The sequence below is a fragment of the Bombus bifarius genome, unplaced genomic scaffold (assembly GCF_011952205.1).
Source record: "Bombus bifarius isolate JDL3187 unplaced genomic scaffold, Bbif_JDL3187 scf7180000008240, whole genome shotgun sequence".
Classification (NCBI taxonomy): Eukaryota; Metazoa; Arthropoda; class Insecta; order Hymenoptera; family Apidae; genus Bombus; species Bombus bifarius.
The window spans coordinates 50,200-181,482 of record NW_022884534.1 but is presented as its reverse complement, the minus strand read 5'-3'; the positions used below and the strand labels follow the sequence as shown (position 1 = coordinate 181,482).

At 36.2% G+C, this 131,283-nt stretch overlaps 6 protein-coding genes and 1 long non-coding RNA gene across 21 annotated transcripts; 5 read left to right on the top strand and 2 right to left on the bottom strand.

Annotated features, from left to right (window-relative positions):
- Positions 1–16,287: 16,287 nt before the first annotated feature.
- LOC117211706 lies at positions 16,288–18,612 on the top strand. Its single transcript, XR_004488306.1, has 3 exons — positions 16,288–16,504; positions 18,190–18,449; positions 18,561–18,612. It is a non-coding gene; the product is annotated as an uncharacterized LOC117211706 (long non-coding RNA).
- A 7,225-nt stretch (positions 18,613–25,837) lies between these two features.
- LOC117211614 (paraplegin-like) lies at positions 25,838–29,136 on the top strand. Its single transcript, XM_033455686.1, has 9 exons — positions 25,838–26,207; positions 26,266–26,532; positions 26,600–26,816; positions 26,890–27,195; positions 27,276–27,444; positions 27,524–27,876; positions 27,955–28,451; positions 28,528–28,653; positions 28,839–29,136. Exons 1-9 carry the CDS (start codon positions 26,040–26,042, stop codon positions 28,962–28,964), a joined length of 2,229 nt encoding a protein of 742 aa, XP_033311577.1. The 5' UTR covers positions 25,838–26,039; the 3' UTR covers positions 28,965–29,136.
- Positions 29,137–29,501: 365 nt separating this feature from the next.
- On the bottom strand, positions 29,502–33,792 carry LOC117211613 (exonuclease mut-7 homolog). 6 transcript variants are annotated; one of them, XM_033455684.1, is made up of 14 exons: positions 33,457–33,792; positions 33,242–33,382; positions 32,869–33,053; positions 32,550–32,788; positions 32,306–32,487; positions 32,040–32,234; positions 31,781–31,978; positions 31,551–31,700; positions 31,193–31,471; positions 30,841–30,989; positions 30,359–30,742; positions 30,090–30,280; positions 29,953–30,010; positions 29,502–29,871 (listed from the first exon to the last, which is right to left on the bottom strand). In XM_033455684.1, the coding sequence occupies exons 1-14, from the start codon at positions 33,620–33,622 to the stop codon at positions 29,638–29,640; spliced, it is 2,751 nt and encodes a 916-aa protein (XP_033311575.1). In that variant the 5' UTR covers positions 33,623–33,792; the 3' UTR covers positions 29,502–29,637. The 6 variants fall into 6 exon arrangements, with proteins under 6 accessions (XP_033311575.1, XP_033311574.1, XP_033311571.1 ...); XM_033455683.1 differs by having other exon boundaries at positions 29,502–30,010; positions 30,090–30,271; XM_033455680.1 differs by having other exon boundaries at positions 29,502–30,010; positions 32,043–32,234.
- Positions 33,793–34,050: 258 nt separating this feature from the next.
- LOC117211612 (transcriptional protein SWT1) lies at positions 34,051–39,092 on the top strand. Of its 3 annotated transcripts, none has more exons than XM_033455677.1 (12): positions 34,051–34,322; positions 34,557–35,175; positions 35,311–35,490; positions 35,567–36,000; positions 36,109–36,345; positions 36,419–36,649; positions 36,723–36,977; positions 37,902–38,094; positions 38,173–38,288; positions 38,375–38,532; positions 38,596–38,736; positions 38,811–39,092. In XM_033455677.1, exons 1-12 carry the CDS (start codon positions 34,191–34,193, stop codon positions 39,043–39,045), a joined length of 2,931 nt encoding a protein of 976 aa, XP_033311568.1. In that variant the 5' UTR covers positions 34,051–34,190; the 3' UTR covers positions 39,046–39,092. The 3 variants fall into 3 exon arrangements, with proteins under 3 accessions (XP_033311568.1, XP_033311567.1, XP_033311569.1); XM_033455676.1 differs by having other exon boundaries at positions 35,284–35,490; XM_033455678.1 differs by lacking the exon at positions 34,051–34,322 and adding an exon at positions 34,422–34,438 and having other exon boundaries at positions 35,284–35,490.
- Positions 38,730–46,041, bottom strand: LOC117211615 (phytanoyl-CoA dioxygenase domain-containing protein 1 homolog). Of its 2 annotated transcripts, XR_004488277.1 has the most exons (6): positions 45,852–46,041; positions 40,345–40,488; positions 40,148–40,261; positions 39,906–40,056; positions 39,226–39,812; positions 38,730–39,116 (listed from the first exon to the last, which is right to left on the bottom strand). XR_004488277.1 is itself a non-coding variant. In XM_033455687.1 (5 exons), exons 1-5 carry the CDS (start codon positions 45,870–45,872, stop codon positions 39,394–39,396), a joined length of 849 nt encoding a protein of 282 aa, XP_033311578.1. In that variant the 5' UTR covers positions 45,873–46,041; the 3' UTR covers positions 38,730–39,393. The 2 variants fall into 2 exon arrangements, 1 of the variants encoding a protein (XP_033311578.1); XM_033455687.1 differs by having other exon boundaries at positions 38,730–39,812.
- Positions 46,042–57,817: 11,776 nt separating this feature from the next.
- Positions 57,818–73,552, top strand: LOC117211681. Of its 2 annotated transcripts, XM_033455838.1 has the most exons (5): positions 57,818–58,186; positions 68,049–68,300; positions 68,825–68,965; positions 69,628–69,814; positions 70,148–71,095. In XM_033455838.1, exons 2-5 carry the CDS (start codon positions 68,086–68,088, stop codon positions 71,093–71,095), a joined length of 1,491 nt encoding a protein of 496 aa, XP_033311729.1. In that variant the 5' UTR covers positions 57,818–58,186; positions 68,049–68,085. The 2 variants fall into 2 exon arrangements, with proteins under 2 accessions (XP_033311729.1, XP_033311730.1); XM_033455839.1 differs by lacking the exon at positions 57,818–58,186 and having other exon boundaries at positions 68,086–68,300; positions 70,148–73,552.
- Positions 73,553–78,292: 4,740 nt separating this feature from the next.
- LOC117211630 lies at positions 78,293–125,665 on the top strand. 6 transcript variants are annotated; one of them, XM_033455730.1, is made up of 11 exons: positions 78,293–78,649; positions 78,741–78,850; positions 85,129–85,452; positions 101,838–101,899; positions 116,684–116,886; positions 118,003–118,283; positions 119,074–119,484; positions 120,370–120,570; positions 121,426–121,637; positions 122,401–122,525; positions 123,454–125,665. In XM_033455730.1, the coding sequence occupies exons 3-11, from the start codon at positions 85,363–85,365 to the stop codon at positions 124,497–124,499; spliced, it is 2,631 nt and encodes an 876-aa protein (XP_033311621.1). In that variant the 5' UTR covers positions 78,293–78,649; positions 78,741–78,850; positions 85,129–85,362; the 3' UTR covers positions 124,500–125,665. The 6 variants fall into 6 exon arrangements, with proteins under 6 accessions (XP_033311621.1, XP_033311623.1, XP_033311624.1 ...); XM_033455732.1 differs by having other exon boundaries at positions 78,730–78,850; XM_033455733.1 differs by lacking the exon at positions 78,741–78,850.
- The last annotated feature ends 5,618 nt before the right edge of the window (positions 125,666–131,283 follow it).

Below are 131,283 nucleotides of genomic sequence, written 5' to 3'. Positions count from 1 at the left end.
GTGTAATCCGTGGACGAAGAAACTCTAGAAACCCCCGGGGAAAAGGCTCTCGAGTGGTAGAGTTATATAGATAAGGGAGAGACATCACGTTCTTATAGACGAGGGATTCAATTTGGCGTCTGTTTTTCCAAGGGTTCGACTCCAGTCTTGCGAAAACACTCGAGAGGACACCTCGGCTTCCATCTTAGCGTTTCCACTGGGCTCCTCGTGAATCCCTCCCCCCGAACTTCTATCCAGGTTCTCAAAATATCTTCGATCGTCGCGATGTTCCACTTTTTCGTTTCCAGTTCCGCGAACCGCGTGCCACAAATCACGTGCATCGTCCGCGACAATTCTTCAAACCCATCGATACATCGAATAACAAGCGACGAATCACGCCGGAGTTTTTCACTTTGAAAATAATTTATTTTAAAGAATAATTCTAATTAAAAATAACCGTAGAGATTGTTTAGGGAACGTTTTGCAACCATTTCGAAGATGTCAATCTATCGATCAGAAACGCAGAATTCAAAGTATCTATGGCTATTATCGTCAAAGAAAATGTGATTTTTATTTGATGTTTAAAAAGGTTATTATCTTTGTCTGTTTGAAAAATCTCATTTGAATGAACCTTTTGTTGACAAAATCTCGTTTACTTTTGTTTTCGATAAACGTACTTGCGTGTTAATATTCTTCTGGTTTCATGGAACAAGGTGAAACATTTCGCCATTCAAAGAGATTTTTTATTTTCGCATTTGTTTTCTGTCTGACTACAATTCCATGTTTAATGTGGTTCGAAACGGGCGTTTTAAAATGTTTTTTTCTCTTTCGTTGCAAATCGCGAAAAACAAATGATCTTGAGAACCTTCGGCGCGTCTGCAGACAATTGCAAAGTTTGCAAATTGCGGAAGTCTTGGAGAAAACGAGAAGGAAGGTTATCTTAAGAAAACATTTCATACAATAATTCATCGTACTGCCGATAAAAATTGTTTGACGTCGGTTCCTGTAATTTCGCGGATGACGAACACGAACGTGTGTCGCGATAAGAGACAACAATGTGACTAATTTTAAATACGTTGTCCTTCGCCGAAATGATATTCGAAATTTGCGCGATTCCAACTCCTTAAGAAGAGAAATGCCGATAAACGTTAATTTCTCTGTTCTTCTTCAAATTTGTTAGAGCAGCTCGAATAACGGCTAGGACAACTTTCAATAAGTTCACATGTTCGCACTTATGGTTTCACGTGTTCTGGATTCCGCGGACTCTTTACGACTGACTACGACTAGTTCGAAATACTATAATCGCCTGATTAGATGGCGTTCTTTGACTGACTATCGTCCCTGTCTCGTTGACAAAGTTGAATAATCATCTCTTAGAACGTATTATAATCATTTCTTAGGAACGTATCAGGTATTACACGATCCTATTTTATTTTCTCCCAATTCGTTAAACCTATGGAGAATTTATCTCAAGCTGACTCTATTGTCTTTATCTCTGATCTCTTTCATTTTCCGCGCATATAAGCGTGAGTTCAGTCCGAAATGGGAAAAATCGATGACACAACCTGCGACGTTTAATTTTCATTTAAATGAGACAACGTTCATTGTAGGTGTTTCGATTCGGGTCCCTTTCGACCCCTTCCCTCCTACAGTCCCTAAGGCTACCCACACAGGCAACGCTTTCCAACTTTCGGCCAAAGTTTAATTGTCTTTTGCTCGCGTTCTATCTAAATTCGTCGCTCGCCACAGCTGTAGCTCCTCCAACGGCTAATCCGTTTGATAAGACTGTGCAGTTAGAAAAATGAAGAGACCGAGAGATGCTACGCGTGTTATAGCGTTGTAGGCTGTCACTTTACATTTTAACTCAAATTATTCCCAAACAATTAACTTTTCCAAACACGCATCGTTATAATAAATCCTTTTGAATTTGTGTAGCGTAAGAATAATTGATTGCTATGCGCAAGGGTTACACGTATGAAAATTACACAACAAGCTACGATATAAGTAATAAAAAGGTCGGTATTTCTTGAAGAGAACCATCGAATCTAAACAAGGCGCATAGAAAAAATTGTCAAGTAGACCACGGTGAAGTTTTAATTTCAGTGGATCTGATTCGTATTGTCAAGCGTAATCGGCAAAAAGGCGGCTCGAAGCTGCGATGAACGATAAAAAAGACAATAATTTCCATGCTCCTTTTCGCGTTGACTGGTCGACAAGCACCTCTCGCGAGGTGTTTAAGAAATTTCGAGGTCTTTCCAAATAAACGACCGCCATGACCTATCCCATAAGATCGGCGTGGATATGGCCGGGGCTCTTTTTTGCCCGGCAGAAACAATAAACCGGGAATTTCGTGGCCTCGCCGGCAGCATTGCGTCACGAGCCTCGTCAAGAAAAGTACATTTTCTTTATGACGCATGCTGTTGGCGAATCACAAAAAAAAAAAAGAAGAAAAAAACGTTGTTACGCGGATGTTTCGTGCTCTTTTTTTCGAATGTCCCATGACGTTCCTTAGGCACCGTTTTCAATGCCGGGAATTGAAATCTCCGAGTGCAGGGAATGTTTTACGTTGGGCACGATAAAGGCAGATAGCCTTTAAAAACGACATCGCTTGGAAATAAATTCGTAATTCAGGAGGAAAAATAAACTCGTACGCAAACTCGAAATCTCCGAAATCTCTGGAACAGTGACTGTTTTCCGTTGAACGGAATAAGGTCAGCTAGCCTCGCAAAACGCCATCTCTTGAAGCTAAAATTGTAATCCAAGAGAAAAAACAAACTCGCAACTCGAAATCTCGAAATTCGCACTGATAGATCGTTGGATTGCTTTTTATCATTTTCATTTAATATTTCAGCCTACGCGCCTATTGGATTGTGCAGATTCATATTTTTCATGCGTGCAGCTAAAAATTGGATCCCAAGTGGACGACCGTCCTTTGTGATCCAAGAATGTACACTTCTGTGTAATCCTTTTTTGTTAATAATTACACTATGGAAATTGATACTTTTACGAACACCTATATAATTTAAAAAAATTGTAATTAGGCGGACAATCACGTAGTACGACAGATACGTAGAAGAAAGAATTTTAACTATTCCTGTAGGATTCCAATGTTTGTTCTTTAAAACTCGGGACACTCTTTGTGCGAACAACAGCACTTAGATTAACGATATTTACATTCACGATAACCTTCATTTTCTTACATTCTCGACACTGTGGCGACCTATGGTGTCGTCAAATTCCAAACATGTTCAATTAAATGATGAAACAGCTGAACAGAACTTCGCATTGACTCAGTCAGAACGCGACGATCGTTATCAGATTCGTCTGTTCTCCTTATCGATTTATTCTGGCAAATATTGTGCTCTGATCTGCGGTATCTAATTTTGCTCAGTTTGAAGTTCCTTTCTCTTGCCACTTTGAGACGCTACGTTATCCCATGAAATTGCTAATAAAATGCGGTAGCTAGGTATATCGGGTTGGCAACTAAGTGACTGCGGATTTTGTCATTACCACCTAATGACAAAATCCGCAGTCACTTAGTTGCCAACCCGATATAACGATAAAAATGATACTCTCGCGCGTTAATGTCGATCGTTGCATATTCGTTACTATGCTACGATGTTCACGCAAATTCAAAGAAATAAAGCTTGAACAATACTTTGCATATTTCATATCTTTCATCGTGTGTATTCCGCGCGCTTCTGCAGTTTCCCATAAATTTTCTAGGAATGCGTAAAAATCCGCAGTCTGAGCATTACTAGGCACGAGTGTAGGATAATATAAAACAAGTAATAAGCACAGAATAGTATATCGTTTTGGAATAATATATCGTGTAAATTTGGAAAAGTTATCGAGCGGAGGAAACGGTATAAGGTCAGATGATCACGAGGCATTTACTTAAGAAAGTTACCAACTGATCGATTAGAATTCTCATCGAGTTAATTAACAGACTATTAGACGACTTTTCGTTCCGTCAGTCAAAGTGTCTGTCGAATCGGACGAACGCGTGACGTTCGAGGTCGCCATCGAAGACGACATTCGTTCGAACGATTTTCACTTCGGTTTTTCTTTGAAGTTTTTTGCGCTCGAAGGCTGGCTGTTAGTCCGCGAGTATTGGTTTACACGAGTTCCTGAGTTCGGTGGTCCCGAGAATTAAATTTCATCGTTGTATAAACAACTGGCAGCAGACGAGAGGCATACGGAATACGCGGAGACTTCCTACGAGTTAATCCGATCGGATCATACGCGCCTCGATGTCGACTCGTTCCCTTCACGCGAGCTTTTTCGCGCGATAAAAATAGGTGGGAGTGTTTGAGTTGCTCCTTCGGATTCGATTTCCATTCGTTTTAACATGTTCGTAGCATGCAACGTTTATTAACATACAATTGTGTATTAACAAATAATTTTCATAAAATACCTTTCTCTATATCCTGCCACTTTACGTGTCAGTTTAATATGAATTATTATTTTAATTCATATTAATTATTAATTCATATTATTAATTAATATGAATTATTATTTTCATTCGTATTAATGTAATTGTGGCAAATTGAAGCATGCTACACCGTAACATTCGATTTTTGCAAAATGTTATGTCGTACTCGACGCCTTTTTTGAAAATCTTAAGCATCTAAGCTATTCGCGTTGCTGAGCTTTTGCTAATCCATCAAATCTACTTTGTCTTAATTGTTCTAAAGATTTTAGTGACGTGGCTCACCACTGTGCCAGTTAATACGTTAACCCTCTCGTTACTGAAGGTGGCTTTAGTTAAAATTTTGCACATTTAATCTCAATGATTGATTAAATAATAAAACAGATTCGACGTGGAACCGATTGACAACATATTGAATTTTATAATTGTTCTCCTATAAGAGACAGAAAATGTGTGTTATTACGTTTTGCGCCAGCAATCTTCAACTAACATTGTGAATTATGTACTTCTGCTTTATAATTTAAGCCGCTACGATCAGGTGGCGGTTACATTTTCTCGTAGTATTCCCAAATGACGTAACGAATATTATTATAAATAATTGGAACTCTTGGAAATAAGAAAGGAAATGAATATTATTATAAATTCGTATTTATTCTTATTTCCAAGAATTCCAATTATTTATAACAATATTCATTTTCTTCTGAAGATTAGCTTGCTCAAACAATCGTACCTTACTCTGTACCCATAAAGAAGAGTTGAGAAACCGATCAATGTGAGTTACTGTCCATTAATAAACGAATCGAGCAAATATGCTGCCATTGTCAGAATTATCGGTCGACGGATCGGTTTGGTTGGATTACGTTACAATGTCCATATTCAAACAAACACAAACTATTCCTTGGGACCGAAGATTTTTAACAAAGTACCTCCATGACGCAAGTCGGTTTCAATTAAAAGTAACTTACAGCGACTGGCTGGCGGGGCCTTCGTATAAAGAATCGAACGTAAGATACTCGTAACAATTTCATTGGAATAAATTTCACAGAGTTTCGGCATTCTTGAAAATAATCAAACAGCAACCGGCAGTTTGATCAAAGATCTAGCAGGTAGTAAGTGGATCGAATAGCTGGAACGTTTCTCCACGCCGCAAGAGGAGAAACTTCCAGGTTGCAGGTTCTTGTTCTGCTGCAAGTTGCTCGTGTTTGTCTTTACAGGAACCAACAATTCTGCGTCGTATCTTCGACGAGCTTGTAACTCGTCCAGGGTTTACGCAGCGCCGTTTCCGCGCGTTTTCATGCAAGAGAATATGACGCGCGCGCGCCCGATGCGATCCGCGCATAAAGATAACAAACACGTCGGTGCAGCGTGTCTGCTGTTTCTCAAATCGACTAAGAGAAAAAGCTAATCTGGTTAGCATTACCACTTTCCGGCCCGATACCAGGTCCGATTTTTCGCCGCGGATTTCGCCTCGGGATCTAAATCGTAGGTATCAACAATCGAACAAGTTCGGTTTAAAGAAATAAATTTCCCTCTTTGTTCACCATCACGCGAAGTTTACCATTCGGTATCGATAGTTACGATGTTGCCTCTTTGAGAATCAATTTATTATGGACAGAGGGAGAGTTACATTTTATTTCTTTCGCATTTCTCACGGCAAAACTGGTATTCGGGTTGACTCAACTTTCCGCCAAACAAGTTTACATACTTGGCAATATTTATTTTACTTTGCCGTCGCGAGTGTAGCTAATATTTATCGGTACGAAGGTGGACGCTACAAGAGGCTATGGCAATAGGACGGTCGAGATGATGGTGACAACGAATTCAGGTTCGATAACGAATTCACGGTCCACGGGAGGACTAGTATCAACGTGCTACTCGATTCGGGTAACTCCTCGATAACTCGTCCAACAACTAACTAACAAACTAACTCCTCGTAATCCGAAAGAAACTGCTCTTATATACTGCTGTGCCCACTTCTCGGGTCAATCTTTGTTTTTAAGGAGAGCCATGTAATCATTTCATACCTGCGTCAGGTGCACGTCCCTCCCGTGACCGTGGCTACGTCACAATCCCGCTATCATAAGTCAGATTGGAACATTAAAACTATTTCTTATTTTTATTACTTAAGTGCAGCTATAGTAAAAGTCTGGACTAGGGTATTGCGGTTGTTCCCAACATTTCGGACGGGAAATCTCGATGTTCTTTCATCTCCGACATATTCATTAAAACATCTCTTTATCATCTTCCCCAAATTTATCATAAACTTCTACAGTCGAACTGTTCAACGGTTACGTTAGGGTCCACCGTGTATACTAAAAAGTGTGGAAAAATGATGTTTCTACGCGCACGGTTTTTTAGATCCATCTTAAAGTTTACTGTAAGTTCGTGTCATCTTCGTAGCGTAAATAAACTTATGGGAGTAGGTCACTCGTTTATCGAGGATCGAACGTTAAATCGCGATTAAATGTTCGTAATTTTTCGCGAACAAATCTCCCTGTTTCTAAGTTCTTTTATATTTTTTTCGAATTGGCCAAGATACGGCAAGATGTTTGGCGAAAAAATTAATCAAACGACTCCAAAGTATTCCCTTGTATTCGCCAATTAACAAATATTTTCAAAAACCGGAGAATATAAAGGGCAGATTTTTCACGAAACAGTTTAAAGTCGTTTAAATTAATTTGTTCGATATAACGAATCGACGGTTTTTTCGGTTAAAACGAGGAACCTGGCTCGCGCCGATAGGATTGAATCCGGGCTGGTACGAGGGTGCGAAGTTGAAAAGGGCCCAAGCGGAATTCAGGCGGACAATACGTACCGGGTGGCAATTTCACGCGACACGTCTCACCATCAGCATATCAATAGGCCAGCGGGATTATCTGGATGTGCAGTGATATTCTGCGGTTGGCTCCGGCAGATAGGGTTGCGTAGTTTCGCCTGCACGTATCTACACGTTTTGCCATTGCGTTCTGTGTCTTCTCTATTGCCCGCAGATTTACTCCACTCTACGTTCCACCGTTTGTGCGTAACTAGGAAAAGTCTGCTTCGTTGTTTCCTGATTATCGCACGGATCATAAGCAGGTTCGATTGAAATAACGATGGAAGTCGATGTGTTATGTTACGAAGTTCTACGCCACTATGCTCAGAATTACACAAACTTTATAATTCTTGCAATCAATCAAACCAAACATGCCGCTCAGTCGTTCGTTGAATTAATTAAAAAATGATGCCAGAAACGTAGACAATAAAAGTTTAACCCACCTGTGGTTAAACCAGCCGATGAACCCGACGAGATATAGCCCCTTAAATCCATGTCACTAGCCATTATTATCCGTAACATAACAAGAAAATAATAAACTCAATTTCTACGAGGTTTGTATAAAAAGTCGCGATTTATGATAATAATTCTTGTATAGAAGGGGTTGTTTCTTTTTTGTAAATATCTCGAAGAATACAAGTTCGACTCTTCCCTCAGATCTGTTCCATTCTTATTCTAAATGTTTCTAAATTCATCATTTTCACTTTCGTCACTTCCAATCGCAGTTATCTATCATCTACGATGTAATTAAAAAATGTGATTAGGAAATAACGTTGTATCTAAATGTTTCTATCTTCTTTCGCTTTTCTTTCAATCGTTCACCAAACAGAATCCATAAAATTTTATCCGTTTAAAGTAATTTTATACGTTCTCGATATGTATATCTTCTCACGTTGTCCTCGACGATTTACACTTGCACAAAAAATTCAAGGAATTCTCAGTTCGAAGATTTCTATTGTAACTTAATATCACGGATCAAATTTCATGAGAGAATCGTATACCTAGGTTTTTCTAAAGCAAAGTAGTATCGTTGAGTCGTTCAAGGAAGTCACATCGAATGCGCGTTATTTTGATTAGAGCTTAGTAACATTATAATGCGACCGATTCGCCTGGGACGAAAACAAACGTCTGCAAAGTCCAACTTTGTCCCCTTCTGTACCCTCCGTTCCTGCCACGAGAGACGTTTATTTTTCTTGAAAACGTATCAGCCACATTTCCTTCCTCATTGTCTGTCTTAAGGAAATAAATCTACTGCCAGACTGTCCCGGGCCAGGTCGTTTCCTCTTGCACGCTTGCTTCATCTTCCTTTCTGTTCCAAAATCCAAGCAATCTTCCCTTCGTTCTTTATTAAGAATTAATGCAGTTATTCAAACAGAAAAACAACTGTTATCGCCATAGAAAAATCGAGACGATATGTTTAAGGTAGAAATGTGGTTGGCTATCGGATAAACTTGAAGATTATTCGTTTCTATGAAGTAATATTTTTTCCTTATGGAAAGTCAATTTTGAAATTTAATATATTGTCGACTAGTTCAATATCATGCAATTTTAGTTTCTATTTGATTTGACTTAGGGACACTACTATTTATCTATCCTTGAATTTTTTTTAATATTTCTTGTCACAATGCTAATTATTCTGTCGGTTCCATCTAAAATGTCGTGGATTTACTATCTACTTTTCGTTTTTGTTGTTATTTCTACATTCAGAGATAGGATCACAATAGCTATTATTTTACTCTTTAGATAAATCTAGGGATAGACTAGGGATAAAAACAAAAGAACATCTTAACCTATCGATTAAATCTATCGATTGTATCTAGAAACTATCTTCTAGTTACTATTTATTGTAACTAGCGCAGCTGCATATAGATGGCGAGCACGAACTCACGTTGTCATTTTCAACAGTTTTCCTTTCCAATGAAATCATATTAAAATACTCTGTTTCAGCCACCAACGGATATAAAAATCATCGAGCTTAGACTTATCATGATCCTCTCGTATGGTCTTCAAGTATAATAATCAACGCTCTTATAAATACTTACTGCTGAAGGTTACTATACGCTAGTAAGAAACTATATATATATATACACTCATATTACATATCGTTATATTAATATCAATCTGCAATACACGTGTACTATAAATGTGTACATTACTAATTGAAATAGTCATGTTGAGGATTGAGGGCTGAGTCTGTTAAAAGTCGTTTGTAGATCACAGCGAATTCGAGGCAGACGATCGGTCAGACAGAATCAGAGTGGGCCAGAACGTCGAACGAGCGGAGTCGTCGGCTCGTCACCTCGTCAGGAGCGTTTAGCTTCCGTTTCGTTTGGTCGGAACACAGATCGGCTGTCTAAAAGACACGAAGCAACAGCCAAGACAAACCTTAAATGCTTGCTAACCAAACAGTCGGAATTAGCCGCGTTACCCGCCCACGAGGAAACCGGTGCTTTCGCCGTTTACTTCTCTCTATGGCTATTATCTTCCACGTTACCGCACTATCATTAGGTTGTCCGTGCCCGATCCCACTTTTCTCCTACGTCCACGCATTCAAAGATGCAACCACGAGTTCCTTCAACAACTCCGTACGGAAACGCAGAGTTACAACTACGTCTTCTCTGCTTTTCTTGGATTTTCGAACATCCTGTCTTGTTCTCCTCTTCGTATTCTTCTCTTGGCTTCGATTTTATTCAAAATAGACTCTGGTGAGATCGTTAAGGGAAGAATTTTATCACTAGGAAAACATCAATGGCAAGTACAGAATAATTTTAAGATTCGTAAAGATGATTTGGAATTTGCTAGATCTACATCATAGTGTCTTGTAGATTAAGCTACTTGATTTAACAAACGATACCATAATACGATAGAGACATCAACACGTATCTCTGATTTTTTCCAATTTTTTACAGCCTTAGAATGGTAAAAATATTATATTTGGACACAAAATATCCAGTTTGTCAACAGAGCGTGAAACGGTTGAAAATTTTTTATTTCGTCGTGGACGAAGACATTTTTCATTGCGTTTCCGGAAAGATACGAAGTACCTGAACGTTAAGTAGGCACATAGGTAACAGAACACATATGTAACCGCCTGTACACGAGACAACCGCAACCCTCTGCGATGCACAAAAGATTTAGAGAAGTTGCGGCTGAACAAACACCGCCGGCATAAGCGCACGTTCCTCCCTTCGGCTTTTCCTGGCCGAGGCACCCGTAAATGCCTCAGCCTCTGTATGCGTAGCCATCCTTGATAAGGCTTTCCTTAACATCGCCTGACAAACCCTCCAGCATCGTTTCATTTATCCACCCAGTGATTATTTCTGGAGCAATCGTCGCGGTCGTCGACACAATATTGCGTATTTCTTAACATTTAATCAGCTTGACTGATGAATAGGGAGTTACGTAGTTGGTGAATAGGAGTTGGTTGACGTGGGAGTACTATAGCTATATTATTCGGAGCGATATAGGGAGCGGATGTGCATAATATTATTGTAAACGAGTAGAATGCTTTTTTCCATAAGAAGAGTGAGAATAAGAGTAAGAGTATCTTTTTATGTGGAGGCAATAATTGCCTTCAATGAAGAATGTAGAGTAATCTTTTCTGAAAAATTAATTTTTTTGCCAAATAATTTTTTTCATTAGATAGATGTGGAGGCAATAATTGCCTTCAATGAAGAATGTAGAGTAATCTTTTCTGAAAAATTAATTTTTTTGCCAAATAATTTTTTTCATTAGATAGATGTGGAGGCAATAATTGCCTTCAATGAAGAATGTAGAGTAATCTTTTCTGAAAAATTAATTTTTTTGCCAAATAATTTTTTTCATTAGATAGATGTGGAGGCAATAATTGCCTTCAATGAAGAATGTAGAGTAATCTTTTCTGAAAAATTAATTTTTTTGCTAAATAACTTTTTTCATTAGATAGATGTGGAGGCAATAATTGCCTTCAATGAAGAATGTAGAGTAATCTTTTCTGAAAAATTAATTGTTTTGCTAAATAACTTTTTTGATTAGACAGATATTTAGAAAGATACTTTTTCGTGGAAGGACAAAGTAACATTCATGAAGTAGAAACGTTGATTTTTGATAAGAAGGATAACCGTTTCTTGTGAAAAAATCAGGATAATTTTTTTATAACAAGAAGAATGATTCTCGTGAGAACACAAAGTAACACTTTTAGAATAAAAATTTTAGAAAACGAGCTAACTTTTTTAATAGGAAGAATAACGTTTCTTTAATACGAAAGTAATATTTTTATGAGGACAGCAGAGTATGTATTGATTATTATACATATTACATTTTACACTTTTGGTCCACAGCTTTCATTTTATATTTACTTTCTGACTAAAAATGTTCTCGTTTTTCCGCGAAAGAAAACTACACATTATGGAAAAAGGTAGTGTAAAGTAATAAAAATGCTTAAACGGCAGAATATTCAAGAGATCGTGACATAGAAAAACTCGAGTACCATTTTTACTCTTAGAACCGCAAGACCTTTATTATTAAAAAATTTGCAAGACACGTTTGTCCACGTATCTATACGAATAATTGTCCTGATGTTATTTTACGTACTCGCCAACACTTAAGAAATATGAAACGCCAACTGAAAAAGTTTTCAAGCTCGAAATTAGATCTCAGTGCTTTCCCCTGCGACAAGAATTATAGATTACGATTATAATAACAAAACTTCGTTACAATATAAAATTAAATAAAACCATTTCACATTTCATGTAGCTTCAAAATCCATAAAAATTCCCCCCAAAATAAATTCAGCATATCCAACTCTAATCTCAATTCAAACTCTTCACTTTTGTAGTTAATTTTATACTTTTTCACCAACATCCAGTACAATTACACCATCGAATCCCATAACTAGAATCCACTATACCACATAAATGCGTTATTAACGTTCCATGCGCAACGATGTCGTTTCACAATCGCATCGTTCTAAAATTACAATCTTCCAGCGATCGTCTGGAAGTCGACGATCCTATAAAACGAATTCTATGTCGCGAGTTACGAATAATCGTTCGCACGAGATTCAACCAGCCAGTTTGCCACGGCAGCCGGCAGAGATAATGGCGTCGAGCTGAAAATGCGACGCATGGAAACGATGCCTGTTGTTATTTTATGGGGGTGGAATACTGGCCCGGCGGGGGGACCTCTCGTTAAACCGATTTGCACATCGGATGCACTCACGATTCCTCGAACAGCGGACAATTTCACAGGACTCTATTTACGCTGCTGCTGCCTCCACCAAACTGCGCTCTGGCTACCCCAACTCGTTTACGTATTTTCCTCTTTCCCGTAAATACATTTGCGTTGATCTGCTTTCCGTTCTTTCCGCGTCACTTTTCCATCTTTTATCGTATTTTCGTTTTTTCGTTCTTCTATAAGAAAAGAACCAGACCGATAGCTCATTATTTTATTCTTCGTTTATACATTTTCCTGTTTCCTCTATGTATATTTGATCTGTTTTCCTTACTTTTTCACCGATATTGCGTGACTTTCCGATCTCTTTTCGGTTCTGTTTTTTTCTTGTTCGCCTCTTCTTTTTCTTTGCTGCTTCTGTGAAGAAAGAAAAGGAGTTCGTAAGTGAAAGATCGTGGAATTAAAGTAATGTAGCGGATTTCTTTGAGAGTTGTATAGTGAAACCGAGATATTATTTGACTCGCTTAGATAGACGAACGTTTCTGCACAGTTTCCTTGCTGATATTCATTATAATCATTGGAAACGAAAGACATTTCATTGACGTAATGTCGAGAGATTCATGAGACGCGTGTGCGTTCTATCGAAGAGGAGAGCAGTCGATTCGCTCGTCTAGGCTGAGTGCTCGCCGTGAGACTTCTCTTTCGCACTGACAAGATGCAGCTTCCATTCGGATGTCACGTCACCGTCCGAACGCCAGTCGTCGACCATTAAATCGTTTTCTTCGTCGCATCATCCTCCTGGCCTTACATAGCTGCCGTTCGAGACATCTTTAAAACGTGTCCAACGTATCCATCCAACATGAATTCACTGTACAATTTTTACAAAATTCTATCCTAGACACATACACATACATATTTTCTAAACCATCAGAGAAGAAAAAGATTTCTAAAATCAAACAGCCTTTGTATCGACGATTTATTTAACCAAGTTACCTCTATGATCTTCCACTAATATCCACTTATATCCAAATTTTGCAAGAAATTGTTTGGAAATGTAGATACGCTCGCGTAGTATAGAAACACATTTTTTAAATCATCGAAAGAGAAAAGAGTTGCCAAGATCTAGCAGCCTCTGTATCGATAATTCAAGCAACTTTTCCCTGTAATCTTCCCCACTAAATCCCTCGATTAATCCTCAAATCTTTCCTTGTAATAAAGAAAAAAATACTCTTCTATTTTGACGTAATCGATCAAAACAGTCACGTTAAAGGGATTATGGGGCGCGATGAAGCATGGACGAGGGCTAATCCGTGGTACATTGAACTGGAATCCCTCGGCTGTAAAATATCTCGTCCATTACCGCAATTTCACCGCGGTTCTAACCGCTCATATACATATCGAGTCACGTCAGCCGAAACATACCGAAGTCGTAAAGCTCCCAGCGTTGCACGCGGATGGACGGAAAAGAATCTCGGTGCCTAATTCGAGATGTTTACCCAAGCGGTGTTTCGGGGCTCTCTTAATTCATACCCGACGCTGTTGTTGCAGCTTAGCCAGCGCCAAATTTATTAAAATCGTTACCGACGGCCGTCGTTCACCGCGGCAAGGAGCGCCAGGTTATTATTATTACATCGTCGATACGAACGGAAGCAACCCCTCGCCGGAGTTACTTGTCTTCCTCTTCTGTAAGAAAATTGATGAGACGAAAGATTATTAGGAAATGCAACAGCTTTGCCGCTTCTACGATTTTGTTCTTCTGTGATAATTCCTGGAATTTTTGGTAATACGGGATTTTGCAGGAAAACGTATCCGCTCGTTTATAAGGTACTAAAACATTTCTGTTCCTTGATGATTAGTAAACAATTATTAGTAAATTAGTAGTAGTAGAAGATTGTTAGTATTCTGATCGAAATAAAGTATGAATATCAATTTAACAATGTATGTTACTTGATGATAATCCATAGAGGACGATTGGATATTAATTTAGAATTATACGCGAGCATAGAATTTTAAAGCGATAAGGGTGTGGGAAATATATTTCTGTGAGTCTATGACTCTTGGGACTAATTGAAATGTTTATATATTACTTTTCCATTGATACAAATATTCCTGATCCAATTGGGATGATACTTTTATCTCTAGCGAATAGGAAATTCGTCATGGATTTCTGTTAATAATTTAGGATCGTGTAAAGATATGTAACTCTAAAATACACACGGAATTCAATATTCAATCGTTTCTTCGTTTATGGGATAACAAAAAATGATTGCTGGAAATGTTCCTAACGAAAAAGAATTCCGTTCTAGGGCTATTCTAGATCTCCATAAAATTGTAACAGGTGATCGATGGAAGAAGGTAGGAGGTGGTAGACCACCGTGCTGGAGATTCGATTGAATGAGCAGTATACCTTTAAGAATGTGACAATGCGTAGAAAATGCGTAGAAAATGCTAGACGAATCGGCGAATATCGACCATTTCAATGATCCTGTCGAAAATCTTCACGTGGTCGCGCGATTTTATTCCACTGAAAAGGATCGAAATCCTCGCTAGATCCCATGCTATTATGCTCGAACGTCAGCCTACGATTTCTCGGTCATTTCATCGTTCTTGCGTTCATTGTTCGACGATGGGACTCGTGTCTTTATCTGTTGCATCCAGCATCGAGGCATCTGTAGATATATCAAATTTTCTATTTCAATTCTCAACGTAGAATCTTGTTTGGATATTTAAAGAATTAATACAATTATCAATTTTGGAATATTGGAAAGTTAGAGAAGCGAATTAACATTTTTAACGAATTTCAATGAGTTTTAGAGATTTGAAAATTGCAAAATTTTCAAGTAGTAAAATTTGCAAAAGATAGCGAATGAGAAGAAAGATTTACCTTGGCGAAAATGATTTATTTCTTTAGATCTTAGAATTGAATATAATTGAAACTATATCGGATTCATCGCTATCTATTCAAGGGAAAAGATCCTCCACCAGCATTGACGTAAATCTCACACTTGTCGGTTGTAAACTATACAGGAAAGAAATTCCTCGGTCGGATTTACTCAATTCGACACGGTAAACGTGACACGAATATTCCCTTTGTGATCCGATGCAGCTCAACGGCGTGGTTGTGTAAACAGGTCATTGGGTTTCGATGAACTCGAATCAGTGTGGATAATTCAATAGAATGAGATGGCCACAGACCAAGTTACAACACGTTCATTGTAATTACATTCTACGTCAAACAGATCAAAGGAATCACTGCCAATCTTCAGGATTATTCATAATACCTAAGGAGATTCAAACAATTAACATATCCAACTTCATCGATCAAATCTACTGAAACTACTACAAACTTATTTCGGAAATCAATTTTTCAGATTTGTACAAGGAAAAGCAACAAGCCTCAAATTTCGGATCTTTGCAATTTAAAAATCTGAAATCAATTTTCTGAATTGAAAGTTAACTTAAGATTTGAATTTTTGGAATGTTAAATATTGAAATTTTAATATCTGAGATTCTAAAATTCCAAATATTTCAATTTGAATATTCGAATATCTGAGTTTTCTAAATTTTAAGTATACAAAAATTCGAGTATCTAGATTTGCAAATGTATAATAAATAAATCTAAATTCTGAAATTTAAATTTCCCACTATTTTCTTATTTGGAAACAATTTGGAAAAGAAACTTTTTTACCACTGCAAAGTACAAAACCTTGATTCCAGGCAAGAATATTCATAATTACTTGCCAATATGTACCTACTGCAAAGTGACGGGTGTCGAAAGTTGACGCGTCAAGTTGCAAAGGAACCATCGAAAGTGGTCGATCGTTCGACCCAAAGAATTCTTTTTCTACTCAGACCGACAGGTGCAATCGCTTTCACCCGCGGATATTATTTCTGTCAACGTTGCCCGTGTTTATCCGCATACATATTTGACGAACTCCTCTCGTGCAGGTCCAACGTCTAGGTCGGTAGCGTGTTACCTGAAGAAGCAATCTCTGTCGCATGAAATAACATTTAGGCCGGACTGTCTGGTCCACTGCATCCTATTTTATCTGCAAGTATACCTGTGTTACGCCAGCTTCTGTGCAAGTGTCCTGGAATCAAAATGATTCTCTGTTTCAATGTAATCGGTTAGTATGCTACATGTCTTCTAATTAATATCGTTACGTATGATTAGAATGTTTTTAGTTCCTGTGAACATGAAAAATATTTAATAAGTGTTATTTTTATCCTACATTTTCATTTCTGTGCTATTTTTATTATTATTAACATTGTATTGTATTCGTTTATTGCATTGAGGCTTATGCCTATTAACAATTTTTCTGTATATGTGCACGATTGATATATTTTCTTTCTATCTTAGTTTATTCCTTAAAGTTGTATCTCATTTGATTATTTATCAAAATATGTCTATCTTAATTTACTATATAGATTGCTATACATCTTCTTGGTTTCTCTATTCGTTTATGCAGAAAGCTTCCCAACTTCGTGCTTCCTTTTATGAAGTTTGTAGTTGCCATACTCGTTTTTATTATTATTGCCTACTTTTTCTGTCTTCATTCATTTATTATTGCTGTTACTATTCCTTTTTTATGATTATTATTTTTACTATTTCTGTCCATTCCTTAATTGCCAGTGTGATTTGCCTGATTTTTGTATACATATATTGTGCAGTTGTTTAGTATGTAATTGTTATTATTATTACAAAGTATACAATATTTGTATGCACATACGTTTATCAGTTTAGTTCCAAAAAGTATTGTTAATTAATAAGGAAATGGGTACAATTGAAATTCAATTAATCCGCAAACAACAAGCAGTATGCAAATATAATAAAATAAATGCAACGGCGTGTAAATATTATGTTACGTTCAATGTTGTATTCAACATATTTGGAAACGATGATAAACACAAAATTAGAAGAAAAAAATAACATTAGAAAGTTATTCAAACATGAAAATATGAATAAGAAACTTTCCATTTAACTGGAACGGTACAAAGTCAAAGAAGTGGATGTATTATTTAATGTGAATTAATAATGACTTTCTTGTGCAAGCTTCCAGATTTTCAAGTCATTCTTGTGACACTTTGTGTGTATTTTCGCCACCAGGATTACCTGTCTCTTTGCCTACACTTTGTATAAGTAGTCCTTTCGTAAGGCTAACTTTCACAGGACCACATGGTCACCCATTACTGAACTATTAAGTGCCCATCAATGTAGTCTAGTAAAAGCTTCATCTCATGTGTACAAGCTAGATGGTCTTCAGGTATTTGATTCTGGTAGCGTTTGTGCAGTCGTTGTCCCTATGCAAACCCCGTGACATATTTTTTAGTACTTTTAAACGCTTATTTGTTATGCATAGAGCTTTGTTTTATAGGTCCAATAATTTTTTGTTTACAGAAAAATGCAATACTTACAATGTTGCTTCTCACAATGTTCCTGTTCAAATGCGATATCCAGTTTACTTCATTCGCTAAAATTTTATAAACTTTTCTATCATTCAATAGCACAATACACGCTACTTCCAATTCTATTTCACTGCAATTCCAAAGTTTCGTTTCGAAGTTTTTTATTTCCGTTGAAATGCAACGTTCAGAATTTTGCTAGACAAGATTCAAAGTATCTTGTCACAAGTAAGAAAACGTATAGTGTTTCCAATATTGCTTCCTTCGCAATTACTTGCGTCTTTCCTACAAAAATGTAAATTATTTAATATCTGCTTAAAATAAATCTATCGCTATATCGAATATAATATAATATTTAACGAATACCAGCTTACGCGAGAGCATACAAGGTTTTCTTCTGTTCCTTCAGGGAAGACAGCATCGATGCTTGGCAAAGTGGGGGAGGAGGCAAGGGATACGAGGAGTGTGAAAAATAATTTCCTGCCGTTGATATGTGGCGGATCGGACGAGAAGAAAAGTCCTGGCCGGGGGATATCAAAATATTATTCGAGGGTTACCTAGGGTAGCTCCGCATTCTCGCGCCATATAGGAGCCCTGTTGAAGCTAAAGTGGATGGTTATTGCTCTCAACCTGACCGCACAGGCTGGCACACTCGACTACCTCATGGCCGTACACGAATTTCATATTTACCACTGGTTAATCCATCATGCTTGGTTTATTTCAAATTTGTATCATTTATCTATTAAAACGCGCTACAAATAATTGTATTTCTCTTTTCAGGAGAATGTATCTCGTTGTTTCTCATTTTATTCTGCAAAAATTAAAAGACAGTAAGTACTTTGTAATATACTTTGGTAATAATTTGTTTTATTTTATAGAATTAAGAAAAGATTCGTGATATCTCTTTTTATTTCTCTTACAGGATGATCATCAAATTTATGTGTCAGATGACGAAAAGAAATCTTCTTGAATTCTCCTTAACATATCCATCTGAAAACAAATCGATTTTATCAGCAGATAAGAAAACATACGTGTATTTCATTTGTATTTTTATGAATAACATTTTTTTCAATATTATTCATTCTTCAAGATCTTGAAAAATATACTTCTGTATAAATACGTCGACTTTATACACATTGTATATGTAATTATAGAGGAGCAAAGTTACAATATATAACTATAATGTTTCATCTTTTATCTAATTCCAATGAAAAATTTCTACGTTGCTTTTCAATGTAAAAATACAATTTTAGAGTTCTATTCAGAGTACATATATATAAATTCGAATATTAATGTTTTCTGCATTTTTATATTTCGTTTCTAACCAAGTGAAAAATCACTACATTGTTTTTTAATCTAAGTAGACAAATATTGAAGCTCTACTCAAAATATATGTAAATTGTAATATCAAGATTCTATGTATTCTTCTATTTCATTTCTGTATTTTAATTTTAGGAAACTGTGCGAGTAAAATCGTCCATCGGTTCCGGTATCACCACGAATCCACGATACAGAAGTAGGTGCACACGCGCGCGCGTGTTTGCGCCCAGTTGGGAAGCGTTGCACTCTCACACATGCGCGCACAAGTACAGCAAGTACTTACAATTAGTACGGGGAACGCAGCCCCAAGCTGTGAGAGACGGTCGATATGTGGTCACAATGAAGGGTGTGGCGTTCGAGGACCAAAAGCTCTCTCCTGTCCGCTTTATCCTACCATTGGCTGTTGCCAGGTGTCGAGAATGGCGGACCTTTCTCGCCGTGGCCCTCCGGCTTCTCTTAACAACACTTCAAGTCTTCTCGCGACCGCCACCAAAGATTTTGCTTTAATTGTGACACGTGGAATGGAGGCAGCTTTCTGATTTGCGATTCACACGCGTTAGTGTAATTCTTAGATCCTTAGAATATTGAGTCATTGTACATTCGTAATTAATTTTTAGTATTTAGTTCCTTGTTTCATTGTTGTAGTGTAGTACAGTGTTATAGTAGATTATATTTCTTTCTTTTGTTTAATGTGATGTTGAATGTGCTGATAGAATATTTACTTTAATTTTGCTTGTTTTCAGTTATAGTATACTCAGATAGTAGAATTATAGTACGGTATAGTATATACATAGTATATTTGTATGTGGTATTAAATATTTTTGATTCATTGATATTGACATTATTGATAGAAAAAAAAGAAATCTGCTTGTTTTTGTCAACTGAAAATATCAATTAATTAAAGTAGTGTGTTGTATGATACTTATGAGTTAGATCTTGCAAATAACGTTACTTACTAAGCATAAATACTTATGTTGATAATAAAAATATCTATCGGAAGTAATTGCATAGTAGTTCAGAATTAAGTAACAGAGTTGCTGTATAACAAATTGTATAATTTGCTTGTCTTAATCCGTAAGTGCCTTGAACATCAAAATTTAATTTTCAGTATGAACTTATGCAATTGATACCTATCAAATGGAAATTACAACATAAAATATCTACTACGATTTGGACAACTCTCTTCTATATAAGAGTATAGTAAATGCGTGTAGTATAATATTCTTAAATCGTTCAAGCTCTCTTAATTTCCTACGAATGATCCATTTTCAGTGCCTTCAATTTTTGATGAAGTGTTACGTTTTCCAGGCAGGCTATAAATTCGCTTGAAAAAAGCCAAGTTTCCAACGAACAAACGATTCAACCAGAAAATTACATACTCAAGGTTCTTAGCGGGCGCTACTTTAATGGAGACACGTGTCGCGGGTATTTCAGATCGTCGGTACACCGTGTCGCGATGATGAAGAGAATGACGACGTTCGAGGAAGATTGATGAGGTGTGTTTACCGCTAACTAATTCCCGTCTGCTGCCGGTTCACGTCTAGCCAACTAACTTTTGCCCCCGGCGGAACGAGGATCCCGAAGAGCGTCCCGAATTTGCGCCGACAAATTGTTTGAATTCCACCGACGGATGATTGAGTATGGAATCAAGAATATCGTGAAAAATGCGTCAGTGTGGATCTAAGAAAGGACATTTCATTAAAATGGAAGTATAATGAAAAGATAGAAAGATTAGGTTAGGAATAAATGTAACAGTAAAAGCTTTATTTTAAACTTTTCATTTTGTTACATCTAATAACATAACCTTAAAAGATCCTTATTTCTTCGCAGAAAAACCTGTTTCTTTCTCATCGTCTATAATATCATCGTTTCTATCCCATTCGAAGAACCTTTATAATCCTGAAGTTCCTCGTCGATGACGTTTCATTCCAACTTCCGTTCTCGTTACAGGAGAAAGTGTCAGGTATATATTGATTTGGAGTAATTTCACAAAACGATACGATATCGTCGTGGAAAACATACAAATTGACGAAGAAAAAAATCTTTTGGTAGTCGTTCACCGGAGGTGGTTAACGAAGCATCACCCTGGATTAGGCTTGCGTCAAGCCACAAAACCAGCCTCTTCTCGGGGTTCTGCGTACGATGAAGAAACGGAGGTTATTCTTGGTTGAACAAACACTGGAATGGGTCGCGTGCGCCTCCCACATATTTATAGATTTTATCTCTCTTTGACTTCGCCGAGGCGAGTAGGCGTTCGTGTACTCGCGTGCACCACGAGCGGGAGGAGGAGGACGCGAAAACTGGGAGAAAATCTGTGGAATGCCGGTAGAAAGAAGGAAAACATCAGCCGGAATGACAGAAGAGAAGAAATCGAAAAGGGATTGCTTCTATTTTGGCTTGGCTAGAGAAAAATTTGCTTCCGTTACGTCGACCAGATTTTTCTTCAACCCTTTCACATCTATGAACGAGATATCTGGCGTGTCTTTCCATTAAAATGCAAGATATCTGCAAAAAAATTCGGCAAAAATTAATGCAGGAGATATCTCTTGTGATATTTTTGATGTTTCATTAATGATATTTACTATGTATAGAACATGGACATTCGTTGTTACTTTTACATTTTATATGTATTCAGTATTAATTATATACAATGGTTACAAAAAGTATTAGCATATAGTACCTTTATTTTCCTATGAATCGGATTTTTATTGGATTCTATACGTTTTATTCCCATTGTATATAATCTTTGTAATCACATGAAACTACTACTAAACGCGGTAGGAAATTTAACATACTTAGACTTAATTAATTAGTATCTAAATAATATAATGGATCTGCTGATATTTTCCTTAACCACTGTATACGAATATTAAACACACAAAATATCTCGTTCAAAGCGTCGCAAGAGCGGCCCACTTTCCAGATGCAAAAGGATTAAACAAAGATTAGCGAGATTGCTATAAATATTAAAAAATCGAATTTTCGACAGACTCGCCATGAATCGTCGAAAATGTCGAAACATTCCTTATTCTTTATTCGGCGCTCTTTTCAGCAATTTTCACCGATCCGCGCACAATAAGAAGATAAACAAGCAGCTAGAAGAAGCAGAGGGAGGCGGCGAACAGTTGTCACCAGACATGAATGGGAAGGTTTTTCGCGAGCCACAGAAATGAAACGAACGACTATTGAACCAACCGATTGTTCGATGGTTTCGCAGTGTTATTTTTATAATTCACTATATTCTCGATTCTCCTGCGGTGGCTCTCGTGGCAAAGCGTGGTGTTGTTTTTATTGGCTGCATTTAGGGAATGGAATAGTGGAGGCCGGCGAACAGGAAAGGGATCGAGCGAGAAAAAGGCGGCCACACGCTGAAAGAGGGGAGAATCGGTGGGAACGGGGTGTTGTTCCATCCCTTCTAGCAGCGCCGTCTATTCTATCCGGTAGCACCTACGTTCTAGTGCCTAAACCGAGCTAGAGGTAGGATAGTACGAGTTTTAGGGGTGGCAAGACACGATTCGAGGGGCTGAAGAGAGAGAGGAAGGACGTAGTGTTGTGGAGAAGGGGAGTGAAACGCGAAAGCACGCACGACTACCAGGGTTGACAATACCACAATCATCCAGTGTTATTTCAGTACGAATTCCTTCTGCCCACCCCGTCTTCCTTTCTCTTATTGTGTTCTCTCTCTCTCTCTCGTTTTTCCTCCGTTTCCCCCTTCCATTTTTCTCTTCTCTTTTCCTATCGTTTCTTCCTCTTCCTCTATTCATTCTCCTATTTTCAACATTTCGACAAACTTGTTCGTCTGTCTTTATCCTGGATGCTCCGGGATCTGGCCATTTTGCTAGAAGAAAAACATCTCTCGCCTTTTATCCGCAATTATCACTTTGTCGGGTTCTTTTTCTATTTTATAGGTAAGGCTGTTATTGTTGTCGGTGGTGGCATCTTGCGGTGTGTCGATTGGATTTTGAAATTTGATAGTACTGATGATAACAATAAGGCTAGAGAATAAATTCCTGGTTAATGTACGTTGGTCATTCTTTTTTCTTTTTTCAGAAAACTATGAACTCACGATCCCGAAAATTAGGCGTCACTCTTCCGGATTGGAAGGAGGCTTCTTTTTGTTTGAAATATACCCCGGGATTCTGAACGAGTGGCATCTGTAATAACAACGTCCGTTCTTGCAGCTCTCCCTATACGTAGCGTCGCTACGTGAACGCTACGTGAAATGGATTTCTGGAAGCCCGTTCAGGCTCTGATTAACCACATTTACGCGGGAACACTAATCCCGACGAAAGATCCATTACCGATAATAGTTTCATGGACAAAAAATATTTCCTTGAGAATTATTTTCCTGGAGAACCGGAAATGAAGGAAAAGAAAATGATATCTAAGGAAGAAGCATTTTTACATACGATGTAATGACTCATTACTAGTGAGTATTTGAATCCTTTGATATTTTTGTATACGAAATTTATGAATGAATTGGATACCGCATAGTAAGAGGAACTGAATGAACCAAGTTGTACACTGGCCACAATCCGTGACGTTATTTGGTTATCATAGCAAACCTAACACAACATGGTTTGTTATTTAACAAATCAATTGGTTCCATCCTCCTTTTTCAGCGTAAGTATCATTCCTTCTATGTCTTTCTTCTTTACGTTTATTTCTTCTTAAACAATTTTTTTAGGTTATATCATTCGACTCGGTTTGTCTATTCGTGAAAAAAACATTAATTGTATTATTGGCATAAATTTTATTGTCTTTGATTTTCACAGAGAAAAGATGTTTTGAAGTACTTGTAGATAATTCATAATTGCAAGTAATGTTACGTATAATGATAAGTAAGTATTTAATACAGTTTCTAGAAGTTCACTATGTCTTTTTTTTATTACATATATTGGTATTTGAAGTCTATAGATATACCATATTGCCTTGAGATATAAAATAGGGAGAAAAATTAACACACTAGTAATTTGATATTTGTACGTATGTCAAAGGTAAAATGCAAAGTCGACGATTGACGATGTCTTCGCGTATCTTTCTTGTACTCTTTACTGAAGTATGTCGGAATAGAAAGAGAGGGAGAGAGAAATACTCTGTCGCCACCTTCTTAAAGCCAACGAAAATATTGTTTTACGTAAATATACGTTCGCGATGAACCACTTTTATCCTTTCCTTTTCACGCCTTTTAAGCGATAGAGCTGTAATTGTCAGCACTTTGTCATCAAGAATTTTGCCAGCTCCAATTGCAGGAATATGAACATATCGTAGAAAGCATGCATCGATTTAATTTTAATTAGTCAGCACTTCTATAAGATTTCTTCGGTAATTGTATAGATTTTTGATAATAATATATTGGATTACAAATTTATGAATTTTCGGAACAATCTAATAAATTAAAGTAAACCGTGCATTTTTAAATCTTATAATTAAATAAACGAGAATCGATCAAAATTAATTTTACTTTTTACTTTTTAGGTAAGTTTCTTCCTTCGTTATGTGCAATTCTACAAATAACACAAATCTATACATCTACAAATAATTACGATATAACTAAAATTATCAGTGTTCGTGGTATCATGGGGTCATATACTTCAAAAAGTATGAACGAATAAACGAAGAAGTGATCCATTAGGTAGGAAGCCCCAGCTGACACACCCTGACGCTATCAAAACACGCCTTAAAACTTATATTCCTGCGTAACGGCATGGTAGTGGTGGAAAAACTGCGTACGTGAGATAAAATAACAGAGTGTAGTTAACAGGCTTGGGTAAAAATATTCAGCCAGCTTCCACCATTCTCCCTTTCCTCTCTTCCTCTTTTTCTCTTTCATTCTCCCTCCCCCTCCTATTTTCCTCCTCTCACCTTTGATTCTTTTATACTCTGTGATTACAATGAATCTTTCTAAGGCTTATCTATTTGTTACATAAAATTTTATAAAACACTATTTTTTTGAAGCTTTAACATTGGGCACTTTCAAAAACATCGCAATTTTTAATGCATGCAACATTGAAAACCTGTTGATATACTCCTATCTTTTACATTTAAATTTTGAAATATGTAAAAATAAACTTTAATTAATAACTAAAAGATGATACCCTTTTAATAACTAATTTCCCATATAAGTTTAATAAGTCATTTTTCAATGTACGATTTGATATTACGTACGTTTTTAATAATTGTATAAAAAATAAAACAAAGTACACCACACGGCAAGTGTTAGGTAAATCAGTTTCTAAATTACAGATATTTTATATGAATATTACCTATTATTGATATATTACCGACTCATATCAATTATATGTATGTAAGTTTATCGATAATATAAATTTCTGTCTTCGTCGATAATATGGAATTCGATTTCCGTCGATAATATAGATAGATTATATAGATAATATAGATAATATATTGTCGTTGTCATAGACAGGATAATTTTGATTTTGTTCATTTTAGCAATGTCATTAATCTAATAAATTATTTTTAGTTAATTTTGATTATATATTAATTAATGTATTTGCAAAATTGTTTTTTAATGGTCGTAGCATCTTTTATAATTTATTTATAATAACTTTAACATGTTAATTATTTAGCGATTAGTATATTTTTATATCAGTGAATCATTACATTTAAAGTCAATTAAGTAAAATTTATTAATAAATGTAACAGTAGATAAAAGAATCTACCTAAAATATCCAATTTTCTCATCTGGTTTTTGCAATATTGCAAGATATTACGAAACTTTTAAAGCACATAACAACTCATGTATATATATAACTCTATGAACAAGTTATAAAATGAATACCATCTGTTAATCTAAATATTGGAATTTCGCCAAAATAATTACTATATAATTAACTTGCAATGAATTTACAGTTGTGATTTATATATTAGGTTTACAAATGGGTTAACACATGTGATCTCATATTGCATGATACAAACATGCAGAGTTCGATAATATATTCCGAACGACAGTACGTCGTTTCACGAAAACTTCTTGGATATTTGTTCAAATATAATTTAAAGAAACACAATGTATTTAACATTATCTCCAGAAATATTAGTTTTAATAACCGACGGAATGGGTTATGTTTTCTATTATCACATCAGGTAATTATTTCAATGAATTAATGTTACACTGGTATGATTATTAGAAAATTTGTTTTAGTCGTATAGAACAAAACACACGGGATTGAGTGGGACGAAATTGCTGCTTTCAAAAAATGAGTCGTTTAGAATTTATTTTTCAAAGTTGTGTAACGCAAGAAGTTTCAGCACAAGCTCTAGTAATTATCAACGCAGTTCCAATGAATCTGACAATTCTAATAAAGACTCTAAAAAATCCGAATTAAATATGCTACTACTGAAATTTGCTCTAATGATCTTGACATGTGCCCTCTATTACTTAATTATGTCTGGAATCTTCGACACAATAGTAAGTTCGTGAATGAATAATTAACAGTTCAAAATATTTACTCATAAGACTTATTATTTTATGCCAGGTCATGGGAATGGACTGGGACGATTTTATAAATGAAGTACTTTTAAAAGGACAAGTTCAAGAAATTAGGATTTATCCAGATGATGTACAAGCTACAGTAAGAACAGGTGCTACTTATAAAGGAAGAATCCTGTTTAAAAGGCTTACTTTTTATAATGCTCCTGATGATGTTGAAGCAAAAATTAGGGCAATAGAAAAACGCATTGGCATTAGATCAGGTATAATTATCATACATATTTAATAAATCTATAAACCATTTTTTTATACTGAAATTCATTGAATAATTTTTAGAGGATGGAATTTCAATTAGATATGTTCACATGAATGAAGAAATGGCTATAACAGAGATAATTAAGATATTATTGACAATTGGGTTCTTTTTTATATTCTTCCGTAATCCAATAATAAAAAAGCAATTTACCAGTTTTTCCTTTCTGAAAAGAGCAAAATATACATTAGTGGAACCTTTTTCTGGTAAAGGTGTTCGTTTTAAAGATGTTGCTGGTTTGAAAGAAGCCAAAATAGAAGTTATGGAATTTGTTGATTATCTTAAAAACCCTGAAAGATATACAAAGCTTGGTGCTAAAGTGCCTAAAGGTTTTCTATATTTGTATAACTCTAATATCTATAATTCTTTTGAAATATTTTTTCTTGTAATTCATTGAAATTGATTTTAGGAGCTTTACTCTTAGGACCACCTGGTTGCGGTAAAACACTTTTAGCTAAAGCTGTTGCAACTGAGTCAAATGTTCCATTCTTATCAATGAATGGATCTGAATTCACTGAAGTAATAGGGGGACTAGGTGCTGCGCGTGTAAGGGATTTATTTGCAGAAGCTAAAAGAAGGTTTCACTGATTTTTATTTTGACAAACAAAGCAGTTATTAATATATTTAAACTTATTGTTATGTTATCTGTTTCGGAAGAGCGCCCAGTATCATCTATATAGATGAAATTGATGCAATAGGGAAGAAACGAGAAGATTCGTATAGCGAATCTGCTAACAGTGAATCCGAGAGAACATTAAATCAACTTTTAGTAGAAATGGATGGAATGATAGAGGCAAAGGATATTATTATTTTAGCCTCAACAAATAGAGCAGAAGTTCTAGATAGAGCTTTATTGAGGTGTGGTAGATTTGATAGACATATTTTAATTGATCTTCCGACTTTAGAAGAAAGAAAAGACATTTTTGATTATCATCTTCAGTCGTTATCATTGGAAGGCACTCCAATGAAGTATGCTAAATATTTAGCTCATCTTACTCCCGGTTTTAGTGGTATGTGTGTAATTCTCAATAAATTATTTGAATCTTACTTTTATTTTAATACTCTTGTTTTGAATGGTATTTTTGAAGGAGCTGAGATAGCAAACGTCTGTAACGAGGCTGCATTACACGCAGCAAACGAAAAAAAAGTTAAAATCGATAATAATGATCTCATGTATGCAATTGATAAAGTATTGGGTGGTTCAGTGAAAAAATCTAGTACATTGACACCTCCTGAGAAAGAAGTTATTGTTTATCATGAAGCTGGTCATGCAGTAGCAGCATGGATGTTGGAATATGCAAATCCTTTAATTAAAATAACAGTAGTACCAAGAACAAATAAACAATTGGGTTTTTCTCAGTATTTTGATTCAAATCTAAAACTTCTAAGTTCAAAACACCTTTTTGAACGTATGTGTGTACTATTAGGCGGTAGAGTTGCAGAAAATATAATGTTTAACAAAATTTCAACTGGTGCGCAAAATGATTTACAAAAAGTAACTGATATGGCATATCTCCAAGTTCAACAATTTGGAATGAGTCCTTCTGTGGGTTTGCTTTCTTTTGATAAAGAACTAACGAGTACGGTAAGATATATTTATAATTTACCAAATGGTAGTAGTATACCACTGATTTATATTTCCAATTGAAATTATCAACTAGAAAACTAAAAAACCATATAGCAAGAAGCTAGGAAGTTTAATGGATGCGGAGGTACGAAGAATAATCGTTGAAGCATATAAAACAACTGAGAAGTTATTACAAGATAATAAAGATAAATTGATAACTGTATGTATGATTACTATATATATAATATACCTAAGCAGTTTTCATAATTTTTTAGACACCGTTTCAATAATTACTAAATATTACAGCCTTCTGCTTGATGAGTATTTAGTATTATTCTACTACAGCACATAGAACTATGTTAATCTCCTTAAATATCTAATAAATTTCCTTTCCTGAATTTATAGTTGGCTGAAGAACTTCTAAAGAAAGAAACCTTGACATACAAGGACATAGAAGCATTAATTGGACCTCCACCTTTTGGGAAAAAGAATATTGCAGAATTGGAGGAGTATAATTCAGGTGTGGAATAAATAAATGTTAATAAAATATACGACGTTTTCCAAAATATCTCTACAGTACTAATATGTAACAGAAGAAATGCTATTATTATGTTTTATTATGTTAATTTTTGTAATAACGATTCACTTGTATAACATATGTAATGTTTACTTTTAGAAATAATAAAACAATAACTACAACTTAGTGACAAAACTTTTACAAAATATTTTACGAAATCAACTCAATATATAAAATTATTCCTTTATTATTTAAAATTTTGTGCTGTATATGGGAAAGATAAAGAATAAAAGGGAAAATAAAAAAAGAATATATATATAGATAATTATTTCATTGTTTACTGTACGTTATTTTCCATAACTAATAGAAATAAGTATGAAGTGTTACTTTTACAATACAACGCATATAACATACCATTTTTGATATTTCAACAAAGGCTATATGAAATGTATCAATTTTTCGATATGAAATAAAAATAAACGAACGTAAAAGGTTAAGATAACTTATATATGTATTCAATAATATTAAAATACTTTTTAAAATAGATGAAGTACATTAAACATATCTTTGTTTTTGTGATTCCACATTATAGGTATAATTCTTATTGACTCAAATAAATAAAAACACTTTTGATTTGTGCTTTCAAAGTCTGAACTTCTTTAAACACTATATCACATGTAATAGTAATTAAAACTCAGATGGAACAATGAGATCCTTAATAGCACCATTGAGCGCACGATCTAAATGTGTACCATTCCAATATATCTTTCCACATTGTTCACAAATGTAAAAAACTTCTATATCCTGTAACACCTTCATTGGTACTTTGTCAATTTGTATTCTTGCTTGGTATTTCGTTGAACATGTATCAACATCCATAGAATTCGTACTAAGTATCCATGTACGATCCTCGCGTTCCAATTGGTTGTTCATAAAAGTATCGTATTGTAAATCGTTACTGCTTGAATTCGTTGCTATAGCTGACTGATATGTATTGTTTACATGATCTGATGGATTTGTATCAATTCTATAATTATTTTTACGTGTTATTTTAACATAACTAAAAGAAGATAAAATCCTATTAACATTATTACCAATATTTAATGCATAGTTTTAAGAAGAAAAAATGTGTAATGAACCTTTTTAAAAGTTTATCCATTAATTGCTTTGAAGCTTTCACAAATTCATCACTGTTACAATCTTGGCATCGACTAAATATGTCTCTATGTGTAACTATAATTTTAAAGTACTTTAATACTTCTCTTAGCTGAGCATCAGGATTAGCTGCCATTACAAAATAACAATCCTCAGGTGGTATATACTGTGAAAACTGTATAATGTAATTAAAATAATTAAGAATTAACAATAATGAATTACCAATAATAATGAACCTAATGAATGAACTTACTCTTAAATATTCCTTATTACGCGTCAGAAGCACCCTTTTTTCATAAAGTGCTACTTGAACAGATCGTTCTCCTCTTTGATCAAATGCAAAATGAACGCAATCGCATCCACACATTCGTAATTTACTTGTTAACCCACCTAACATTGAATCACAAACTACACGCCATTGATGCACTGGTATGGATTCACGTTTAATTATTTGTTTGTAATGTTGCCTGTTTAAATTCATGGACCCCATTCTTCGTGGTAATTGTATTGCTTTGTGAAAAGAATGATGATCTTGATTATTTGATTTCCAGAAATTATTCCTCAATCTTCTTTGCGGCGAATCTCTTTGAAAATTTTGTTTATCATAACTGAATTCTTTATTTTGGAAGGAGTGGGACTATAATAAAATGTTTATAAAGTACTATGGAGAATAAACGAATTATTTATTTAACAGAAGTTCTACTTTATTAGAAATACAGTAAATTATGGAACTACCTTTTGTGCAGGTTTCCTCGTATTTTGTTCTGGTGATTGATGTGGTATATGTTGCACTTCCGAACACACATCATAAAACGGTATGTCCAAATGTTCACATTGAATTTCTAATGTTGCATATATTTCTAACAAACAGTATGCATCTAATGCTGTAATATAATAATATATAATTATTATATTTGATTCTTGTATGTAAATATATATTGTATTATAATAAAGAGAATATATTGGATTGACAACTAAGTAATTGCGGATTTTGTCATTAGGTGGTATTGACAAAATCCGCAATCACTTAATTGCCAACCCAATATGTTATATTATAATAAAAACAACAGCAAAAAAAATTACAAACCAGCATATATTATTTGGCTTTCTCTTAGAGGTCTCTGTTCCCAATTAGAAAACTGATCAGATTTATTTAGTTTCTGTCCAAGACAAAGTTCTACAAGTTTACTCAAATTTTTTTTAGTAAATTGTTCATCATTTTCATGTGGAAAAACAAATTTATAATCTTCTACTAATTTTTTCCATAAGTGTACAATATCTAAATAACCTTGTCCACATATTTTTATTTTTGAAAATGCAGGCAAACTATTGCGTATAACTGTTATATCTTGTGCTATTCCAAATCCTATATCATAAATTCATGAAAATATACACGAATAGAAATAATAATTAGAATATACATTTATTAACTAGAAGAAGCTTACCAAGCTTTAAAATGTTTCTGTTTTCAAATAGAGCTTTGGATAATTTAATCCATAACTCTGTTAACTTGTTTCCTATTGTGGTTACATCTAAGATGTATACATTAGCTTTGGTAGCTATTTGTATTAAAGCTAATTCTGTTTGTTTCGTACCTAATAATTACAATAAATTTTGTAATTATTTTTTATTACATTCTACTGAAAGAAATTAAACCATTAACTTCAAATATTACCAAAGCATGGTTTCCATTCTAAATCAATACCAACAATAGAGACATCTCTTAATCCATTATCAAGAAATTCTGCAAAACTACAAAGATCATTTACTACTTTAATAGAATCTCTTGATAATTTCAATTCATGATAATTCATAGGATCATTGTCAATATTCAAATCATTCATCTTGCTAGTTGAAGGTCCTTCATTTATACCTACATAATGAAATCTTATAAATAATTGAAACAACATATAATATTAAAGAAGAGTTATTATTGCTCTCACATTCATTTTGTTCCTCTTCATATATAAGTGCCCATGGCCACTTTTCTCTAGGTACGTTAAATTTTTTAGCCCAATATAAAGCTTCAGCTGCATCTTTGGCATTCATTATCATCTTTATTGTAGCAAGTTGTAATGTATGATCATTTCCTACTGCATCTTCTACCATTTCCCTCCAGCTAGCAGTACCTTGATTTAAAAACAGTTAATCTTTTATTCACACTATTCCGTGATTTATATTATGTAAAAAATTAACATACTTAAACTAGATTCCACGTAACGTTTATACATGAGGAACTGTAAACCACCTTCGCATCTTTTTTTATTTAAATTAGAACAAAGTTCTGGTGGAAGATTATATACTTTGATAAAACGTGCTATTAATTTTGTCATGGGTTTTGTATTTGTTGTTGCCATCTTTACGTCTGGTATATTATGTTTTCTATAATATATTAAAGATATTATGCTTAAAACTTCTTTTATTAGTTCATTATTGAAACTTACATAATTATATCATTTAACATGGCAGTCATGTTATTTTCAGGTCCAATTAAATTATCCAAATACAAGACTAGAACCTTCTGCAAATGAGGATAATTTGCTAAAAAATCTTCTACAACTATTAACTTATTCTGCAGAATAAGTGGTAATAGTAATGTTTCTGGATTGGCAAAATAATCTTGTAATTCCAATACAACTGCATATTGTGCTGCTTCTTTGTATTTCTTTTCCTTAATGACTTCCTACAAGAATATACAATTTTTTAATTAAATAATATGTTATATAATAATTGGAAAGTTAAATATTGTAGTCTAAATAATACCTTTATTATAGGAAGAAATTCCTCCTTGTGTTCTATGAATTCATATGTAACAGCAACCATTTTAATGAATTCCATATTTTTTTGTTTAATAATTAATTGAAATGTTGCTAATTTTATTTCTACATCTAGGAACAGTTTACGTATTGGTTTCTCCAATTTCAACCAGTTAGCAAATTCTTCTATGACTATAACCCATAAAGAGATATTAATTTATCTTTAACATCACAGAATTTTTACAGTAATCTGCACAACAGTATCTATATAACTATGTATAAAAACTGTGTACTCAATTTTAATACTATTTCCCTATATACTTGCACATAATAAATATAACTTAGTAATGTCATTTCATTTATATTATATGTAAATAAACCTGTAAATGCTAATGATGAATTCTTTTTTATATGTTTAAAATCTGAAGTGTTCACTAATAATCGTATTGTGCTTAAATATGGATCAGGTGCGCTGTCAAAATATTCTATTAATGTTTTGCTTATAACATCACCCTTTTTCCCTGTAAAAATATGTAACAAATAAATTAATAATCACTAATAAATTTTATTGTTACAGTATATAATTGTCACTTACATAATTGCCATATAGATTCTAAAGATTTGAGCCATTCTTGTGTAGCTTTGTCCACATTTGAAAAAAATGTTAAATCTTTTTCATTTTTTGCGGACAAAAATTCTATCGCTGATAATAAATCATCATTACTTTTAGATTCTGAAACTGAGCCTGACATTGCTTGCATTGTTATATACTAATAATATATCGAAAAACGTAATAAAACTAAAGTATTTTGTGGTCTGTATTCTTTCAGATTAGCACAAAACTTGGTAAAAAACAATTGTATCGACACGTTATGTCAATGTTTCGCATAGACGTCGACAGGAAAGACACATTTCTCAAGTTTTCGATAGTTAGATTGTTATATACACGAAGTAAAACGATAACATTAAAATTCCCTACACGGCCCAATTTCTGTAATTATTTTATTTACTTTTTTTCATAATTTTTTTTCAAATTTTAAATAGAGTGTATGTATGTATCGAATCATAAATAAAATATGAAAAAGAGAACATTTTGCAAATATTCTCATTATTAAGACAATTATTATAATTCTAAAATTCATAATTTTGGAACACATGATTGACATCATCTGTATTTTGTTTATGATCAGTCACCGCCTATTGGCATATGATATCATTGAAGCTTATAAGTGAGAATGTAATGAAACGTAACAAAAAAATTTGTGCCCTCTAATGACGACTTAATTTTTCTTGAAAGTAGTGTTTACATGGTTTTTGACTATTTCAAACATGATGAAACATAAGTTACCGGAAAATTGGAGTATACGGAATTCAAAGAGATATCCGCATAAAATATATTATTTTAATGAAAAAACAAAGCAATCATCTTGGGATATCCCGACAGAAGATCAGACAGAACAAGTAATTTGATATTTCATTTTCTTTTATTTTTAATTAATACTAATGGTAATAGGAAGTGGATGATATTTTATTAGCCCTTTTAAAATTGTACTGCCTGTTCTAACCTATAGATTATAGTAAGTTATCTTTATTATATATTTTTGCATATTTTTAGCTAGTAATACTTCTCATATATAATTTAATTATAATTCATAATCTCTGTTATAATTATAACGTAAAAAATTATTTGTTTAGGTTGAAAAGAAATTAGGTCGATCTGCTAAGAAACGTAAACAATCACAAAAAATGAACTTACAAAATGATGAAGATAATGAAGCACAGTTTACTGTTTCTGAAAGAAATCCATCTGAAGGGAGTGCATCTGATAAAGAGATCACAAGAAGAAATATACTTACTGCTAAACGTTTCCATAGGCAAACACAAACTAAAGCTAATGAAGGAAAGGAAACACCTCAAATGAAAGAAATTCGTCAGAAAATGTTAAAAAAAAGAGAAAAAATTATTTCTAGAAGTCCTCAGAGTTCCAAATCAACTAAAGATGTTTCAAAATCACCACCTTCAAGGCTTGGCAAAATTAGTCCACTGTCACAAAAAACTGATGTTTATACATACTCAAAAGAATCTTATACGCCACAAATGCAAATACTTTTAGAAAAAAGACAGGGAAGGACATCAAAAAGCAATCCTAAAAAAAAGACAGAGGAAGACAGAAGCAATGTGATATATAAAGGAGAAAATCCAATTAAGACACGGTTAAGAAATCAAAATGTATCTAAGCAAAAAAGTGTTTCAGAGGTTTCATCTCCCTCAGAAAGCAGAAGCCAGAGAGAAGTACAAAAAGGTCCAAAAGTTGGTTAGTATGTGGAAGAAAAAGTTATACTATGTTATTTTCTATAGTTTTTTTATGTACATGGTTAAAGTTAAAGTCAAAAAATACTAATGTAAATCATATATTACATAGCCATAGTAATAGAAAAAATATTGGTAGGCAAAAGAAAAAGCAGCAATTTGGGTGAAGATATTCCAAAAGTGCAAGGTCAAAAGTCTATGAAAACAAATTTAGGAAAAGAACGTATGGAAAGATTGAAAACAAGCCTATCATCACAGCAGTGTGATGATAATCTGAGTCATAATAGTCCTACAAGTTCTACTCCTGCAAAGAAATTTAGTAAGTGTTGTAACAATGTTTTTGATGTCATAAATTAAAGTTTATTCTTAGTATTTAATTTCTTGAACAATTATAGACATGCCATGCATTTTTAAAAATACACAAGTTAGATTGGAACGTTTGGAGGAGACACATGTAAATAATAAGATTGCTAATAATAAAAGTGTATATACTCGTGAGATAAAGGGAGCAGCAAATGCATCTAAAGATCCAATAACAACTGTAGATAATATAATAAAATGGGCCTATGAAGATTCTGTTTGTGAAGAAATGCCCATGCCAAGTGTTTATAAAGACGCGGAAGTTAGATTGGAACGCTTGAGAGAGAGATGTTCGAATGATAAGATTGCCACTAATACAAATTTAAGTCCTCCCAAAGTAAAAGAAACAGCAAATGCATCTAAAAATCTAATAACAACTTCAGATGATTTAGTAAAGTCAGCCTATGAAGATGCTTTTTGTGAGGAAATGGACTGGGAACCATTGGAAGATGAAAAAATTATGTTTGAAGTAATGTCAAGTACTTTTATAAATTTTATTCAGTTGTCATATATAGATTATTATAATGAATAATAGATATACAAATGTTAAAGTATGGCTTATATTTACATTATTTAGGTTCAAGCTGTTAGAACTCAACTTTGTACAGAAAACAATGTAAATACAACTTGCAATATCCCTAGTAATACTTCGAAATATCCCTTATTATCAGAACAACAAGCAAAAAGGCATTTGTATATTGTTGTTGATACAAATGTTTTTCTGTCAAATATTGATGCTGTTGAATTGGCAAGGGAAGCTATTTTTAAAACTTATGATCATTCAATAATTACAATACCATGGACTGTTATACGTGTAAGATTCCATATTTTTTTATTTATTTTGCTATTTCCTAACATTTGTAGCTTTCATAAATAATCTATTACAGGAGCTTGATTATATTAAAGACGATAATGGTAAATCAAGACCAATATCATTATGTTTCAATGCAAGGAAAGCCATCAATTACATTAATAAACTTTTCTCTTCTAAACAATCTTACGTAATTGGTCAAACACCAGAAGATGTTGCAAAAAATAAAGAAAGATTTTCTATCGACTGTCCAGATGATGAAATTCTACAGACTTGTTTACAAATTCGTGATTTAGGGAAATCCGTGGTAAGTTATAATATAACATACTGTTATCAAAATATTTAAATGTGACTTTATATTTTGGTTCTTTATTATTCAGGTACTATTATCTTATGACGTAAATCTTTGTAATAAAGCGATGATTTATGATATTGTGACACTTGGAAGAAATGATCCCCTTGAAAAAGTCGACTATCTTAATGCCACCAATGTAAATAAACCATTGTCTAATTCTAATAATGGAAATCGAGAAAGAATCAGTTTGAATTCCACATCAATTATGTGTGAGGAATTGCAGTTATCTGATGAAATATATGAGGACATAAAAAGTGTTATAAGAGACTTTCTAACAGTGGTAAGCATAAAGATGATATATGTTATAATTAGGTAATATAAGAGAAATATATTATATATGTCAAACCATCGTCGTAATATACGGGTCCGGGTTGATATCGGAGTAAGGATTTGGGGTATGCGATGAACCTTCACTGAAACTATCCATCTTCTTACGCAGTTGAAGTGACGTTTATTAACACAAATAAGGATATTACAGAGTTGACAAGGAATCGCGATGATTAGGCATTAGTGACACTGGTCTAAGACTCGATAACGAACCCGCGGTCAATGGGATAGTTGGTTTAATTTTTCGTCAAAGTCTAAGTTGGAATTTATATCAAACGTGGAGTAATCACAGATAGTAAGGCGTTAGTTAACTCGTCAATGAACTCGTACACTCGTTCATCCCGTGACCGCGGCTACGTTCGGCGACTGATTGTTGCCTCGAGCCCAAGCTCATTATCACAGATCTCAAACAAATACAATTGGATAGAATAACGACAATTGTTTAATTATGGCTATGGTAGACTTTAGATTATAATTTTACGGATTTTCCCGAAGTTCCAAAGGGAAGGCTCCGGTGTCCTTTCATCTCCGACATATATACAGGGTGGTTGGTAACTGGTGGTACAAGCGGAAAGGGGGTGATTCTACGCGAAAAAAGAAGTCGAAAATATAGAATAAAATTAAAAAAAAATTTTTTTTTTAATTTTTTCATGGAGACAACGATCTACAGTGAGATCTGTTACAACGAGACGTGATAAAGTGCTCGCGTACCGAGCGAAAATTCAAAGTCGATTTTTTCGAAAATAAAGCCTCAAACGAAAAATTTTTATTCTATATTTCCGACTTCTTTTTTCGCGTAGAATCACCTCCTTTCCGCTTGTACCACCAGTTACCAACCAGCCTGTATATATATGAATTAATAGTAATTTTTTTACAGATAGTCAGTAAAGAAATGTATGCTTTATATGGATCATCTTGGGAAAAATATGTTATTATAAAACCACCTTGGACAACTGTGACTGTTTTACAGTGTGCTGTAAAACATTGGATAGCTGCTACAAGTGAATCATTTCGAAGAGCAGCAGAATATATTTTGAAAGAATTATTACAGATATTTAAAGATATATCTGGTAATTTTGTTTCTATATTTTGAAAAAGATCATCGTTTCGGAGATTTTTATTAATGTTTAAATATTTTTCTCTTTAAGGCCCAAAGACTTTGAAGGAAAATAGTTATATCTTAGACAAATTTAATGATTTGGCACAAATGGTTAATATAGATAAACATTCAGTTTTAATGTTACGAATATCTAAAAAAATTGATGTAATTATTCTCACAATTTCTTCTATTAATATCATTGTAAAGTATTCTGAAATAATTTGCATTTTCTTAACGGTATCATTTTTTAGGAGTTAAAAGACAAATGTCGTGAATATGAATCTCAAATAAATAATCACAAACTATGTAATGTTATCGGAGTTGAAAATGATGTCGAGGAACAAGAACGAAGAGCACAGAAAGCTTTTCAGTATTTTGAAGCAGCATATGTTTACGCCCGGGATATGACGTAAGTTTTCTAATTATATTTGTTTATGATGTATTATTGATATTTATTCATTTATATGTACAGTGGTATAACAGCCAAAACAATAGGAATGCCTTGCACTTTGCATTACAATGTTCCTAATCCAGTTCCATCTGTAGAATTTATAAAAAAAACAATACCAGAAATTGCAATGAATGTAAATAAATTAGAATGCAATCTAAGCGCGTAAGTTGTTTATTAATAAATTATTTAACCACTCTTTTATATGTATACATAGTAACAACCATATTTTATTGCAGTGTAATAGAACAAGTCAAAAATTCTTGTACGGATTATCGAACACTGATACATTTATATCAGACATTGATAACGTTTCTTCCTGAGAATGCATTAATAGCACTGAAGTTAAACGATGTTAAAATAGAGCCTCTTGATGTATATTGTTGCGTGAAACGAAAGGAGGACGTACTGAATAGAGGTCTACGTCAGCTCCAAGAACTCAATATTCATTTTAGTAGATTAGCAAACTACTGATGTACATAGATGTTATAAACCGACTAAAATTCTTCTGAATTCAGCTACATCCGTTTTACATAATGTATATATACAAGCTTTTGTTCAATTCAGTGGTTTAGATATCACATATGTATAACATAATGTAATATTGTTTGTACGGTGCATGGTGTTTTTTCACGTAAAGTATTAACACCACAAACACTTTTACTAATATTTCTATATTATAATACAAGAAATAACTTTTGTACAAGGTGGAAAATAAAAATGCACAGCCAGAATAGCAATAGATATCAAATAATGTTCCCTGGCAATTTGTAATAAAATAATTTGACAGTGCTCTACCGATCGAGCATTATCTCTGTAAATTTAATTTCTATACAACTTTGGAAATCCTCCTGGAGGTGGTTGCAGCCAGTTTTCTTTCGAATAGGAGGTGTGTTGTGTCTCGATTACGTGAAACGTGTAAGCGTGCCTTGATTTATCGTTTTTGTTTGGATGTGAAAAATGTACTACTTGTCCGTGAATGAGAATGCAGGTTCCTTTGCTAACTGGGACTGGTCGAAAATTACTAAGCTGATAACAAGGTGCGGCTCTGTCGTAGACTAACAGTTCCTTGGATTCTGGATCCTTATTCCTTACATAACGTCGATGAACACCGCTCTTGTGAGAACCTGGTGCAATCCATAGACATCCATTTTCCTGCGTGGCATCTTCCAAAGCGATCCAGAAACCAACAAGCTTCACTGGTTCCGTGTACAAATATGTTGCATCTTGGTGCATTATTACTATTATGAAATTAATTTATATTTAGATGTTGAAAATTAAATTAATTTAACGAATACAAAAAAAAAAAGTAAGAAATATTTGTTTCTCTTTACCTTCTGATCCAATTCCTGGATTTTTGTAAATATACATCGACTGACAAATGGCTGGTTCTTGATAATCCAATTGGAAAGCTGCTTCTTTAACTCTTTCATCAAAAGTATATTTTTTGAATGTAGGGTGAAGCCAGTGAAGGGCGTGACCTACCTGTAATTTTGTCAAAGGAAACATTTGATATTTATATAAGTAATTATTGTAAATGTTTATTATTATTTCAAATTAGTATCTTCTATTTTACCTTATTTAAGGACACTCGAGGATGAACTTTCAATTTTCCATTATCGTCTAAAGCTTCAGTCTCAAAGAACACACTGATTTTGTTACCACTGTCCAGAAAATATTTATCTTTGTTCTGAATAATAGATAAATTCGAAATGTAAGCGTCGTGTCGATGATACTTAAATAAATAAGACATTTCCTTAATTCAACTCGTACCTGTTGCAATTCTATCGTATTGAAAACTTTCCTCTCATTTTCCGGAGGTAAGTTGGTAGTGAATTCTTCTCCGCAAGATTTGAGTTCGTCGATCTCTTCCGGTTGAAAGAAATCTTCCAGGACGACGAAGCCATTTTTCTCAAACTGTGGACATGAAAATGTTTTATCTCGTTATTAATCATGCTAATAGTGACGAGTTCGGATGATTCATTTTCGTCTGTATCTTTCGAAAGAACACGATATGTTTGGCACTAAATACTATTGATATAATTTATACGAGCATAACATTGGACATAAACTGTTTTGTACATAAATCAAGCTTGGCTTGGCTCTAGTTTGTAAACGAGCTCCCGAAGCATTACCAATTCGATTATTCACTTTTGATATTAAATTACATTCATATTATTTATGGTATTTTTCGTTTATGATTTCTTAGTAACAAAATTTGCAGGAAGAATAAGGAAGGCGTGGAAAAACTTTCTATTTTTGTCATTATATTCTCTCCTAAATTATTTATTTATTTCCGAAATATATAAATAACGTGACTTCACATACGAATTCAACTAAACTTAGCATGTATATTTCTTTTCCAAATATTTAATTCGAACGTCAACAACAACAATTATAAGTATAAACATTTCCATTTCCCTGTTTAGTTTTTAATTTACTCCTAATTATTTTTCAAGTTTGACAGGTAATCTATTTGACGACATTTTTCATTCTCCAGCTATTTAAAATTTAATTTCAGGGATAATAAATACAGAATGCGATCGAATAACATATATAATCAGGCACGAGGTGATTCCTTATCACAAAATAAGAACAAAATATGCAATAAAATTGTTTAATTTAAGATATAGTTTACGAGAAGATCGAGTTTGAAAATTTATCAAGTATACTTGAACATGATTAATTCCGGACTCGATAGGACTAAATAATCAACAGCAGATCATTCTACGTATGAAAATAAGTCGAAAATGCAGAATAATATTTTTTCTCAAGACGCTTTGTTTCCGAGGAAAATAAATTTAAAGATTTATCATACGCGTGCACTATGTCGATTCTTAACTAAATATATTCGAATTTTATTTTCTGGAAAATGAAGTCCCGAACGCAAGAATTTTATTATTTATTTATATATTATATATATTACTCATTTTCGACTTACACTTATGTATCATTTATAAATATACTTGATAAATTTTCAAACTCGATTTTCTTTTAAAATATGCCTTAAATGAATAAAATTTTATTGCATAGTTTGTTCTCACTTTCTCATAAGGAATCACCTCGTGCTCGCTTGTACATGTTATTCGACCGCATCCTGTATAATAAGACAAGGAAAAACATAGAAGTTCTTTTCCAAAAAACTAACGATTTACCGAAACTAAAATTTCTTTTTTACTTCAGGACTTTCCCACCTTTCCTCTTTCCCTATACAGGAATCGAATAATTCGGATAGATTCAGGGGCCCGTGGAAAAATCTCATCCCATGTCACGGCTGAATCAGACGAATGAGCATGATTCGTCCGGCCCAGAATAGAAAGGCGCGCGCGTAGGCGTTCATTCTTCTTCGTGAATGGACACAGTGCAGCCTTTCGTGTTTCACGGGTCCGCGAGTCTGCGTTTTATGTGGTCATTAGACCAAAGTAAGGTCGAGACCCCAGGACCCAGTTGTTCTTTCGCGAGAGACCGTATCTGAACTTTCCCTTCGTCCACCATTCACCACTTTGATAACGTACAATTAAAGTTACGATTACAATGAATTCGTGTGTTCCCACGAACTTTCTATACGACGAGTGCGTCAGACCGATGAAATATAAACCGCTCAGGAAAAGAGTTTCACACTGATCAACTCCACAAATTCGAAAAAGATCAGACAACGGTGCAAACGTTATTCTTTAAGATTCACGTTTTCAATACCATTGTGAATCGGATTTTTGAAAGGCGTTGCTTGCGATTACAGTTCACACGAGGATGCACGTAGTATTTCGCTTTCGGCTGCATCTTAGCGAGGGAGGAGGAGGAGGAAACGGAGGAAAAGAGTGGGTTTGTAAGCGTTTGAACGAGACCCTGCAGCGAGACGAGAGAGTAAGGAGAGGCGTTTTAACGAACAAGGCGTATGTAGAGCAGAGAATGCGCGTATTAATCTTCTAGTTTGTAGAAAGCGCGCGTCACTTTTAATTGCCGCTCGATGCGCCAAGTGGCAATTAGAAATGCGCAACGTGGCGGGAATGCGGGACATTTGTATTTTCACGCCGAACTATTCATTCACCGATTACTAGAATCACGATATTATTGATTCCTTAATCGCAGTATTTCAATATACGTTGGATCGATGTATTTCCTATCAAATTTAAGTACCATTCATTTATTTTGATTGCCACTATGTAATTGTATAACAAATCCCTGTAACTTGGTCCATGATTATCGTAATTATCGTTTCACAAGCTTTAAAAATTTGTTTTCGAACAGGCAAGTAGACTGTTCGTAGTTAAATACTTAAATAAATGTTTCAGAAACTTTTTTATTCGTTGGAAATTCATGTTCTCATAGGTGATGTTACAATTAGTGTGATAAATGATCTTCCGTTGTTATAAAGGATTAAACGCATCATTAAAGAGAAGAACGATTGCATGGGTAATTATTAATGTATTTAGTAAAAGGACATTGAATGTGAACAAGTCTCTTAAACCGAGCGTGACATCCCATTAAAGAAATTAGCTGTTCTCTTTCTCTTTGCTAGAGGCATCGTGGTATTTCCGTTTCAAGAGATCGCGTGGGAGGACCAAGAATGACGTTTCGTCGTCCAAGAACACGGATGTAATACGCGTTGGCCTCCCTTGGTCGTTTAATCGTCACCTTAACCGGAATCTAAAAATGGATCGCCGGATCACAGCGTTGACCACGTGCATCCGATTATTATATATACGACTTATATATATCTCGATCAGCGATTGGAAATTGTTTGACCGACTATATTGTCGTTAATAACGATATTAATGTCTAATATATATATATATATATATAATAATTAGACTATGCAATTATTTTTATGCATTTATTTAAAGGGAAATTTAAAGATGAAAAAATGCGCAGGGTTACAAAGTAGAGTTCTCATCGTGATATTAGGTGAAATAAACTTTTGTCTAGATTCTGTTGTTTCAATCGTGTTTGACAAAAATACGACTTTGCATAAATATCTGCAATCTAGCGGTCGTATTTGTCTGCCTCTGTTAAAATTTTACTCTAAATCATGATGTATTTTTGTATTCATGATTATGTGTACATATATAATGTACAATTTACCTATGTAAAATAAAGCTGTGATAAAATGAGTTGCTACATTTTTCTATAAAGAATAATTATGCGCTAGCGCGATTTTAACTTGGTACAAAATTATTTGGACACAATTTACACGATTTGCGAATTTCGAGCATTAGTGAAATAAAGCCAGAAGTAACGATGATGTACTTAACAAGCGTATTAATTGCAGAGATAATAACTGTGTGTTGGTAAAACGTTGAATAAATTGACAGATCGTTTCATTATTACAAATATTGAATATTATCGTAATATTATCAAGACAAACAGTTAGTTAACTACTTAAACACTTCTACCAACAAACATTGCGATGAATCCGCCGGAAAGTCGTCTGTTAATAATAGTGACATAAATTATGCAACGATCACAATTTAGGTAAATTATTTCACTCGTTATTGTTTGTGCAACATTCCGAATGTCATCATTCTTCCGAAGGATTTCCATGAAAACAATTTATTCAATTGTCAGACGCTCTGAATAGGTACAGAAAACAAATACTAGTAACGCAGATTGATACTACTTTCCGCAATGGAATATTTCAAATCGATCAATTATACGCGTAAAACCTAAGCGTAACAGTGATTCTACGAAGATATATCAATAACGTTGCGTAGTATACAAATGAATAATTTCTTGTGATCGAATGAAATCTTAGTTACGAAGGATTAATAATACAAATGTCTTAAAAACGTTAATTACTTAACAGAAATTACTTAAATATTACCATTATTCAGTAGATATTAACAATTTCATTTCAACGTGCAATCATCTACAAAAGAATTTATTTCTTTTATTAAATCCTTTTGTGATCTCTGCTAACTATATACCTACTTGCATTAAATATCTTGTGATTCCTATATACATTTTCGGACTTATTTCAAACATTGCCAAAATAATTATGATAGTTGAGACTCATAATATTAATGAAATTTCAAAATATTTTGCATAACATATACAATATACACGTAAAAAATATTTACAAGCGTTCAAATACTTTCACGAATATATAAGAACGATTAACGTTATTCTATATCGATTTGTTTGGGACGTGGTCCATAGTAGAAGGATGCTGACCTCCCTGAAACGATAGGTCGGGCTCGATTATGCCAGTCTTCTCCGATAACGGCACCGGCCATTGGTCTCTCAGCTCTGATTTCGTCGTCTCTTCCCTTTCGACAGAGACACTGTGTCGTTGGGATTCGCTTTTAGCGAGCCCGTATATAGCGTCGTGATCGTACACCGGATCATTCGATCGGCGAACGAGGCCTGGTGACCTTTGATAGGGCGATTAAGGATCGCGATCGATCGACTGCTACTTGTTTTTCTTTCGCGACGCGGCCGCTACTTGTAAACAAGCCAAAGAATATTTCAATGCTCGTAGATAGTCGAAACGAGAATACCGAGTCTTCGTCGTTTTTATTCTAGACTTCGATGTATCGTCGAGACGATTTATGATATCGAGCGTAATTTTTTGATACAGTGTGTTCGCGTTCCATGGTATCTCGAATGGGAGTTTAATTTCCGATAGAAAAATTGGATGGTTGAACTTGGAGGAGATTGTAATTTTCTACATTAATTATACGAAATTTGCTTTTCTGAGGTATATTTTGATTAGTAAATATGGAATATTGTTTTAGGAATAAAGATTGAATTTGTGGAGAAGTACTTAAAATGCCGGCGACACGAACTGAATTTAAACGAATAATCTCAACGCTAAAAAAGGTAGAACGCTTATTAAGAGGCAAGGTAAGTCGTTTAAAAACACGAGCTGAATTTATACGATCTTATCTGATCTTACGTTGTACCTGCCAAGTTTCACGAACAAAGCCACAAGAAGAGCCAACAAAAATATTACATTCACTTCACGAACACAATATCTATCTTCTAATCAAAAAAATACAAATTTCACTGTATACTATCGTACGTTAACAAATTTTCTCTTTACCTACAAATTCTAACAAAAATACAAAACAAGATAAAATGCAAAGATAAAAAAATTAACGACTGACAGGAAGAAAAATGATTTTCAAAATGTATGTAACTGACAAGATAAGAAGCGACTGTCGGAATATCGGAGAATTTAAACGCGGCAAAGTTCCACGTGGTCGCTATGGCGCGAACATTCTGTCGGACCTTGACTTCTGTTCGAAACAAGGTAACGGAGTCGTGAGCAGCTAACTCACCTGCGAGCGGATATCCTTCATCCTATTATGTCCGTCACAGCCGGTCTCGGACTGGTCGGTGGGATTTGCTGCGCAGTCGAGCGACCCTATACGTCCGCGTCCACGACTGAATGCTACTACGAAATGACTAGGTGAACCGCGAAGGCTGTGTGACGACGGTTGACTCGGGTCGAGTCGTGTGGAATCGAGTCGAGTCGGCCTACGCGGCGCCGAATCGTATAGAGTCGTGTTGGGTCGGGTCGGGTCGAGTCGAGTCATCATTTGAACGCGTACGCGCCACGCTATGCCATTGGCTCGCTTCTTTAACACGTGTACGCGATTACGCATGCGTCGATTATGAACTTTTTACGCGGTTCAGTCATTATGGGGCAAATATATTATATTGAGTTAAATATATGTATATACATAAGCTCGCGAAAGTATTAGAACATTCGTAGACGTCTTTTACAAATATATTACGTGCATTATACGAAGCATTTTGAAATTTTATTAGTATATACCGCGTGGTATCAGACTTGGCTATTATGGTTATGATGGAATGATTTCTGCGTTTAAAATTAATCCAAAGGAATGCTTCTACACACGGTTGTATTATTATTTGCCATATATTTCAACCTACCCAAGGTGCTTTGTTTTTTAACGCCGTTACTGTTCTCGAATTTTTATCTCTCAATCGCGCTCCCGTTTCAGCGAATAAGCAAATTTTCGGTGGCTCAAGAAAAATATTGATGTATGAATCGTGTTTGAACGACGGCTCTCTCGTATTCTTTGTAAACTTAAGGGACTTTTTATGGTAGGAAAATACTATTTTATATTCTTTATTTATGTAGTTCACATAATATAAATTTCAATAGTAATTCACGTAAAACACGTATCTACAGTCGTACGATATGGAATTTTGTAAATTTATTGGCTGATACAGGTCTAACGATAGATCCTAAACTCGTTACTGCTTACAATTTAATCTGTTCTCTTACAGTCAATTTTCAAATTTATCAATGAATCAACTTCCTTCACTCAAAACTCGAACAGTCTTCCTGTTACTCACGCTTGCTTTTAGCTTTTATTTTGAACTAAATTTACTCAGACGTTCCGCCTAAATGCTACCCCTTACGTTACCTCATCGTTTCTTTTCTAAACGTGACTCAGCCAAAGACACAATTATTCGAAGTATCAACAGAATCTCCCACGTTACATTTTCCTCAGAATCATTTCTATCCGGAGAAAATTTCTAACACACTGTCCTACGTTGATCTCGATATCCAAAATAATAACGTATACTGAATAATAATATATCCTGATACTTTTGTCCATTCTTACTATAACGACATATGAATTTTATCAAAGCATGACGACAATATTTTTTATATTAATGAAGACAAGTAATTTCGAATAAAAATATAACAATTGCTCACGACTTCTATAAACTTCCTGTTCTTCGATCCAAAATATGCGAGATGCAACGAATTCCCATGTTGTTACTCATTTGTTTTTCGAATGAAATGAGTCTCTCCAATTGAGATTCAGACGAATTGGACGTTGATAATCGGCGAATTACGTACTCGTTAAATCATACAGCTTTCTTCATAAAAGTATTCTCAAGAACGTTGCAGAAATTCACAAAAAAGTTCGTTGAATAGAAACAGAGATAGTCAGATACCACTTTTCTCTTTTATTTCTATTCGACAACGTAGGTTATTTCTTACTTGTTTAAAATCCAAACGAGATAAATTAAACGAACATTTTTGTTCTTTTTATTTTCTTTTTGGACAATATAATATCTTTTCTCGTTTACTCAGAATCCAAATGTGATAAACCGAATTAACACCTTCCTCTTTCTCCATTTTTCTTTTTCTTTTTCGTCTCTATCTAAAAAAAATATATATATAGATATATAGTTTTGCTTGTTTATTTAAAATTTGAACATGACATAAATTTTTCTGCTATCGTTAGAAAATGATGTTAGACGAGAAAAAGTGACACAAAAGTATTAAAGGCAACGCGTATCTTCACTGATCGGAGTATTAAGAATTTATGAATGTACGGTCCTATTTGAAAATATCTGTTTGAGAATGTCAGGCAAAAAGTTATTATTCGTCGCGATTGCCGAAATGGAACGAGCAAAAAAGCTGACGGGACGGAAGGGTTGAAAACACCGACACCCTATTCATCCCGTGTTTTTATCAAGTCGCAATAATCGTTTACGTTTTCGTTTTCTGCCTGCGACAGAGCCTTCCGCGTCCGGCGTCGGCCAATAAAATAAGATTTTTGCTCGTAAGATTAACATATTAACGAGTGACGCGCGAAACGAACTTCCCACCTTGCGCCTCTTCACTTTATCCATTCTTCTCTCTGGTGAGAGAATGTAAAAAACTCGAGGGACTTCCAACGCGATCCTTTCATTCGTCTAAAGGGATGGAAAGAATAGAAAAGGAAGAACGTAAAGGTATTACTTTAAAAAAAAAAGATTCAGAGTCCCGTTAACGATTAACGATATTCGCGTTCTCGCAAAGCATGAAAGTGCTAAACTCGTTAAATAACTTGAACAAGTTTACGAGATAAGCGATAAAACTGTAACGTTTGATGTTTTCTGCTCCGGTGAACACGTACGCACGCATATCTATTCGGCAAAATTTATCGTTACCTTAAATCTGTAAAGATATGTAATAATTAAGGTAACTTATCAACTAAAAGTGCAAAAATTCCAAGGAACACTTCTGATACGTGTACTGTTTAGAAAGAATCAATAAAAGTTCAGCGGGATGTAACAAATATTCTTGAACAAAAGAAAGAAACAGAGAAAACATAGTAGAAAGCACAGAGAGCGTTGGAAAACGTAAAAATAGAGATATCACGAAAAAGCGACGTAAAAATGCAAGGAATAAAAAGACCTCTTTTTATCAAGAAAAACTGGGACACTCAAATCACCGTGTATTCGCTCGAATTAATTTCTTCTTCATGCAAATTAAAAATTATCTACAGGTATTGCACGGTAAGAAGAGTGTAAAATAAGTTAAACCGCTATCTTAGCAAAACTATAGATCCGTGTAAAATTTTTCTTCCGACTTTCATGTTCAAATTTCCGGTTGTACGTGAATCTTACGTTTTTTTTATATGTTTGATTAATTTCAGGAAATCGATCGCGTATATGAGATAGATCGCGTATACGTAGACGAGCGAGTTGCCGATTCATCCGCGCAGTGTATCACGGGAAATGACCCCGGCGGCGATGATTTCCCCGAAAGAAATAATTTATCCGCATCAAATCGCGCAGAAGAACGATTTATCCGTCCCGCGACGCGGACTTTCCGCGCTGAAGAAATATATTACATGGCTTATCGCGACCTGACTATATTTCCAGCCAGTAGTATATCAGTACAGGTGACGCGACCTCGTGGCCCTTATATCTGGGCATGTTTATGCAATTTCATATTTCTATGAATGGAAGTAAAGAAGTGGTTCCTAAATAGATATTTGTTGCCAAGCTCGTTAAACGTTAGAACGAACGTTTTACCTTGAATATATGTAACAATAAAAGAAATTTGTAATGCGCGAAAACGTATAAAACATCGAAAGTATACCTTTTACCATATTTATTAGATAAAACAATTTTCTACTTAAGTTCCATATTTTATATTATTATTATTGTATGTATATATATATATATATATGTCGGAGATGAAAGGAAAACCGGAGCCTTCCCTTTGCAATTTTGAGGAAGCCTTCTAATGCTTTAGCCTAGATTTTATCATAACTATAATTAAGCAATTGTCATTTGTAATTGTTTGACATTTGTGAAAGCGAAAGTGGGTTCGAGGTGACAACTGGTCGCCGAACGTAGCCACGGTCACGGGATAAACGTTTTGCCTGACGAAGGTGTGGATCGGTTGTATTGTTCTCCCTAGAAATCACATAGAATTGTACTTTAGAGATGCTGATATAATGGGACACACGTTGTATTAGGAATCAATCTCCAGACAGAAATTGCCTAGTATCGGCGTTTGGATCTTTCTCGATGTTTCCAAAGAGTATACAACAAACTTTTGACAGAAATTGCCTAGCAACAATGATTGGAACCTTCTCGATGTCTCCAGCGAGCATCTAACAAACAAATGCAGTCGTATAGCGAAAAAGATTTTCATCAGATATTCATTCGTGTGGTCGCCTTGGAAAGTGATACATCAAGTAATTTACCGAGTGATTCAGCAAACGTATTTTTGTGTTATAAAAATTATTTTGAGTTATCCCGTTGACCGTGGATTCGTTTGAACCCCGGAACATTGTTAATAGCGTAAATTAAATTCATTATTCGTAAGATATATTATCCGTTCCTCTTATTGTTCGTTAAAACTTATTATTCTTTAATCTAATTATTAATTAAACTTATCATTTGTTAATCATATCATTTATTAAACTCATTATTCATAATATTTTGTAAAATCTTGTTTATTCGCGTAAATATATTCTCTGTTTTGTAAAACAATGGCTAATTCAAATGAAGAATCATTACGCGACTTAAATCCTAATGATAACCCGACATATATATATAAAATATGAGTTAGCAGAAATATTCAAAGTCTAACCATTCGTTACGCTACTTACATTGGGAATTAAAAGATGTTTCCAATCACGGCACGGTGTTGATCGGTGACGTTTTACCAAATTTTTGAACGCGATTAAAATAAGATCAATTTCATGGGCCAGAAAATTCTCGACTACGAAAGTAGCAAGAATAACATTGCCAGAGAAAAATTTGCAAACGCAATATAATACGTTAAATGTAATGGTGCAGTATATATTTCAATCTATTGCAGCTTTCAGAACAAGATACATATATGAAATAAAATTTGCATAGCAGGCAATATATACGCTCACCGTGGGTCCCAGGTAGAAAAACGATTAGACTTCCTTTGGTTGCGACACGAACGAGGAAAGCCGCTCGAAATCAAGAGACTCGACCGGAATAAAGTTCGCAGGAATTGTGGCGCGCGCGGGTGCCATTTGACTGCTAGCCAAGCCAGACGCCGACTTAGTTTCTTTTTAGACCGTAAGGCTTAGCTGGTGCAGCATTATTGCGCTATTAACGCCGGGTCGTCGTTGGTGCAGCTGCCCGGAACGAGATGCAACTACCCTTTCGTATCATCCATCCCTCCTCTCGAGAAAGGGGCAGGTTACGACTATTTCTTGATAATCCGGATAACCTGAAGCGGATGTACACGTTGTGGGGGAACGTTGGTATTTTGCCAAGGACGCAGTGTCGGAGACTTTGGTGGTTAGGCACACCTGAACGGTCCAAACTATTTGCAATTCCTTCTCTTCTAACGTGTTATTGGCTGTTTTGGTCGGTGTCCCTCGTTTTGTTAAAGCTTTTGGTAAATCTTAAGGATAGCAAGAGATCGTGTTTTTAGTCTTCGACGATTGATAAATAGCGTTTGCTAATTTTCACATTAAAGTTGTGCAATTTTCTACGGAGCAAGTCAACGACGAGTAACGTCTTGTTTTCGAGTGAAAAGTAAGAAAGACGGATAAGAATTGGGGAAACGAACACAGCAGGAATTGGATCGGCAGATATTCGATTCGGGGCAGAAGAAAAGAAACAAGGACACAATAAAACAGCAAGCGAAAGGAAGAAAATACGATCGATTAAAAAAGAGGATAAAAGAAAGAATGAAGCGGATTGGAAAGCGAGGAAATGATATAAGGACGAGGGGGAAGAAAAAAGATAAAAGAGGGATAAACGGCGAGAACTGGGTCGTAAACGTTCGTTTTAGAGGGATGACGGGATAAAAGACACTGATAGAGAACGAGAACCAAATAGAAGACGAGGCACGGAGAAGTCTAACGTATGTACGAATGAGAAAGGATAAAACAGGGGATTAAGGGAACGAAAGAGGACGAAAAAAGAGGCGGAATGTGGAAAAGGTAACGCTATAATAAAAGGAAAATAAGAAAAACCCGATGAAAGAGAATTCGGGAAGCGAGATTGATGAAAGGTGAGAGGAAGGATGAGGAAAGGGAGAGGGGATGAAAAAAAAGGAAAATGACGCGGTACAAAGCGGAAAACGAGAGAAACGCGTGAAAAGAGGAAGGAAAGAGGTAGCAGAAACAGGAGGTAAACGAAACAAGGATAAAGAAACACGCGGCTCGACTAACAAAAAGAGAAGCTTTATTCAAAACATCCCATAAAAGCTGCCAGTAATAGAGAAACGCATTCGAGCGAACAGCTTTCTCATTCTGTTTCCTATTTTCGCATTTACGATCACCGTCGAAGAATACACGCGCTATTGTTCCTTTCGTTCCTGTTTATTAAATCTGCTAAGATGCTTTATTTCATGCACGTAACGTTAGAATGATCGTCGAGAATGTTCTGATCACTTTTCAGAGTAATTCACCCAAGAATTATTTAACAGCTATTTACTATTACAGGATTTTAAAAAATAGATCATTTCTAATAAACTAGAAACATTCGTATGTATAAAATGTACACGGAACAGTTGTTCGCAGGCAACAGAGTGGTGAAATAATGGGGCAGAAAATCTGGTTTAAAAATATTTACATCTAACAATACTTCGAGTTTATGATATTTATGCTGTACGGTGTTGTTGGCCGTAGCAGAATAGCGAGATAGAAGTGGCACAAGAATTGTAGCCGAAAGAGTTAAGGCAAAACGCTGAATAAAAGTGTCATACGAACGACGAGGTGACCACCGTGTATGCGAAGCAAAAACACAACAAAAGGGAAAGATGAGGGCGAAACCGGAGAAAAGCAGAGTGCAGAAACTTTATTCGAAGCTCGTAGGTGGCCAATCTCGTAAAAACCGTCACTGGTAACAAGGAAACGGCGCGACCGGATCGAACCGATAATACGAATTCTGTACGAGAAGAAGCGAGAGACGTTAGCCCGCGTGGGGTGAATTTGGCTCGGGTTGATATTGAACTAATTATCCGGATTAGCGTACCGGCTGGTAACGCGATTTCTGGATTATATTTATTGACTGGAGACTACGGGAACGCGGCCGTATTCCGCGGCGGCTTTCATAATCCGGGATTCGCTTTAAAACGGATTTCCCATCGAGCAGCGAATATAAAATTGTCTTAGAGAAATTTGATTTCCTGTCGAGACTCGCATGGTTCGTCGATTATTTGTCATTTTTTAAGACGAGTTAGTTAAACCGGTAGGATTTTTCTATAGTAAACGACTTCCGCTTCATGAGATATGGTACATCTAAATGACACCATTGTGTTCCCTGATATGCTGTCTCCTCTCCAGTTAAATACGTCAGCGTTATTCGGACGAAATCAAGCAGTTCGTTGCATCAATTAGCTCACCATACGATCTGTAGTCAATTTAACCGCATAATAGTAAAGGATTTTTCCTGTTCACAATCCTTCTTCAAGTACAATATTAATAGAACATTGTCAGCCATAAGTTTGTATTATTTAATGTTACAATTTGTAACGGAGTTGTATACTAAAGGGCTGTATACCTGTGAATAATAATAATAATAATGATAATATCCAGTAGTCAAACATTAAGTTGACCAGGGGTCGTTAATCAAGCGTGATACAAAAATGCTGCTTTGTATAAAATTAAGATTGCGATATTACATCCTGCAAAGAGGAAAGAGTCGACGTGCTATTTAAATTTATAATAATTACAGATTTTTCAGAAATTTACTATATTATATAAATTTTTAATATTTATTACAACATTTTCTACTAATTTATGTTGTTCTGTTATTTTGTGTTGATTTACTTAATTTACTTCTATGTGTATATTGTCGCTCAACAATTATTTATCAAACATGTGCTTACTGACTTATTTCGTAAAGGTAAAAAATTCGAGGATGACCATAGCCGGTTATTACGTAGGTTAAATATGTACTTTTTTCCTCAACCCTTTCAATCAAGGCGAAAGATTATTATTAAACTAATATATAGGTTGTCGTGAATTATTTATAAATGTTCCCTTAGTAACACATTTTTTCGTCATTCGAGAAAGTAATTGTCAAGTTCAGAAACTTCCTACCATTCCAGAAGAATAACTCAACATAATTATGGGTGAAAAGTCAGCTCTAAAGCTGAGAGAAGAAAGGGAAGAGGCGTAATGCAACGAGGAAGAAGTCGTTTCGTTTGTCGCGTTTGCGAACGTTTCCCTGGAAAGTTTCCAGTTTTAAGACGAATAAGGGTAATGCAATAGAGGATGATTAATCAATGGGTGTCTCTACGAGCAACTTTCTAGGTATTAATGTTGCGAATTATAAAGATATTATAGAAGAGGAGTTAATTAAACGTAGTTTCCGAGCAAGTGTTCTAATAGATGACCTGATAAGTTCGAATAGATCTCGATACAATTTGAACAATCGATGCGCACGTGTTTGAAGGCTGACCATTAATATCAATAAGCAACGGGCTAAGGAGTTTGATTCGTAGGTTAATCAGTTTATTAGGAGCTTCGTTTAATTCGCCATCTTCGTTCTTCCTCGTTGATATATTTGTTTTCTGAATTGTTTCAGATTCTCTATATATAAATAATAATAATAATATTATTATTATATAGAATTTACTTATAGAAGTATTATTCCTTAAAAAGTGACGTAAGTCAAAATTGCCAATTTAAAAGAAAATCACACATAATTTCATATAACTTCATATAATATATATATAATTTAATATGCAATAACACAATATGTAAATTATGCAATAACACATAATTTCGTTGGTTAAATCTACCAGCAAGTAGAATAGAGTGGTAGAAATACTTTTCATCGATAATTATTAATAACAAGAATGAAAACATTTGCGATCAGGAACAAACCTTAAAACTCCTATCTTCGCCATATCGAAACAATGGCTTTTCGTCGAAGAGTTCGAAGAGTTTCGTCTTAGCCTCCGGCAAAATCCATTCGTATCTTCTTCAAACAATCGCTTCAATCGGAACAAACAGGATTTTTGTCTCCGAAATAGATTTGCTTCCATTATTTCCATAAGAACAATGGAAATATGTATATGTGCATCTTACCTTACGGGGGAAATCGTATTTGCGTTCACTAACTCATCTCGAGATTTGATCGTACACAGTTGCAAATTAATAAAAAAAAAATATCGATCTGCATCACAACAGAAACAACGCACAAAAGCTTTCGTTCATTTTTTAACTGTGATGTCTCAAGCCTGAAAGTGACCCTAATGGAGAAAAAAAAAGAAGTCGTTGGAAGTTCGTGTAATTTCTGCCGGATCACGAGGGCTAATGACGCGGCTAATAATTCACGAGTCCTGTGTGCGTTGATTAATTACGATCACGCATCGCTAATTTGCCCGAGTTTAGTCGAAATTTCGTCGTTTTCTGGAATGATGTGTGCGTGTTTGACGCACGTGTACCGAGCTTTTACATTGGCGATCACGTGCTGACTGCACGTGCATTGCTCACCGATCACGTGCCAAGTACTTGAAAGCAGCTTCGATTATCCCGCGAGATTTTGCCACGATCATTGGGCACTTCTAATGTATTTTTATTTCTGAAAATAGACACGTTTATTTATAAAAAGAGGCTCGTAGAGTTAAATTTTCCTCGATTAGTTTTTCTAAGTTGAGATGATCTCTTGTACAGCGGCAGCGCAAGGAAATCTGATAATGGCCATTTTTGTGATTAATAGATTAATGTTTATCCTCCTGTAATTTAAATATTAGATAGATATTTATTTTTTATACAAATTTCATCATCTATGATATGATTTTTTATTCGTCTAGATTTCATCGTCTGTATAAGTTTTTCAACTCGTTTCGAATAAGTGTTTCTTCGGTACGGAGACATTTCTCAACCTCTGTCGTCTTTTATCTACGTCTTCCGACAGTCGTTAGACAAAACAAAAATTAAACGAATTAGAATACGTATTTTTCGCGTTGTATCGAAAGACTGTATTATGAAATACAATTTCATACATATCGATAAAAAAAGTTCAAATCAAAGAAATACGATAGAAATGTTTTCGCTATACAAAATTCTCATTTTTACAATATATTTTTATTTTTATCAGATACAAATTGCTATTTCAGTTAGAACTACAGACTGTAAATGGATATATTCTTACTCGATTACGTTAGGAGCCATATAAAACGATACTTAAGGCGTATATGATTTATGCAAGTTCTTCATGTAGGAACAACGTTTAATTTCAAGCTAAAGAAACACGTTCGTTTTGATCCTACCTGCCTATCGAACGTGATTGTTGTTGGCTCGTGTATTATTTATCTGGAAAAACGACGATCTTCGATTACGTAGAAGTATTACGGTAAAACACTCATACTGTCTCTTGACCTCAGATAAAATCAATGGTGGTCGACTGGATCGACCTCTAGGTCATCAGTACGATAGAAAGCAGCTCGTGTGCGCATTTTTTCGCTGTTACTCTCGTTTTTTTTTCTTTTTTATTTTCTGTTTATTAATATTTCGATACGATATTGCAGAAATTTGTCGTCATCGTGTCGACACGAAAGTTTCGTTTCATTGGCTTTTACTGTACGCTGAAACCGACTGCAATTTCCTTACTACGTGCGTTTATCGAATTTTTATATATTCAGCGTATTTATAACTCCGAGTCTGAGTAACTATTAAAGAAATTAATATACAAACGATTACGTTAGCGGAGGATTTTTAATTTCACTGACATCACGACGACAAGCATTCGGTTTATGACTGAAACATTATTGACTTATCGTGTTACATATTATCGATAGAAATTATTAATTCTAATCGAGACTTATACTTTTACGAATTTACCGATCCAGATATTAATTTTCACCGCGTTTATCCAGAAATAATTGTAACAAGCTAAGCCATTTTCTGCGACTTTCTCTGTTGAGAAGTAATCGTATAAGAGAAATGATAAATCGATAATCAAGGGAAATAAAAAATATTTAATTAACATCGAAAAGTTACAAAATTGATACTTCTCATATGAAATATATAATTTTGCACCTTTTGTAGTAATAATAAGCTTGGTGCATTCGTGCACATCGAATAACGCACTTAATTAATAAAGTAATAAATAACGTAATAATTAAAATGCATATACGCCGATTAATACGTCGAAATCAATTTTATCGTGTTTTAATACTTCACTATACATAGCTTTGATAATCATGAAAAATAATATATACTTTGTATCATCGTATTATCATATATCTACATTTTAATTATTACTTTGAAAATACAGATTCAAAAATAAGATTAATAATCTAGACCAAACCCCACCTTTTTTTCCACTATTCCAGCCTTCCAAAAAATCTGAAAAAATTCTGAAACGATCAGCAATAATCCTATCACGTTGTACGATCCACTATCTTCGAATTAGTAAATTTAATGATTTACAAATAAACATTCGAATCCCCTGGTCTTACAAGAAAAGTAAAAATCTGTGTTCAGAGTCTCTCTGAACACAGAAAATAGGAATCTCCCAGCAGGGAAGAGGAGTAAATTACTTTTAAGCTCAGAGAAAATTATCCTCTCTATCGATAGAGCGATCGGTCCGACCGATCGAATGAAAAGATCACAATGATTCACCATTTTCGATGGTATCGCGAATGACATGATGCAGTTAGGGGAAACTCGTGGTAGGGACCTGGAACCAGCTGTTCTAATCTCTTTCGACTGGCATATCGTGAGTGGAACCGCGTAGTAGTACGCTCGACGTCAGCGTGGACGTTCGACGTTTCCTCTCGAATCTCTTCGATTCCTGCGACGTGTTTTTCCCATCCTTCCACTCCCTACGTTCCCTATAATTAGTTGCTCGTCCACTCAGAATCGCGATAACCATATTTATTCCTTGTATTTAATATTAAATAATCTAATATCAAACTTATCCTTCGAGTATTCCGTCAAACTCGTCTAATTTGGGATTATAGTAGTAACCAGTTCCTTGTATTCAACACTAATTTGTCTCCTATTTAATATTAAATTTATAATATCTAATGTTTAATATTAATCTCTCTTGTATTTAATATTAAATTTTATATTTAATATTTAATATCACTTTTTCTTGAATTTGATATTAAAAACCATTGGAAATATCAAATTCTGCTTCTGCTCTTGGCTATCATTCAATTGCTTCACGTTTACCATAAGCTAGTATTATTTGGAGTTATACGTGTCGTGATCGTACGAACGTCGAGATACCGTGTTTTCGTGGAACTGTTGAGTGATCGGTTAGTGATCGTTTCTGTTTCGAACGTGGACATCGACACGTACGCGAGACGCGGAAGAACGTCGATGTGCAGTGAGTTAATTAATCGCGACACTCATTCTGGAGGGTTCTTCTCTGCTTGAGCGACTTTCGGGTAAGAAGACTTTGTGTATTTCCATTGATTTACAATCAAAACGATGAAAGTTGGGTTTGCAAGGTTTTACCTATTGTTTTGGCTATTGAAATTGCGATCTGTCTGACTGATTCGAATCATCCGATACTTTGTATTCCACCCCAAAAACATTTTAATATCGCTTTTTACAGCCAATTTTTCAAAGCATATTTCTAATATTATTTCCATTTCTACTATTTCTATTGTTAAAAAAATGGAAGAAACCAGGCAAATTTATTACTTCACTCTACGATTTTTCGAGGAATATTTCTAACACCATTTCTATTACTACAGAAAACGCCAAAAAGGTTTCCTATTTCACTCCCCGATCTTTCAAGAAATAACTCTAATACCATTTTATTAAAAACGCTTAATGAACGTCATTTACCAAAAAAAAAAAAAAAAATTAAAATCATTCACTAAATCAAAAATCCACTAAAATCGTAAGAATTCGCAAACACACTGGTACATATAGAAAATGCAAATCACGGGAAGAAATGACGGAGGAAGCGGCGGCGACTCAGGGGACTGAAAGTAGCGTAAGGGAAGAAAGAAAAATCCACTCGCGACGCTCGGTAACCTTACCGAGACGCTGGGAATATTTTTCTGACCCCAAACTGACAAGCTCGGCACAGAATGCCGTACACGAGGTCCGATTAAAAATGTGCTCGATAAGAACTCGTGGAAAAGTTGGTGTTCCTTAACCTCCTCCATGCTGCATTTCTATTAAGTGACGGCCGCCGCGGCCCTCGGAGGAACGCTGATCCAATTTACTTTTCATTCAGCGTGAGACCAGTGGCAATTTGAAAATTTCTTTCAACGCTTGCCCCGGCTTTCGCGTTCAATCAGCTAGCAATTTATTCTCTGTTTTGTTCTGTCGTCGCCGCCTCTTTCGTATTCCATCATTGATATCAGTATTAGTGGAAAGAAATAGAAAGACATTAGACGTAGTAGCGAGTTGTTTTCACGGCGATAGAATATTCCTTTACAAGACGACTAAGAACCTTCGCTGAGATTCTCAGATATCGTGCTATGTGTGTAGCCGGTGTTTTGCTCTTAGGGCAATCGATAATATATTCCAATTGTTTCCAATCAGAGGAAGGAGTGACGCGTGTAACATTTCGTTGCTCTAATTTTTAACTATTCTACTTTACTACGCTAGTTTGTAAACCGAGAGAACTGAGTTTAAAGTTTGCGAGGTATAATAGCATTGTGTGGAGTTAGGACTGTATGAAGAATACTTGTTGAATATTTCATGCTTTCCGAGTAGAATTTTCATTCTATTATCGAGAATTTGTAATCTTTGTAACAACGAGACATATGTGGGTTGGTTAATTCTACGTTTTTAAAAAATGCACTTAGAACAGTTAAGAACTAGGTCGACGATTCCTTGTGTAATAAGGATGAGGTCTTGGATCGTTTAATGTAGATCACGAAAGATTCGTGCATTACTTGGTAGTATAGAAAATTTCACTCTAAGATTATTTTCTTTGGTGGTTCGATAGTATTGTTAAAGGAAGTGTATAGGGTGTTCAAAATATGTGTAGATATTTATGAGGTCGATTTTGGACACGAAGACAGCGAAGGAAATTTCTGTACGGAAATAGTAGGAGAAGAATATTGTAATTAGAAAGTGACGATGAAATCTTTAAACCTAAGTAGCATTTTGTGTAACTCGATGCTCATTGCTCTGACATTGTTTGCCAATTACTTCGCCGATATAAATATTATAAGATATTTCCTTACCTGTCATATAAAATATTATTCCTTTAACCATGAAAGAACAAAAAGTTGCACTCTATGTAGAATGCAAATAGCCTTCTCTGACCTGTTAGCTCTGTTTTTAACGAGTATACTCTTTATGAAGAAATTGCAATATTTTGCGCTATGACGAGCCCTGTGAATAATAAAATGAAAAACTAAAACAGTCATTTTGTTACAGTTTAATTTTAACAGCATTATAACAGCCAGGCATACTCCGTGCTTGACGAGTATACTTGTCATCGCTTGCCTTTTGCCACACGTTTTAGCTACACATTTTTCAAAGAGATCTCAACAGCTAATTGATTAAATACTCTTCATAATCAGCACCAATATGAATATGTAACATTAATAGCCTTCGCAACAAAACTCACAAAAATACTCTTCGTCAAATATCGCTTCCTTAACAAGCAAAAACCAGAAAACAGTGTATCATAGGTCGTGCTATGATATCATCAGGTTTATTGCTGAAACAAAGATCTAAATATTCCATTTTTTAAATTATATTTACCGCGCTCTTTTAAGAGAAATTAAGAGTATTGCAGCCAGTGTAAGTTTCAACGAAAACAATGAAACTCGAGCGATTTTTTTTCAAATTGCGATTACAGTCTACTATAATCTGTAACATTATCTATCGTTACTTTTCAAATTATGCTCAGCTTCTTACTTTCTCCAAACGTAAGAGTGTCGTAATTTGTATTATTTTATTAGTACGTTCGTGGTTGGAAGAAAAATTGGTTTGGTGGCGGGTTAAGAAGTAACCCGGTAATACCAACAAGATCTGTAGTAAACGCAATAGTAGCAACGAGAGAGTAGTAAATACTAGGGTCACGGCAGTGCGATCAGAACGCGAGCAGAAACGTTCGATCGTGGCAAATGGAGGAACGAGAGGAAGAGAGTGAGATAGAGAAAGAAAGAACGGGTTATCGGCACGGTATACTATTTATACGCGCGCCCACGAACCATTAAAAATACGTCTCGACGCGATGCAATTTATATCGGACGACCATTCGAGTATAAACAATTAGCGAGGCGTGCAACCGCACAACGAGAAACCGACCTACCGCGATAAAACGACAAATTAGATCTTTCTCGATGACTCACGATTTTGGGGGAAAATGCTTCAGTTTATTCGCAAAAGGTGGAATTTTCTCTGCGTCTATTATTTGGTGCTTGATACTACCAAGAGTATCGATACCACGCTAATGTCGATGCGATGATAGTAGTGAGATTTTTCAAGTGATTTTTATACATAGCTATTTTAGCGCTTATCTTAACATTTTATTCCTATCAGAAAAAAGTTGTTTATTTCAATCGTTCTTCTACTTTAATAGTTCTTTTTTATACAGGATAACTAATCATCTGATTAGTCGAAAATTAAAAAAATTGTGCAACTCTGTTTATCGCTCTACTTACAAAGATAGCGTATTCTATTTCAAACCATCCATCTTATTCTCTCAAACATTTTCTTCAATTGCAACCATTTTCTTCGATAGTTAACAAACTATTCTTCTATCTGTATTTCTTCATTATCTTCCCCCTTTCTCTCTCGTTGCACAAAAAACTCCTAAAAAGTTACTCGCTTCATTAAACCCAAAATAAAATTAACCATAGACCTACATCCGTAGCAGTTTCTTTTTCTCCTCTTAAATCTAAGATTACCGAAAAACTTTACTCGTAGAATCGAATCCGCGATAAAATCCACCGTAAACCTATTCCCATGATACGTCTTCTCTCTGCTCTTAAATTAAAAACAACAAAAAAGCTGTTCGCGTCGTTAGATCCAATAAATAAACTGGACCGTAGAACCACGAAAGAAAAAAAAAAAAGGAAGAAAAACAAAAACGAAAGAATGCGAGCAATCGATCAGTATCCTCTCATCGAACGTTCCATCCATCCTCCGATACCCTAAAAACGATTAATCACAAGAGGATCGGATCCGAAATCACGCGGATTCGCAGCAGTGGACGGCTGTTTCCGGCTAGCATTGGCCATGTCTGCCAATAAACGGTTGTCCACGGTTATTAACGCAATTAGAATAATCGATCGTCTAACCGAGGACGGCTGGTATCGTAGTGTAATGGCATTATTACGACGAACACGGTGGCAATGATGTAAGGTGACGTGCGGCAATCTGTGGCACGGAGGCCAGGCACAGAGGGATGCAACGTGGTACTAAACGCTTCGAAATCAGGTGCACGTTGGCGTTCACAACAAGTTTGACATACCATCGTAGACGATGTGTAGAATGGACGCGATTAAACGATGACGATTCCTTGCAAACAGTCTGACTAAACATCTGACGAGATCCGAGGGATTTCGATTTAAAGGGAAATACCAGCCACCGCGTAATATAGTATTGTTCTCTGGTTGAAGAGAATGGATAAAGAGAACCGTTGACACGATTCGATGAATCGTTTGATGCGAACTATTTGCTCTCTTAATGGAGATACACTACAGATCAAACGTTTGGAATCGCTATTGTAGGTTGGTTGGAAAGAAGGATAGAGTTAATCTGTATACGAAACTGATAATCTTCGTTTTCTGTCTCGGTTTCATTGCACAAGTAGAAGATTAATGTTCATCTGCGAAACGAACAAATTACTCTGTTCCATGAGTTGATTTGTTACAAATTTTGAAAAATATATTACGATACACGGGGTCGTATTATGAAACGTTTATCGACCTTCGTTTATGCTATCAATAAGTATGTCAAAATGTGTGATCGCGTCTCTCTTTAAGATTACCACTCGTTCTAATCTCGCTTTTTATTCGTATTTCCTTCTTCAAATATGCATTGCGATAGACCAGATGAAATTGTAAAACGTACGTTCGAAGCCTGAAATAGTCGCCTATCGACACCGCCTACAAGTGTGCCATCGATAAAATTACCAAGAAATTCGTTCAGATCTATGTACGTCTAATTCTAAATTTGTCTTATTGGCTTGCGAAGTGTGGGATTCGTGGATCAACGATCGGTGCCGCCACGATTCATGCTGCCACTCCGTGTTTCTGTGAGCGTCGATAACGACCAGCCGTATACAATAAGTATCTAAACTCGTGTACTCCTATTTTAAAATACGGAGTCTCCTTTTTATCATGGTCGCGACGACGCTTCCTCCTTGAGTTCGTCGCGCGCGGATCGCGCGTAAACACGATCTTGTTATTCGAGGAATATCCCCGTCAGATACAATGGCAGGTCGTTCTCGCGTTCTCCGATTTTTCTAATTCGTCGGCGACCTCGTAGTTTGATCTCCTATCGTTTTGTTTCATAGTTCGTAATCCAGTTAAATCCATCGGTTTATACTTCATAGTTTATAATACAAGAGTAACATAGAAGAAAAAAAAGAGGAAGAAAGACAGAGAGGAGAAGACAGGGAACAGAGATTTGTAAATCGTTCGAATTTCACGAGAGCATGGGTCGTGGTCGAAGAATCCCAGCTGTTAATCGCTTCTGGCTTTGATCTTTGACTCGTTCGCAAATAATCATTCGCATAGTCGATCAAGAGATACGGCTCGTAGGCAGACTCATAGATGGATCTAGCCAAGTGGAGAATTAATTCTACGTGATGTGGCGGCGTCCATAGAACGCAGCCGTTTCTACGAACGCGTTCTATTAAAAATTAGAAGCATCGACTCTTCCTGTCTTCCACTCTACTCACTTTTAATTAAAGAGCTCTTCCCTGGAAATATGGAGAAATAATAGAGAAAAAATAGAGAAATATATATATATATATAAAACGGTAATCTTTATCGTCTCAACGAATGGTTTCATTGCGACATTATATTTCTTGTCTGCGGCAAATTTTCATCGTTCCCGTAGTATTCTTTCCTCCGAGAGTAGAAAACGATCTGAGGATTTGTTATAAACTTAGCGCTTTAACCTAATAACGCTTTAACGCTAGAACCAGTAGAATGATCAAGACGAGCAACATTTGTTTTTCATGGTAATTTCATAGATTTACAAGGGCGCATTTCGCAGATTTTGAACGATTCTTTACATGATATATGGATAAAAATCTTGCCTTGAACTATTTATTTACTTCCATTGCTTTCACACAACTTTCGTATTTTAATCGTGCGTAGTTGTGAGCGTTAATCAAGCGATGACGAGCAACAATTCGAGCAAACGAGAACGTAGATCGGAGATCCAGAAGAATTACTCGATTCTTGTACTCTCTACACGATGAATTTCGCGAAAGCAACCAGATGATCTTTAACAGAAACGTATCGATCACTCGATTCGGTTCGCGGCTTCTATATTTCACAGAACGATTCTGTGTTCCCTGGAGGATCAGCGAGAAGAAACGCAGAACGATTTATGGCGTGGAAAGACACGATTTTCACGTGGCGGAAATAGTTGACCGACATCGACGAATCCTATTAACCGGCACGGTCATGAAAATCATTTACACGTGAGAAGAGAGAGACTGACACGTGAACGAAGGAACATGCTGATGGTGTCGTTATCACGCTAACCAGTCGTAGATGACATAATGATTCTGTTTACCAGCAAACTGAGCGGAACAATCCCGGTTTTCGATTGCTACGCTCGAGTTCGTGTCGGGAGAACCCGCCGTAACGAAGCTCGCGTCGCTTCTGCTTTTTGCTCGAAGCAGAAAGAACCTGGAAAAAATCGCGGAGATGCCATCAATGACCAGAAGACTGCGAGTTCTCATGCAAATTTGTATTTTTCAGAGTACAATTAAAAAAGTACACACTCCGTGGGAAATTGTTTTTCCTACCAAGCGTTAAGACAACTCTACGCTTTGGACACATTTTATATATTTTTTCGTATTACGTGCAATTTGTGTAAATTTTCACTTTCAATTTTTTTTATAAATGCATAAAAATCCATAGTCTATTGATAATTTGATGATTAAAATTTAAAGATGATATTTGATAATTATTACGACAGATGATTTGAACAGTGATTAAAAAATTTGAAATTGCATTATAGAAAGTGCACATAGTACAAGTATACGTATCTATAGTCGGAGGGAAGTAAATACAAATTGAAGAACAAAGGGTATATTTGAGCCTAAGCCATTAAATAGAGAATTTTATCGACACCCTGTATATGTACTAATATGCATTTAAATAGAGTAACACAGGATTATAAAGTCAATATAACGGATTATAAAGCGAATATAAATCTTGTCATTCGTTACGCTTCTATGGTTTTATGGTTACTTGTGCGGTTATCTGTCGTTTCATATAATCACGAGGTGGATGTAAATTACGATAATGAATAGGATATCTATTCATGAAACATATCTATTCATCGATGCCTTTTCTAGAAGTGTAATTGCTAGTTTTCATAGAATATCGTTCTGCATTTACTTAAAAGAAGAAAAAAAAAGAAAATTCATCATGCTTGTTCAAGTCATGAAAATGCATTGCGAGACAGAATTAATAAAATTATAACTTGGTTAGTCGTGAAACTAAAGGGATGATTTATTAAAAGAAGTTACACCACTATAATTTTTAATGTATCGTATATTCAACAGATTAACTGCATCTGCAACTGTTACAGTCTTAAAATCAATTGCAATCTAAAAAAAAAAAAAAAAAAAAAATACAATGATTATCTAAAGCAATACTTTTCCAGCAGACTCAAGCTACTAAGAGCCTAGAGCAAAGATAGAAAACATACGTGTGCGTTATTTAACAAAAAGTAATTTCTAATGTCTAGATGAGATATCCGTGCAAATTATGCCTCTATAAACTCTGCTAAAGAAATAAATAGAAACTCGACAGAGATATTTTCCACGTATTAAATATTATAATGAGTACTACTATTTCAATATTTTGTACTTTAGAATATCTTGTATTATGTTTGCCTTTTTACAGGTTTCCATAAATACATAAATATCCCAGTCTATTAATAATATATGAGGAAATGCGACTTTAAACGACGAGGCACCAACAAGTAACAGCAATAAATTCCATCGTCGTGCGGAAATTCTTGAAACGTTACAATCGCGTTACATCGTTCCAAATAGCGAAGGAATGGTTTAACGATAGGAAAGAAGTGGGCGATCAACGTCAATTAGTTTCGCGTCATATCCGTTCTGTCGATTTTTAACCGCGCGAACGTTCCGATTATTTATCGCGTATAACAGATAGAAACGCAGTGGCCTCGATGCTTTATTAATTCCGACAATTAAACAGGCGTGAGAGATCGCGGTCGACGAAACGAGCGCTTGAATAAATGCGGGCTAGACGATACGCTAATGCAACGACACCAGACCCGCTAATAGCTGGTTAACAATGATAATTCGGCTGTTATCGCTGGTCAAAGTGGTACAGCGCAGATAGATCGTAGGAAAATGGGTGCCGAGGCAAATGCCGTTTCCATCGGCGAGTAATGATGACCCCCTTGAAACATTGAACGGGTTAAATTCAATCGGTTGGCGGCGTCACATTGAGAAAGACAAACCGCCCTCGACCCCGAAAATTGTTATTCAACCGTTTTGCGTATGCGCGTTAAGTATCGCCGATGGGTATCGTAAAATTTCATCGGACTCGTGCTTGCTGAATATAAGACGAGAATAATTACGATTACGCAAAATATAACGTAATTGATGTAACTTATTCGTTGGAAAATATTATCTCTGACAATGATACGGAGTGAGTCAGTAAGAATGAATGATCATCCGAAATAACTTGATATCTATCGATTTCACGAAGAAATATTTCAAATGAAATTTATTGTATTGCAGAGGGCTGGACGTATGGGGATGCGTTTTGATATTTTTATGTCCTGTAGTTTCTGAGTTACGGACGTGGTTTTTTAGATAGCACCATACACCTTCGAAACGAACATTTTTAGAGGAGAGGAGAGAGGACATTTTTTCCTCCTTTTGCACAATATGACAAAGTAACTAAAGATTTGGATTTAATCGCGTACATTAATTCGTAAAAGTACCGGTTACCTTTAGTTTCATAATTAATTAAGTTACGACTTCGTCCTTTGTCGCGACGCATTTCCACGACTCGAGAGAATGTAATGGATTGTTTACGATAACAAACAGAATACAATTTCATGAGAAACAGTAGTGGACTAATGTGTACTACTATGATTCACAGCTCTCTATACGCACAAGAAAATTTATTAACATTATTTAGTACTAAGATTCAAGCTGCAATCTTCTCTTTCGAATTATGAAAATTATTTACGAGTCACTTTATCGAGAATATTGTAGCTTCTTGGTCTGTTTTCCTCTACAGAGATGGCTGAATGCTTGGTAGACGTTCTGCGATATTTCTAGTGGAAGTTGCGCGATATCCGGCGATTTCTTAGAATTTGTTGGTTCACGTTTGACCCTGAGCTTCGTCGTCCTTCCCCTCGGTGTTACGATTTATGAGGGAATTTTCACGGGTTCGCAATCTTTTCGTAACGAGGTCCTTTCGAATCTTCGGGCCTCTTTGATCTCGAAAAGATTACCAAGTGGTTGTCGTTATCCACAGCCATGATTCAAACGGCTGCGAAATGTATACCTTTTAATCTTGTCGCGTGTTTTCTTTACTCAGAGAGACTGGCTGTACTTCAGCGTGATTGATATTTTTGAGCAAAGAATTTACTTACGAGCTACGCGCTATTTTATGGTATTAACATTTGATTCTATAACTTTATTTTACCGCTGTGCTAATACGCGATAGAGATGCAGATCTTTCTGCATTTACAGGAGATGTAAAATTGCAAAATTGCACAGAGTGCACGTAATATCGAGAAACATGAAGTATATTAAGTATTATATATAGGTAGGTAACTCAATTTTCTATCGAGATTCTACTTTTTTTGATTATATTCTCAAAGATGAGAATTTGCATAAAAATCTGTAGACTAACGATAGCGTAATAAAATAAAGATACACAGTGAGGAGAGTAAAAAAATACAATAGTTGAAAGAAGCAGACAGAAAGGATTGCGTATCTTTCAAGTTTTATAGCAAGATAAACGACTTCTTATTTTCTAAACCATAGACAAATAGAGTTAACAAGGTGGTCGTACGGTGGACGACGAAAATTCCTTGGCAGCAATATCTTAACGTTATTAAGAGTAATCACCGACGTTGCAGAACTTTCCGCAGACGCGAGGAGACTTTTTCACGGACAATGGGAACAATGAGGAACAATTTCGCGGCAGTCTTTGTGCTCCACATCCTGATGCACTCGACGAGTCAATCCCTTTCGCTACGCGGCACAAACGGAAATTCCTTCAAGAGAAACAGTCTGCCCGACGCTTTAACCCTCGAACAGCGATCTACATCCTCCACAATCTACGAATGCCTGTTCGTTGATCCCGATCTACCAGCTTGCGACGTTAAATGGTGAGTTACTTCAATATCAGAATTTTTATATTAATTTTTGAATGGAATATCAGGATTTTGACACTGATAGATGGAATAGTATTAAACCATTAGCTGGCGCGGCCTCGCTGGAGGATCATAAAGTGGTGTTTGTATAAATTTCAAAGCATCGATCATGATTCCATCCAAATGGGAATTTTCTCCTTAAACAAAGAAAATAAAAGGAGGAAATAAATAAAGAATATTAGTTAAAAAGTTCAGAAAAATCTCCATATGTAAATACATGTATCTAAAAGAGATTAATTAAAAAAATATTGAGAAAAAGGTATCGCGAGAAAATAAATCTCAAAATATGAAATCACTGTCATAGATGGTAAATATTAATATGCAAGAAATAATCTGATCTTCAGTATCACGTTGGAAGCCTGCTTGTATTGTTATCAAGTATTTCGAAATTGTAAAACCACTTCTTATTGTTAATCGTTCATCCTTAACTTTGATAACGTAAAATATAGCGATATTAAAAATTAGTCTTCATTTTTTAGGATGCTAAATTCGACCGAGGATCCGACGAGTAGTCGAAATTCTTTCAACAAAGATACAACGCAACGCTCGAGAAGAAACGTCGATATTCCATCCACGATGGACGTCGTAGTTTATACTATCGAGGGCTGTTTACCACCTAGGTAAAATTTTTACTTCCCTACTTCCAATCTTTTATCGATAAGATATTCAGCAACAGAAGAATATAATATTTTTATTCCGCCCTTTTGGACTTTAATCTCACTTACTACCATCGAATTAAAAAACCCGTTACGTGTCATTGAGTCGCTTATACTATTCATTTATTTAACAATATTTATTGAAATCTAACTCAAAAATGTCGATGGATTTCGATTTCTAGTTTCTTATCTTTTTCATTGAATTGAACAGCACTCTTACACCACGCATCGTTATTTGTTTAATAATATTAATGGAATCTGTATTTTAGTTTTTGTATGTTTATAAAGTCAGGAAAGATTGTGTATATTTCGTGCATCGTATATATTATATACAATATAATATTATAAATTTATCATATAATTTAATAGTATTATAAAACATAAGTGACTCAAGGATGCACGAGGTATAAATAATTCTTTCCAATTCTATAGAGATACAACAATTAAAATTCAGATTCCATTAACATTGTCATGTTAGAATTCCATCAATATCGTTAAATGTATAATAATATAGGTATCGCATATATATAATACTATGTTGCATGTTATTATTCATCCAACAGTGTTGACGGAATTAATATGTTAGAATTACATTATGATGACGCAATTATCGAATCGTTAAACAGGATACCCTTTTCAATGCCTTCCTGCGAGGGAATTTCCCTGGACAGAATCGTAGATGTACAGAAATTCCGTCCCTTCACCGTGAAAGGAGTGACAAAGCCACCGTTCGTGTTTCCGAAATTCAATTATTCTCGATGGCTGAGCATGATGACGCGGTTGCGGAATCATGTTTCGTCTAAAACACGAAACGTAAGTAATCAGGCGTGGCTATTCGTGAAGTAATATCCTTTCCTATTTCGTAACGCAAGTTTACCACGATACCATTACGTTTCTCGGCAGAATTTTAAATGAATTTTTCCTTGCAAGCTTCTCTCTAAAGATTTTGAAATTTTCTTCAACTTTTTCTCATTTGCAAAATCTTGATATTTGCTTCGTCGTTTTCCTTCAGTTTCCTAGAAAAAAATTCCATTTACTCTTCCCTTACTTCACAAATGTTAATTATATTCTCTGATTTTCTTTGATTTTCTTACCTACGATACTTGTTCTTCTTCTCACGTTAATCGTGAAATTGATCATTTTCAGGAAAAACGCGTTTTCAAGGAAGCTTTCTTGGAATCGATTCAGGATCGTATGGAAGGGCTGATGACCGCGGCCACGACGAAGGCAACGACACCAATCGCAATTGCGGCCAATATAAGCCATACAAACGGGTCGTCACCGAACACGTTCATTCCCAGCAATGCTAATTCCACCGAATCGATCGTTCAGCCACGAAGAACACTCGAGAACACGTCACAGACGTCGTCTTTTGCAAGTGTAGACAATCCTCCAATCCTGCAATTCCATGACAAAATAAACTCAATGAAATTATTGTCTAAAGAATTCCACGATCATTCGAAGGTCAATGCTGCTGATCAAAGACTACACGCAATTCCGGAAACTCCAGCAATTCCGGCAATTTCGAACGATAAGCTAGTATACGAACGCGAGACGATGGAGGAACCTGCGAATGAAATTTTGAATTATGACAATTCCAAGAAATTCCAAGAATTGATCTCTAACGCGCGGACGACCAGGGATAATAGTGGAATTGTTCACGATTTTCCAATCACGAAGAAGATTTTCGGAGCATTCAGAAGAAAGAGAGAGATAATGATATCAGCTTCGGCGCAGGAAATTACCGACGGAACAGAAACTCGTGGAATTGCCGGTCAAACGATCGTACAAAAATTAAGGCATAATGGAGAAAATTTGAGTTCGATGACGAACCAGTTTGCTGCTTCTAAAAGCCAAAAGAAGCAGTTTAAAAACTTAAATGTTATCGACGACGAAATTAATACTAGCGAAGACGTTTCGAACATAGTAATTCCAAGTTACAGTAAAGAATCTAACGTTGCATCTGTAAATAACGATTTTTATGGTAGGACCGATAGCTGGAAATCGACATGGCAGAAAACCGTGTCGCCAGAAACAGCGTCGAGAATGAAGTATCGAAATCGCGTGGAATTGTCGTCGTTTAGAAGACAGTAGTATGCATAAGAAAACGTTTCGATCGAAAGACTAGGTTAAAACGATACATTGAGGGAAGAACGTAGAGGTAAGAAGAGATTATGATAATTCCAAGTAGACTACGGAACTGTGCACGATCAAACTGTCAAGTAGGAACTTATTTTTCGAAGAACAATATTAACGTTATCAATCGGCAACAATGTTCTCTGGTTCTTCGATAAAGGATTAAGAAATCGCGAATGATCGAGGAATCGTAAAACGAAACGACTTTGAACGATATTGAGTTGAATTCGCCAGAATTCCGACAAAAGTTTCCTTTACTTTTTATTTTCGTAAGCGTTTTTCGCTTTAAGAAGATGAGAAATGAGACTTCGATGCATGCACCTGTAATTTCTACCATAAATTCGATAAGTGTGACGATTAAAATTGTGGAGATTCAGCTTTACATCTCGTTATTCTATCGAGACCTCGAATGGTCGCGTGGTGATTAACGCTTTGCCAATTGGGGTCTTTACGGCTCGAAGAATTCGAATATTTGCGCGGCAAATAATCTGTAAATTAATCGTCTAACATGGTTTTTATAAGAAATTTAGGCGGAACACCAATATTGGAATATTCTCACCTTATATATCAAACTTTCACGGGAACAATACGGTATACACAATATGATGTATTAAAACCAGAAATAATGCCCTCGTTAATAACGATTATAGTAGGTCCAACAACATAGTGAAGTTGTAAAATTGCGTTAATATGATATAACATATTCTGCTAACGTGATAGAATATTTTGATTATCCACACGGTATTTTAAACAATTTTACGCGAAATAGGAAACCGCCATCGATCGTTACAGAATTAGTCAACAGTAACATAATTTTTAATACATACAATTTACAACCGCAGCATATCGTTGAACGTACTTATACTTCGCTGTACGATTGGCAAAGCGTTGAATGTCACAAACAACGACGCGATATCAAGAGGGAAAATCACAAAATAAATCGTAGATCGTAAAAATCGCCCAAGTCACCTCCTCGAGAAAGCTTCACCGTGACGGAAGCAATAGGGTAAATATTCGCCAAAGGAATCCGTTGTCCTCGATCCTGCTTGAAATTTGGAACGAAATTTGTCAACGAAGACGAGCTGACAGATTGAAAAGCGGTAGGGTTAAAGCCAGACTCGTGGATACCGACGTTCTTTTATCTTTTTTCTACTCCTTCTCACAATTTTCCTCTTTCCTCTCCTTTCTTCTTCTCTTCGTCCATTCTCCAATCCTGTTTATGCATAGAAAAACGTCTCGACTCGATCCCTTGTTCCGATAAATCGCGCCAGTTTTCACCGCGGAAGGCATGAGAATATATTTCCTCCCCTTCGAATTTCACCTCGAATCCCGCGAATACGAATGGTAATTACTAGACTGCGAATTTTTATGTATGCGCAGGAAATTTCGAAGTATAAAATTGAACAGAATCCGCGTAATATGCAAAAATATACAAAACAAATAAAAAACATATATGGATAAAAAATATATAGATATTCAAAATAGTATAATACTTGGTACGATGTTGATAGAGACTATAAAAGTATTTATTAGACCACTTTTATACGTACCAGTTGATTAGATCCAAATGTAACAAATTCCATATCATTTAATAGTACATTCGTATAATTACGAAAATTTGGTAATATGCAAATGAAACGTAAAACCTATTGAAAAAAATGCCTCGTCGGAAAATAAGCTAGCGTAGAAATAATTTTTGCAAACATTTTTGCAAGCATGAACCAAAGTTTTACATTGGTTAGTTTAGTCACGTTCATAAAAATATAAATTTCCATAAGGATCTGCATTCTTCGATAGCAATTACCTTCGATCGCATCCTTTCATCGATCGTGATCGGTCGGTATCCATACTGTGCATTTATTGGTGTCATTCATAAATCTCGACTCGAATTAGGTACACGTATTTCGTCTTCGTTGATCTCAGGAGACAAAGAAACGGACAAAGAAGCGGACGTGTAACGTAGGTTAGATTACGCGCGATGACTTCGTTAATCGAATTTCTGAGTTCGAGAGTTTTTAAGCTTCATTTTGATGTTAAGAGCAGTAGGATGACATTTATGTGAAAATGTTGGACAAATGTAGAATTTCTCATTCAGATAGATGGATATAATTGGTAAAAGAAATTGATGCAAATCGGATACTAACTAAAAGTTCGTTCGAATAAATGGAGTTCTACTGTATGATATTAATAGTACATATATAATGTGATATGTAAACTAAGACGACAAAGTGATAACGTATAGAGGGATAATTGTTAAGCGACTGTCTATCGACTAGGAGTAGGCATAGCGTAATTTTTAACTTAACGCGGTATCGCAAGTTTCGACATTGCGATTTTATTTACTGCTGTATGTAACGTAAGGCGGCTTGAATAAAGCGTGTTACAGAATAAATGACGTTTGACTTTTGTTTAATATTCTCGAGTTCATACGTTTGAAAGTTGGTTAATCGATGCGTTTAATATGCAACGGAAACTATTTATCAAGCAGTATTTTATGAAAGTCCCGAATAAATAATCCCTTTCCAATCTCATTGAATATATAACATGGAATATAACGTCGATTATTAAAAAAGCTACGAACTTTTTTGGTAACTTAGTAACAGAGGTAGAAAATGTAACTTAAGGATCAGAAATATCGTTTCTATATAATAGAAAATATAATTAGTACTGGGAAAATCAAGGTCAAAAGATTGGAATGGAACCCGTGTATTTCTTAAATTTTTATTCTCTGAATTCTGTCCAGAAAATCAAGAGTTACATGTTAACACTTCCCGGTCATGAGAGTTTTGAGTTTCATGATTATGCTTGTGGTCGGAATTATTTTCGCACAGCGGGCGACGCACGCTCCGTTAATTACTATTTCTATTACAGCTCCTCTTACTATACCAACTTTATGGCCGTAATGATGAAGGTATATTGGTGAGCTATATCAATAGTTCGACCGGCAAGAGTTAAGTATAAACGAATAAAGTTGTAAAGCGTAAAATACTTGTACAATAAATTGAAGATCTATTTTTTTAAATTTTTTGATCTTCGTATTATTTTATATATGATACGCTTACTCTTTACTTTTCACTCGTCGCAATTTTAACTTCGACCTGTTCATCAGGATTTGCGGCATCCTGAGTCTCCTTAACGTTATCCGTCACCCTCAACCAATCCAAAGGCATCGCTTCCTCAACTGGTGGTTTGCCTTTTCCCAAATTGAATTTATCGACACCCTCAACATGATCCAGGGAAATCTCTTGTTTCTTCGGTGCCTCGCCCACTTCACCCTCCTTCCCCGACTTCCCATCCTCAAGCTCTGCAAACTGATTACTATTTTCTTTCTGCGATGGATCTTCAAATACACGAGAAGGCAGGAGATTATTAAGAACCACAGGTTTATGAACAACATTCGGAACAACAGGTTTGTCGTCTCTCAAAATCACAATATGTTGCGAAGTAGGGGCACGAGTGGTGCTAGGTTGATCCAAAGTAAAACTCGTGGATGTTTGAACGAAATCAGGATTCTTGATGACGATTTCCGGCTTCCTCTCTTGCATTTCATCGATTGATTTTATCGAAGGTTTGTGAATTATTCTGGGCAGATCTAAGGTAGCATCTTCATTCGGATTAACCAAGGTGATACTTAGAGAAGGTTTCACATGCTGAGACGATTTTGAAGGTTCGATATTTTCTTCCTGATCGTCACACAACGGTATGCCAATATCAGGAAGACAATTATGGGCGACTAAAGTAGCAGTGACTGGAGTATTCAGAACTTTAGTGATGTAAATCTGTTTTGGCTTGGTCACTTTTTCCAAATGTGAAAGGTGCTTCCCTTCCCTGATGTTTCTTTCTTGTTCCTCCGTCAATGTAGATGTTCTTCGATTCGATTCCGTTGGCTTCTCTGTGAAGAATTCTTCAGAGCTACGTGAAGGCTGTAGTTGCTCCAGAGGAAACGAAGCGACCATCTCTGGAGACTCGAATTTGCTTGAAACTTCCTGTTCCAGCGACGAGACGCTCGACTTCGACTGGACGTCGGTCAATATCGAGTATCCAGCTTTTTCTCCTTTCAATCCTTTGCTGGTGGCACGCTCGTACTCCGACTGGGATTTTCGCAGACTGTTCAGACACGGCGATACTCCCTTTGCAGGTTTCACGCAAACTGGTTGACGCCATCGAACGATTTCGATCATTTGAACCTCCTCTGTTATCTGCGGTTGTATTCCTTGCCAGAAAAATCGGTTCAAATCCAATGCATCAGCAACGAAAATTATCGTTAGAAGCAGCGTCAATGTGATCATAAACCTCATGGTGAAAGATGTTCTTTTTGATATCGATGATATATTAGTTTCTTAACGTAAAGATCAAAGGATCTTGATAAAATAAAAAATCGAACGCTCTTGTTAGTAAAATTTAAAAGTGAAATAAAAATGTCGAAGTCGCTTCTTAGTAAAGAGTAAACACTAAAGATTCCCTTAGTAAAATGCAAGAAATCGGATAATCTTTTGAAAGATCAAAGCATGTTTTTAATGAAAAGAAAAAAGAAAGATGGATAAGTCTTGGTAAACACAAAATACAAACAGCTTTACAAATTTCGAGAGTAACAAGTTGTCCACAAGACACTCGATAATACACTGCTGTCTTTTCAAATAGAAGCCCTATTTATAGGTGGAAAGGCAGTAGGATCTATGTGGAAAACACGAGACAGAATCTCCATTTTCTCAACCAGTAACCAAGGAGACCTTTTCGTCGGGTAGGTGGACGATGTTTCAGGCGATTAGCAGGGCCGAATATACCTGAGTCGAAACCGATTCCACTGCACTTAAGAGGAGCCACTAACGTCGCGTTAATTGCCCTTAAAGGTCACATGGGGCCGTGTGTCTGTGTGTTGGACGTTTCTGAAGTGGACGAGTTAATTGCGGGGTTGGAGTATGCTGGCTAATGTGAAGGTGCATTTCTGAAATGCTTCTTTCACGATGGCCACCTTTACTATGCTTGATTGCATGTAGTTACATGTGTTTGTGTTTGGATATACATATCTGTGGAAAATTACTTCGCTCCCTTAAATTAATTTTGAAGAGAATATGGGTATTTCAATTAATTCTATGTATTTTTTTCTCTTTTTAATTAAGATGCACGAAGGAGGGTTTAATTTGAAGTATCAACTAATGCATTTTAATTACTTTTATTCGCGCGGAGTGTTGCAGCGCCTGAAGACACGCAACCTTTAAACGTAGTGTGTTGTAATGTTGTATACCGCCAGGTGCATCGTGGAATGTGTCTCTTATTAGAAAAACTTTTTAAATAGATATTGCAAAAGGAGGTTTTGTCCTGTAGTTTGGTATGTATTAGTTGAATTCTATTTTTTTATGAAATATTTTTTATCTAAAGAGACTAACATGTGAATACTGTGGTTTAAATTACATTATATAAAAAGTAATTTTCTATGATATATACATGTGTTGAATACTAAAAAGTACTGTAATAAAATTGTTAGAATTTCATTATTTCATTTACTGAGCCATCTTGAATATCCTTGTAATTCTATTATCAATTCAACTTTGGTAAATACATTATAAAAACTGTTGCAAATATGAATGTATATATCTTCAGATATATATTAAAAACCTTTTGTTACAAAAACATTTATATATATTTAACTCCTTTATTTTAGAGAATATTAATGCCCTTGTATATATATTCCTCGTAAAACTATCTATACTTTAATAATATGTATTGAAGTATAACGTCCTTTTCAGGTCATAGATCCGAGGAAACCATTAAAATTAAGTTTCTTATTTTTACAAAATATGACTCCAACATATCTATTCACGCTATTAATAGCACCCCTTTGAAACCAATCAACAAATTTCTCAGCGTCTCCACCTACCATTACAAATCGAACCTCCAACAAATATCTCCTCTCTCTATCTCCTTCTAATCCATAATCTAATATATAGTCATTTAAATCCTCCTCTTTCTAACCCAATGAAAGCGTTACGTCATCTTAGACATAGAGGTTAAAAAAGCAGGCCTACGCAACCTAACCTCGAGAGTCACCAAAATATCCGAAAACGTCAAAACGAGCATAGGGATGACAACAAACATCTCCTGAAAGGAGAAGAAAGAAGGAACTTGGCCACACCTGAGCTGGATTCCTGTTGTTGGGCATTAACTTTACTGTGCCCCTTCTACTGAAACGATGCGCGGAGAAGGGGCCAGCATGAGGGACACGTGGAAAGGAAAGGAAGATATGTACTTCCCAAAGATGCAGAGAAGAAACGTGGAGGTGGACGAGTAACGATTTCTTCGACAACGACGAGGATGACGACGATTGTGATGCGGTATAACGGGTGATCCTCTTGTTGGTTAACTTAAAAGCAGTATTGACAATGGCACTACATATTTTCATTCCATACACATATACACTTCATTCCCGCTTAAAAGTCTATTTAATAGAACTCTGATATTTGAGATAGATTATAAATTTTGCATTACATTTTGCACAAAATTGTTGATATATTAGTAGCATATCTTCTTTTGTCATTTACAGTATGAATTATAATCACAATAAGATTCACTTATAATTTTAATTAAGATTTTTGAGCGAAGGTGTATGTACGCACATATATAGTTGCTTTTATACTAAGCAGCAATCGAATCGATACCGATACTATTAACGATATTTGATTAATTCGATTCCAAAGTACACAATAGGGAATATCGATACGTATAGAAATTCTAGATACTCGATATCAATTATCGATATCGATTCTTCTTGAAGCAGTACCAAACTAATATTATATCAAATTAAAATTAGTGTGTTTAAAGCTATGGATATTTTAACGAAGTTTCATTCTGAACAAAACATCCGAAGGCCGGATTGCATACATTCATAAGAATCTATATTTATACAGAATTTATATATATATATATTTGATTGCTTTGACGCATTGAGTTCGTCAGAAAACGTATTCACTCTGTATCATAACCTTGTCGAAATCGGCTCCTGATCATATGTAGGTAGTTATACATATATCAATTTGTTATCTCTGCAACTTGTCTTTCAGTTAACGAACGAGAGGAGCACAGTGTATGTAGCTCTGAGGCTGCGGTTAGAAAGCCTTAAGCCGGGTCCACAGTATCGCGCCACAGCTCGCTACGGCCGCATACCACCTGACCATCTACGCCGAACGATACACACAACCTGTCCGGCATGCACCGTGTCCGCGTACTCACGGTGCCGTACATCTGACCGACTGGTACCAGTACGGTACCAGTTGCCCTGCAGCCAGGCAGCTGCGCGCGCGTACTCGCCTCGTCCAAAGGATCGCGATCGCGTTGTCGATCCTGTGAATATCATTCATAAAGTGTCTTATATATATCTCTATCTACATATTTTATGATTAAACTGAGGATTTTTATGCATTTATAGGAAGTTTGAAACTGTAAAATTATACAGAATGTACATAATATGAAAGAATACATAAACAACTCAAAATATAGTGCTTCCTATGATACTTGGTAAGTAAAATAATTTTCTTTTGACGTTCTACTTTTTTCATTATATAAACAAAAATATGAATATGCATAAAAATCCGCAGTTTACTTATAGGAGTATTAAGTTAAAAGATCGGAAGCTGAAGTGTTGTTTCGAACATACCGAGGAATTCAGTGATTGCTGGCGGGAACTATCTGGTTGGATATTGAGGGTCAGAGGAAAAGGTATGTGCTTGAGGCGTTGTCTGGAAACGTTGGATCGAGTTTGGGCTAGGTTTGGAAGGTTGATCTTGTTCGTGATCGAATTCCGTTTAGATTGAGCGAGTCCTGGTGTCAGGTTCAACTGACACTTTATCTCTGGTCTGGCTGAACTTGAATTCAGGTCCAGACTGCGGCCAGGCGTAGTTCGGATGCTTCGCGCGGTTCGCTAGGGTTTTCTAGGTTGAATTCCTATCTTATATGATGTTTTTGTTTTAGTCAGATGAAATCTAAGGTTCGTAGACAGATCTGAATGTTTTTCGGATGCATGATATTTACTGTTATGGTAAATGGTACCTTTTGGAGGTTACGTTTTATAGAGTTGAGGTTCTTTTTGGGATCGGTGATATTTATTATTATGGGAAATGGTAATGCTTGGATTAGGATTGTAGAGTTGAGTCCTTCTACGATGAATAATATTTATGGTTATGGGAAATGACACTGCTTGGGATAGGTTTGTAGATTTGAATTCTTCTTTAGAATGCTGATGTTTATGATTATGGGTTAGAGTAATGATTGGGTTAAGTTTATAGAGTTGAGTCTTTCTGAAGTGTGTGGTATATTTTATTATGGAGAATAGTATAGTCTATGTGTTTAGTCTATTTAAGTTACTGTTGCGTTATTATTACTATAAATAGAAATAATTATTAGCATTGTAAAATGTATTTATTCAAATTTTGAAGCGCATATTGTATACATATAAGAACACCTTCTGTTAAAAGGTGTGGTCCACGTGAAGCTGTAAAACTTCCTTTCTTTCTATTTTAAATATAGTTATTGAATCTCTGGGCGTGTCAAGGTGTTTGAATACAAATACTCTGCATGCAAATTCTAAATGCCGATATATACGTAATGCTTGTTATGCTCGCAATCGCGATTCTATTTTTATCTAACCTTTAATTGTACATCTATACATATAAAACTATGTATATATCTTTGTACTTTGTACGTAACAAGTACATTTACAAAATTCATAGTTAGGTTATCTCATTTATAAATTATGTATATACTAAATATTCTCGATAGCAATTTTTTTCACTAAAAACGCACCCATAAGTCGTAAACTCGCGATTGTATACGAATAACGTTCTTACCAGCAACCATCAGTATTTCGAGCAGTCTCTATAAAATATTTACAGTCTTTTCGCGGAACGGTGATGAGATCACGGTTGGACGCGTTTCGTTGCCGACGAATCACGGTTGCGTAACAGACTCATTGCTGAATATTAAAAATCCTGCTCGATGTACTCGATTTATACTATCGACTTCTTGTTTCTTGAAAATAATATAGCACGATCGTAAAATCAACGACAAGCTAATGTTCATACGTTTCATGCGTCAAAACAAGTATATATATATATAATTTGAGATATTTCTAGCTAGATAAGGATCTAAAGCTTCTTTCAAGGCTATATGATATGAACTCAGAATTGTTTCTTGTTTCTTCCTATCTCTTTAACACCTATGTATATATATGTCCAAATTTTTAACTCATTAGTCGAATCGCCCTCTAATCAAGAATTTCTAGAATTATGAAATCATGTAGAGACAAATCAATCTCAGTTAGGTTAGAAACTCTTGCAAATGTAAACATGGTATATTTGTAACAAACATGAAAATAGGAAGATAGGTGATGTTTAAGTTATCTAAATTATTGTCTGAATGACGAGTTAAAACATCTTTCTCTGTCAATAGATTAACAAGTATATGTTAATTATATGTAATTAAATATGTAAGACAAATTTAATACAACAGGTCTATTTGATAGAACAGATTAAGTGTAGATTAAGTTAAGTTTTTACATACGTATGTATATAGCGTAGGGTGCGGCCAGAGCAATACGTATCGTTAGTGCTTTAATTTACGATCGGATTATATCATATTCGTGCTGCGACCGTTTGTACAGGTGCAAACTCTCGATGCACGATTCGGAGGAGTTAGAAAGTGCGACCGCGGCGTTGTTTCGCGGTTCCTTCCTCCTTTCCTTTATTTGCGTGTAATTGCGAACGTGACCACGCGCGTGGAGACCGCTAGAATGTTTGGATATCTCGCGTTACTCGCGTGTGCTTAATTTATGTTTGTTCTTTGCGTGCCTCCTCGTTTCGTGCTGGTTTCGACGAAGTTAAGGACAAGAAGCTGCAAATGAATAGAATCAACTTTTGCACGTCTAATTGTAACGCTTGTGGAGGTTTAAGGTTAATGTCGCGAGGTTAAGGAAGTTTGGCAGAATTTTGTAACGTAATGAAGAAAGGTACTTTAACACGCTTGATTTTAAAGAAATATAGTGATAACTTTGAATTCTGAAATTAATTTTTATGTAGGTGGTAGAATCATAACTTCGAACAAAGATTTAAGGTTAAGTGTATAAGAATCGATGAAGTTTAGAAAGTTGCTTTAGAATATTCGATCTTCTTTCGTAGATATTTTATTCAAACAGTGGATCAGAAATATTTATAATTTTTTAATAGATATATAAAGTAGATTATATTAAATATACACATATACGTAACCAAAAAAATATATCTATATAGGATATATATTAAAGAAAAAATATAGTACCATACGTTGTAATTCGAAATAGCTTCAACTTTTATTTAACAATGTTTATTTATATCACAGAATATTTCAAAATTACGATTATGTTAATGTTTAACAAGGCCCGTAAACTTATATTTCATTGAAAGTGCAATTTAGACTAGCTGTAAAGTGTGCTCTAGATTCACATTTAGAGTTACGTTAAATAAAGATAAACGAGTGAAGGTAGCGTAATAATAATGAAACGTTAAATCTAAAATTTTGTAGTTTCAAGAACTACAGACATTAAATGCAGATACGGTAGTTCCAAGCGATTTGCATGGTCCCGCGCGTGGCACGTTAAAGACAACATGGCGTTTACGCAACCTCGGACTCTCTATTCGCTGTCTGGAACATTGCTTCACGTGGTCTCTGCGATAAAGTCGACTTGGAAAAACTAGAACGAGTCAAATTACGCAATACCCTGTTAACCGTTTCGAGTAGTTTACATCCTTCGATGGAACATTTAAATAATACGGTATGTGTCTGATAATTTGCAAAAGTAAGTGACAATTAACATCTTCATTTTCATTAAGTTTACAAAATTTCATTACGTACCTTTTTTTGTTAAAATAAATAGAATTAAAACTTCCAAAACAACTTACTTAAATCACCATTTTATCTTATAGAACGTTTTCCCGAAAAGTTCCTCCATGTATGTTAATGTTCCTCCATGGTGTTAATGTATTAACGAGGTAAAAAGATACAATAATTCAATGATAAGAAAATAGAATAAAATGTAAAAAATATATGTAATTACATAACTATGTAACTCTGGAACTGTATGACGTTATATAGGTTTAATAGAGCATCGATAATCGTATTATTTAAGCGACACGGTTAAGACCGCGTGTTAACGATGCGTTAAACGTTGACCGACGAACCGTCAGGATCTGATGACACTGATAAATAACATGCAGAGAATAGTGAACACCGGAGAAAAGCAAGAAACAAGTCCACGGGAACAAGAGTCGCGTATAATAACATGATTATGCGTTGCACACAATCGCGCGCTTATTCACCGATTCTCGTGTACACGCGGTGACGCGACCACACCATGTCGTAGGTGCTGTTCCACGCACGTGTGTGTTCCCATTGCGGGCCCACTTGCCTGTCCATTCATGGTGCGGACGTTGCGGTGCAAAACCAGTGTCCATGTGCCTCTAAACTTCCATCTGCTCTGCAGGAAATTGTTCTTTTAAGCAATATCAGTACTTTATATATTTTTTAATGAACATTAGTATTTTACAATTTTTTCAAGGTTTTTATTTTTGTGCTTTGCATAATTTCTTATGAATTATGTTCGTATATTTTTTGTTATCGTGGAAATTAATTGAAAGTTTATATATATGCTTGGTTCTGCAGATTTCAATCGAATCTACGAATTTTTGAGTCTGTGAAAGTTCTTATGTGTTTTAGTTATAGCGATGATTAGATTGGATAAAACTGCTTTGGATTATCGCTGAAAATGGAATTTCTATCGATTTATGTGTCTCGCGTGAAAGATGGAAGACTGTTTTCTAAATGGTATTTAGAATCTTCTGCTTTACATTACAAATAACGAATTAAAACATCGCAATTCTTATCTTATCTAATCTTCTTATCTAAATAATTTACTAAACTGAGAAAATATATTTTTAAAATTCTAGTAGATACTGATCTGTACTCGCATTTAAATGTAAGAAACACTAATGGAGAGATTCTAATGTAACTACAATGCAGGTTGCTGACCTTTCAGCTACATCAGGTGGTAGGAATATACTTCTCAGTCACGAATATACCTCATACAATCTCAATGGAAGAATTTTAAATAAACATTCACAGACTCAAAATTACAGACACACTATCATCTATTGTTGTAATAGTAGGTAGTGACAGGTGATGATAATGTGTGGTGATAGACTATAGAAATAATGTAACATGACGTTACAGACATTATGTATTATATAAAAAAATTCATTTTCGAGAATCATGCAAAACACGAACAAAATTAAAGCTGCAATTAGAAGAAACTCGCTAGTTTTTATATAATATTTCAAATATTAACAACTAATATACAAGGCCTTAAACATTTTATTCTTTATTTTCATCTTACAATCTTGTCTTTTACAGAAGCCTCTCTTAAATATCTTCTATCGCCCTCATCCCAATATCACTTCAAACCAATTTTTCAAAGGAGAATTCTCTAGCTATATAACATCCCATTAATTCAGTTTCTTACTTTTCGCAAACACAAAGCTCCATCTTATCTTCGTTGGTAATTTCACGCTATCGGTTCACTCTTCCTCCGATGCACGACGAAAGGTAACACTCGAATCGTTTTACGAGCGGCGTTTATTCGCGAATTATTCTACCGAATCATCGATTTTTGATGGTCCGGCGGTTTCAGCTGTGAATATAGCGAGAACAAGGGGTTAGATCATTGTAAGAAGAGAATAAGGAGCGTTGTATAGTGACGATGGACTTGCTAATGCACCGTTAAGGGGTGTGTTCTAACATTCTTCGGATGATCATAGTGGGTAGAAGGTCAACCATCCGGGAAAAGATTCAATACGAGTCTGGTTCGAATACCTGGGCGTGCGCATGCACCTTGGTATTATATTGAAATTCAGACTTGCTTAGTCTCATTGATGTATCGTTGCTCTTGGAATGTTACTTTGTCTTGCAAAGATTCTTCGATGATGGACAATTTTTCTTATTTCTCGCTCTTGTTTTATCTATTAAGATTAGTGGCAGATTTTTTATTTTTCTATAAAATATTATATACTAATACTATAAAATATTTAACGCTGTGTATTTTAAAGTTAAAGTCCACGGTTCTAGCGTTATATAAGTTCTTTTTCCTGAGAATGTCGATGCTTACCTAAGCATTTTGGACTGAGAATACAGAGTCCATTAAGGGGAAAAGGAAGATATCTTCGTATGCGTTGCCCAAACCACTCAAAGCAGTAAATCGTGTTCTCAACGATATCACGGGGATCCATACATTACTGGCCGAATACCATAGATCAGTATTGATCAAGCTAAGCTTCCAGGCTTCGAGGCTTAGAGATTATCGGTGAGCTGATTCTTGGATAGGTTGGGATGACCTTGAGATTAATCGATTTTGGATCAACTACAATACATCTAGCTAGTTGAATTAGTATCCAACAGCTTGGATATTTGTAAATTTCATAATAATCTCAGTCTAAGAATGTTCATATCGTACATTTATCAAGCTTGTGGAAATTTTTGCAAATTTCTCGGAATCTCAGAAATTTGTTTATTCTGTAGTTTATTTTATTGGGAATTTGAGAGCTAGCGAATAAGAGGATTTGCCAACGAGGATTTAGGAATTTAGGAACTTGGCAACTTGGGAACGTAGGAACTTGGTAATTCAATATTTTGGAAACTTGGCAGTTTTAAACTTCAGAAATTTGGCAAGTCAGTTACTTAAGAATCCGAAATCTCTGGTATTTGAGTACTTTGAATACTTTGGAAAGTCTGAAAGCTTGAAAAGTGAATGTTTCAAAATTTTGAGCCCTCAAAGTTTACAAATTCAGAAATTCAAAAGTACAAAGATTCAAAGATTCACAAATTTCCCAAAGCTCTAATAACTGATGATCTGTTAATTTGCTCGTATCTTGATCCAAGAATCTAAATAAATATGATACGTTTGCGAATTTTTTCAGGGTCGACCAACGTATCTCGTTAGTGGAGCGGTCGCTTACTCGCTCGTTGGGAGACGCGTGAGAGACGTGTTGGTTGTGGCAGGTCACGAGGAACGGGTCTTAAGATGGCCTACATTATCCGGCCTTATCGGTGAGAGAAGCGGCGTGGCGGTTCTGTCGAGGAAGAAACAAGGAGAGGAGGGCAAAGCACGTGGCGGGAGGAGCGGTCGAGATAATAGCTGGACAGGAAGAAAAATGGGACAGGCTTGGTGTAAGGAGAAGACCACGAAGGCTCAGGACTCAAAGTCCTCTTTGGATCGGGTTTTCGTGCGTTGCATGCATCGGGTATGTGGATAAATATTCTCTCATTTATATTGATCTTTCTTGCTACATTTATTTATTGGCCAACTGGATCATGCATCTGTGGATGATTTAATTGAACAGAAATATAGGACAGCGATAAAATGAAAAGAACAAAAAAGGGAAATAGAACCAGGGAGAAATATTAGCCTTTACTTTCAATTTGCTTTTTTTCTGCATACATATATGAAGATATACAAACTGTACTTTGTAATATATGTGGCCTATTTTAATGATAAATGAAGGATGTACAAGCGGAACATAGAATATGTGATGTATTATGTTCGTATTTTGCATGTGTAATTTTAATGTGTCATGTAATTTTGATGGTGCTAGATAAGTAGTTTGATGTATATGTATAATATATCATTTCAAAGTTGCCATTTATTATTTATTAATAATCGAATCTGAATTCTTGAATCTATGAATACGAATAGTACTAATGAATAATACTACTGTTACAAATATATAATGCACTTACTACATCTAATCTACACTTTTTAATAAGGGCAATCATGGTGTGTAGTAAATATTGTTTTCTCTTAAATTAAGGAACAGCTGAAAAAACTGTCTTTGCTCGAAACTTGAAGCAATACTTTATGATTATATTGGTAAAGTTTCAAATCAATCTGAAAATGTATATAGAAGTCACAAGATATTTACTGCGACTACATATTTGGTAAAAAAAATTAATACACTAGTTACGAGAAGCTATCTTAAAAGTATGATAAATATCAAAGAGGACTCTACCGGCAATAAGTATTGAAACCTACCGATATAATACAGATAATCGAGATGATTTCTGCTAAATATTTATGTACTTGCGCCAAATATCTATTTTCTTTTTATTGTATTCTTATATTTTCAAATTTGTTTCAAACTTTGTCAATATGGTCGCATAATAATCGAGTCGCATAACGCAGTTAATGAAATTTCAAAATGTTTCGTATAACATACATAATATATTCATAAAAGTGTTCGTCAACTATCGTGAGCTTCTGTACATCAGCATAGCTCGTTGCAACTTTTTGCCAGCAGGCTGGTCACGTCGCCGCGTGTATATCATCCAACTACGAGGGACCGTCACTCGGTTAATTAGCAATTACACACATATCTGCGTGTCTGGGATTCCAAATTAGAGCGGCGTTCCCGCGTCCGATGCACCATGATAAATCCACGTCACGCGCGTGCACGCGCGGCCGTGCTCGACGTGCGCTCACGATAATCAGTTATTTAAATTCCCGATACCGTGAACCATCCACGGTTATAAACTAGTTTTCGAGTAACCTCTCGTTCCACGATCCACCGTCGACGGATTACCGGACGATAAAGTTATTAAACGCGATAGAAGCTTGCCCATCGTGAATCAACAGCGATCGTGTGCTCCGCGTTAACCGAGCAAACGCTCAAGTTTCCACTGTCGAATCAAATTTTCATGGCTCCCTTAAAGTAATACCACCGCCAACGAGACCAGGCGAGCTTCTTCTATTTCGCGTCAGCCGAACCAAACTCGATTAGTCTCAATACGCTCGTGCTTGGAAATTTATTTTCATCAGCGATTGCGATTGGACGTGTAAAATGTGCGAGGGTGATTCTAGTGGTTCGAGGTGGCTACTGAAATTTCTGGCGAAGAGAATTTTCCCGGCAATGCGTCATTATTGTGAGAAGATCTAGAATGGAGATTGTAATAATTATTCTGTAAAAAAGAAGCTGCAGATTGAATATTCTTGGCGTGATTGAATTGTGTTCATATGTCAGAAGCAAAGGGGTAAAAAGTAGAACTAAGTAAGGCTTGGTAAGAAGTAGAATTCTCAGATAGGAATGGAAGATGTGATCGTTGTGTCCTAAGTAATTTCGCATCTTGAAGTGTTATTACCATGTATATAAATCTGGTAATATTATTTCTAGAGAGAGAAGTTTTGGACACATTGAACTCAAGTTCAATTACCATGTCTCTACTATATGCATATCTATGGTGACAGAAAAACGGAAGTTTAAAGAGTAAAACAGGAGAGAAAACGCCGTAGATCTACTGTAAAACTGAATTATAATCGACAAGAGAAATGAGCGAATGATATGATTGTATGTTCCACAGTAGAATTTCATTTATACTCATATACACAATTCTCAGTATAAAAAGTACATAATCCTCCTTAGAATCGATGCAAAATTAAACTGGAATTTAGAAACGAAGCTACTCATTTCAATCGTTATTATTGTTTCCAATATTGTCTGCTAAAAAACGACTGAAAATTCTCCAAAAACAATTCTCAATTTAACTTTTTAACATGTAAAGCGTGAAAACGTTAATTACGGTTATCTTTACATCCGACGATCAGTGCACTTTATACTGTATAATTTACATATTAACGATTAAGACTTTAATTCAGAAATAACGAGCACGTTAACGAACCAATGAGCGTAACGGTCCATCCTTGTTGCATAATCGATCGTGAAACGTATACAACGCACAGTGGATTGGTCGATGTCTGAACAAAAAACTGATTATGTAATTATAGCCTGTGTAACGCTTTGATTCGGAGCTCCAAGAAAAAACATTCGTTTTTCTATACTTTTTTCTCTTTTCACTCTCGCATGCATAACGTACCGATGATCATTCTTCCATTATCGATCTATTTCGTTATTTTTCTGATTGCTAGAACGAAATGTCTCTTTCCTCGCGGTGGTTACGTGAAATACAATTCGTGTACGTTTTACACAGTCCAGTGGCTGTTTCACGCGCGACTCGTTTCGATTGAATCGCGTTCCGTTCGCAGTTTCTTTTTGCCGCGAATCGTATGCGTGCACATCGTACCGCGAATAATAATAACTCGTTTTTATCCGCTTTCCCGGATTGATTCTTCCTCGTCTCTTTGTTATGAATTAGAACATCCGGCCCTCCAGAGGAATTTTTGAATCAGAATTTTAATTTTGTCCCGTTTCGAATCTATTTCCTTCGTTTACGTAAATATTTGTCCTTCGTTTCGATCGTTCGATCGGAAATTACTTAACAGTTACAAATATTTGTTTGTAATTTGTCCGTCTGTTGCTCGACGCAAGATGCGAAATCCACGAAAATATTTTGATATCTGGAGATTTGTAACTATTGTTTACCGATGTGTCTGTGATTTTACAGTTTCTGACCAGAGTAATATCATTCGCTTTATAATTTTATATTATTCTTTTCCAATTCTAAACACGTATACGAAAAGATTCATTTCAATTTCAAATTTCCATGAGTTAACTAATCTCCAAGCAACTATTATCAATTTAGATGGACTTTCTTATTTCTTGAATTGTTGCTTTCAGCACCATCAAGAAAAATCTATTCTCCGTTGAAATTCATTAACATCTTTATTTATGTTTTATTCATTTTCATAAATGAATAAATAAAACAATGAGAGTACCAGAGTATAGTGGGAACCTGGAAATTGATGATGAGCGAAAACCTCATCGGCAAATGTAAGGAAGCGCGCTAACTACGAGGACAATGTGTCCTTTGATCGCGACAGGCAGAATATCTCATCGTTTAAGGTCCACGTAATGCACGCCTCGAGTTACCTACTCGCGATATTTGCTAATTATTTTCCCTTGGAAAACGTTAAACACCCATTACGATAGCATTGTTTGCCTGATATTTCTCCAGCTTTGTTTTACCTCTCTGCGAAACAGGTCGCCGTAATGTTGTACGACCAGTAAAATAGAAACAAATAAAGCAATTTCCTATTACGGGAGCAAAATGTTATTCTTAGAAAGTGACTTATAAATTTACAAATGTAACACGCCAACGTATAGGTGATTTTTGTTAATTAGAGTCTCTAGATTTTTCTGTCAAATAATCGAAAAGAATCGAGAGAAATGATTCATGTTAATTGGTAAACGACAAGTACACTTTCTTTGAGTTTTTCTCATATATTTCTACAAATTTTACAAATAATATTTCAATCCTATAATTTATGGTCATACGATTAAGTGATCAAGGAATATTAAATCTAAATAGAGATTTGTTTTAATTATAAAATATTATAATACTTAGCTTCTTTTACTTACGACATTTTACAAATCTTTTACAAGGCTTTACACCTTTAAATTTTAACTTTCAAATAAAAATACACACGAGAACTCCAAATTCCAATCTTACACTCTCTTCACAAATTACTATTCTTCAACTGATCAACCTAAAACGCCACTCTCAACTGGGTTTGTTCTCAAACAAACACTAAGAAACATTCTTCTGCTATTTACTACGAGAAAGAAAACATTTACAGAAACGAAAGGATCGATCCGGAAGGCAACTAAATATTTTCTCGCTGAACAAATAGCGTTAAGCTTAAAATCCTTCTAAGCTGAATAAAAAAAGAGGAAGAAGAAGAGAAAAAAGGATGAAGAAAATATAGAGAATATCGAAGAAAAGAGGTGATCTATAGATCGTTGCAATAAGTTGGTTTGGTTATCTGTGAAGGATCAATTAGACGCGAAGCGGTAAGTTGGCGCTGCTAAATGAGAAAACGCGGGCTCGTCAAGGATTTACGGTTGCGCAACAACAGACGACCAAGGAGGAAAAATCGAGGCCGGCGCGTGTTTATTGGCCAATTTTTTTCTCTTCTTCGCTCGTGACGCCAAGCAAACTTTGCTAGTTTTTACGCGCGTCACCCCGCTCCCGATGAATTTTCCGCGTTCTCACGTTCCACGTTTCGCATTAATTGTCTCTGGTAAATGTACTTTAAAAGAAGTATGAAATCTTACTTTACTTTCAGCCATGAATTTGATTATTTTTTACACAGTTGGGAATTTTTTCCGCTGCAAGTTGCACTGCCAACTTTCCTTTTCATTCCTTTTTCTTCGAAATGGTACTTGCGAGAGTTACAATGCTTCTTTGTAGAAATAAAAGTGGCAGGTTGCTTTTGAATCTTTTCAACGAGCAACTTGATAATTTCATTCATCGACCAACGTATAAAGAGATGCGATTCTACTTAGAAGAAAAACGTAGCTGACATTCGTACGTCCTGTACATGCGCCTTTTACTTTATTCAGAGAGTTCGATTCTTCAATTTCGCAGTTTAACAATTCAATAGAAATTGTTTGCCTTGTCCGACCTGGAAAGCAACAGAATTCGAAAAAGTCGGAATTTCGAAAGAAACGATACGACAGAGGACAATGTGATTTATCCATTGATGATGTTTAACAGTTTCGCCAAGACTTGATATATCGCGGCTATTATCTCGTTCGCATTTAATTCCCATTATCTCAGCGAAGCACCAGTTCACATTGCTTGAAATATACAAACGTCAATGATTGCTTCCGGCTGCGCCCGTTTCCGGTCCTCGGCTACGTCTTCTTATCGCGGTCGAGATTCGCACCTTGCGTACACACCGATTACGCGTAAGAAATGTCGTACTATGCTTCATACGTTTGCTGATTCACGCTTCTCTATACAGGATGTTTCAGGAATTTTGTGCTAAATCTTTCCGCCACGTATCGCTCGTCGAAACAAGCAGAACAGTCTTAATAAATATAATTAATAATAATAGTAAATAAATCTTTGAAATATCATTAATAAATTGCGGATTTTTATGCATTTACGGGAGATTTGGGAATATTTTATATAAAATGCAAAAATGTATCGAATACCCAAAGTGTAACATTCATTACTATATTTAAGGTAAAATGAATTTCTGCTTAGATTCCATTTTTTTATTATCTGTGATCACAGAGATTTGATCCGCTGCCAGCGTTTAATATCTCCAAGTAGGTAATATCTATTTCTCTGATGAAAATCTTATAATTCCGAAACGTGGATATTCGTCGATATTTGCATCTATTTCTGTTACGTCCTTTTTGCTTATTTCGATGAGCGTTACTTGCACGTGAATTTTTCTCACTAACTTTCTGAAACATGCTGTATGTATACTCGAACTTCGGCAGGTCGCTTCAGGCAGGTGAAAGAAGAAATGGCAAGTCGAAATTTCTGGTCCCCGGTTGAGGACCTCGTGTTCCACTTTTTCAACTTTGCGTTGGATCGACCAGAGTAGAAGAGTTTATTTTAAAATTCCTCCGAACGATTGTAATTTTTGAATTCCTTTGGGGGCTCGTAAGTCTGCTTCAGTTGTCGTCTTGGAATCTACGTTTTTTCTTCAATTTTCGAGTTTCATTGAGCGTACTGCTGGTATATTTCGATGCTAAAGTCAAGGAAATTTTCTTAGAATTAGAATAGAACGTTCGTTATTTGTTGATGTTTGAGGATCAAATAAGAGTCTCGTAATGGAGCTTTGCAAAAATGTGAATGAAACAATTTATGTACCGTTTTGTCAATATGATAAAAGTTTAATGAGAACAATAAATGCTTCATATAAGTACGTTACATAAATTAGAAAAATTTATATTGTTTAAACAAAATTACTTTTTATTCTAACGTTGCAATATACGCTTCGAGTTCTGCAAAATTTGTTCTCAAAAATCGTAGAATCTGTATGGAAGAAGAAACAGTGTCAGAAGAATCTCTCCCCCCCTCCACCCCCCAAAAAAAGAAGAAAAAACCAAACTCTTGGGAAAGAAATTGGTGAAATCTTTTAGCAATTAATCAAACACATTCTGCGTCGAACAACGTTTCGTATTTATTTTCTCAACGTGTTTTATCGACTTTTCGAATAAACTTCAGAGAAACTCCAGCAGTCAATGTATGGAGAATTAATCACACGATTAAGTGTAACAAGAAACATACAATCTGATTTTATCGCAAACGTTTAAAGACCAAAACTTTCCCATTTGCTTTCTCGACGGCTATGATTTCGCAAAAATAAAACACCAATAAAACACAGAGTGTTTAACCGTAAATCTTCTATTTGAACGATTCACTGACATCATCTCGTGATTCACGTTCGATGTTCCTGTATCCTTGAGAAATAATATTGGCGGAGAACAGGATCGTGTCCTCGTCACGCTCGCCAGGTCTATCGAGATCCGACCTCTTCCGATTCATTAGCAGAACGTTGATAGGTTCGTATCGCAGTGTCAATTGGGATCGTAAATATTGTTGCTTAACGTTCGACATCTGGCCACCGACTTTGATATCTGTGGAATTATACGAACCACGAATGTCATAATATTTAGAATGTGCACGACAATAATTCGAATCTGATGTTTCTTTGCCGACATTTGTTTGTAGAGCAGCTGGTTCGTGTAAGTATTTGAACGCTTAATCGTAGAAAACTTTTGTTCATATGGCGCGCGCGTGTTTTAGAATTTTATTAACACTGTAACGACTGTCATGATCGTGTTAGTCACATTGCAAACCAATCTTAAGATGTGCGTAGAAATTACAAGATATTTATTGTCCTATTTAGCAAACAACCGGTATACAACATTAATAGACGTATTAATTATGTAAATGTTAAATATGTAATAATAATAAATAAATATGTAATTAATTATGTAAGTGTTTATTAATATAATGGGTAATTGGTTACTTGAATAGTTTTGTGATTTGATGACGTTCTCTGAGTTCGAAAATCATCGATGGGTCTGTCTGTGGCAAAGTCACGTAGTTTCGTTTGAAGTTCAATGACCCGTGGCAAAGCCACCGCACATCACTTTGTACACGATGCCTTTGAAAAGGTATCAGCTAAATCACGTTCAACCTTCCTTCGAATTTCCCTGCGTTTAACTGTTGGCATACGCTAGCTTGCCCCAATTTCCGTTTTATTGATCCCCTGCTGTTCTTTCCGTTCTGCTCTGAACGACGCTTCAAATCTTCCTAAACGCCTTTTAACAATCAGCTGCTATTTTCTTCTGAATTTTATTACTTATCGAAGAAAGAAAGAAAGAAAGAAAGAAAAATAGCAAAGATATCGACGTGTTAACTTTTGGCGGATCTGAACAGGAAAGTACAATAGAAGATCTGTTTATGATATCATATTGAGGCATGGAACGTGTGGTGGACCAAAAATGGGCATCACCTACGTTTCTTGGTGGACACGTCAGCGAAAAGTAGGCGACACAGGAATCCTTTCAGGAAACCGGCGTTGAGATCGTAGGAAATTCGAGGTTGAGAGAAACCGAATTTTGGGGAATCCCATCGAGTAGAATTTTCGGCTAATGATTCAAAATTTATTATCGTTATTATAACCCGACGAAATTTCTGCTTCAAGTTCTAAAACGTTCTCGTATTTAACGTAAACACAAGATAATTACTATGATTTAAGCTTTATTATGGACAAAATTGGCGCGTAACTTTTCCCAAACTCTGCGTCAACAGGGAAAATAAATCTAACGAATGTAAAACGAAAATAAATCTAACGATGAAACGAACGATAAGTAAACTGCATCGAACGATTAAATGGAATAAAAATGAACACGTGTCTGTCATTGGTTACAAGGGGAGGAAAAAGAAACCCAGTGAAAAACGATCGTTTTCTTGTGAAAGTTTCTTCAGCGTGCACCAGTCCGGCTACTAGCAATATCACGTCGAGCAAGAGTATATACACTTAATATAGTGAATATCCTTGATATTCCGCGGCAGGAAAATTTCAATGTGCTCGTTGAAACGAGCTTCAACGTAAATAGACGTCACAGTCTGTTCTGCATTAAAAAGATACACCGTTGCGACCTTCTCGTGCAAAACGAACAGCGTTGCTCACCTCTTCAGAAATACGCGGCGTACGTGTTTACGCAATGCTCGTGTTCGCCGGTAATAAGCGCGAGAAACTTACGACCGATCGTTTCTCTTCCCTTTTCTTCTTCTGTCGCTAACACGCCACTGATACGTCCATTTTTCCTTCAACGTTTTCCAGTTGGGATTTAAAAATGTAACGAAAAATTCTCGTTTCTCTGTGGTGGCTGTATTTTCCAATCTCTTTTAATCTATTAAACGGATCATCTTTTAGTCAGAAGTTTCTATAATCGTGCAATTGAACGTTCTGAAAGACAAGTGGATTTCATATCGATTGATTTTGGTTCAAAATTTTGTAGGTAGAAAGTAGACAGAAAATTGTTCATCTTCTACGGTGCTTATATTGCTTGACCGGAAATTTGCATAATTATGGAATTAGAAGCTGATAAAGACAAACGCATTTCAGATTGCTTTCAAATTTGCATTCCTACATTGCTAATTATTCTTCAATCAAATATAAGTGCAATTTATGCGCAGATGAAACGAAGCTCAGTGGAGACGAAACACAGGTATTGTTAATAAAGCGACGAGCGCGCGTATCTTTACGATTGTGTCTTGAAAAATGTCCTCCATTTACTTAACATGTTTGTATTGGAATATCTAGTTTATTGATCAAATCCAAGCCATCGAAGAAGAACCGTGACTGATAACGCTCGATGCGCACGAACGATGCGAAGTCACTGCCATTTTCTACCAATTCAAATGTTCAATATGTTTGTTAACATTGTAACAAATTCACGAAATCACGCGTGTTTTTCTCAACGTGTCTCCAATCATTTCTTTCATTTACTTCATACGTTTCTATATTAATCTTATCGATCATTGATCAACGACGAATCGTGATCATTATATTTGCGTTTTCGACGAATGCTTTTTGCGTTGCATTAAATTTTATTTCATTCAAATCGTAACGTGTCTTTACGAAATAACACGCGTATGTTTCTGAAGAAATCTTGAAAATTTTCTCTAATTTTATCGATCAATATCGCAAGGGCCAGTCTATGTTCGTTTTGGACGTGAATTAAAATTGCATCAGGAAGTAATGATTCTTTTATTGAGCAAAGATTACGTAAAGCAAGCTTTATATATAGCCGGTAATAGTCTTCTCGCGTCGGCTTAATAATAAAATTGCTTTTCAACCGTCGACAACACGTCACAGTGTTACGTTCTCTATTTGCAACAAGTACGTGACTTGGAACAACAGTGGTTCACCGGAGGAAATGAGATAAATTTGAGACATAAATTCATCGTTTCTATTCAAGGAAGTCAGTCTTATTATTCCAGCAAACAGCATGCTGAATTTGCTCACGTGACAAATGCAATTTACGCGAAGATGTTGGTAAATCAGTATTCTTCTAAACACAATTCCATAGTAATTGAATGGTATATTTTCTGGAGATTGGTCGAATCGCCTTGTCGTATAATAATCCCAAGGAATGGTTTTTAACTGTAAATCTACTGCTAATATCGTTGGATTGTGCTTTTATGCCGTAGAAATTCGACTTTGCCTTTGACTTTTATTACATACACGGCACCGGCAATTCATTTCAGACTTTAAGATTCTCATCAAAACTATGAAATCTCAATTTGACCTCAATTTGATCTGAAATTGAATTCAAATGAAATTTCAATTCAACCTTCGAGTTTCTATAAATTTTCAAACTCCACTTGCACCAAATATAAAAGTATCAACTTGAAGCAAACTATCAGAACGATGCAAACTCGATCATCCGCTAACATCATTCTGCCACACTAATCTGATCAACGTTCACAGTTCTATTCAAGAAAACGTTAGATAAGGTATTAAAATTAGCATTACGAGGAAGCAAGTTACGGTTTACGTTTCTCTCTTGCCGCTAATTCGTACTAAGAATAATATTAATATTTTAGATTCAGCTGGCATAAATGCCTGGATTTTATATAAGGAAACCATAGGTGAGCAGATATCCAGAAAAGATTTCATGTTTCAATTAGCAGATGAACTTGTCGCTGACAATGAAAAATCACGGATAGAACATAGAGCATCTGAGATCCAAAGTACGTTAAAGAACTCACCTTATTTACGCAAGTGGTGTCAGATAGGGTACTGTAATAATAATAAGACCACTACCATTTGCAATCTTTGTAAAAAATATGTATGCGGAAAATGCACGCAGAAGAAAGTTTACGTTTGTGAGAAATGTGATGAATGATCAATTTTGTATTTATAGTTATATTTCTTATATATATTATAGTTATATTTGTATTTTATTTATTCTATTACGCTTATTATTATATTGTTATTATACTTCTTATGTTTACCAATGGAAATTTATTTTAATATTCTTGTTGGCAAAGGTTTTGGTACTGAATATTATTCATTATTGTACTTATTGTTATTATATAGTTTTTATCATCTCAGAACATGGAGTTCCTTCTATAAGATAATAATAGAGCAATAAATATGAAAATATTCCACTATTATGTATTATTTAAAGATCAGTCATTTTGACTGGCTTTGGTCGAGATAGTTACGTCTCAAATGCCAGTAGTTCTAGTGTTAAACATAATACGAGTATCACCAGCGGGACGAAAGTTCAATTTTTTCGATATGCATCCATGATTTCACGGCTATCGGCCTGTTACCTGGTTGTTTTACAATTTCTTTCGCGCTTCCTGCTAAATAATAAAGTTTTACGGGCCAGCGACTTATCGCTTTTGAACGTTCTGTCGTGTAAGTAGTTTTCTCAGGCATCGGCTGGAACGCGAATTCCTTCAAACACGCTGCCTGAAAGTACCGTCAGTTTCTCAGTTGGAAAACGTGTAGTACCGCGGTGGCTAAAGTAAAACGTGGAATATCGTTGGTGGAAATTGACGTTCGGCATCGAATGTCTGTACAATGCCACGTCTGGAAGAAATAACTCCCATACCACCGGATCGTCAACCATAAACGTCCAACGCTAATCCCGCGGAGCTGCTTATCAATTTTATTGTCCCTTCCTCTATCACCATCGCGATTTTTCTCGTTTCTTCTATTACATATTATTATTCTTCTATTCTACTAATAATAGTAATTTTGCTCCATTTCATATCGATTTTAAAATATCTTCTTTCGTGAATAGGAAAGAATTTCATTTTCTGACGAAGATACAGCGAACGTTGTAATTGGTACAATATCAAGACAGTGGATTTTTATCAGAATGTGATATATTTTTTAGCATCGTCGATACGACAAGATCGTAATTTTAATCGTATTTAATCAAACTCCAAGTTAGTAGATTTTTATTAAAATCTGATAACAAGTACGAGTTACACTCGTGTCTGATAGCAATTTCTGGTAGAAGTATCGAAACAATACGCTTGATTCTGCAGACAACTGACGCTGTAATTTAATCACCGGGATAACTTTCGCATCGGGCAACGTGTCGACTGTAACACGACTTCTCCGAGACGAATTTGCAATGTAAACCGCGCGGAAACGACACGTGTACGATTCCTAGAGGCGCATAAAGCGGTCGATTATGTGGCGCACAGGGTTGCAAGAGAAGTTTTTACAAGCTTTTACTCCTAAATTACTCCCATTATTCACGTGCATTGTGAAAATGATTCTTTGCAATCGAAGATGGATGTTATCTTGTTTGTTCAAGAGAAATCTCACTTCTGAATTTCTTCCCCTCAGAATCTTTATATCTCCCAACAAAATTTCAAACATCTGATTTAAAAAATGTCTTATTATAATATAGTAGAATTATTAATTGGAATATTTTGAAAATCCAGAACTTTAGCTGTCTCTGAAGCGTACGAAATATTTCCCCCCACGAAACATTAAAATTACCTTCGTAACATCGGATTAAACAATTCTCAATGTTTCTTTGCAAACTTTAATAACCAGAAATTACGTATGAAAAGTTTCAACCAATTCCTATTACACCTTTTTACTTACAATTATCTTTTATTACCAAGAATTCGGCACAGAGCAAAGAAAAATCCTACAACCTGTTACTCCGTGAAAATTAACCGGTTCCATCGTCAAAATCATCAAACCATTAAATCTCAAGATACATATTGCACGTACGTAGAACAAGGTAAACTAAAGCAAAGCAAAGCAAATTAGATCAAATTAGATTAAACTAAATGAAACTAAATTTTCAACATTGGACGAGCGTTTCTAACTCCGTAAAGAACAAAAGCTATTTAGCTTCTGCTGTCAGGACTATACACGATCATTAGGTGAAAATATTTCTAAAGGTCGATCTTTGATACGACGTGGTGTACTGTTAAGATCGACACAGGCACCGGTTTTCGTGTAATTGTGTTTTCGTGGTCGCGCAGATACAAAGGGGAATTATGCAACTCGTGCAACTCAGCTGCGTGAGTCGTAGTGATTGCACAATTGCTTGCGACAGGATCGTCGAGAGGGATCAAACGCAACTCCATTCTGCCACTGCCTTCCTGTGCACGCGGCTGCAAGTAGAATCTTCCGGTTTCAAACGGGCAAGAGCGGCAATCGAGGAGACATGCTCGGTAGACTGTAGCTTTTTGAAATACGTGTTACAGTTGTTGAACAGCTCTGGGATAGAAAGTGCTTCGTGTGTACTTCGAATTCTGTGGTTCTGCTGTTCGTTGAATTTAGTTCTCGTGTACTTCCAATTGTCCCTTTTTTCCCCTTCCCAGTGAATTATTTTTGATCTTCGTTATTCGAACTGTAATTTTCCAATTTGACAAATTCATACGTCTTCTAGATGTTTCCTGTTGTATAAGCATTGTCCTTTATTTGCCGAATTCTACAAATCTTCAGGAAATTCTCGCTTGTTAACATCTTACATTTTAGTGTCTACATTTTAAATAAATAACGCAGCAATACATAGACGTCCATATCCATTACTCGATTAATTAAAAATTAATTTAAAGGATACAATTTGGACGAATTTGACGATGCGTTTCACGGGAGAATTATTTCTGCGTGCAAGAAAAATTTGTAATTTAAAAAAGATTGTACGAGTAGATCGGAAATTTCATACAAAGTGGAGTTGATGGAACTGTCTCGCGCGATACCTATGCCTTTCTTTCTCGTCCAATAAAATACAATTCGAACGTCGTAATCGCTTCCTTGTCGTTGTAAAGCTGTCAGCTATTGAAAAATATTATCGAATTATCGACTTTCTTTAGAAATATCGAATTATAAATTTCATCGAAAATTAGTCGTATTATAAATCTCATCTGGAAACTTGATGTTAATAACAACAATTCGGCCGTTTCGATTTCGGCCGGCAAGCCGATCGTAAAGTCGATCGTGGCCCATAAAAACGGGAAAGCAGCTCGATAGTTCAGCGTCGACGTTGCGTAAAAGATACGGTTATTGCCGATAGCGCGAGACTTTGAAATATTCAGCCCGACCAGGCTACGCCACGGCATGAATATAATTCCGGGCATTGTCCCGCAAAAATTGATTCCTTCACACGCGTGCGCCAGCCAACTGTGTCTCTGACAAACGTGGAAAAATTAAATCTCCGAGCGACGCTTGTTCCAGGACAGAGGGCTGCACCAAATTAAATTGGACTTACAGGTGGCATTGACGGACACGGACACGGATCATTTAAATTTTAAAGTAGTCCCGTTGTAACTGTCGCGAAATTCCACCACTCCAGCGATTCTCATCTTGCTCGTACGTTTGTAACGTGAAAAATCTAGGGAATTTTCCTCGACCGACACTTTTTTTTATTTCTGTGTTTTTAAACCGTGATTTTGGTAAACTTCGTCCGTAGTTTCTCTCTCCCTCTCTGACGTCGAGCCTGATTTTTCAACTGTGATGTTCCCGCTCGTTGTGCTATTGCCAACGATAGGAGAAATATTCCGTAACGTTCGTAGGTTTACCTGAGACACGCGTGTTTCTCCATTTCTACTTTAGAAACTTTTACGTGTATGCATCGCGTGCATCGCATAGAACAGTTTGGAATTTCATTATACGAGACGCCAACTATCACGATCGTATCGGTGCAATTTGAAACCTACAACGAAGAGCAGGATATCGTATTAAAATTCTTCGGTTTAATAATAAAGTGACGTTAGAATCAGAAGATAAATAAAAATGTACTTTCGAGAAATTCGCACATGCATCGTACAAAAAATCAATGTAACGTACATACACTTGAGGTTCTTATATAACTTTTCTATAATTTAAACATTATTTCAAAAGTAAATTTATAATTTAAATTTGAGGTGGATAGGGTCGTCGTGATAGTGTGCTGCATAGGCCGAGATTTTTGTCTTCATCCGGATTGGCTTCTTCTCATTTAGGAATCATGGAGAAAAAACCAGACTAAGAGTGCCGGGATTTGAACCTGGTCTTGACCAACGACGCTAACCACAGCGTTACCGTCGTCCGGTCGTAGATAGAGTGTCTTTGTGTAGTAAGCCACGGGACAGAAACCGTTGAAAAGTTTTACTGTTGAGTGCCGTTGCAAATTTTCCTACAATTTTTCGTTTGATTATCTTCCTATTCAGCTTTCTATTTGATTCCTTTCTCATCTACAAAATGATGATTTCTACAACACATGCCAGTTTTATAGAAAACAAAATTCCTCCTTGTTCCCTCGTTATCGCTCCATAACAATGTGAAACCGCATTGCGTGGGATGCGTTAAGGAGGGGCGGCGAGTCAAGCAAGCCGAATTAGCTTAATCGACTCCTGAAGATGGATCGTCCGATCCTTCTTCGACGTCGTATGTTTGTAGTAAATTGGCTCCGGATTCCCGTGGGCTTGTGGAGCAGGCACGATCGGTTCTCCATGTTGTTAATGACTTGTCTACGCGCGCCGCTTGCCGATCCTTTAAAGGGCCGATCGAGCATAGCGCCGGATTGGTTACAACCGATGCTCGTGTAATCTGGCGCGGCAAATGGGAAAAGCTCGGAGGAGCTGATCCAAGCGAGAAATATTTCAAACGCAACGACACGGAAGAAAATTACACGAGCTGCCGGTGTTACTGCCACGCTCAAGTCGAACGAAAGAAAACTTAGAACGACCATCTTCCAACGAGATGTACGCAGGAAGTTGGCCTGACTTTATGAAGATCCCTGTACAGGGTACCTTAGTAATCGTGGCGATTCTACGTGAAAAGACAAGTAGAAAAGACAAGTGACGATGTAGAGTGACATTTCTTCGCAAAAAATGTTGCTTCGTTCTCGATAGAGTTGAATTTAAAAGATAAGACTTGGTTCGTTCTGGTTCTGAAGACAAGTGGTAAACGTAGAATACAATTTGTTTATAGCACGCTCCGTTTCCTATGGAAGAAAATGAAATTTCAACATTTGCCAAGAGTGTATTAGATCCGAAAAGTTTTCGAAAAAATGGATGCACATTTTCCGTTTTATATTATTGCATCGAATTACGTACGATCCATTTTATTCTATCAATATATCGCAACATTAGATAGATTAGCTTTCACGTTTGTACAAAGATGCATCGTTGTAAAAAACGTGTCTGTAAAAGAAAGACACTTTTCGTACAACCAAATACATAGAACACCTGTGTTGCAAAGCAATTCTTAATTAAACGTGTTCGACGCGTTATTTTTTCGAAAACTATTCGTCAAATCGACGAACTCTATTCTACGTTTTCGACTTGCCTCCGTATGTAATATCAGTTTGTCAAATTATATTTACAAAGATTCTTATGAATATCCGTTTGCTTCGAAATTTCTTTAACACGAACGATTCTCTTTCAGATCTATCCTGGCTTGAAGGAGGAAGGATCTGTGTTGGGTGGCGCTACGCAGAGAGTGACGAGGTAAGTACTTGTACATATAGATACACACATATGTAAATAGCTTTAACAAGTATCACTTATACGTATGCATTTAACACTAGAATTACCGATAGTCAACACAAAGATATTTCTACCAAAACCAGTCAAAATGACAAAACTAGTGAAAATGACTGGTCTTTAAAAAGTACGTAATAATAGAATATTTGTGTATTTATTGATTTATTACTTTCTTACAGAAGCAATTCCATGTTATGTAGTACATTTTTGATATTATTAATCCATCTGGAACCATGATCCTTAAACGAGGGTTGACACATATATAAAATTGTAGAACCAGTCAATTTGTCTGGTGTGGTAGTTCTAGTGTTAAGTAAACGGGTGACTTGTTCGAGAGGTTTGTCGGTGCCGCGTAACACAGTTTAAGCGTCGGTTTTTAAGAGTCAGCTTGTTGGAAGGTTGCCCGTACTACGGACTAGAATCGCGCCGACTGTTAATAACGTCATGTACGACGTACGAGTCGAGATAATAAGAATCCTGAACAGGTCGACTCGTTGTCCATTAATCCCCTGCTTTTATTATTTCCCTTTCCGTTCGTGTTCTACTACCAAACGACCGTGGACCAGTTACGTTTCGTTCCGCGTCCAGTAAATAAATACACGTCTCTTCAATTTTTATTAGGTAACTTTTCCTTTCTCCAGTATCTTATTGCCAGAAACGTTTCTATTTAAATTGGAATTTTAAAGTTAATCGAGACATTAAAATATGAAACTTCCATTAAAATTTATGAGGATATCTTATCAATATACTTTGATCGTTATTCCTGTGTTGTCTATTTGGTCGTCCGGAAAGTTCTATCGGAGCAAAATGTAAAGGTGAAATTAATAAAGATGATTGCGACCTCGATGTTGAATTAAGATAAATTTTAAATGAAGAAGTTTAATGATTAAGTCTGTTCGACTTTTAAAATCTTACGCGGTTCAAGTTCAAATCGATGTGAGTCAGATTGATTTCTATCTATAAAAATGAATAAATTATTTGTACATACATACGGTTACATTACTTACGTGTTACCGTCTGTCGGTCTTAGTTTCCGCGATATTCACAAAAAGCTTTAATTACATTTAATTTCCATTACACTCCATTTCGATATAAAGAAGATCGCATTTTTACATAGTCCAATCCGAACTTAACTAATTGCTGTTAATCGTTTTTAATATAAATAAAGGTAAATCAACAGGTTACAGATTGGTTTAGACTAATATCCGATTGCCCTCGGTTGGTAACGCTAGCACAACTGACGCATTTTTATATAGCCCGCCCTAACTTTAACTCGTTGCTGCTAATCATCTTTAATCTAAATAAAAAAAAAAAAAAAAGAAAAATAAGATAAATCAGCGGTCTACAGGTTGAGCTAGATGAATACCGTTTCACAGCGGCTGGTGGTAACTGCAGCATAACTGAAATTTTATCTACACATTTATATTTAATTATTCATATATATTGGCCTAGTTCAATGGTTTACTCGAAACGTTAACGAGCTATGGCATCGAGGCTCTTGGCAACGCACGAAAACGACTCTACAGACTTTAACGAAAAGAACGTTGAGGAAGGTTTCGTCTCGAGCCACGAAATTCGTTACGCTGACGAATTATCGTGGCCCCGGCTGATCGATAAGAACCGGCAACTGTTCCTAATTAGGCGAGACGCGTGTTTCGTAGCGCGCCATAATTTCTCTGCGTTGCACCGCGAGTGCAACGGTAATTTAAGATGTAACGGTGGTACACGGCTAATTGGTCAATATTTGATGTTTCTCGGAGGAAACTGGAGTAACAGCGGCTAATTCGTACGAAACATTAAGAGGGCAATGGTAAACGAGCGTTGCACAGTATCATAGCCACGGTGCTTCGTTTTCTTCGAATTATTTCCTATCCTCGATTACGAATGCGAGGATATTTTTTCCAGACGATGTCGACCGTGGGAAAAATCGTTGTTCCTGGGAAAGATGGAAATTATGCTGTGTCGTATAATGACACGTTATTTCGATTCACCTTCTAACGTGCTGTTTCAGAAAATGAAAGTGTCTTTCGTATGCACAACTACCATCAAGCGTTATGTGATTCAACGTTACATATAGTTTTCTTACGTTTTACATTCGCACAGTTAATTACTTATTTATGAAATTGATTGGAATGGAATAGGAATATTTATGAAATTTCTTGACAATTGTGCATCTTAGTCGCCGAAATAAATGTATAGAAAAACACTTACATTAGACGTAGAAATGTTATTAAAATAGTTTTATATTTATTTAATATGTGGTTTACAAGATATTCGTAGATTGCACCATCTTTTCATCACCATGCGTACGGAGCAGTTGCATTCTTCTCTTTAACTAGACTAACTAGAATCGCAAGAAATTCACGAATAGAAGAAACAAATGAAAATTTGGACAGTCGATGAAAAGAATTAGTCGACAGTTAAAGAATAATAACCAGAAAGTAACGGACATCATCGAAAAGAATAGCTTCGAGAGACTCAACCTTTCGAATTTCCCTAAACGATACAATTTTCCAGTGGTTAAATTCAACCGCGCAAAAATGAAAAGAAATACTTTGGAAGGAGTACGGGCCTGATTACTTGTTTTTACTGGTCAAAAGTGTCATACGCGTGTAAATTCTGTAGAATTCGAACTACCCAGTAACCGACATTTTTGACTTTTGTTCTGTTTTACTTGTAGCCATTTGCCGAATAGAATAGATCACGGGACATAGAAAATTGATTCTCGATTTTCCAGGTAAAATTTGCAGTAGATTTGTCATTAACTGTTATTGTATTCAATTTAATTATTCCCGAAATAAACTCGATTTTCCAGAATCGATCTTTACCTACCATAAGGATTTACGTTATTACAAACGTATACGAACAAAGCAACGTAACATCGCGAAACGGTGAACAATAGACAGCAGTGTTTTATTTTTATCATCTTCGTCTTGTAATTATAATAATCGATAATATAATATTGAATTAATAGCAACAATAATAAACCTCGTCTGATCGTATCTACGTATTTCTGAAATACTGTAAAATCATTGAAAACCACCATTTATATAATAAAAGATCAGATATCGTGAAAAGGAAAAAATCGATCGACTCTGACGAAACTCATCCTCCAATCATCCCTAAACGCTGGTATTTTCCAGCTTTCAGTCGAGCTTTCTGTTGGAATACAATTTACACGTTGAAGGAGGTAAAGCGGCTTCGAGCTGGCAGCTTGGTTATTTTTCTCCTCTTGCTTTGTCGCGTGAACCAAGCGCATGCCCGGTTTTACACGGAGAGAATCGCGGTGGACAAGCACGCAAGTCGCTCGCGGGACTTTAAATCCCCGTTTCGTTGGATACGTCGCGATTCCATCGCGCCATGGTTTTCGTGTCGCGTTATTTCTCTCCTACCATCGCCTTCTTTTTCTATTCGTTGCATCTACTTTTTCCCTACTTTCTCTCCTTCTCTCTTCCTTTTTTCGTTGTTTTCCCAGGTTTCTCGCGGGGATTCTCGTTTTTTTCCCCTCAAGAGGAACGAATCGAGCCAGCGACACGACGTCTGCTACGATTACGCGCGCGGAAATATTCGAGGAAATGACGATCCCGGTAGTAAAGGCTGACCCGTTAAACGTCGAAGGAAATCGATTTCCGACGAGGTAGCTCGTCGTCGGATGCTACGATTAATCACACTTTCTCTCTTCTCCCTTTAAACGTGTTCGCGTGCGGGAATTTTAGAAATCTAGGTCAGAAATAGGGGGAAAAGCAGGAATCGTTGGTGCACTTGCTGATACGTTTTCTTTCATTAGAATTTCGTGTTTCCTTTGAATTTCCTTGTGGAGTACGCGTCAATGCAATAATATATTTTAAAGATTGAGAGCCTTCAAGGTGGAGATTTACGAAGAATTTCTCCCATGTTTAGACTTGTGATAAGTCGTAACTGTAATTTGTTAGAAAGATTCTACGATATTTGACATTCTAATTCATAGAGCAGGAGCAAGAAGAATGTATCGATATATTTTTTTATTAGATTTTCGTATCCTTTGAAATGACGTTACGAAAGACGTGTTTCGATCAATAATAAATTAAAACTGTAAACCATCAAAATCACCTACAATTAAACTCAGCTTACAACAGAATTCCTACATTATCGTATTTTAACAAAAGAGAAAAACAAGCAAAAAAATATTCCAGTGGGTCGACTTTCTTCGATTGTGCGTACCTTTATGATTATTAACGACCGTGAAGATTGCAAATAGTACGATGATCACGCTTTCTCATAGAATGTCGCATCCTTTAGAAAGAAAAAAATCTCTCGGAAAAAGGTTTATCACCCAACTTTAGAAAATTCCAAATGAAAATCTCAGTGGCGGTAAAATTTGTCTTTATACCTTCTACTTTCCAAGACATACGAATAATTAACACGAACAATTACCATCGAGAAGAAACGTGTCCCTACAATTTGCATAAAAAAATTGCATTAAAATCGACAACGCGTGTTTCTTCGTTAAACAAGTAGCTGCGCAAGGCGAGATCGTGGTACACAGCTGACTATCGTGAATTAAGATCTGGATCGCGTGACAGCTTTTGTTCCTATATACGGAGACTTGTTTCAGTCGATGGCGACAACGAAATCCACGGCGTGGGCCGCGTTCAGCTTGGTTTTTCCACCCACGTCGCGTTCCATCGCGATACCTTTTTAAGGTCAATGGAACGAGTGTCGCGCAGGTGTCCAAAAATAAGACGATCCTTCTCTACCTCGATTTGGACGAGCTCCTGCTCGGAATCGCGTATAGGTCGCCACGATAGGGTTTGAGTCAGCAAACGATTACACCACGTCCGGTTAAGAGAGTTGCATTGCATTCGATAGGTCTGGAGTTTCGTAGAATGAAAACTATTTCAACTACCGATTCGATACTCTGTGCGGTATATGTACGATTTTGTTCGCAACTATTAGGATACTTGTAGAAATTATTGAAATATTACTCAGATATATTAATAATAATTCGATATTACCCACGAGATTATTATCGAAATATGTAGCAATTTCTCTAGTTATAATTATAGTTATATCTTGTTCGAAGCTTTGCACAGAGATAAATAGAACGTTGGACAGACGAGGAATTTGTATATTCAGTGTCGTAAAAAGCACTTCATCTTTACGTGGTTTATTTGCGATAAGATTACATTTTTTCGGGATGAAAAATGACCCAGTGATAAAAATATTCTTCGCGGATGAAGATATTTAGGGATGACGATCTAGCAAATAACTTTCGAGCAAAATTTATATTTCCCGGGAAATTTATTTATCACTTGCTGCGCAATATTATTTCCGTATCTTGACACGAGACTGATATTTGTCTTCGTTCAAGATGCAAATATCCGCGAACTGCATCATGAAATTATGAGATATTGCTGAAATATTTTTCAATCTTTCGCGATTTGTGATTAACCTTCCGAATCACCGACATCAAAAATCCGTTCTATTTTCAAGTGCTTAACAATTTGTCGATTCGATATTCGTGCAAATTGTGGAACAAAACCGACACAATTTCATTTGCGCAGAGATTTCCACTGCTTCGAGAGTCGCGGCAGAAGCAAAAGTCGATGTTGCAGCAAAGGTCGACGAAAACGAGAAAGGTGGAAAGTTCAACGAAAATGCCTCGATGCTCGTAACGTTCACGCATAAACATGTTACTGTACACCTGTGCTTACAGTGAGATGAGATTCGCCGCTTGGAATATAAAACAAGCGAACGTGCATAAAGTCCAGTTCGCTAAACAACCGAATTCGTGACTGACCGTCGATTCTCCGATCGAATCATAAACGTACTGAAAAAATTCTACAGGAAAAACTCGATTTTCTGTTCGACCTATATATTTCTATATCGAGGTATGCTGGAGAAAAATTAGCTATACAAAATACGCGTACATATTCATAGCTTTTTTAACGCGCCGTGTCTTCTCCACAGTTCCAAATCCATTGAATCTTAAAGTATCCTTCGTGGCCTCATCGCCGCTAGAACATTTGAAGATTCGCGATAAAATCACTCTGCCACTTGTAACAGAATGTCATTTAACACTTTACCGACCGATAGCCTATTAATCGGCTTTTTGTCGCCGACAACTTTTTTCATTATTTGAGCAGTAATTTGTTATTTAGTACTAAGGTACCTTACTCAGTTGCGTCGGTTGCCTTGCTTTGTAAGCTCCACACAGTTTTATACCAATTTGAACAATTTACCGTTCGCGATGAACGAAAAGAATGGTATTGGAGAGTGTAAACCGAAACAGAGCCGGCGCCAGAGAGAATCTGCGCCTGCTGTTTCCTGACATGCGTATGGTGTTGAACCGCTAGCGGTCTGTTAACGAAAAGAAGACACGCGAAAAGTCTACGAGTTACGCTGTTTCCTAAATTAAAAATGCCTTTTCAAATGGTTGAAAATCGATCGAATGTATAGGTGGTAATTTCTTTTTTACGAATTCGTCATAGCCGAATCTTTCCAAAAATTCACAACGGAAATGGCTATCGTTTCGGTTGCGAGGGTGTTAGTAGATTTAAATCAGAGTTTCGGCGTGCAGGGGAAACGGTTCTGTAAAGCTGGAAGTAAATGCAACGTGGAGTCGCGTCGAACGGAAACGGAATCGAGTTTCGCGGTCGCTTCGAAATTCGAAAAATCCAGGTGTACGCGTCACACCTTCGACGTTCGATTTGCACTCGTATCCAGATCGTATCAATCCTCCATCCCTCCGTCCTTTTTCTTTCAATTCTCCGCTGTCATTTTGTTTCCCCCAGGTGAAAATCTCTATTTTCTAATTTCGCCCTGCAACGCTTTCGTGTTCCACTTCCTCTCTCTCTCTCTCTTTCTCTCTCGCCTGCCTATTTTGCTCTTGTCCTTTCGTTCTTTTTGCCAGCGTACAGGCTGATTCCAACAACTGCGCCAGGCTATTTCAATATTTCGTTTCAACTAACGTGAGAAACGAATCGTCGATATTTTGTTACGTGTACTAATTGTGGGAATTTTATCTAGAATTTTTGAAAATTTATTGCAACTCTGCTAATCGTAAAGATTGCGAGATTTCTTTTTATCATTCAGTAAGGTTTATCATCGAGGAGAGCTTATTTGGAACTTTGAAAAGTTTATTAGAATTGTACTATGATACAAATTGAGAGATCTTGTATTGTTCGGTAAGATTTATTATTCGAGGAAATTTATTCGGGATATCACAGAGGCTAGGTATATTGCAATTGTACTAATCGTAAAAATTGTAAAATGTTCCATTATTTAACGTATTCGATGATATCGTGTGAAACGCACAGAAAGTAGTATTTTAGAAGCAGAAAATTATCGTAAAGTTGACGAGATACGAAAAAGGGTAGCATGTATAATTTAAAATACAAGAAAGAAAAGGAAATTGTAATTTTACTTGGCATCGATGCTTTTATAAGAAAGTATTAGGTCGCCGCAAAAGTTTCTTTCCTTTTATCAGTAAATAATAGGCGTACAACATTTTTTATTTTATATTATTTTATCAAATCATGTATGATCCATTTTGTAGTAATAGAACAAAATGTTCTATTCAAACTGCTCTATTACTACAAAATGGATCATACATAATTCAATAAAATAATATAAAATAAAAAATGTTGCACATCTATTATTTCCTTATAAAACAAAAGCAACTTTTGGAACGACCTAAAATATCCATTTTCGACAGAGAATGATAGACTTTATTAAATGAAACACAATTTTCCTCTACGAAGTTCTCTTAATTTTTCTACGTTTGCTTACAATGGGGTTAAAATAGGGATGTAATCTGGCTTAATTATATTAGAATCAGCCTATACATTCGTTCGATCTACGCACACCACAATCCATTCGCAGCGTTTCTCGTCCCGGGAACAGAGGGACACGTTTTGTCTTTAGAGAATTTTCAATGGCGCGTAAGATTTTCCAGCCGACAGACAGACGTGTCACGAGCTCCTGTGTGTCTCTTTCATCCGCAAAACTGGGTTTCTAGGATAAGTCGCTATGATTTCTAGTTAAATTAACCCTACGGGAGCTGCCGGCTCTTTCTCCGACCTCGTTTCTTCGAATTCTTCTTCAAATTCCTTCTTTCTCATCTTCCTCTGAATTCTCTAATTCAAAAAACAGAAAAATACACCCGAGACAGTGTTGCGAATTTCATACAAATTTCCTATCGCAATTCTATCTCATTCTACTTCATTCTATTTCAGCCGTATGAATTTCCGTGTATTTCATCAATGCAGATAACAATTGTTATTAATTCCATTAATCTTTCCTCGTTTAAATTTTTATCAATTGAATTTCAAGCTTATATGTTTTAAGTTTCAGTTTAAGAGCGTAAGATTATTTTATACCTTTGTAATCACTTTTGCATTTAGTTTTATGAATTTATCGTTACTATTTTACCAATTACAATTCCATCATAAACTTTCCGCAGAACGTGAAATTATTTGATATCATTGCGACAATTTTCATATTTTAACTTCGTGGAATTATTATCATCGTATCCCTTTGCAAGATACTACAATTCTTTAAGCGAAACCGCTTCTATTCTACTAAAGTTAATCTTTCCCAAAGTCGAAGAATTTTCAAGAAATCTTGCGTGGTTAGTCCGCCGAACCATATCAATTCTCGTGATTTTCCTCTTTTTCGAGCTTTCTTTTCTTCTGTTTAGTTCGTGTGATCGTAGAAAAGATTCTTCGACGAGCGTCAATTAAGCGTCATCACGAGAAACGCGAGACGAAGGGACGAAACACGAGAGCAGAAGGGACGAAGCTTTTAGAAACAGGGATTTCCCGGCGTCGATCCCCCGTTTGCTTCGTAATTTCCCGTTTGTTCCCCCGAAAGCGAAGATTGCATTTAATTGCGCGGAAAGCGATCTCGATGCTCGGGGTTGCGAGTCGAGTCTCGATGATAGATCGGTGATTAAAACGCGTTACAGCTACCTCGTGATTGTTTTGAAAGGATTCAGAAACAAGATACAGAGTTTCCAAGATTTCAAGTCTCAGACTCTAATCCATCAAGGACCACTATATACGGTGTAACGACGAGTGAAAAGTATATAGATACATTTACATTTATATTTTCCTCCTCTCAATGTACGTACATACAGAAAATACGTGAAAACAACGCGTATCTTAAATTTCCAAATGCATTTTTAAATAATAGACGAATTAAAGATTCGGAAAAGTTTTCATCGTCTAAAGAGAATAATTTATCAACTATGTGTTTTCGTGCAGAATAAATAACGTGTCACTGGAACGCACTGAAACGAATAGAAGAAAATAAAACTGAGTAGAATGAGAATATTTGAAAATATTCATATTTTCATGCAACAACGTATGATGCGAACACGTCGAAGAACATTTTTATTTTATAACATATTACGTCATATTTAACACGGACGACACACGATACGCGCATAATATAGTACGATTGTCTAGTATTATGTTTATAATAAATTTCACATCTATTAACAAGGATGTGAAAAAGAAACGATATACAATATCTTCGTATTGACACTAGAACAACCGATAGTCAACACGAAGATATTTCTATCTAAATTCTAAACTAGTGAAAATGACTGGTCTTTAAAAAATACGTAGTAATAGAATATTTTTACATTTATTGATTTATTACTTTCTTACAGAAGCAATTCCATGTTATGTAGTACATTTTTGGTATTATTAATCCATCTGAAACCATGGTCCCTAAACGAGGCTTGACACATTTATAAAATTGTAGAACCAATCATTTTGACTGGTGTGGTATTTCTAGTGTTAGCATCTAGCGATCTAACGATCGATCCAGAATTTTCCTGATAACTGATATCATCATATTGAAAAACGTGTGGCAAGTTGCACGAAACGAGGAAACTGGTTAATTCGATAAATACATTGCAGGACCCTTTTACACTTTGACAAGTACCAGTCATTTTGACCGCTATTGGTATAAGTAGCCTTGATACAAAATTATTTTCAGTTTGAATACATAAAAAGGAAAATAAAATTCATTATATTATTCTTTTAGTTATCGTTGCGAAAGTCATTACATCATTGCGGAAAAAAATATAACATGAAGTAAGAATTTTAAAATAACATTATAAAACCAGTTAATTTGACTGGCATGGTAGTTATAGTGTTAAATGAGATAAAAAGTATCCTTTAGAGAATCTTAATATCTTAACGTAGGTAATACATTACCATAATAAAGCAAAATAAATATTAATACCAATAGATACGATATTTATGTAATAGGAAGATGGAACAGGAAAGATAATAAAAAATAATATAATATAATAATAATAATAATAATATAATGATGCCAATAAATTGCACGTTTTATTATTTCCTCGAAAATAATTCGAACGTCAGTTTCCATTCGACTTAACGTGCACAATATATTTTGGTTGATCGGCGAGTATACAAGAGCCAGCGACACGTATACTTTATTTATGCACTGCGTTAAGCCGGGTTCATAGGATCCGCGACAGGATCTAATTTATGCAGGGCGGCATGCACGGATCAGCGATGCATCATTCCTGTTGTCCTCGTCGAATTCACCGAATCTGGGCCAAAACTGTCAAAGTATCGCGAAGATACGACAGTAACGGATTGGATTTGATTCGTTGATCCGATGGATCGTTGCACAAATCGCGTAGTCGCTGCCATAGAAATGTCCGATCAAAATCCAGGTGAACGCAGCTTAAGATTAGCGTGGTAGATTTTGACTTAATTTTATTATTCCATTTAATTCGATAGAATTTTATATTTAAACGCGTACCTCTAGGATTTGTTTTTAGCTATTGGACAATTTTTCTGTCTGGATTAATAGATAGAATAGAATTAAGTTTCTGGAAGATTAAATACTAGAAAATTAAATTTTGGAAAATAGTTAATCAGTAATTGCAATATTAAAATAGAGAAGATTTCAGAGAACGAGATTAATCGATTTGTCTCTCAAGTGGTTCAGAATAGTTGAAATATTGTAGAAGATTCAGTTTAGGGAAGTTTAAATACCAAGGACGATTAAAACAATTTTAATATACATATATTTTTGCGTGGAAATGCCGGTGAAGATGACGCTGAATTTGAGAAACGCTGGTAAGATAGTACTCGGCGAAAAATCCAAATGAAACGGAGAGTACGTGCTCGTCGAAAGCTCCGATAACGGTGCACGCTTTAATAGTTTTACGATTGTCTCGCGAAGTGCATTAATAATAGCGGAAAACAGGCAGCCAATGGAAAATCCGATATCGACGCCCGGTTGCTCGCGAAATAATGTGTTTGACTTCTATTCGAATCGGCGATACGTAGGACGAGAGCAACGTGCGAGTTGTTAATCTTTCAATTTCCGAGTTCTCGAGCCGATAAATTTCGCCAAACTTATCGTTGTAATGGCGTTCCATTGCCGTCGAGAGAGATCCATGGAAAATTAATAGAATGATCGATAATGCAAATTTTGTGGTATTTTGTATTATAGGAATTTATGTTTCGCTGCTTCATTATGGACAATTTAAAAAATACAAAGTAGAGACGTTTGAAGATAGTTGGACAAGCTGTTCTCTGAAATTCAATTTGTGCGTGTGGCTTTGTGGGTGCGTGGATTTGATCGCGTGTTGATAAAATTCGAAAGAACATTCAAGTCTCTTAGAAATCGTCTAATTTCAGCCTTTCGATGGGTATCAGCACCGAATATTTACAACACCGAATTAATTTTCATTTGTAAAGGATTTAGTCGTGTTCCAATCACGTCGGGGTCACCAATGTAGAGGATAGTTGATTTGTTCGAATAACGAGATAACTCGCTGTTGAAAACCAACCAGTATAAGTAAGGAGTTCAGTATCTACCAGTTATCAACGAGTTGTCAACGATCTAACTAGAGATTTACACTGTCTTTAGCGAATCTGTTAGTACGAGCGATTATTGTCTGTATTAATTTATTTATCATTTTAAGTATACATGACGGTTTTCAACAGCGAGTTATCTCGTTATTGACAAACCAACTATCCTCTACACATTATTTACATGGAAAGATGGCGTTTCCAAGGGCCTGCAGCTTCTAAATTGCAATTTCTGCATTCTAAATTCGAGTTTTCTTTCATTTAAGGGGGTGTCCTGAATTAGAATGTTCTAAAACAGACGAACATTTTAAAAAAAAAATCGCAAAAAGACGCTGTTTTAGAACATTCTAATTCAGGACACCCCCTTAAGCACTGTTCCGCTAGCCATATACGTTATTTCTTTTAGTAGTTTCAAATGTGTTGCAATATTGTTTGCTTCTATTTAGAAATATATTTTTAAAGAGTGCAGGTGAAAATTAAAAAATAATTGTCCCCTTCTGGCTCAATAAATTCCTGTCTGCATAGATGAATAAAAGTCAACTTTTATGAGATTCGCATATTCAATGCTATAATAAAGTGAGACATGAAAAAGTCGTAAAACAAGTAGTTATCAAAAACTCTGCTATTCTCGGAAGAATGCGTAATAGCCAGAATCCATAAAACCAACAACAGCTCTATCGAAGCTTATAATCAATTGTAAAACAAACTGAAATATCTCTCTCTCTCTTAAAAAAAAAAAAAAAAAAAAGAAGAAGAAGAAACGAGGAAGAAACAAATACCTTAAACCTGCAAGAATACAACATGAAAAATGTGTGACGTATGGGTATTTTTTCCCAAAATATTTTTCATTCTCTTGACAGCGTGTCCATACAAAGCACGCGAATAAAACAGACTATAAACGCAACGGAAGAATAAATCGAAGATGAAACGTTCGAATGGGTAGAATTTGCTTTTTACTCGGCTACTCGAATCGTTCCAACGGAAGGAATTCGAAACAGGTTACGGGTGGGTGGGGGAGGGGTTGAGTGTACAAAAACGTTAATCGATGGAATTCCACGATTTTCGTCGATATTCTCGAGTCGTCCTCGCGCGTCACAATCTCTCTGTCTCTGTCTCTCTTTGCCTCCTCGGGAAGAAGTTAAAAGGAAGTTTCGTACAAAAGGACGAGAAAGAGCGTGCACCGGGAGAAATTCCAACGACGTCTCGCGTCCCCGGAAGAGTTATGGCTCGGGGGACACGAAGAAACACGGCATGCATTTGCGAGTAACCGTATAATAGAGCCACGTTGTAGCGATGCCAAATAATTTCGCCGGGGTCAGGCCGAAATTTTCGAAATACAGAAATTGTAGCTGAATCAAGAGGCGGAAGTGACGGGACCCCTGTGCGAACCGTTTCTGGATAATATAATGGAGGGACGAGAAGAGGCAAGTTGGCACCGTTGTTCTTCGTTTAAATGTAATGTAAAAGCCGCGCTAATGAGAGAACGAGAATTCCCAAGAGGCATTTTTCAGAGGAAAGGACTTTCACGAGGAAGAATTGGAGACACAGTTGTTCACAGCACTTGATTCGCCACACTGAATTTACAGAATGGAAATTATTTGGTATTCATTTCAAATAGATTCTTAAGTATAACGAGAAACAAATAATAGTGAAACGATAATTTGTACCCATTTGGCGATTGGAAACACGTTTAAGGGGATGTCCTGAATTAGAATATTCTAAAACAGCGTCTCTTTGTGATTTTGTTTAGAAGGAGAAGAAAGAGATGACGTTATTGGATTTTGAGCTATAGTTTTATATATATTTAACGAACACAAAAAAATTCTTTTTAAAGTAAGAAAAAAATTATAACAGATTTCTAAGCCTATTTCATGGGCTGCAGTTTTCAATCGGCGTGAAAGATCCACCTCGTAATTTTTGACTGAAAAACCAAAAAAGGATTAAATTATTATATATTTTTCTTTTCGATGAAGTAAAAAAGTTCGTCAAACAGTTTATTTAAATAATTGTTATAGCACCTTAAAGTTTATTTTTTTTTTTTAAAAACACATTTTTCCTTTAAACCCGTCAAAATTTTTAATTTCACACTATTTTCTGCCTTTTTTTTTTAGTTCATCGAGTTTAAGTTGAATAGAAATCATTCACGAATACATATGCAACGATATCTGTCTTGAAGAATGTCGAGGAATTTTGGTGGAAACGAGTTCTTGTTTTATCGTTTCGTCGAACATAGCAAAGTTTCAGTTTGTTGGTTTCCGGTATCCTCTCGGTAACATGCAAATTCTGCATGTTTATACATCTGTGGGCTATTTATAAGTGCAGAAGCGTATTTACGAGGACCAAGCGAACTGCCATTTATCGTATCTAACGATTCTATTTATTTGTCAGTGTACGTGGACATATGAATCTGCATAAACAATTACACCAGAGTGTCCGTTTCAATGTTTCATTTTTCTTTTCAAAACGTAATTGCCCCATCATAAATTAAAGTATAAACTGCTCCGTTAATTAGACCGATAAATATCTGTCGGAGATATTGAGTTGGCAACTAAGTGATTGCGGATTTTGTCATTAGATGGTAATGACAAAACCCGCAATCATTTAGTTGCCAACCCAATAGATTGCAAATAAAGTTCTCTGCTACGTTAGCGTACGATTTAACACGCTTTCTGCATCGGCGACGTAAAACACGTAAAATGCGTAAAATAGATGGCAGATGCAGTGCAAACCCCATTAACGCGAATTACTATACCAAACACCTAACACGATCCGAAACTGCGAAACTTTCGCAACCACCCATACACGTTTTATTTTCACGCTCATCGTCATCCCCATAGGTACGACGACATTTTCGCAGTGGCGCGTATTATTTAGCGGTTTCTCTCGGATCTATTTGCAGCTCCGAAATAGGGTACGCTGGTTCGCCGCCAAGGGAGCTTCTCACCAGGGGCAGAAGCATAGATTCCGTGGACAGGCTTTTTCAACCGAGCGACTGGGTCGACGTGAACCTCGAAGTGCCGAGTACACCGAGGGCGAGCTCCGCTCTCACGAATTTAACCGTCGACACGAGCCTCTATCCGGCCACCACCCCCACGTCCAGCTGTAAGCTCGCAATTTATCGTTAGCTCGTATTGCAAGCCGTATCCTTAACGAGAACACGCTGGTTCCGACATGTCGGCTGATAAGGATAGAAACAGCGTGTATCATGAACCCTTGTGCAACACCTTCGTTGCATCGGTATACGTATTTGTAAATAACTATAGCAGACAACATCCCTGCCCTTACAGCCAAACCCTAACTCTCCGCCATTCGAGCTTTCTAAGCTCCAAGTGAGAGGAAAAAATAGGCTGGAAACTATGAGTTTGGCCGGCAGGTTGGAAACTTTCGATCTGGCCCTTGTTACGTGTTTATCCCCTGGCTGCTGCTTTTGCCAAGAAATTTCCACTGCAGCATTTCCCTCGCGCTATCTTCCTTTTAATAGTTTCTGCATAGAGCCAAGTTAATTATAGCACGTTCATGTGTTTTTGAAATTTTAGCGTTTACCTTTTTGTCGACGTATTGTAACTTGTTTATATATATATATATTGTTATTACTATTATATTATTATAATTTATTATTATATTGTTATAACTGGATTTTCATTATAAGCGACGAATGATGTAACTGATCAGAATTTCTCATTAGGATTTTGTTTAGATTTGTTTTCTCATTAGGAGATATAGTGGAAGTTTGCCAATTAGTGGAGCAAGGGATGAGTTTAATTTTAGTGGAAACGAATTTTATTTTATCGAATCTTACACGAGAAAAGAAAAGAAAAGAAACGAAGGGGAAAGATCAGAGGATGATGGAACTTTTTAAACAAAGTAAAGTCTTCTTCCATGTCGTGACAGTTACACAAAAATTCGTCAGAAATTCTGCGTTCTACTTATCCTGGTTCAGAAATCTTAATGTGCCATTCAAAACTAAAATTTAAAAATTTTGACAAGTCGACAAACGTTTGATACATCAACGTGGATATCGATAAATCGCATTAAATTTTCCTTCAATCTCCTTAGGTTACCTTACAAATTAATTAAGAATCATTTTCGTAGCCACCCAAGACCTCAAGCTCTGTTTGCTTGCTGTTTATTTCTACGTTGATGATATCGAATAAATTTCTTTCAGTGCAAACAAACACGCAAAATGTCTAAAAATTCGTCATAAATCCCAAAATTCAGGTTCGAACCTGAAGGATGTCACGCCGATTCCACCGCCCAGGCGCCGGAAGCGGAACAAGGGCAGGCCCCTGCCGCCGAAACCGGACGAGATCGCAGAGAATTCGTGCAATGGTCCAAAACGAGGAGAAACCGGCGATGAACCGTTGTACTCATCGGTCAGGTCACCGAAAAGCAGCGGAGACGAGCAGGAGAAGGAAGAGGAGGTGAAAACGGATAAACATCGGTCTTACGACGACGCAGGACGCGATGGCAGAAGAACGAAAGAGATTTACGAACACAAGGCGAGTCGCCCGAACAATCTCCATTGGAAATTCCCTCGTGACTCGATATTCACGAGAATATTTACCGTCGCGTAAAACGGGCCGTGCGATTCACCAAACAAAAGGGAATCTGTGAAACAAATATCGACGCGACATTAGGAAATATTTACAAATCGGGTCGAATCGAACCAACCGTTCGTTACGGGCACAAGGGGTGGATAAGGGTGAGGATTGTAGTTTTGTTGAAATAAAGTCGACGAAGGATTCTTTCGTTATTGCAGAATCAGCGTTCCTTTCCTGCTATTCTTATTCATCACCGCTGCTGCCTTTTTTCAAATTTGATTTTCTTCTAGTTTCCACGTATCGCCTTTAAACGTTCCGTTTCTATTGGGTTTGGCAATTAAGTGATTGCGGATTTTGTCATCAGGTGGTATTAACAAAATCCGCAATCACTTAGTTTCCAACTCAATATTTTCGATTCGTGATTTTTACTTTAGTCGTGTTGCGCGTTTCTTGTGTTTGAAATTCTGGCAAAAGAAAAGGATAAAATGGATGTGACAAATATTCAAAATAGTACGTAGTAATTGCCAAGTATGTCATTCGTTACAATATTTAATGGAAAAAAATAAATCTCTATTTAGGTTCTTTAATTCTGCTCGTACAAAAGCCGCGTAAAAGTTCTTAGTATATCGATAACTTGGTTGAAAAAATAGTCTGAAAGAAAGCAACACCTTACCTTACCTTTCGCCAGCATTATCTATGCTCTTCCTTCGTCGATGCTAATGAGTGAACCGATTTTCCGGGTCTGCAGGTTAACGGGACCGGAAGGATAATATCGAGCGACGTGGTTTCCGGGAAGAGGAGTTTCGAGAGCAGCCAGCATCAGCGTAAGGAGAGCGACGAGTACGAGAAATTCGCAAGGAATCGGACAAGCAAGGACTCGTCGACTCCTAACCGTGTGGAGAAGAGAAGCAAAAGGGAGATCGAGAAGCGAACGAACGATTCCTCGAGGGATCAGGAGAAATCGAGCGGTAACGCGAGGGCCAAGAACTTCAGCACCGTCAGTCTGCCAAATTACGACGAGTTGGACGTGGCTAGGCATCGGCCGAAGGAAAACGACGACCACGAACAACAGCAGGACAAAACGAGCAAGTGTAGGAGACCCGTCAGAAGCAGCACCGGGTCGCTTCCGGCTGAATCTTTCCTCTCGCCGTTTTCAGATGTACGTATACTCAACTTTCCCTACGAATTTTCGGCCATCGGTTGTCTTCCACAGGCTCGCGCCTAAAGAAAATTTGAACGTCGTTTCGATTCGTTCGGCGCTTCTCTTTGAGAAATCTCGATCGATCAGGTGTTTCGAATGTTAATTCGAATCTCTTGGTTGTTTCGGTTTGGGGGATGCCGAAAGATTGAATGCTTGCGGGGGCTTTAATTTTAATCGTTTGGCTTTGCACAAAGGATTTTCAGCGTTTGAATATTCGAGCGGAATAAATGATGGAAATCTCGTCAATTTACAAGGCAAACTAAGCGAAGTTAGAAAGATCAGGTTACTAGATAACGTGAATCGTTAGAATCAGGTCAGTCAGGTAAATTGGAGATCAGATTTGGTAGGGCAGTAGTTCAGATACCTGGGTTGATTATGTAGATTAAGTAGATCAAATAACCCAGCAGAGTTAGGCAAGTGAGATTTGGTAGATTGGCTGAGAAGCAGCAGGTAGTTGAAGTACGTTGAGTCGATTATGTGCATCAGATAGTCGACGCGTTAAATCGACTAGAGCACGCACATAAGGTTCAAGTCTGTTACCGATATATCGTCAAAGAAAAATGACGTCTCAAGAGACGACAAGCGTTAAAGAAAAACGAGACATCGTCTTATTCTTCTTAATAACGCAACTTCTAAATACTTCAACGTTGAAATGTATTGCTTATGGCAACGAATTCCGTGATATTCCAAGACGTAGAATACACATTCGTTCTTCTTCTGCGCGGTTCACTGTGTTAACCACATCGCATGCTTTATGCGGTAGTGGGTACCCGCAACGAAAGGGTTAAACCCAGGCTGACAACGATTCGGCTGGATAACGCTTGAATTTATTCTAATCCACAGAAAACGAGCGTACGATTGGAGGACTACATTCCGAGGTCCGATAGCCTAACGCCGTACGAGGTGTTGGAGAAGTTGGACTGTGGTACAAACGGGCTGGTTACAGACGAATTTGTGAGATACGATCCAAATAAACCGGAAGACTGGCAGCTAGGTGACGTGGGTAACTGCGAACTGAATCGTCATCGACGTCTTTCCATCGAGGTACGATCCAATCGATCATCGATGTATACGCATATTTACGTATAAACATTGTATGAATGTTGTAGAATTTAAAGGGGTATCCTGAATTAGAATGTTCTAAAACAGCGTCTTTTTGTGATTTTTTTTTACAAGGGAAAGAAAGAAACGAAGTTATTGAATTTTGAGGTATGGTTTTTTATATATTGAACGAATACAAAAGTTAGTTCATCGAGAAGAAAAGTATATAATAATTTAATCCTTTTTTGGTTTTTTGTTTCGGTCAAGAATTACGAGGTGGATCTTTCCCGCCGATTGAAAACTGCAGCCCACGAAATAGACTTAGAAATCTGTTATAATTCTTTTTTTGCTTCAAAAAAAATTTGCTTGTGTTCGTTAAATATATATAAAACCATACCTCAAAATTCAATAACTTCATCTCTTTCTTTTCCTTCTAAACAAAATCACAAAGAGACGCTGTTTTAGAATATTCTAATTCAGGACACCCCCTTAATTTAATTTATCGTAATGGGCCGTACTTCCACATATAAACATCCAAAATATTTGTTTTTCACCTTTCACTACAAACAATCGAACAATACAATCGCATGGTACTTTGGTAATAATTTTGAAATGAAACAGCGTGCAGAATTCTTGAAACGTGTAATTTCTTCATCATCTTGTCGAGCCGCATAATCGTATACATAAAAAGTAACTTTAGATCGAGATAACTTAAAGACTTTTCCTCAAAAAGTATCTTATATGTTAAACAAAAAGAGAGAAATCTACGTTTCTTGTTGCAAACGTTGCATTAGAATTGTCGACCGGAAGTTAGGGTCCTTGTAAAATAGATACAAGATATAAGAGAAGGATTTCCAGGACATTACGGGACTGAACGACGAGGAGAAGAAACGAGTTCGCGAGGATGACGAGGACGTCGTTGATTTCTCGGCCGGTCGAGAAGACGAAAGAAGATCCCCTTTGGCGAATGTTCCAAGATCTCCGATCTTCTTGGAGAAGCCGGAGGCATTTGGAAAAACAGCGTCCCCAGCGCTCGCCCAGCCGGAGTACATCGAAGTGGATCAAAATAGGTCGGTAGAGATTATCTATGGTCGGTGTTGCGGGGATTAAGTGGGTTTAATCGAGGTGCCCAGATGCCAACCGTTGTAAGTCCATATTCCGTGGTCTTAACATTTTAACCATTGTATAATCTTCGCTCGCCACTTTCCAAACTCACATTATATCTATTCCAGTCGTTTGTTTATATGTTAGTACTTGGAGTATAACTTGCTAGATTTGCAAATATATAGACGTAGTTATAGGAGACGTTGTTAAAGCTATACAGGCGATGATTACAGCGTTGTTACGATATTTGTAGTGTATCACTGTAGAGTGTGACTATTATCAAGGTAATTAAAATCTGCTTTGACTGGTTCAAATGCTTTTATTGGTTGAATTTGTTCAAGTTTGAACAAGAATGGACTTAAAATGGAATTTATATCTTTTCACGTTTCGAGGACAAACTTGATATTTTACATCCGAGGCAATATTTTTGTTTATTAGATTTAAGCATTTAAAATTCTCGTCTACTTGTTAAGGTTTTTATGGTATTAACACAGGATTGTACGTTAAGTGATAAACAAATAGTTTTAAATTCTGTTGCACGAAGTGAAAAATTCACAGAAATGAAATTTTAAAATGAAACTTTAACGCGGGTTATCAACAATCAGGTTTGTCTATGGAAGATTGAAACGAGGCATTTTTTTTTATTAGAAAAAGATATCACATTTTCAATAATACAAATCGTGATACATTTGCGAGAATAATGTTTGTTTGCACTTTTTTTTTGCATAGATCTCACTTGAGGTACTTCGATCAACCGAAGCTTACGGATAGCTGCAGAGTTTCGTGTGTCCGGGAGTCGTCAGAGTCTAAAGAGCCGTTTTTCCTAGACGAGGCGAAACATCGTTCTGCTTTGGGTAAATAGAAGCGAGAAACAAAACTGTTTCGACCTTTCGTTACTTTCTGCTTTGAGAAATAACCCTGGTAATAATACGACTCACGGTTCAGCACGATATATCAAGCTGTCAATGTTCCTTCCCTTCGTAAATCCTAAAACCTCGTCGAACCTATCAAGTGGAATGCGTGAAATTAAGCTGTTGCGCAACCGTGACGTTCCAGGTCACGATTTCCAAGATTTCGAAGCCATTGTCATTAAGAACCGTATGAAAAATCAATTTTTTTTATAGAAATATCTCTTAGAAACATTTATAGTCGTCTAAGGTTTTACCTTTTAAAGTCCAAATCTTTCATTTCCATGAAAATTCTAATTAAAAATATCCTAATATCACATTCGAATTCTAAAATCTAGTTATTTACCTAAATCTAGAAATTAAAATTCCATATTTCAAAGACTTCTTGAGCCTAGAAATACTCAAACTTCAAATGTCAGTCACTTCAAACCGAATTGCAAATCTAGCTTCCGCAATCTAAAAGTTTTCAAAACCCAATCTTTCAAGAGCCCAATGATAGCTCAGAATGAAAATCACGTCTCTAAACCTCCAAACCTAATAAAGCATCTAAATTTCAAAACCTAAATGGGATAAAGTTACCTCTAAAGACCCCAATTACCGTGAACGAATCCAGAATTCCATCCGATATCCATCAAATTCTCAAAGAAGAAACACGAACAAATTATCTGAAATCAAAAGACGAAAGTCCAAAGTTTAAACTTCCTGTATTACCTCTACTACTTCGAGAACCTCAAGAAACCCAACAATCAGCACAATTCCAAAACCAGGAATCACACTCGTCCATACCCAGCATTCCTCTTGACCAGCATGATTGAGCAGAAAGGACCCAACTATCTTCGAACGTGACTAACGCGTTAAACGCGCTCCCTCTTAGCAGATACGCTCACTGGGTCCATGGAAGGGAAGCCAGAGACCGATCGATCGGGTCAATCGAGGATGACGTTCGCCAGGAGCTTGTCAAACGAGAGCGAACCGAACGAGAACACCTACGAAGCAAAAGATTTACACAGCCACGCGACCAACCTGATCAGGACCATCTCAGAGGAGTCTTTGCCACGCGAGATGCTGGAGGAAGAGCAGCTGGATGATTTCTTCGATGCCAAGCTGGCTAAAAACGTCCATAATAATCTGAGGAAAAGTCTAGACGACTGGAAGACCAACACACCACCTCCTAGTCCTGAGCCTAAGATCAAATCTGACATTTTAGACGCTGATCACTCGACTTTGTTAAAAGTTCTGAAGGAAGAAATTGCAGAAGAAAGCAACCTAAGTTCAATGACACCAAGCCTGACAGAACTGGAAGCTGCTTTGTCAGACATGTTAGAGAAAGAAGATTCTCAGGAAGCGTCTAAAGAAGAAAATAGATCAAACTTTACCGACGAACAAGTTGTAAAGAAACTAGAGCTTGACGTTCAGAGGGGTTCTGATACTTTTAACGGAAAAATGGATAGTTTGTCGAATGAAAATGGAGGAAGAACGAGTGATTTAAATGTAGTTGACCAAGAGATAAGGAATTCCAATGCCCTTGAAATTCCAGCACCCGCGAAGCAGATTGTAGAAGGGAAAAAGCTAGTCTCAGGAAGGAAGGTTTCATTTTGTTCTTGGGAAGAGTCTGTGGCGAATATGGAGACTCGGCACGAGCAAGAATCTGTTGATTATTCACTGGATCTAGAGAAAAGGAACGTTCCTTGTTTAGACGATGATCGAGGTACAGGCGACAGAGGAGGCATTTTTCTGGATGTTCCGCCAGAGAAGCCGAGCAGATTGAATAGGAGCTTGGATGATCTTCTGGAGAACAGGAACGTTGTTCCTACACCTCCTAGAAGGAGGAACAGGAGTGTTGGTGTGGTCAAGAAGGAGTTTGAAGTGGCGCAGAATGGCACCGTCTCGGAGCACCTCTCGGATGACAGACTCATTTAATCGTTCTAAGTGATGATCTTCTAAGGACATTTCCAGAGGGTGTTGTCACTGTTGGTGGAACTAATGTAGCATGGTTGTAAATTGAAGCATTTAGTGGCGGCATTGATTGATATACAGTGGCTCACTATAGTATTCGAATACTTGTGGAAATCTTCAATGAATTGTTGTACAGTGTTCAGAATGTTTTGTATTACACATACAATATGCACATAAAAGATTTCTAGAATAAGCGTTCAAACACTTTCACGAGCCATTGTAGATGGAACTAGGTTGGGTCTTACAGAACCATTTTGAATGTTATGGGGGTTTACGTGTGTTCGTAACGAGTATGAGTGAGAAATTACAATCATGACACGCGCAGCAACTGAACATCAATAAATATATTATTTGTGTATATTTTGTTGTATGTACATATTGCTATGGACACAGAATGCGTTTCACAGAAAAGTTGCTATCTGTCGATATTGATTTAATTCGGTAGACAGTCTTTGGCGATATTTTACAGCGAACAGTCTACCAAATGATCGTAGCAAAACGTTAATTATATTAATTTCTTTCTTATCTTTGTTTTTAATTCTCTGTAAATAGACGTGTCTTCCTCAGATTCGAAGGAAACAACTCTCTTAATATATTAACTGTGTACGTGTTCGTGTACAGAATGAACATCCTAAAACGGATAGTACAACTAATCCATAAATAAGACAAGAAGAAACGACGAGTGTTTTCTGTTTGAGACATTCATTTTTGAGAAAATCGAGTTTAAATTTACCAAGCACCTGTACCTTTGGATAAATTCCGCCCGAATAAAGGCGGCACAAACATATAGAAGATTATTCCGCGGACAAACATAAATCAAAACTGTATAACAAATCGATGGAACGTGCAATGATTTCAAATTGGTAAATTTCGACTCTTGACCGATTTTACGACCTGGCTTTATCAGTTCCACCAACAATATACGCAAGAACGGTTGTTCAAATCAAACATTTTCGAAATATGGTTGCAGCTACTGCAAAAAGAGACGAAATGGTGAAGATGGACTTGTCGATTAAGCAAATTGTAATATTCGCGACATGTTCGACGATGTTGACGATTATAAATAGTTTTACGAATTGTTGTTACTGTAACGTGGATCGTAATAAAGATTATGCCGCTCGTTCGATTTATTTCGCGAGTTAATTCGACGGGACTTCCAAAGCGCGACAGAAGATTCTTCCTCCACCGATTTCCTTCCATAGGAAACTTTTTAACGAACTTGCCGCTTTCGAAGAAACGACGTCGTCCTTCGAAAATCGCGAAACTTCGTTCGAAAAGTTTTCGATCAAAGGGATCGCAGATGTTCGCGCCTTATTCTTGTCCGCGACACTCGTCAGATTGTTTGATTTCGATGAACAAGCTGTCGTATCGCTTGGAATTAGATCGTAAAGTTATAGAATTGTTCTAAACACGTTGCTTTGATATGCAAACATTGCAATGTCTTACTTCGTACTAATTATCGTTTTAGCGTGATTTAATGATTTTTGAATATTTTTATATAATTTGAGATATACAAATTCAGATGCTTTCTTTGTCACTTCTGACGATGCTGAGAAAATACTTCGCGGTTTTATCATTTACTTCACTTTGAAATTGATTACACTTGTTTCTAACATAATTTCGAACAATTAGCGTAGGATCACCGTGGTAATTTTAAGCTTTAGAAAAATCATATCGCAAGTGTACTGATTTCATGGTTTCGATGAAACATTGATGGATAGAGCGTGAAATTGACATACAAAGATAAAGGTTTATTTTTTTAATATAGAAACAGAACCAAATTAAATGAAATTAAATTAACGTTAGAAAATAATTTATAAATTTCGAGTTAGAAAGTAATTTCGATAAAAATCTTTCAAGAGAGGAATTCAGAATTTCGTTGCAATCAGTATATGGAGAGGGATAACACATTTCGTAGTATAGCGGAAAGTTTACACAAAAACATACCAAGCTTGGCGGCAAATTCCATCAGTCGCAAAACTCCATCAACACCGTCGCGCACCCCAAAACGAGTTTTCACGACCAGTCCATCAAAAATTTGCGCCAAACAACAAACGAATTCGAGCTAACATAGATCCCACATTCCGAAACTTCTCGGAACCCAATTGCCACCGTTCAAAAAAAAAAAAAAAAAAAAAAAGAAGAAAAGAAAAAAGAGAATCTGTTCCAATTTCTCTCAAACATCAACCTAAAGGACATACAGAAAAGAAAAAAGGAAGGGAAGAAACGTTTCAAAGTTTCTTTTCAAATTACATTAATCGCGTTACTTTATATTTTTCGATGCATAATCGTCCGATTGAAATACATACGCAGACCACAAACTCAAAATACTCTGCAATTTTAACTGATTTACAAACACTCTTCTTTTCCGTCGCCGCTTTGTTTTCGCTTAGAAAGAGAAACTACAGCGATTTGCGAAAATAAAGAGAAAGGAGAAGAATTGGCTGGAATTTTCCTCAGAAATGATCCTACTCCGAAAAATTACAAATTTCACGTAATTCAGAATTTTCTTAGCCTTCGACGTATGATCGCGAGTCACTGAAACAGAAAGCAAACTGAAAGTAATCGATAATTTCTAAACGAATTGCAGATAACTCATCCTCCCAATCCTCGAATATCCTACGGTTATCTGCTGGATCCTCGGAAGTTTGATTTAACGTCGTCACGAAAGGATGGCTGAAAATAATTTCGTCGTCGGGAAGAAAAGAAAGGAGAAAGGAAAAACGTAAGGGAATTCAGCCTGTGGCGTCGATCGAACGATCGGCTGCCGGTTCTGCGGCGTTATCGTCATCAGATACCCGTCGCGAATATATACGAGCCACGAAGGACGAGCACACGGGCTCCGTCGATTCTTCGGGGTCAGCGTTTGGAATTCAGGAAGCAGCTTGTTCCGAAGAAAAAGCGGCACGTGATTGGACCGGCCGGAAGGAGCAAGTTTCTCGCCGGCTCGACGAAAAGGACTGGCTATGCCAGCCCTTCCAGCCCTTCGACCTGATTAATCTCGTTTTCGGGACGAGGCGAGTTAAGTGGTTGTGACACGGGGAAAAGACGACTTTGCTAATTATTCCTGGTGGATAACAGTTCAAGGTTGGTCCAAGGGAATTCTGGATGTTTTGAAGGGGAAAAGGAAAAGTTAAACCGAGCTTCAAGTTTTAGAGATTTGGAACGATGCGAATACGGTTAGCTGTTGGCTATTGTTATTGTTGATATCTCAAGTCCACGTGAATTGATGAGCTTCAGTTTAATTGTTCGAAGATCGTTTAGGATTTTGTCAAGTACAATTGTTAATGAGTCTCTTTGATACATTTTTCGGTTTGTTTATTAACACATTTCCTACTATCTTCGCCAATCTTCTAGTTTACAACTTCTTAATCAGAGTATCTTGTCTTGAAAGATTCTTTTGTTTTATATGGAAATAATGGATGCACGACTTTGTTTCTTTTATATTATTTTACTGGATTATGTGTAATCCATTTTGTAGTAATAGAACAAAATGTTCTATTCAAATTGTTTTCCTGTAGTAATTTTGTAGTAATAGGACAAAATGTTCTATTCAAATTGTCTTCCTGTAGTAATTCTATAGTAATAGAACAAAATGTTCTATTCAAATTGTTTTTCCTGTAGTAATTTTGTAGTAATAGGACAAAATGTTGTATTCAAATTGTTTTAATGAATTATGTATGATCCATTTTGTTCTAGTATACTGTTCTATTTACATTTGACACATTAAGTTTCATGTTTGTATAAACGTTGCCAGATAAAGCAGCTGCGTGCAGACAGAGAGACAGACTTTTGGGACAACCTGATACTTGAAGATTTAAACTCGTTCATTGATATCATTATCCTGTGAAACGACCCGCAAGAAGAAAATGAAAAAAATGAATACAACGATCACGTCGACGAGTGAAACGTCATTCCAATAAAAGAGAAAATCGATTCGTTTGAACAAAATAAGCGGCAGAATACGAGTTAAATGGCACACAAATATCAATATAAAAATCAAATGTAAAATTCGTTAAAAATTTTCAACAATTGTGCGACCTCCGCAAAACCAATCTTCCGCAAACGAAATAAAAAATACCTAAACAAACCAGTCGGCGCAAAAACGTTGGCGAATTCAGTTTGGTTAAATAACCAACACGGTATTTGAAATAACAAAAGTATTTAATAAAAACGAACGATGCAACCAGGATGGAAGAATATCACCAAGAACTGAGAGTCTGTCAACGCACATCGATTGGCATCGTTATTTCCGGTTATCGACCACCAGGTTTCAACTTACCTATTACTTTTTTAATTATCTCCAAGTTATCGTTATGCGTTCAACGGGACCATCTTAATCGGTTTAAGGATAGCCCAGAGGAAACGAACGAAGCAACGGACGCAACCGAAATTACGACGATCGATCAGCTCCGTGGAAGTTGCTTCTGGTCTAATTATTTCGTGTTTCATTAAACCAGACCTCTTCCAGGCCCGATCGAAACTTTCTAGATTACAACGATGCCTCGACTGGCCACCCTTACCCGAGCTCTCGATGACTTGCACGACTTCCCTGACTTGCAAGGATCTTGTCCCACTTACCAACTTCCCTCGAATCTTCGTCTCCTTTCCTCGTGCGGACGTTCACGTGAGTAAACGATGAAATCAGTTTTCTCCGCTTTCAGCGGTTCCGCTGATTTGTTGCTATTTTCTAAATATGTGAAACTGAAGCTTTTCTGTACTACCTTTTTCGAGGATAATTTTGTCGTGAATTTTTCATTGCTTCAGAAGCTTGTGTCGGTGAAATCGTTAGTTTCACGGCTAGAAGAATTTATACGCGTTTACTTAGAGAAACTTAACACTACGTTGACTGTCACGATGGTCACCGATGACCCGTGTTTCATTCAATTCTCTAGGATAATCAAAAGGAGATGAATTTCATGGATTAGAGAAGTTTCAAGTATGCGAATGACTTTGGTAAATGACACACGGTCAGGAGCAAACAAGTGGGAAAATACGTTTCAATTGAACGTTCCAGTGTAATATATTTTCGTGTATCGCAGGATAAAGCATAAAATTTGCGTGGCGGTCAACGTGTTAAAAAAAGGGAAAAGTAATTCGCGTAACGTAAAATCGTCACAACCCGGTGACTTTCATTCTTCCATTCTTTACATCTCAATTTCGCTTTTGTTTCAACCGAAAGAACAGCTTCAAATATTTGTGAAAAATCTTGGACGCAAAATTCAGACGAGAGACACGCGCATCGATGACGACTGTTTCTCGTCTTTCTCAAAGTTAACGAAATTTTCCGAGCGAAAGATACGACTGGATGGAAAGCGACCCAAACAACGTAGCAGCGTCGAACAGCTTGGAAACGATTTCTTAAACGCTGCGCACCATTCGTATCTGCAAGAGTTGGCAAGCGATAACCGAGACAGCTTACAAATTTCCGCAATGGCTCCAATCCCTTATTAATCACCAGCGATCCCCTATCCCGTACAATTACAAAACATTTTCCAAGTTGCTGCTGTTCGATCCGCGCTGCATTCTCTGGAACGCGCTCCACTTCCAATCTAACTCAACCCTCTTTGCTCCAACTTTACGCTTCCAACTTCCGCTCGAACGTTCCGCTTTAGCAAACGAGAAAAGGATAACAAGTAGCAAAGACTATGCGATGGAAGGGGTGAGCCTGGTTTCTTCGAGCCTTCGGTGGCAGTTTCTTGGCCTCGGGTCGAATTTCCAGGCGGGCGATAAAATAAATCCTACGATAGGCTTGCGTGAGTGAGGAGCGGAAACGGAATCGCGGCCGCCGCTCGTTTAAATATCGTCTTAATCTGGCGAGCCGGGGCCCTAAACCCGTGGCCTCTTAATTCCGACCGCGTAAACTTCCAGTCCAAACCTGACAAATCGTCCAACCGCGGATTATCCGTCGACGAAAAACTAATTAAGCCACGGAATACCACGAAACGAGGCTCGTGCTCGTCGAGTTATTCGCGCCGGTGTCCCGCGAGCGCAACTTTCTTCGTTTCGCGTTGCTTCGCCCGTGAAATCGCGATCGGCGGTGTGCTATGTATAGAATCCTTCAGAAGTATCGTCAAACTATGTGCAACGCGCGGTATTGACGATGAAAAAATTGCTACAGCGTGTTTGACAAATAATAATAAAAATGAGATACATATATTTCATGTTGTATGGATCATTCTTCTCAAAGAAACGAAAGCAAGAGAAGATACAGATTTTAAAGTTGAAAGAAATTGAACCGCGGTAAAGATACTTTGTGAAATTGATACCGTCTGGCTTCTAAGAAACAATTTTATCGTCTCATGATGTTCTACTATGATTGCAACAATCTCGTAAATAGACAGATAGAGAGATACAGTGGTTTAAAGATAATTCATTTCTCTATATTTGTATTAAATATCTTTCGCTTCATGTTCTTCACGATCCTCTATACTCTGACAACTCTGCTTAGTACAATTATGGTAGTTTTTATGCCGCTCATATTTACGCTTCCCTTTGCCACTGTAAATAAGTTCACTGATTTCCCAACTTCTATTCCAAATCCATGTCGTTTTACACATCTTAATTTGTACATCTAATATTCCTGCATATTACTCGCGCTTAGTCTAAATTCCAGGCAACATCGTTCCAGCAATCGTAAATGATAACGTTATTTCGAATAATATATTTTTGTGGGATGGTGCGTTTATGCGAACCCGAAGACGGAGTTCTTTTGCAGATTCAGAGTAGCTGGAGTACGCCGATGGAA

Excerpts from the sequence above, each read along its gene's own strand:
- LOC117211614 (XM_033455686.1), top strand. The coding sequence starts at position 26,040 with ATGCAGAGTTCGATAATATATTCCGAACGACAGTACGTCGTTTCACGA. Across the intron at positions 27,445-27,523 it reads TTTGCAGAAGCTAAAAGAAG|AGCGCCCAGTATCATCTATA; the intron begins GTTTCACTGATT and ends CTGTTTCGGAAG. Across the intron at positions 28,654-28,838 it reads ATAAAGATAAATTGATAACT|TTGGCTGAAGAACTTCTAAA; the intron begins GTATGTATGATT and ends CTGAATTTATAG.
- LOC117211613 (XM_033455679.1), bottom strand. The coding sequence starts at position 33,622 with ATGCAAGCAATGTCAGGCTCAGTTTCAGAATCTAAAAGTAATGATGAT. Across the intron at positions 30,743-30,840 it reads CGAGGAAACCTGCACAAAAG|TCCCACTCCTTCCAAAATAA; the intron begins GTAGTTCCATAA and ends ATTTTATTATAG. Across the intron at positions 30,011-30,089 it reads ATGGATAAACTTTTAAAAAG|TTATGTTAAAATAACACGTA; the intron begins GTTCATTACACA and ends ATCTTCTTTTAG.
- LOC117211612 (XM_033455676.1), top strand. The coding sequence starts at position 34,191 with ATGATGAAACATAAGTTACCGGAAAATTGGAGTATACGGAATTCAAAG. Across the intron at positions 34,323-34,556 it reads CAGAAGATCAGACAGAACAA|GTTGAAAAGAAATTAGGTCG; the intron begins GTAATTTGATAT and ends TTATTTGTTTAG. Across the intron at positions 36,650-36,722 it reads GTGATTTAGGGAAATCCGTG|GTACTATTATCTTATGACGT; the intron begins GTAAGTTATAAT and ends TTTATTATTCAG.
- LOC117211615 (XM_033455687.1), bottom strand. The coding sequence starts at position 45,872 with ATGAAGGATATCCGCTCGCAG. Across the intron at positions 40,262-40,344 it reads ATACGATAGAATTGCAACAG|AACAAAGATAAATATTTTCT; the intron begins GTACGAGTTGAA and ends TCTATTATTCAG. Across the intron at positions 40,057-40,147 it reads CTCGAGTGTCCTTAAATAAG|GTAGGTCACGCCCTTCACTG; the intron begins GTAAAATAGAAG and ends ACAAAATTACAG.
- LOC117211681 (XM_033455839.1), top strand. The coding sequence starts at position 68,086 with ATGGGAACAATGAGGAACAATTTCGCGGCAGTCTTTGTGCTCCACATC. Across the intron at positions 68,301-68,824 it reads CCAGCTTGCGACGTTAAATG|GATGCTAAATTCGACCGAGG; the intron begins GTGAGTTACTTC and ends TTCATTTTTTAG. Across the intron at positions 69,815-70,147 it reads TTTCGTCTAAAACACGAAAC|GAAAAACGCGTTTTCAAGGA; the intron begins GTAAGTAATCAG and ends GATCATTTTCAG.
- LOC117211630 (XM_033455727.1), top strand. The coding sequence starts at position 81,915 with ATGGAACATTTAAATAATACG. Across the intron at positions 85,453-101,837 it reads TCGTGCGTTGCATGCATCGG|ATCTATCCTGGCTTGAAGGA; the intron begins GTATGTGGATAA and ends ATTCTCTTTCAG. Across the intron at positions 116,887-118,002 it reads CACCACCCCCACGTCCAGCT|GTTCGAACCTGAAGGATGTC; the intron begins GTAAGCTCGCAA and ends CCCAAAATTCAG.